This window comes from Coturnix japonica, chromosome 16 (assembly GCF_054131305.1).
Source record: "Coturnix japonica strain WE chromosome 16, WE-NBRP24, whole genome shotgun sequence".
Classification (NCBI taxonomy): Eukaryota; Metazoa; Chordata; class Aves; order Galliformes; family Phasianidae; genus Coturnix; species Coturnix japonica.
This window is the reverse complement of record NC_140678.1, coordinates 10,252,676-10,396,854: the sequence shown is the minus strand read 5'-3', so window position 1 is coordinate 10,396,854 and position 144,179 is coordinate 10,252,676.

Sequence of the window (144,179 nt, the reverse complement as noted above, 5' to 3'; positions counted from 1 at the left end):
CAGAGATATTGTCGCCTTTAGCCGGAGATGAGATATTGTCGCCTTTGGCCAGAGATGAGATATTGTCGCCTTTAGCCAAAAATGAGATATTGTCGCCATTAGCCAGAGATGGGGTATTATCGCTTTTAGCCAGAGATGAGATATTGTCGCCTTTAGCCAGAGATGAGATTTTTTCGCCTTTAGCCAGAGATGAGATATTGTCGCCTTTAACCAGAGATGAGATATTGTCGCCTTTAGGCAGAGATGAGATATTGTCGCCTTTAGCCAGAGATGAGATATTGTCGCCTTTAGGCAGAGATGAGATATTGTCGCCTTTAGCCAGAGATGAGATACTGTCGCCTTAAGCCAGAGATGAGATGTTGTCGCATTTAGCCAGAGATGAGATATTGTCGCCTTTAGCCAGAGATACTGCCGCCTTTAGCCAGAGATATTGCCTCATTTCACCTGAGATGAGATATTGTCGCCTTTTGCCAGAGATGAGATATTGTCTCCTTTGGCCAGAGATGAGATATTTTCGCCTTTAGCCAGAGATGAGATATTGTCGCCTTTAACCAGAGATGAGATATTGTCGCCTTTAGGCAGAGATGAGATATTGTCGCTTTTAGCCAGAGATGAGATATTGTCGCCTTTAGCCAGAGATGAGACATTGTCGCCTTTAGCCAGAGATGTGGTATTGTTGCCTTTAGCCAGAGATGAGATATTTTCACCTTTAGCAAGAGATGAGATATTGTCGCCTTTGGCCAGATATGAGATATTGTCGCCTTTAGCCAGAGATGAGATATTGCCTCATTTCGGAAGAGATGATATATTGTCGCCTTTAGCCAGATCTATTGTCGCCTTTAGCCAGAGATATTGTCGCCTTTTGCCAGAGTTATTGTCGGCTTTAGCCAGAGATATTGTCGCCTTTAGCCGGAGATGAGATATTGCCTCATTTTGCAAGAGATGAGACATTGTCGCTTTTAGCCTGAGATATTGTAGACTTTAGCCAGAGATGAGATATTGTCGCCTTTGGCCAGAGATGAGATATTGTCGCCTTTAGCCAAAGATGAGATATTGTCGCCATTAGCCAGAGATGAGGTATTATCGCTTTTAGCCAGAGATGAGATATTGTCGCCTTTAGCCAGAGATGAGATATTTTCGCCTTTAGCCAGAGATGAGATATTGTCGCCTTTAACCAGAGATGAGATATTGTCGCCTTCAGGCAGAGATGAGATATTGTCGCCTTTAGCCAGAGATGAGATATTGTCGCCTTTTGCCAGAGATGAGATATTGTCGACTTTAGCCAGAGATGAGATACTGTCGCCTTAAGCCAGAGATGAGATGTTGTCGCATTTAGCCAGAGATGAGATACTGTTGCTTTTATCCAGAGATGAGGTAATGTCTACTTTAGGCAGAGATGAGGTTTTGCCGACTTTAGCCAGAGATATTGCTGCCTATAGCCAGAGATATTGTCGCCTTTAGAAAGAGATATTGTCGCATTTAGCCAGAGATATTGTCGCCTTTAGGCAGAGATGACATATTGTCGCCATTAGCCAGAGATGAGATATTGTCGCCTATAGCCAGATTTATTGCCGACTTTAGCCAGAGATATTGCCTCATTTCACCTGAGATGAGATATTGTCGCCTTTAGCCAGAGATGAGATATTGTCGCCTTTAGCCAGAGATGAGATATTTTCGCCTTTAGCCAGAGATGAGATATTGTCGACTTTAACCAGAGATGAGATATTGTCGCCTTTAGGCAGAGATGAGATATTGTCGCCTTTAGCCAGAGATGAGATATTGTCGCCTTTAGGCAGAGATGAGATATTGTCGCATTTAACCTGAGATGAGATATTGTCGCCTTTAGCCAGAGACGAGATATTGTCGCCTTTAGCCAAAGATATTGTCGCTTTTAGCCAGAGATATTGTAGCCTTCAGCCACAGATGAGATATTGTCGCCTTTGGCCAGAGATGAGATATTGTCGCTTTTAGCCAAAGATGAGATATTGTCGCCATTAGCCAGAGATGAGATATTGTCGCCATTAGCCAGAGATGAGATATTGTCGCCTTTAGCCAGAGATATTGTCGCCTTTAGCCAGAGATTTTGCCTCATTTAGCCAGAGATGAGGTATTGTCGGCTTTAGGCAGAGACTAGATATTGTCGCCTTTAGCCAGAGATGAGATATTTTCGTCTTTAGCCAGAGATATTGTCGCCTTTAGCCAGAGATATTGTTGCCTTTAGCCAGAGATACTGCCGCCTTTAACCAGAGATATAGTCGCCTTTAGCCAGAGATGAGATATTGTCCCCTTTAGCCAGAGATGAGATATTGTCCCCTTTAGCCAGTAATGAGGTATTGTCGCCTTTAGTCAGAGATGAGATATTGTCGCCTTTAGGCAGAGATGAGATATTGTCGCCTTTAGGCAGAGATGAGATATTGTCGCCTATAGCCAGAGATGAGATATTGTCGCCTTTAGCCAGAGATGAGATATAGTCGCCATTAGCCGGAGATGAGGTATTGTCGCCTTTAGCCAGAGACGATAATGTCGCCTTTAGCCAGAGATGAGATATTGTCGCCTATAGCCAGAGATGAGATATTGTCGCCTTTAGCCAGAGATGAGATATTGTCGCCTTTAGCCAGAGATGAGATATTGTCATGTTTAGCCAGTAATGAGGAATTGTTGCCTTTAGCAAGAGATGAGATATTGTCGCCTTTAGGCAGAGATGAGATATTGTCGCCTATAGCCAGAGATGAGATATTGCCTCATTTCGCCTGAGATGAGATGTTATCGCTTTTAGCCAGAGATGAGATATTGTCGCCTTTAGCCAGAGATGAGATATTGTCGCCTTTAACCAGAGATGAGATATTGTCGCCTTTAGGCAGAGATGAGATATTGTCGCCTTTAGCCAGAGATGAGATATTGTCGCCATTAGGCAGAGATGAGATATTGTCGCCTTTAGCCAGAGATGAGATACTGTCGCCTTAAGCCAGAGATGAGATGCTGTCGCATTTAGCCAGAGATGAGATACTGTTGCCTTTAGCCAGAGATGAGGTACTGTCTACTTTAGGTAGAGATGAGGTTTTGCCGACTTTAGCCAGCGATATTGCCGCCTTTAGCCAGAGATGAGATATTGTCGCCTTTAGGCAGACATGAGATATTGTCGCCTTTAGCCAGAGATGAGATATTGTCGCCTTTAGCCAGAAATGAGATATTCTCGCCTTTAGCCAGAGATGAGATACTGTCGCCTTAAGCCAGAGATGAGATGCTGTCGCATTTAGCCAGAGATGAGATACTGTTGCCTTTAGCCAGAGATGAGGTACGGTCTACTTTAGGTAGAGATGAGGTTTTGCCAACTTTAGCCAGCGATATTGCCGCCTTTAGCCAGAGATATTGTTGCCTTTAGGCAGAGATGAGATATTGTCGCCATTAGCCAGAGATGAGATATTGCCACCTTTAGCCAGATTTATTGCCGCCATTAGCCAGAGATATTGCCTCATTTCACCTGAGATGAGATATTGTCGCCTTTAGCCAGAGATGAGATATTGTCGCCTTTAGCCAGAGATGAGATATTTTCGCCTTTAGCCAGAGATGAGATATTGTCGCCTTTAGGCAGAGAAGAGATATTGTCGCCTTTAGCCAGAGATGAGATATTGTCGCCTTTAGGCAGAGATGAGATATTGTCGCTTTTAGCCAGAGATGAGATATTGTCGTATTTAACCTGAGATGAGATATTGTTGCCTTTAGCCAGAGACGAGATATTGTCGCCTTTAGCCAAAGATATTGTCGCCTTTAGCCAGAGATATTGTACCCTTCAGCCACAGATGAGATATTGTCGCCTTTGTCCAGAGATGAGATATTGTTGCGTTCGGCCAAAGATGAGATATTGTCGCCTTTAGCCAGAGATGAGATATTGTCGCCTTTAGCCAGAGATGAGGTATTATCGCCTTTAGCCAGAGATGAGATATTGCCGCCTTTAGCCAGAGATGAGATATTGCCTCATTTCGCCTGAGATGAGATATTGTCGCTTTTAGCCAGAGATGAGATATTGTCGCCTTTAGCCAGAGATGAGATATTTTCGCCTTTAGCCAGAGATGATATATTGCCGCCTTTAACCAGAGATGAGATATTGTCGCCTTTAGGCAGAGATGAGATATTGTCGCCTTTAGGCAGAGATGAGATATTGTCGCCTTTAGCCAGAGATGAGATACTGTCGCCTTAAGCCAGAGATGAGATGTTGTCGCATTTAGCCAGAGATGAGATACTGTTGGTTTTATCCAGAAATGATGTATTGTCTACTTTAGGCAGAGATGAGGTTTTGCCGACTTTAGCCAGAGATATTGCCGCCTTTAGCCAGAGATGAGATATTGGCCCCTTTAGCCAGAGATGAGATATTGTCACATTTAGCCAGTAATGAGGTATTGTCGCCTTTAGCCAGAGATGAGATATTGTCGCCTTTAGGCAGAGATGAGAAATTGTCGCCTTTAGGAAGAGATGAGATACTGTCACCTATAGCCAGAGATGAGATATTGTCGCCTTTAGCCAGAGATGAGATATTTTCGCCATTAGCCAGAGATGAGATATTGTCGCCTTTAGGCAGAGATGAGAAATTGTCGCCTTTAGGAAGAGATGAGATACTGTCACCTATAGCCAGAGATGAGATATTGTCGCCTTTAGCCAGAGATGAGATATTTTCGCCATTAGCCAGAGATGAGGTATTGTCGCCTTTAGCCAGAGATATTGTCGCCTTTATCCAGATATATTCTTGCCTTTAGCCAGAGATATTGTCGCCTTTAGCCAGAGATGAGATATTGTCGCCTTTATCCAGAGATATTGTCGCCTTTATCCAGATATATTCTTGCCTTTAGCCAGAGATATTGTCGCCTTTAGCCAGAGATGAGATATTGTCGCCATTAGCCAGAGATGAGATATTGTTGCCTTTAGGCAGAGATGAGATATTGTCGCCCTTAGGCAGAGATGAGATGTTGTCGCCTATAGCCAGAGATGAGATATTGCCTCATTTCGCCTGAGATGAGATATTATCGCTTTTAGCCAGAGATGAGATATTGTCGCCTTTAGGCAGAGATGAGACATTGTCGCCTTTAACCAGAGATGAGATATTGTCGCCTTTAGGCAGAGATGAGATATTGTCGCCTTTAGCCAGAGATGAGATACTGTCGCCTTTAGCCAGAGATGAGATACTGTCGCCTTAAGCCAGAGATGAGATGCTGTCGCATTTAGCCAAAGATGAGATACTGTTGCCTTTAGCCAGAGATGAGGTCCTGTCTACTTTAGGCAGAGATGAGGTTTTGCCGACTTTAGCCAGCGATATTGCCGCCTTTAGCCAGAGATATTGTTGCCTTTAGGCAGAGATGAGATATTGTCGCCATTAGCCAGAGATGAGATATTGTCGCCTTTAGCCAGATTTATTGCCGCCATTAGCCAGAGATATTGCCTCATTTCACCTGAGATGAGATATTGTCGCCTTTAGCCAGAGATGAGATATTGTCGCCTTTAGCCAGAGATGAGATATTTTCGCCTTTAGCCAGAGATGAGATATTGTCGCCATTAGCCAGAGAGGAGATATTGTCGCCTTTAGCCAGAGATATTGTCGCCTTTAGCCAGAGATTTTGCCTCATTTAGCCAGAGATGCGGTATTGTCGCCTTTTGGCAGAGATGAGATATTTTCGCCTTTAGCCAGAGATGAGATACTGTCGCCGTAAGCCAGAGATATTGTCGCCTTTAGCCAGAGATATTGTTGCCTTTAGCCAGAGATACTGCCGCCTTTAACCAGATATATTGTCGCCTTTAGCCAGAGATGAGATATTGTCCCCTTTAGCCAGAGATGAGATATTGTCACCTTTAGCCAGTAATTAGGTATTGTCGCCTTTAGCCAGAGATGAGATATTGTCGCCTTAAGGCAGAGATGAGATATGGTCGCCTTTAGGCAGAGATGAGATATTGTCGCCTATAGCCTGAGATGAGATATTGTCGCCTTTAGCCAGAGATGAGATATTGTCGCCATTAGCCAGAGATGAGGTATAGTCGCCTTTAGCCAGAGACGATATTGTCGCCTTTAGCCAGAGATGAGATATTGTCGCCTTTAGCCAGAGATATTGTCGCCTTTAGCCAGAGATGAGATATTGTTGCCTTTAGCCGCAGATATTGTCGCCTTTAGCCAGAGATGAGATATTGTCGCCTTTAGCCAGAGATGAGATATTGTCGCGTTTAGCCAGTAATGAGGAATTGTTGCCTTTAGCCAGATATGAGATATTGTCGCCTTTAGGCAGAGATGAGATATTGTCGCCCTTTGGCAGAGATGAGATATTGTCGCCTATAGCCAGAGATGAGATATTGCCTCATTTCGCCTGAGATGAGATATTATCGCTTTTAGCCAGAGATGAGATATTGTCGCCTTTAGCCAGAGATGAGATATTGTCGCGTTTAGGCAGAGATGAGATATTGTCGCCCTTAGGCAGAGATGAGATATTGTCGCCTTTAGCCAGAGATGAGATATTGTCGCCTTTAGGCAGAGATGAGATATTGTCGCCTCAGCCAGAGATGAGATACTGTCGCCTTAAGCCAGAGATGAGATGCTGTCGCATTTAGCCAGAGATGAGATACTGTTGCCTTTAGCCAGAGATAAGGTACTGTCTACTTTAGGCAGAGATGAGGTTTTGCCGACTTTAGCCAGCGATATTGCCGCCTTTAGCCAGAGATATTGCCGCCTTTAGCAAGACATATTGTCGCATTTAGCCAGAGATATTGTTGCCTTTAGGCTGAGATGAGATATTGTCGCCATTAGCCAGAGATGAGATATTGTCGTCTTTAGCCAGATTTGTTGCCGCCATTAGCCAGAGATATTGCCTCATTTCACCTGAGATGAGATATTGTCGCCTTTAGCCAGAGATGAGATACTGTCGCCTTAAGCCAGAGATGAGATGTTGTCGCATTTAGCCAGAGATGAGATACAGTTGGTTTTATCCAGAAATGAGGTATTGTCTACTTTAGGCAGAGATGAGGTTTTGCCGACTTTAGCCAGAGATATTGCCGCCTTTAGCCAGAGATGAGATACTGTCCCCTTTAGCCAGAGATGAGATATTGTCACATTTAGCCAGTAATGAGGTATTGTCGCCTTTAGCCAGAGATGAGATATTGTCGCCTTTTGGCAGAGATGAGATATTGTCGCCATTAGGAAAAGATGAGATACTGTCACCTATAGCCAGAGATGAGATATTGTCGCCTTTAGCCAGAGATGAGATATTGTCGCCATTAGCCAGAGATGAGGTATTGTCGCCTTTAGCCAGAGACGATATTGTCGCCTTTAGGCAGATATGAGATATTGTCACCTATAGCCAGAGATGAGATATTGTCGCCTTTAGCCAGAGATGAGATATTGTCGCCATTAGCCAGAGATGAGGTATTGTCGCATTTAGCCTGAGACGATATTGTCGCCTTTAGCCAGAGACGATATTGTCGCCTTTAGCCAGAGATGACATATTGTCGCCTTTATCCAGAGATATTGTCGCCTTTATCCAGATATATTGTTGCCTTTAGCCAGAGATATTGTCGCCTTTAGCCAGAGATGAGATATTGTCGCCTTTATCCAGAGATATTGTCGCCTTTATCCAGATATATTGTTGCCTTTAGCCAGAGATATTGTCGCCTTTAGCCAGAGATGAGATATTGTCGCCATTAGCCAGAGATGAGATATTGTCGCCTTTAGGCAGAGATGAGATATTGTCGCCCTTAGGCAGAGATGAGATGTTGTCGCCTATAGCCAGAGATGAGATATTGCCTCATTTCGCCTGAGATGAGATATTATCGCTTTTAGCCAGATAAATGAGATATTGTCGCCTTTAGGCAGAGATGAGACATTGTCGCCTTTAACCAGAGATGAGATATTGTCGCCTTTAGCCAGAGATGAGATATTGTCGCCTTTAGCCATAGATGAGATACTGTCGCCTTAAGCCAGAGATGAGATGCTGTCGCATTTAGCCAAAGATGAGATACTGTTGCCTTTAGCCAGAGATGAGGTCCTGTCTACTTTAGGCAGAGATGAGGTTTTGCCGACTTTAGCCAGCGATATTGCCACCTTTAACCAGAGATATTGTCGCATTTAGCAAGAGATATTGTCGCATTTAGCCAGAGATATTGTTGCCTTTAGGCAGAGATGAGATATTGTCGCCATTAGCCAGAGATGAGATATTGTCGCCTTTAGCCAGATTTATTGCCGCCATTAGCCAGAGATATTGCCTCATTTCACCTGAGATGAGATATTGTCGCCTTTAGCCAGAGATGTGATATTTTCGACTTTAGCCAGAGATATTGTCGCCTTTAGCCAGAGATTTTGCCTCATTTAGCCAGAGATGAGGTATTGTCGCCTTTAGGCAGAGATGAGATATTTTCGCCTTTAGCCAGAGATGAGATACTGTCGCCGTAAGCCAGAGATATTGTCGCCTTTAGCCAGAGATATTGTTGCCTTTAGCCAGAGATATTGCCGCCTTTAACCAGATATATTGTTGCCTTTAGCCAGAGATGAGATATTGTCCCCTTTACCCAGAGATGAGATATTGTCACCTTTAGCCAGTAATGAGGTATTGTCGCCTTTAGCCAGTAATGAGGTATTGTCGCCTTCAGCCAGAGATGAGATATTGTCGCCTTAAGGCAGAGATGAGATATTGTCGCCTTTAGGCAGAGATGAGATATTGTCGCCTTTAGGCAGAGATGAGATATTGTCGCCTATAGCCTGAGATGAGATATTGTCGCCTTTAGCCAAAGAGGAGATATTGTCGCCATTAGGCAGAGATGAGGTATAGTCGCCTTTAGCCAGAGACGATATTGTCGCCTTTAGCCAGAGATGAGATATTGACGCCTTTAGCCAGAGATATTGTCGCCTTTATCCAGAGATATTGTTGCCTTTAGCCGGAGATATTGTCCCCTTTAGCCAGAGATGAGATATTGTCGCCTATAGCCAGAGATGAGATATTGTCGCGTTTAGCCAGTAATGAGGAATTGTTGCCTTTAGCCAGAGATGAGATATTGTCGCCTTTAGCCAGAGATGAGATATTGTCGCCTTTAGGCAGAGATGAGATATTGTCGCCCTTAGGCAGAGATGAGATATTGTCGCCTATAGCCAGAGATGAGATATTGCCTCATTTCGCCTGAGATGAGATATTATCGCTTTTAGCCAGAGATGAGATATTGTCGCCTTTAGACAGAGATGAGATATTGTCGCCTTTAGGCAGAGATGAGATATTGTCGCCCTTAGGCAGAGATGAGATATTGTCGCCTTTAGCCAGAGATGAGATATTGTCGCCTTTAGGCAGAGATGAGATATTGTCGCCTTTAGCCAGAGATGAGATACTGTCGCCTTAAGCCAGAGATGAGATGCTGTCGCATTTAGCCAGAGATGAGATACTGTTGCCTTTAGCCAGAGATGAGGTACTGTCTACTTTAGGCAGAGATGAGGTTTTGCCGACTTTAGCCAGCGATATTGCCGCCTTTAGCCAGAGATATTGTCGCCTTTAGCAAGAGATATTGTCGCATTTAGCCAGAGATATTGTTGCCTTTAGGCTGAGATGAGATATTGTCGCCATTAGCCAGAGATGAGATATTGTCGTCTTTAGCCAGATTTGTTGCCGCCATTAGCCAGAGATATTGCCTCATTTCACCAGAGATGAGATATTGTCGCCTTTAGCCAGAGATGAGATATTGTCGTCTTTAGCCAGAGATGAGATATTTTCGACTTTAGCCAGAGATGTGATATTGTCGCCTTTAACCAGAGATGAGATATTGTCGCCTTTAGGCAGAGATGAGATATTGTCGCCTTTAGGCAGAGATGAGATACTGTCGCCTATAGCCAGAGATGAGATATTGTCGCCTTTAGCCAGAGATGAGATATTGTCGCGTTTTGCCAGTAATGAGGAATTGTTGCCTTTAGACAGAGATGAGATATTGTCGCCTTTAGCCAGTGATGAGATATCGTCGCCTTTAGGCAGAGATGAGATATTGTCGCCCTTAGGCAGAGATGAGATATTGTCGCCTATAGCCAGAGATGAGATATTGTCGCCTTTAGCCAGAGATGAGATATTGTCGCCTTTAGCCAGAGATGAGGTATTGTCGCCTTTAGGCAGAGATGAGATATTGTGGCCTTTAGCCAGAGATGAGATATTGTCGCCTTTAGCCAGAGATGAGATATTGTCGCCTTTAGAAAGAGGTGAGATATTGTCGCCTTTAACCAGAGATGAGATATTGTCGCCTTTAGCCTGAGATATTGTCGCCTTTAGCCAGAGATTTTGCCTCATTTAGCCAGAGATGTGGTATTGTCGCCTTTAGGCAGAGATGAGATATTGTCGCCTTTAGCCAGAGATGAGATATTTTCGTCTTTAGCCAGAGATATTGTCGCCTTTAGCCAGAGATATTGTTGCCTTTAGCCAGAGATACTGCCGCCTTTAACCAGAGATATTGTCGCCTTTAGGCAGAGATGAGATATTGTCCCCTTTAGCCAGAGATGAGATATTGTCACCTTTAGCCAGTAATGAGGTATTGTCGCCTTTAGCCAGAGATGAGATATTGTCGCCTTTAGCCAGAGATGAGATATTTTCGCCTTTAGCCAGAAATGAGATATTGTCGCCTTTAACCAGAGATGAGATATTGTCGCCCTTAGGCAGAGATGAGATATTGTCGCCTTTAGCCAGAGATGAGATATTGTCGCCTTTAGGCAGAGATGAGATATTGTCGCCTTTAGCCAGAGATGAGATATTGTCGCATTTAACCTGAGATGAGATATTATCGCCTTTAGCCAGAGACGAGATATTGTCGCCTTTAGCCAAAGATATTGTCGCCTTTAGCCAGAGATATTGTCGCCTTTAGCCAGAGATGAGATATTGTCGCCTTTAGCCAGAAACGAGATATTGTCGCCTTTAGCCAGAGATGAGATATTGTCGCCATTAGCCAGAGATGAGATATTGTCGCCTTTAGCCAGAGATATTGTCGCCTTTAGCCAGAGATTTTGCCTCATTTAGCCAGAGATGTGGTATTGTCGCCTTTAGGCAGAGATGAGATATTGTCGCCTTTAGCCAGAGATGAGATATTTTCGTCTTTAGCCAGAGATATTGTCGCCTTTAGCCAGAGATATTGTTGACTTTAGCCACAGATACTGCCGCCTTTAACCAGAGATATTGTCGCCTTTAGGCAGAGATGAGATATTGTCCCCTTTAGCCAGAGATGAGATATTGTCACCTTTAGCCAGTAATGAGGTATTGTCGCCTTTAGCCAGAGATGAGATTCTGTCGCATTTAGGCAGAGATGAGATATTATCGCATTTAACCTGAGATGAGATATTGTCGCATTTAACCTGAGATGAGATATTATCGCCTTTCGCCAATGATATTGTCGCCTTTAGCCAGAGATATTGTCGCCTTTAGCCAGTAATGAGGTATTGTCGCCTTTAGCCAGAGATGAGATATTGTCGCCTTTAGGCAGAGATGAGATATTGTCGCCTTTAGCCAGAGATATTGTTGCCTTTATCCAGAGATATTTTTGCCTTTAGCCAGAGATATTATCGCCTTTAGCCAGAGACATTGTCGCCTTTAGGCAGAGATGAGATATTGTCGCCTTTAGGCAGAGATGAGATATTGTCGCCTTTAGCCAGAGATGAGATATTGTCGCCTTTAGGCAGACATGACATATTGTCGCCTTTAGGCAGAGATTAGATATTGTCGCCTTTAGCCAGAGATGAGATATTTTCGCCTTTAGCCAGAGATGAGATATTGTCGCATTTAGCCAGATCTATTGTCGCCTTTAGCCAGTGATATTGTTGCCTTTAGCCAGAGATATTTTCGCCTTTAGCCAGAGATATTGTCGCCTTTAGCCAGAGATGAGATATTGCCTCATTTCGCAAGAGATGAGACATTGTCGCTTTTAGCCAGAGATGAGATATTGTCGCCTTTGGCCAGAGATGAGGTATTGTCGCCTTTAGCCAGAGATGAGATATTGTCACCTTTAGCCAGAGATGAGATATTTTCGCCTTTAGCCAGAGATGAGATATTGCCTCATTTCGCCAGAGATATTGTTGCCTTTAGCCAGAGATGAGAAATTGTCGCCTTTAGCCAGAGATGAGATATTGTCGCCTTTAGGCAGAGATGAGATATTGTCGCCTTTAGCCAGAGATGAGATATTGTCGCATTTAACCTGAGATGAGATATTGTCGCCTTTAGCCAGAGATGAGATATTGTCATGTTTAGCCAGTAATGAGGAATTGTTGCCTTTAGCAAGAGATGAGATACTGTCGCCGTAAGCCAGAGATGAGATATTGTCGCCTTTACCCAGAGATGAGATACTGTTGCCTTTAGCCAGAGATGAGGTATTGTCTACTTTAGGCAGAGATGAGGTTTTGCCGACTTTAGCCAGAGATATTGCCGCCCTTAGCCAGAGATATTGTCGCCTTAATCAAGAGATATTGTCGCATTTAGCGAGAGATATTGTCGCCTTTAGGCAGAGATGAGATATTGTCGCCATTAGCCAGAGATGAGATATTGTCGCCTTTAGCCAGAGATACTGCCGCCTTTAGCCAGAGATATTGCCTCATTTCACCTGAGATGAGATATTGTCGCCTTTAGCCAGAGATGAGATATTGTCGCCTTTAGCCAGAGATGAGATATTTTCGCCTTTAGCCAGAGATGAGATATTGTCGCCTTAAGGCAGAGATGAGATATTGTCGCCTTTAGGCAGAGATGAGATATTGTCGCCTTTAGGCAGAGATGAGATATTGTCGCCTATAGCCTGAGATGAGATATTGTCGCCTTTAGCCAAAGAGGAGATATTGTCGCCATTAGCCAGAGATGAGGTATAGTCGCCTTTAGCCAGAGACGATATTGTCGCCTTTAGCCAGAGATGAGATATTGACGCCTTTAGCCAGAGATATTGTCGCCTTTATCCAGAGATATTGTTGCCTTTAGCCGGAGATATTGTCCCCTTTAGCCAGAGATGAGATATTGTCGCCTATAGCCAGAGATGAGATATTGTCGCGTTTAGCCAGTAATGAGGAATTGTTGCCTTTAGCCAGAGATGAGATATTGTCGCCTTTAGCCAGAGATGAGATATTGTCGCCTTTAGGCAGAGATGAGATATTGTCGCCCTTAGGCAGAGATGAGATATTGTCGCCTATAGCCAGAGATGAGATATTGCCTCATTTCGCCTGAGATGAGATATTATCGCTTTTAGCCAGAGATGAGATATTGTCGCCTTTAGCCAGAGATGAGATATTGTCGCCTTTAGGCAGAGATGAGATATTGTCGCCCTTAGGCAGAGATGAGATATTGTCGCCTTTAGCCAGAGATGAGATATTGTCGCCTTTAGGCAGAGATGAGATATTGTCGCCTTTAGCCAGAGATGAGATACTGTCGCCTTAAGCCAGAGATGAGATGCTGTCGCATTTAGCCAGAGATGAGATACTGTTGCCTTTAGCCAGAGATGAGGTACTGTCTACTTTAGGCAGAGATGAGGTTTTGCCGACTTTAGCCAGCGATATTGCCGCCTTTAGCCAGAGATATTGTCGCCTTTAGCAAGAGATATTGTCGCATTTAGCCAGAGATATTGTTGCCTTTAGGCTGAGATGAGATATTGTCGCCATTAGCCAGAGATGAGATATTGTCGTCTTTAGCCAGATTTGTTGCCGCCATTAGCCAGAGATATTGCCTCATTTCACCAGAGATGAGATATTGTCGCCTTTAGCCAGAGATGAGATATTGTCGTCTTTAGCCAGAGATGAGATATTTTCGCCTTTAGCCAGAGATGTGATATTGTCGCCTTTAACCAGAGATGAGATATTGTCGCCTTTAGGCAGAGATGAGATATTGTCGCCTTTAGGCAGAGATGAGATACTGTCGCCTATAGCCAGAGATGAGATATTGTCGCCTTTAGCCAGAGATGAGATATTGTCGCGTTTTGCCAGTAATGAGGAATTGTTGCCTTTAGACAGAGATGAGATATTGTCGCCTTTAGCCAGTGATGAGATATCGTCGCCTTTAGGCAGAGATGAGATATTGTCGCCCTTAGGCAGAGATGAGATATTGTCGCCTATAGCCAGAGATGAGATATTGTCGCCTTTAGCCAGAGATGAGATATTGTCGCCTTTAGCCAGAGATGAGGTATTGTCGCCTTTAGGCAGAGATGAGATATTGTGGCCTTTAGCCAGAGATGAGATATTGTCGCCTTTAGCCAGAGATGAGATATTGTCGCCTTTAGAAAGAGGTGAGATATTGTCGCCTTTAACCAGAGATGAGATATTGTCGCCTTTAGCCTGAGATATTGTCGCCTTTAGCCAGAGATTTTACCTCATTTAGCCAGAGATGTGGTATTGTCGCCTTTAGGCAGAGATGAGATATTGTCGCCTTTAGCCAGAGATGAGATATTTTCGTCTTTAGCCAGAGATATTGTCGCCTTTAGCCAGAGATATTGTTGCCTTTAGCCAGAGATACTGCCGCCTTTAACCAGAGATATTGTCGCCTTTAGGCAGAGATGAGATATTGTCCCCTTTAGCCAGAGATGAGATATTGTCACCTTTAGCCAGTAATGAGGTATTGTCGCCTTTAGCCAGAGATGAGATATTGTCGTCTTTAGCCAGAGATGAGATATTTTCGCCTTTAGCCAGAAATGAGATATTGTCGCCTTTAACCAGAGATGAGATATTGTCGCCCTTAGGCAGAGATGAGATATTGTCGCCTTTAGCCAGAGATGAGATATTGTCGCCTTTAGGCAGAGATGAGATATTGTCGCCTTTAGCCAGAGATGAGATATTGTCGCATTTAACCTGAGATGAGATATTATCGCCTTTAGCCAGAGACGAGATATTGTCGCCTTTAGCCAAAGATATTGTCGCCTTTAGCCAGAGATATTGTCGCCTTTAGCCAGAGATGAGATATTGTCGCCTTTAGCCAGAAACGAGATATTGTCGCCTTTAGCCAGAGATGAGATATTGTCGCCATTAGCCAGAGATGAGATATTGTCGCCTTTAGCCAGAGATATTGTCGCCTTTAGCCAGAGATTTTGCCTCATTTAGCCAGAGATGTGGTATTGTCGCCTTTAGGCAGAGATGAGATATTGTCGCCTTTAGCCAGAGATGAGATATTTTCGTCTTTAGCCAGAGATATTGTCGCCTTTAGCCAGAGATATTGTTGACTTTAGCCACAGATACTGCCGCCTTTAACCAGAGATATTGTCGCCTTTAGGCAGAGATGAGATATTGTCCCCTTTAGCCAGAGATGAGATATTGTCACCTTTAGCCAGTAATGAGGTATTGTCGCCTTTAGCCAGAGATGAGATTCTGTCGCATTTAGGCAGAGATGAGATATTATCGCATTTAACCTGAGATGAGATATTGTCGCATTTAACCTGAGATGAGATATTATCGCCTTTCGCCAATGATATTGTCGCCTTTAGCCAGAGATATTGTCGCCTTTAGCCAGTAATGAGGTATTGTCGCCTTTAGCCAGAGATGAGATATTGTCGCCTTTAGGCAGAGATGAGATATTGTCGCCTTTAGCCAGAGATATTGTCGCCTTTATCCAGAGATATTTTTGCCTTTAGCCAGAGATATTATCGCCTTTAGCCAGAGACATTGTCGCCTTTAGGCAGAGATGAGATATTGTCGCCTTTAGGCAGAGATGAGATATTGTCGCCTATAGCCAGAGATGAGATATTGTCGCAATTAACCTGAGATGAGATATTGTCGCCTTTAGGCAGAGATTAGATATTGTCGCCTTTAGCCAGAGATGAGATATTTTCGCCTTTAGCCAGAGATGAGATATTGTCGCATTTAGCCAGATCTATTGTCGCCTTTAGCCAGTGATATTGTTGCCTTTAGCCAGAGATATTTTCGCCTTTAGCCAGAGATATTGTCGCCTTTAGCCAGAGATGAGATATTGCCTCATTTCGCAAGAGATGAGACATTGTCGCTTTTAGCCAGAGATGAGATATTGTCGCCTTTGGCCAGAGATGAGGTATTGTCGCCTTTAGCCAGAGATGAGATATTGTCACCTTTAGCCAGAGATGAGATATTTTCGCCTTTAGCCAGAGATGAGATATTGCCTCATTTCGCCAGAGATATTGTTGCCTTTAGCCAGAGATGAGAAATTGTCGCCTTTAGCCAGAGATGAGATATTGTCGCCTTTAGGCAGAGATGAGATATTGTCGCCTTTAGCCAGAGATGAGATATTGTCGCATTTAACCTGAGATGAGATATTGTCGCCTTTAGCCAGAGATGAGATATTGTCGCATTTAACCTGAGATGAGATATTGGCGCCTTTAGCCAGAGATTAGATACTGTCGCCGTAAGCCAGAGATGAGATATTGTCGCCTTTACCCAGAGATGAGATACTGTTGCCTTTAGCCAGAGATGAGGTATTGTCTACTTTAGGCAGAGATGAGGTTTTGCCGACTTTAGCCAGAGATATTGCCGCCCTTAGCCAGAGATATTGTCGCCTTAATCAAGAGATATTGTCGCATTTAGCGAGAGATATTGTCGCCTTTAGGCAGAGATGAGATATTGTCGCCATTAGCCAGAGATGAGATATTGTCGCCTTTAGCCAGAGATACTGCCGCCTTTAGCCAGAGATATTGCCTCATTTCACCTGAGATGAGATATTGTCGCCTTTAGCCAGAGATGAGATATTGTCGCCTTTAGCCAGAGATGAGATATTTTCGCCTTTAGCCAGAGATGAGATATTGTCGCCTTTAACCAGAGATGAGATATTGTCGCCTTTAGGCAGAGATGAGATATTGTCGCCTTTAGCCACAGATGAGATATTGTCGCCTTTAGCCAGAGATGAGATATTGTCGCATTTAACCTGAAATGAGATATTGTCGCCTTTAGCCAGAGACGTGATATTGTCGCCTTTCGCCAGAGATGAGGTATTGTCGCCTTTAGCCAGAGATGAGATATTGTCGCCTTTAGCCAGAGATGAGATATTTTCGTCTTTAGCCAGAGATATTGTCGCCTTTAGCCAGAGATGAGATCTTGTCCCCTTTAGCCAGAGATGAGATATTGTCACCTTTAGCCAGTAATGAGGTATTGTCGCCTTTAGCCAGAGATGAGATATTGTTGCCTTTAGGCAGAGATGAGATATTGTCGCCTTTAGGCAGAGATGAGATATTGTCGCCTTAAGCCAGAGATGAGATGTTGTCGCCTTTATACAGAGATGAGGTACAGTTGCCTTTAGCCAGAGATGAGGTATTGCCGACTTTAGCCAGAGATATTGCCGCCTTTAGCCAGAGATATTGTCGTATTTAGCAAGAGATATTGTCGGCTTTAGCCAGAGATATTGTCGCACTTAGCCAGAAATGAGATATTGTCGCCTTTAGCCAGAGATGAGATATTGTCGCCATTAGCCAGAGATGAGATATTGCCTCATTTCGCCAGAGATATTGTTGCCTTTAGCCAGAGATGAGAAATTGTCGCCTTTAGCCAGAGATGAGATATTGTCGCCTTTAGGCAGAGATGAGATATTGTCGCCTTTAGCCAGAGATGAGATATTGTCGCCTTAAGGCAGAGATGAGATATTGTCGCCTTTATCCAGAGATGAGATATTGTCGCATTTAACCTGAGATGAGATATTGGCGCCTTTAGCCAGAGATTAGATACTGTCGCCGTAAGCCAGAGATGAGATATTGTCGCCTTTAGCCAGAGATGAGATACTGTTGCCTTTAGCCAGAGATGAGGTATTGTCTACTTTAGGCAGAGATGAGGTTTTGCCGACTTTAGCCAGAGATATTGCCGCCCTTAGCCAGAGATATTGTCGCCTTAAGCAAGAGATATTGTCGCATTTAGCGAGAGATATTGTCGCCTTTAGGCAGAGATGAGATATTGTCGCCATTAGCCAGAGATGAGATATTGGCGCCTTTAGCCAGAGATACTGCCGCCTTTAGCCAGAGATATTGCCTCATTTCACCTGGGATGAGATATTGTCGCCTTTAGCCAGAGATGAGATATTGTCGCCTTTAGCCAGAGATGAGATATTTTTGCCTTTAGCCAGAGATGAGATATTGTCGCCTTTAACCAGAGATGAGATATTGTCGTCTTTAGGCAGAGATGAGATATTGTCGCCTTTAGCCACAGATGAGATATTGTCGCCTTTAGCCAGAGATGAGATATTGTCGCATTTAACCTGAGATGAGATATTGTCGCATTTAACCTGAGATGAGATATTATCGCCTTTCGCCAATGATATTGTCGCCTTTAGCCAGAGATACTGTCGCCTTATCCAGAGATATTGTTGCCTTTAGCCAGAGATACTGCCGCCTTTAAACAGAGATATTGTCGACTTTAGCCAGAGATATTGTCGCCTTTAGCCAGAGATTTTGCCTCATTTAGCCAGAGATGAGGTATTGTCGCCTTTAGCGAGAGATGAGGTATTGCCGACTTTAGCCAGAGATATTGCCGCCTTTAGCCAGAGATATTGTCGTATTTAGCAAGAGATATTGTCGGCTTTAGCCAGAGATATTGTCGCACTTAGCCAGAAATGAGATATTGTCGCCTTTAGCCAGAGATGAGATATTGTCGCCATTAGCCAGAGATGAGATATTGCCTCATTTCGCCAGAGATATTGTCGCCATTAGCCAGAGATGAGATATTGGCGCCTTTAGCCAGAGATACTGCCGCCTTTAGCCAGAGATATTGCCTCATTTCACCTGGGATGAGATATTGTCGCCTTTAGCCAGAGATGAGATATTGTCGCCTTTAGCCAGAGATGAGATATTTTTGCCTTTAGCCAGAGATGAGATATTGTCGCCTTTAACCAGAGATGAGATATTGTCGTCTTTAGGCAGAGATGAGATATTGTCGCCTTTAGCCACAGATGAGATATTGTCGCCTTTAGCCAGAGATGAGATATTGTCGCATTTAACCTGAGATGAGATATTGTCGCATTTAACCTGAGATGAGATATTATCGCCTTTCGCCAATGGTATTGTCGCCTTTAGCCAGAGATACTGTCGCCTTATCCAGAGATATTGTTGCCTTTAGCCAGAGATACTGCCGCCTTTAAACAGAGATATTGTCGCCTTTAGCCAGAGATATTGTCGCCTTTAGCCAGAGATTTTGCCTCATTTAGCCAGAGATGAGGTATTGTCGCCTTTAGCGAGAGATGAGGTATTGCCGACTTTAGCCAGAGATATTGCCGCCTTTAGCCAGAGATATTGTCGTATTTAGCAAGAGATATTGTCGGCTTTAGCCAGAGATATTGTCGCACTTAGCCAGAGATATTGTCGCCTTTAGCCAGTAATGAGGTATTGTCGCCTTTAGCCAGAGATGAGATATTGTCGCCTTTAGGCAGAGATGAGATATTGTCGCCTTTAGCCAGAGATATTGTCGCCTTTATCCAGAGATATTTTTGCCTTTAGCCAGAGATATTATCGCCTTTAGCCAGAGACATTGTCGCCTTTAGGCAGAGATGAGATATTGTCGCCTTTAGGCAGAGATGAGATATTGTCGCCTATAGCCAGAGATGAGATATTGTCGCAATTAACCTGAGATGAGATATTGTCGCCTTTAGGCAGAGATTAGATATTGTCGCCTTTAGCCAGAGATGAGATATTTTCGCCTTTAGCCAGAGATGAGATATTGTCGCATTTAGCCAGATCTATTGTCGCCTTTAGCCAGTGATATTGTTGCCTTTAGCCAGAGATATTTTCGCCTTTAGCCAGAGATATTGTCGCCTTTAGCCAGAGATGAGATATTGCCTCATTTCGCAAGAGATGAGACATTGTCGCTTTTAGCCAGAGATGAGATATTGTCGCCTTTGGCCAGAGATGAGGTATTGTCGCCTTTAGCCAGAGATGAGATATTGTCACCTTTAGCCAGTAATGAGATATTTTCGCCTTTAGCCAGAGATGAGATATTGCCTCATTTCGCCAGAGATATTGTTGCCTTTAGCCAGAGATGAGAAATTGTCGCCTTTAGCCAGAGATGAGATATTGTCGCCTTTAGGCAGAGATGAGATATTGTCGCCTTTAGCCAGAGATGAGATATTGTCGCATTTAACCTGAGATGAGATATTGTCGCCTTTAGCCAGAGATGAGATATTGTCGCATTTAACCTGAGATGAGATATTGGCGCCTTTAGCCAGAGATTAGATACTGTCGCCGTAAGCCAGAGATGAGATATTGTCGCCTTTACCCAGAGATGAGATACTGTTGCCTTTAGCCAGAGATGAGGTATTGTCTACTTTAGGCAGAGATGAGGTTTTGCCGACTTTAGCCAGAGATATTGCCGCCCTTAGCCAGAGATATTGTCGCCTTAATCAAGAGATATTGTCGCATTTAGCGAGAGATATTGTCGCCTTTAGGCAGAGATGAGATATTGTCGCCATTAGCCAGAGATGAGATATTGTCGCCTTTAGCCAGAGATACTGCCGCCTTTAGCCAGAGATATTGCCTCATTTCACCTGAGATGAGATATTGTCGCCTTTAGCCAGAGATGAGATATTGTCGCCTTTAGCCAGAGATGAGATATTTTCGCCTTTAGCCAGAGATGAGATATTGTCGCCTTTAACCAGAGATGAGATATTGTCGCCTTTAGGCAGAGATGAGATATTGTCGCCTTTAGCCACAGATGAGATATTGTCGCCTTTAGCCAGAGATGAGATATTGTCGCATTTAACCTGAAATGAGATATTGTCGCCTTTAGCCAGAGACGTGATATTGTCGCCTTTCGCCAGAGATGAGGTATTGTCGCCTTTAGCCAGAGATGAGATATTGTCGCCTTTAGCCAGAGATGAGATATTTTCGTCTTTAGCCAGAGATATTGTCGCCTTTAGCCAGAGATGAGATCTTGTCCCCTTTAGCCAGAGATGAGATATTGTCACCTTTAGCCAGTAATGAGGTATTGTCGCCTTTAGCCAGAGATGAGATATTGTTGCCTTTAGGCAGAGATGAGATATTGTCGCCTTTAGGCAGAGATGAGATATTGTCGCCTTAAGCCAGAGATGAGATGTTGTCGCCTTTATACAGAGATGAGGTACAGTTGCCTTTAGCCAGAGATGAGGTATTGCCGACTTTAGCCAGAGATATTGCCGCCTTTAGCCAGAGATATTGTCGTATTTAGCAAGAGATATTGTCGGCTTTAGCCAGAGATATTGTCGCACTTAGCCAGAAATGAGATATTGTCGCCTTTAGCCAGAGATGAGATATTGTCGCCATTAGCCAGAGATGAGATATTGCCTCATTTCGCCAGAGATATTGTTGCCTTTAGCCAGAGATGAGAAATTGTCGCCTTTAGCCAGAGATGAGATATTGTCGCCTTTAGGCAGAGATGAGATATTGTCGCCTTTAGCCAGAGATGAGATATTGTCGCCTTAAGGCAGAGATGAGATATTGTCGCCTTTATCCAGAGATGAGATATTGTCGCATTTAACCTGAGATGAGATATTGGCGCCTTTAGCCAGAGATTAGATACTGTCGCCGTAAGCCAGAGATGAGATATTGTCGCCTTTAGCCAGAGATGAGATACTGTTGCCTTTAGCCAGAGATGAGGTATTGTCTACTTTAGGCAGAGATGAGGTTTTGCCGACTTTAGCCAGAGATATTGCCGCCCTTAGCCAGAGATATTGTCGCCTTAAGCAAGAGATATTGTCGCATTTAGCGAGAGATATTGTCGCCTTTAGGCAGAGATGAGATATTGGCGCCTTTAGCCAGAGATACTGCCGCCTTTAGCCAGAGATATTGCCTCATTTCACCTGGGATGAGATATTGTCGCCTTTAGCCAGAGATGAGATATTGTCGCCTTTAGCCAGAGATGAGATATTTTTGCCTTTAGCCAGAGATGAGATATTGTCGCCTTTAACCAGAGATGAGATATTGTCGTCTTTAGGCAGAGATGAGATATTGTCGCCTTTAGCCACAGATGAGATATTGTCGCCTTTAGCCAGAGATGAGATATTGTCGCATTTAACCTGAGATGAGATATTGTCGCATTTAACCTGAGATGAGATATTATCGCCTTTCGCCAATGATATTGTCGCCTTTAGCCAGAGATACTGTCGCCTTATCCAGAGATATTGTTGCCTTTAGCCAGAGATACTGCCGCCTTTAAACAGAGATATTGTCGACTTTAGCCAGAGATATTGTCGCCTTTAGCCAGAGATTTTGCCTCATTTAGCCAGAGATGAGGTATTGTCGCCTTTAGCGAGAGATGAGGTATTGCCGACTTTAGCCAGAGATATTGCCGCCTTTAGCCAGAGATATTGTCGTATTTAGCAAGAGATATTGTCGGCTTTAGCCAGAGATATTGTCGCACTTAGCCAGAAATGAGATATTGTCGCCTTTAGCCAGAGATGAGATATTGTCGCCATTAGCCAGAGATGAGATATTGCCTCATTTCGCCAGAGATATTGTCGCCATTAGCCAGAGATGAGATATTGGCGCCTTTAGCCAGAGATACTGCCGCCTTTAGCCAGAGATATTGCCTCATTTCACCTGGGATGAGATATTGTCGCCTTTAGCCAGAGATGAGATATTGTCGCCTTTAGCCAGAGATGAGATATTTTTGCCTTTAGCCAGAGATGAGATATTGTCGCCTTTAACCAGAGATGAGATATTGTCGTCTTTAGGCAGAGATGAGATATTGTCGCCTTTAGCCACAGATGAGATATTGTCGCCTTTAGCCAGAGATGAGATATTGTCGCATTTAACCTGAGATGAGATATTGTCGCATTTAACCTGAGATGAGATATTATCGCCTTTCGCCAATGGTATTGTCGCCTTTAGCCAGAGATACTGTCGCCTTATCCAGAGATATTGTTGCCTTTAGCCAGAGATACTGCCGCCTTTAAACAGAGATATTGTCGCCTTTAGCCAGAGATATTGTCGCCTTTAGCCAGAGATTTTGCCTCATTTAGCCAGAGATGAGGTATTGTCGCCTTTAGCGAGAGATGAGGTATTGCCGACTTTAGCCAGAGATATTGCCGCCTTTAGCCAGAGATATTGTCGTATTTAGCAAGAGATATTGTCGGCTTTAGCCAGAGATATTGTCGCACTTAGCCAGAAATGAGATATTGTCGCCTTTAGCCAGAGATGAGATATTGTCGCCATTAGCCAGAGATGAGATATTGCCTCATTTCGCCAGAGATATTGTTGCCTTTAGCCAGAGATGAGAAATTGTCGCCTTTAGCCAGAGATGAGATATTGTCGCCTTTAGGCAGAGATGAGATATTGTCGCCTTTAGCCAGAGATGAGATATTGTCGCCTTAAGGCAGAGATGAGATATTGTCGCCTTTAGCCAGAGATGAGATATTGTCGCATTTAACCTGAGATGAGATATTGGCGCCTTTAGCCAGAGATTAGATACTGTCGCCGTAAGCCAGAGATGAGATATTGTCGCCTTTAGCCAGAGATGAGATACTGTTGCCTTTAGCCAGAGATGAGGTATTGTCTACTTTAGGCAGAGATGAGGTTTTGCCGACTTTAGCCAGAGATATTGCCGCCCTTAGCCAGAGATATTGTCGCCTTAAGCAAGAGATATTGTCGCATTTAGCGAGAGATATTGTCGCCTTTAGCCAGAGATGAGATATTGTCGCATTTAACCTGAGATGAGATATTGTCGCATTTAACCTGAGATGAGATATTATCGCCTTTCGCCAATGATATTGTCGCCTTTAGGCAGAGATGAGATATTGTCGCCTTTAGCCAGAGATGAGATATTGTTGCCTTTAGCCAGAGATACTGCCGCCTTTAAACAGAGATATTGTCGCCTTTAGCCAGAGATATTGTCGCCTTTAGCCAGAGATTTTGCCTCATTTAGCCAGAGATGAGGTATTGTCGCCTTTAGCGAGAGATGATATATTGTCGCCTTTAGCCAGAGATGAGATATTTTCGTCTTTAGCCAGAGATATTGTCGTCTTTAGCCAGAGATATTGTTGCCTTTAGCCAGAGATACTACCGCCTTTAACTAGAGATATTGTCGCCTTTAGCCAGAGATGAGATCTTGTCCCCTTTAGCCAGAGATGAGATATTGTCATCTTTAGCCAGTAATGAGGTATTGTCGCCTTTAGCCAGAGATGAGATATTGTTGCCTTTAGGCAGAGATGAGATACTGTCGCCTTTACGCAGAGATGAGATATTGTCGCCTATAGCCAGAGATGAGATATTGTCGCCTTTAGCCAGAGATATTTTCTACTTTAGGCAGAGATGAGATATTGTCGCCTTTAGGCAGAGATGAGATATTGTCGCGTTTAGCCAGAGATAGATCATGTCGCCTTTAGCCAGAGATGAGGTATTGTCGCCTTTAGCCAGAGATATTTTCGCCTTTAGAAAGAGATGAGATATTGTCGCCTATAGCCAGAGATGAGATATTGTCGCAATTAACCTGAGATGAGATATTGTTGCCTTTAGCCAGAGATGAGATACTGTCGCCTTAAGCCAGAGATGAGATGTTGTCGCTTTTAGCCAGAGATGAGGTACAGTTGCCTTTAGCCAGAGATGAGGTATTGCCGACTTTAGCCAGAGATATTGCCGCCTTTAGCCAGAGATATTGTCGTATTTAGGAAGAGATATTGTCGGCTTTAGCCAGAGATATTGTCGCACTTAGCCAGAAATGAGATATTGTCGCCTTTAGCCAGAGATGAGATATTGTCGCCATTAGCCAGAGATGAGATATTGTCGCCTTTAGCCTGGGATATTGTCGCCTTTTGCCTGAGATTTTGCCTCATTTAGCCAGAGATGAGGTATTGTCGCCTTTAGGCAGAGATGAGATATTGTCGCCTTTAGCCAGAGATACTGCCGCCTTTAACCAGAGATATTGTCGCCTTTAGCCAGAGATGAGATATTGTCCCCTTTAGCCAGAGATGAGATATTGTCACCTTTAGCCAGTAATGAGTTATTGTCGCCTTTAGCCAGAGATGAGATATTGTCGCCTTTAGGCAAAGATGAGATATTGTCGCCCTTAGGCAGAGATGAGGTATTGTCGCCTTTAGCCAGAGATGAGATATTGTCGCCTTTAGCCAGAGATGATATATTGTCGCCTTTAGCCAGAGATGAGGTATTGTCGCCTTTAGGCAGAGATGAGATATTGTCGCCTTTAGCCAGAGATGAGATATTGTCGCCTTTTGCCAGAGATGAGATATTGTCGCCTTTAAACATAGATGAGGTATTGTCGCCTTTAGGCAGAGATGAGATATTGTCGCCTTTAGCCAGAGATGAGATATTGTCGCCTTTAGGCAGAGATGAGATATTGTCGCCTATAGCCAGAGATGAGATATTGTCGCTTTTAGCCAGAGAAATTGTCGCCTTTAGCTAGAGATGAGATATTGTCGCCTTTAGGCAGAGATGAGATATTGTCGCCTTTAGCCAGAGATATTGTCTACTTTAGGCAGAGATGAGATATTGTCGCGTTTAGCCAGAGATAGATCATGTCGCCTTTAGCCAGAGATGAGATATTGTCGCCTATATCCAGAGATGAGATATTGTCGCATTTAACCTGAGATGAGATATTGTTGCCTTTAGCCAGAGATGAGATACTGTCGCCTTAAGCCAGAGATGAGATGTTGTCGCCTTTAGCCAGAGATGAGGTACAGTTGCCTTTAGCCAGAGATGAGATACAGTTGCCCTTAGCCAGAGGTGAGGTATTGCCGACTTTAGCCAGAGATATTACTGCCTTTAGCCAGAGATATTGTCGTATTTAGCAAGAGATACTGTCGGCTTTAGCCAGAGATATTGTCGCCTTTAGGCAGAGATGAGATATTGTCGCCATTAGCCAGAGATGAGATATTGTCGCCTTTAGCCAGAGATATTGTCTCCTTTAGCCAGAGATTTTGCCTCATTTAGCCAGAGATGAGGTATTGTCGCCTTTAGCCAGAGATGAGATATTGTCGCCTTTAGCCAGAGATGAGATACTGTCGCCTTAAGCCAGAGATGAGACGTTGTCGCATTTAGCTAGAGATGAGATACTGTTGCCTTTAGTCAGAGATGAGGTATTGTCTACTTTAGGCAGAGATGAGGTTTTGCCGACTTTAGCCAGAGATATTGTCGCCTTTAGCCAGAGACATTGTCGCCTTTAGCAAGAGATATTGTCGCCTTTAGCCAGAGATATTGTCGCCTTTTGGCAGAGATGAGATATTGTCGCCATTAGCCAGAGATGAGATATTTTTGCCTTTAGCCAGAGATATTGTCGCCTTTAGCCAGAGATTTTGCCTCATTTAGCCAGAGATTAGGTATTGTCGCCTTTTGGCAGAGATGAGACATTGTCGCCATTAGCCAGAGATGAGATATTGTCACCTTTAGCCAGAGATATTACCGCCTTTAGCCAGAGATATTGTCGCATTTAGCCAGAGATACTGCCGCCTTTAGCCAGAGATATTGTCGCCTTTAGCCAGAGATGAGATATTGTCCCCTTTAGCCAGAGATGAGATATTGTCGCCTTTAGGCAGAGATGAGATATTGTCGCCTATAGCCAGAGATGAGATATTGACGCCTTTATCCAGAGATGAGATATTGTCGGCTTTAGCCAGAGATATTGTCGCCTTTATCCAGAGATATTTTTGCCTTTAGCCAGAGATATTATCGCCTTTAGCCAGAGACATTGTCGCCTTTAGGCAGAGATGAGATATTGTCGCCTTTAGCCAGAGACGAGATATTGTCGCCTTTAGCCAGAGATGAGATATTGTCGCCTTTAGGCAGACATGACATATTGTCGCCTTTAGGCAGAGATTAGATATTGTCGCCTTTAGCCAGAGATGAGATATTTTCACCTTTAGCCAGAGATGAGATATTGTCGCATTTAGCCAGATCTATTGTCGCCTTTAGCCAGAGATATTGTTGCCTTTAGCCAGAGATATTTTCGCCTTTAGCCAGAGATATTGTCGCCTTTAGCCAGAGATGAGATATTGCCTCATTTCGCAAGAGATGAGACATTGTCGCTTTTAGCCAGAGATGAGATATTGTCGCCTTTGGCCAGAGATGAGATATTGTCGCCATTAGCCAGTGATGAGATATTGTCGCTTTTAGCCAGAGATATTGTCTCCTTTAGCCAAAGATATTGTCGCCTTTAGCCAGAGATGAGATATTGTCACCTTTAGCCAGAGTTGAGATATTTTCGCCTTTAGCCAGAGATGAGATATTGCCTCATTTCGCCAGAGATATTGTTGCCTTTAGCCAGAGATGAGAAATTGTCGCCTTTAGCCAGAGATGAGATATTGTCGCCTTTAGGCAGAGATGAGATATTGTCGCCTTTAGCCAGAGATGAGATATTGTCGCATTTAACCTGAGATGAGATATTGTCGCCTTTAGCCAGAGACGTGATATTGTCGCCTTTAGCCAGAGATGAGGTATTGTCGCCTTTTGCCAGAGATGAGATATTGTCACCTTTAGCCAGAGATGAGATATTTTCGTCTTTTGCCAGAGATATTGTCGCCTTTTGCCAGAGATATTGTCGCCTTTAGCCAGAGATGAGATCTTGTCCCCTTTAGCCAGAGATGAGATATTGTCACCTTTAGCCAGTAATGAGGTATTGTCGCCTTTAGCCAGAGATGAGATATTGTTGCCTTTAGGCAGAGATGAGATATTGTCGCCTTTACGCAGAGATGAGATATTGTCGCCTATAGCCAGAGATGAGATATTGTCGCCTTTAGCCAGAGATATTTTCTACTTTAGGCAGAGATGAGATATTGTCGCCTTTAGGCAGAGATGAGATATTGTCGCGTTTAGCCAGAGATAGATCATGTCGCCTTTAGCCAGAGATGTGATATTGTCGCCTTTAGCCAGAGATATTGTCGCCTTTGTAAAGAGATGACATATTGTCGCCTATAGCCAGAGATGAGATATTGTCGCAATTAACCTGAGATGAAATATTGTTGCCTTTAGCCAGAGATGAGGTATTGCTGACTTTAGCCAGAGATATTGCCGCCTTTAGCCAGAGATGAGATATTGTCGCCATTAGCCAGAGATGAGATATTGCCTCATTTCGCCAGAGATATTGTTGCCTTTAGCCAGAGATTAGAAATTGTCGCCTTTATCCAGAGATGAGATATTGTCGCCTTTAGGCAGAGATGAGATATTGTCGCCTTTAGCCAGAGATGAGATATTGTCGCATTTAACCTGAGATGAGATATTGTCGCCTTTAGCCAGAGATGAGATATTGTCGCATTTAACCTGAGATGAGATATTGGCGCCTTTAGCCAGAGATTAGATACTGTCGCCGTAAGCCAGAGATGAGATATTGTCGCCTTTAGCCAGAGATGAGATACTGTTGCCTTTAGCCAGAGATGAGGTATTGTCTACTTTAGGCAGAGATGACGTTTTGCCGACTTTAGCCAGAGATATTGCCGCCCTTAGCCAGAGATATTGTCGCCTTAAGCAAGAGATATTGTCGCATTTAGCGAGAGATATTGTCGCCTTTAGGCAGAGATGAGATATTGTCGCCATTAGCCAGAGATGAGATATTGTCGCCTTTAGCCAGAGATACTGCCGCCTTTAGCCAGAGATATTGCCTCATTTCACCTGAGATGAGATATTGTCGCCTTTAGCCAGAGATGAGATATTGTCGCCTTTAGCCAGAGATGAGATATTTTCGCCTTTAGCCAGAGATGAGATATTGTCGCCTTTAACCAGAGATGAGATATTGTCGCCTTTAGGCAGAGATGAGATATTGTCGCCTTTAGCCACAGATGAGATATTGTCGCCTTTAGCCAGAGATGAGATATTGTCGCATTTAACCTGAAATGAGATATTGTCGCCTTTAGCCAGAGATTTGATATTGTCGCCTTTAGCCAGAGATGAGGTATTGTCGCCTTTAGCCAGAGATGAGATCTTGTCGCCTTTAGCCAGAGATGAGATATTTTCGTCTTTAACCAGAGATACTGCCGCCTTTAACCAGAGATATTGTCGCCTTTAGCCAGAGATGAGATCTTGTCCCCTTTAGCCAGAGATGAGATATTGTCACCTTTAGCCAGTAATGAGGTATTGTCGCCTTTAGCCAGAGATGAGATATTGTCGCCTTTAGGCAGAGATGAGATATTGTCGCCTATAGCCAGAGATGAGATATTGTCGCCTTTAGCCAGAGATATTGTCTACTTTAGGCAGAGATGAGATATTGTCGCCTTTAGGCAGAGATGCGATATTTTCGCGTTTAGCCAGAGATAGATCATGTCGCCTTTAGCCAGAGATGAGATATTGTCGCCTTTAGCCAGAGATATTGTCGCCTTTAGAAAGAGATGAGATATTGTCGCCTATAGCCAGAGATGAGATATTGTCGCAATTAACCTGAGATGAGATATTGTTGCCTTTAGGCAGAGATGAGATACTGTAGCCTTAAGCCAGAGATGAGATGTTGTCGCCTTTAGCCAGAGATGAGGTACAGTTGCCTTTAGCCAGAGATGAGGTATTGCCGACTTTAGCCAGAGATATTGCCGCCTTTAGCCAGAGATATTGTCGTATTTAGCAAGAGATATTGTCGGCTTTAGCCAGAGATATTGTCGCACTTAGCCAGAAATGAGATATTGTCGCCTTTAGCCAGAGATGAGATATTGTCGCCATTAGCCAGAGATGAGATATTGTCGACTTTACCCTGAGATATTGCCGCCTTTTGCCAGAGATTTTGCCTCATTTAGCCAGAGATGAGGTATTGTCGCCTTTAGGCAGAGATGAGATATTGTCGCCTTTAGCCAGAGATGAGATATTTTCGTCTTTAGCCAGAGATATTGTCGCCTTATCCAGAGATATTGTTGCCTTTAGCCAGAGATACTGCCGCCTTTAACCAGAGATATTGTCGCCTTTAGCCAGAGATGAGATATTGTCCCCTTTAGCCAGAGATGAGATATTGTCACCTTTAGCCAGTAATGAGGTATTGTCGCCTTTAGCCAGAGATGAGATATTGTTGCCTTTAGGCAGAGATGAGATATTGTCGCCTTTAGGCAGAGATGAGATATTGTCGCCCTTAGGCAGAGATGAGTTATTGTCGCCTATATCCAGAGATGAGATATTGTCGCCTTTAGCCAGAGATGAGGTATTGTCTACTTTAGGCAGAGATGACGTTTTGCCGACTTTAGCCAGAGATATTGCCGCCCTTAGCCAGAGATATTGTCGCCTTAAGCAAGAGATATTGTCGCATTTAGCGAGAGATATTGTCGCCTTTAGGCAGAGATGAGATATTGTCGCCATTAGCCAGAGATGAGATATTGTCGCCTTTAGCCAGAGATACTGCCGCCTTTAGCCAGAGATATTGCCTCATTTCACCTGAGATGAGATATTGTCGCCTTTAGCCAGAGATGAGATATTGTCGCCTTTAGCCAGAGATGAGATATTTTCGCCTTTAGCCAGAGATGAGATATTGTCGCCTTTAACCAGAGATGAGATATTGTCGCCTTTAGGCAGAGATGAGATATTGTCGCCTTTAGCCACAGATGAGATATTGTCGCCTTTAGCCAGAGATGAGATATTGTCGCATTTAACCTGAAATGAGATATTGTCGCCTTTAGCCAGAGATTTGATATTGTCGCCTTTAGCCAGAGATGAGGTATTGTCGCCTTTAGCCAGAGATGAGATCTTGTCGCCTTTAGCCAGAGATGAGATATTTTCGTCTTTAACCAGAGATACTGCCGCCTTTAACCAGAGATATTGTCGCCTTTAGCCAGAGATGAGATCTTGTCCCCTTTAGCCAGAGATGAGATATTGTCACCTTTAGCCAGTAATGAGGTATTGTCGCCTTTAGCCAGAGATGAGATATTGTCGCCTTTAGGCAGAGATGAGATATTGTCGCCTATAGCCAGAGATGAGATATTGTCGCCTTTAGCCAGAGATATTGTCTACTTTAGGCAGAGATGAGATATTGTCGCCTTTAGGCAGAGATGCGATATTTTCGCGTTTAGCCAGAGATAGATCATGTCGCCTTTAGCCAGAGATGAGATATTGTCGCCTTTAGCCAGAGATATTGTCGCCTTTAGAAAGAGATGAGATATTGTCGCCTATAGCCAGAGATGAGATATTGTCGCAATTAACCTGAGATGAGATATTGTTGCCTTTAGGCAGAGATGAGATACTGTAGCCTTAAGCCAGAGATGAGATGTTGTCGCCTTTAGCCAGAGATGAGGTACAGTTGCCTTTAGCCAGAGATGAGGTATTGCCGACTTTAGCCAGAGATATTGCCGCCTTTAGCCAGAGATATTGTCGTATTTAGCAAGAGATATTGTCGGCTTTAGCCAGAGATATTGTCGCACTTAGCCAGAAATGAGATATTGTCGCCTTTAGCCAGAGATGAGATATTGTCGCCATTAGCCAGAGATGAGATATTGTCGACTTTACCCTGAGATATTGCCGCCTTTTGCCAGAGATTTTGCCTCATTTAGCCAGAGATGAGGTATTGTCGCCTTTAGGCAGAGATGAGATATTGTCGCCTTTAGCCAGAGATGAGATATTTTCGTCTTTAGCCAGAGATATTGTCGCCTTATCCAGAGATATTGTTGCCTTTAGCCAGAGATACTGCCGCCTTTAACCAGAGATATTGTCGCCTTTAGCCAGAGATGAGATATTGTCCCCTTTAGCCAGAGATGAGATATTGTCACCTTTAGCCAGTAATGAGGTATTGTCGCCCTTAGCCAGAGATGAGATATTGTTGCCTTTAGGCAGAGATGAGATATTGTCGCCTTTAGGCAGAGATGAGATATTGTCGCCCTTAGGCAGAGATGAGTTATTGTCGCCTATATCCAGAGATGAGATATTGTCGCCTTTAGCCAGAGATGATATATTGTCGCCTTTAGCCAGAGATGAGGTATTGTCGCCTTTAGGCAGAGTTGAGTTATTGTCGCCTTTAGCCAGAGATGAGATATTGTCGCCTTTAGCCAGAGATGAGATATTGTCGCCTTTAAACATAGATGAGGTATTGTCGCCTTTAGGCAGAGATGAGATATTGTCGCCTTTAGCCAGAGATGAGATATTTTCGTCTTTAGCCAGAGATATTGTCGCCTTATCCAGAGATATTGTTGCCTTTAGCCAGAGATACTGCCGCCTTTAACCAGAGATATTGTCGCCTTTAGCCAGAGATGAGATATTGTCCCCTTTAGCCAGAGATGAGATATTGTCACCTTTAGCCAGTAATGAGGTATTGTCGCCTTTAGGCAGAGATGAGATATTGTCGCCTTTAGGCAGAGATGAGATATTGTCGCCCTTAGGCAGAGATGAGTTATTGTCGCCTATATCCAGAGATGAGATATTGTCGCCTTTAGCCAGAGATGATATATTGTCGCCTTTAGCCAGAGATGAGGTATTGTCGCCTTTAGGCAGAGATGAGATATTGTCGCCTTTAGCCAGAGATGAGATATTGTCGCCTTTAGCCAGAGATGAGATATTGTCGCCTTTAAACATAGATGAGGTATTGTCGCCTTTAGGCAGAGATGAGATATTGTCGCCTTTAGCCAGAGATGAGATATTGTCGCCTTTAGGCAGAGATTTTGCCTCATTTAGACAGAGATTAGGTATTGTCGCCTTTAGGCAGAGATGAGACATTGTCGCCATTAGCCAGAGATGAGATATTGTCGCCTTTAGCCAGAGATATTACCGCCTTTAGCCAGAGATATTGTCGCATTTAGCCAGAGATACTGCTGCCTTTAGCCAGAGATATTGTCGCCTTTAGCCAGAGATGAGATATTGTCCCCTTTAGCCAGAGACGAGATATTGTCGCCTTTAGTCAGTAATGAGGTATTGTCGCCTTTAGCCAGAGATGAGATATTGTCGCCTTTAGGCAGAGATGAGATATTGTCGCCATTAGCCAGAGATGAGATATTGTCGCCTTTAGGCAGAGATGAGATATTGTCGCCTATAGCCAGAGATGAGATATTGACGCCTTTAGCCAGAGATGAGATATTGTCGCCTTTAGCCAGAGATATTGTCGCCTTTATCCAGAGATATTTTTGCCTTTAGCCAGAGATATTATCGCCTTTAGCCAGAGACATTGTCGCCTTTAGGCAGAGATGAGATATTGTCGCCTTTAGCCAGAGATGAGATATTGTCGCCTTTAGCCAGAGATGAGATACTGTCACCTTTAGGCAGACATGACATATTGTCGCCTTTAGGCAGAGAATAGATATTGTCGCCTTTAGCCAGAGATGAGATATTTTCGCCTTTAGCCAGAGATGAGATATTGTCGCATTTAGCCAGATCTATTGTCGCCTTTAGCCAGAGATATTGTTGCCTTTAGCCAGAGATGAGATATTGCCTCATTTCGCAAGAGATGAGACATTGTCGCTTTTAGCCAGAGATGAGATATTGTCGCCTTTGGCCAGAGATGAGATATTGTCGCCATTAGCCAGTGATGAGATATTGTCGCTTTTAGCCAGAGATATTGTCTTTTTTAGCCAAATATATTGTCGCCTTTAGCCAGAGATGAGATATTGTCACCTTTAGCCAGAGATGAGATATTTTCGCCTTTAGCCAGAGATGAGATATTGCCTCATTTCGCCAGAGATATTGTTGCCTTTAGCCAGAGATGAGAAATTGTCGCCTTTAGCCAGAGATGAGATATTGTCGCCTTTAGCCAGAGATGAGATATTGTCGCCTTTAGCCAGAGATGAGATATTGTCGCATTTAACCTGAGATGAGATATTGGCGCCTTTAGCCAGAGATTAGATACTGTCGCCGTAAGCCAGAGATGAGATATTGTCGCCTTTAGCCAGAGATGAGATACTGTTGCCTTTAGCCAGAGATGAGGTATTGTCTACTTTAGGCAGAGATGAGGTTTTGCCGACTTTAGCCAGAGATATTGCCGCCCTTAGCCAGAGATATTGTTGCCTTAAGCAAGAGATATTGTCGCATTTAGCGAGAGATATTGTCGCCTTTAGGCAGAGATGAGATATTGTCGCCATTAGCCAGAGATGAGATATTGTCGCCTTTAGCCAGAGATACTGCCGCCTTTAGCCAGAGATATTGCCTCATTTCACCTGAGATGAGATATTGTCGCCTTTAGCCAGAGATGAGATATTTTCGCCTTTAGCCAGAGATGAGATATTGTCGCCTTTAACCAGAGATGAGATATTGTCGCCTTTAGGCAGAGATGAGATATTGTCGGCTTTAGCCAGAGATGAGATATTGCCTCATTTCGCAAGAGATGAGACATTGTCGCTTTTAGCCAGAGATGAGATATTGTCGCCTTTGGCCAGAGATGAGATATTGTCGCCATTAGCCAGTGATGAGATATTGTCGCTTTAACCAGAGATATTGTCTTTTTTAGCCAAAGATATTGTCGCCTTTAGCCAGAGATGAGATATTGTCACCTTTAGCCAGAGATGAGATATTTTCGCCTTTAGCCAGAGATGAGATATTGCCTCATTTCGCCAGAGATATTGTTGCCTTTAGCCAGAGATGAGATATTGTTGCCTTTAGGCAGAGATGAGATATTGTCGCCTTTAGGCAGAGATGAGATATTGTCGCCTATAGCCAGAGATGAGATATTGTCGCCTTTAGCCAGAGATATTGTCTACTTTAAGCAGAGATGAGATATTGTCGCCTTTAGGCAGAGATGAAATATTTTCGCGTTTAGCCAGAGATAGATCATGTCGCCTTTAGCCAGAGATGAGATATTGTCGCCTTTAGCCAGAGATATTGTCGCCTTTAGAAAGAGATGAGATATTGTCGCCTATAGCCAGAGATGAGATATTTTCGCAATTAACCTGAGATGAGATATTGTTGCCTTTAGCCAGAGATGAGATACTGTCGCCTTAAGCCAGAGATGAGATGTTGTCGCCTTTAGCCAGAGATGAGGTACAGTTGCCTTTAGCCAGAGATGAGGTATTGCCGACTTTAGCCAGAGATATTGCCGCCTTTAGCCAGAGATATTGTCGTATTTAGCAAGAGATATTGTCGGCTTTAGCCAGAGATATTGTCGCACTTAGCCAGAAATGAGATATTGTCGCCTTTAGCCAGAAATGAGATATTGTCGCCTTTAGCCAGAGATGAGATATTGTCGCCTTTACCCTGAGATATTGTCGCCTTTTGCCAGAGATTTTGCCTCATTTAGCCAGAGATGAGGTATTGTCGTCTTTAGGCAGAGATGAGATATTGTCGCCTTTAGCCAGAGATGAGATATTTTCGTCTTTAGCCAGAGATATTGTCGCCTTATCCAGAGATATTGTTGCCTTTAGCCAGAGATACTGCCGCCTTTAACCAGAGATATTGTCGCCTTTAGCCAGAGATGAGATATTGTCCCCTTTAGCCAGAGATGAGATATTGTCACCTTTAGCCAGTAATGAGGTATTGTCGCCTTTAGCCAGAGATGAGATATTGTCGCCTTTAGGCAGAGATGAGATATTGTCGCCTTTAGGCAGAGATGAGATATTGTCGCCTATATCCAGAGATGAGATATTGTCGCCTTTAGCCAGAGATGATATATTGTCGCCTTTAGCCAGAGATGAGGTATTGTCGCCTTTAGGCAGAGATGAGATATTGTCGCCTTTAGCCAGAGATGAGATATTGTCGCCTTTAGCCAGAGATGAGATATTGTCGCCTTTAAACATAGATGAGGTATTGTCGCCTTTAGGCAGAGATGAGATATTGTCGCCTTTAGCCAGAGATGAGATGTTGTCGCCTTTAGGCAGAGATTTTGCCTCATTTAGCCAGAGATTAGGTATTGTCGCCTTTAGGCAGAGATGAGACATTGTCGCCATTAGCCAGAGATGAGATATTGTCGCCTTTAGCCAGAGATATTACCGCCTTTAGCCAGAGATATTGTCGCATTTAGCCAGTGATACTGCCGCCTTTAGCCAGAGATATTGTCGCCTTTAGCCAGAGATGAGATATTGTCCCCTTTAGCCAGAGACGAGATATTGTCGCCTTTAGCCAGTAATGAGGTATTGTCGCCTTTAGCCAGAGATGAGATATTGTCGCCTTTAGGCAGAGATGAGATATTGTCGCCATTAGCCAGAGATGAGATATTGTCGCCTTTAGCCAGAGATACTGCCGCCTTTAGCCGGAGATATTGCCTCATTTCACCTGAGATGAGATATTGTCGCCTTTAGCCAGAGATGAGATATTGTCGCCTTTAGCCAGAGATTAGATATTTTCGCCTTTAGCCAGAGATGAGATATTGTCGCATTTAACCAGAGATGAGATATTGTCGCCTTTAGGCAGAGATGAGATATTGTCGCCTTTAGCCACAGATGAGATATTGTCGCCTTTAGCCAGAGATGAGATATTGTCGCATTTAACCTGAAATGAGATATTGTCGCCTTTAGCCAGAGACGTGATATTGTCGCCTTTAGCCAGAGATGAGGTATTGTCGCTTTTAGCCAGAGATGAGATATTGTCGCCTTTAGCCAGAGATGAGATATTTTCGTCTTTAGCCAGAGATATTGTCGCCTTTAGCCAGAGATATTGTTGCCTTTAGCCAGAGATACTGCCGCCTTTAACCAGAGATATTGTCGCCTTTAGACAGAGATGAGATCTTGTCCCCTTTAGCCAGAGATGAGATATTGTCACCTTTAGCCAGTAATGAGGTATTGTCGCCTTTAGCCAGAGATGAGATATTGTCGCCTTTAGGCAGAGATGAGATATTGTTGCCTTTAGGCAGAGATGCGATATTGTCGCCCTTAGGCAGAGATGAGATATTGTCGCCTATATCAAGAGATGAGATATTGTCGCCTTTAGCCAGAGATGATATATTGTCGCCTTTAGCCAGAGATGAGGTATTGTCGCCTTTAGGCAGAGATGAGATATTGTCGCCTTTAGGCAGAGATGAGATATTGTCGCCTATAGCCAGAGATGAGATATTGACGCCTTTAGCCAGAGATGAGATATTGTCGCCTTTAGCCAGTGATATTGTCGCCTTTATCCAGAGATATTTTTGCCTTTAGCCAGAGATATTATCGCCTTTAGCCAGAGACATTGTCGCCTTTAGGCAGAGATGAGATATTGTCGCCTTTAGCCAGAGATGAGATATTGTCGCCTTTAGCCAGAGATGAGATACTGTCACCTTTAGGCAGACATGACATATTGTCGCCTTTAGGCAGAGAATAGATATTGTCGCCTTTAGCCAGAGATGAGATATTTTCGCCTTTAGCCAGAGATGAGATATTGTCGCATTTAGCCAGATCTATTGTCGCCTTTAGCCAGAGATATTGTTGCCTTTAGCCAGAGATGAGATATTGCCTCATTTCGCAAGAGATGAGACATTGTCGCTTTTAGCCAGAGATGAGATATTGTCGCCTTTGGCCAGAGATGAGATATTGTCGCCATTAGCCAGTGATGAGATATTGTCGCTTTTAGCCAGAGATATTGTCTTTTTTAGCCAAATATATTGTCGCCTTTAGCCAGAGATGAGATATTGTCACCTTTAGCCAGAGATGAGATATTTTCGCCTTTAGCCAGAGATGAGATATTGCCTCATTTCGCCAGAGATATTGTTGCCTTTAGCCAGAGATGAGAAATTGTCGCCTTTAGCCAGAGATGAGATATTGTCGCCTTTAGCCAGAGATGAGATATTGTCGCCTTTAGCCAGAGATGAGATATTGTCGCATTTAACCTGAGATGAGATATTGGCGCCTTTAGCCAGAGATTAGATACTGTCGCCGTAAGCCAGAGATGAGATATTGTCGCCTTTAGCCAGAGATGAGATACTGTTGCCTTTAGCCAGAGATGAGGTATTGTCTACTTTAGGCAGAGATGAGGTTTTGCCGACTTTAGCCAGAGATATTGCCGCCCTTAGCCAGAGATATTGTTGCCTTAAGCAAGAGATATTGTCGCATTTAGCGAGAGATATTGTCGCCTTTAGGCAGAGATGAGATATTGTCGCCATTAGCCAGAGATGAGATATTGTCGCCTTTAGCCAGAGATACTGCCGCCTTTAGCCAGAGATATTGCCTCATTTCACCTGAGATGAGATATTGTCGCCTTTAGCCAGAGATGAGATATTTTCGCCTTTAGCCAGAGATGAGATATTGTCGCCTTTAACCAGAGATGAGATATTGTCGCCTTTAGGCAGAGATGAGATATTGTCGGCTTTAGCCAGAGATGAGATATTGCCTCATTTCGCAAGAGATGAGACATTGTCGCTTTTAGCCAGAGATGAGATATTGTCGCCTTTGGCCAGAGATGAGATATTGTCGCCATTAGCCAGTGATGAGATATTGTCGCTTTAACCAGAGATATTGTCTTTTTTAGCCAAAGATATTGTCGCCTTTAGCCAGAGATGAGATATTGTCACCTTTAGCCAGAGATGAGATATTTTCGCCTTTAGCCAGAGATGAGATATTGCCTCATTTCGCCAGAGATATTGTTGCCTTTAGCCAGAGATGAGAAATTGTCGCCTTTAGCCAGAGATGAGATATTGTCGCCTTTAGGCAGAGATGAGATATTGTCGCCTTTAGCCAGAGATGAGATATTGTCGCATTTAACCTGAGATGAGATATTGTCGCCTTTAGCCAGAGATGAGATATTGTCGCATTTAACCTGAGATGAGATATTGGCGCCTTTAGCCAGTGATTAGATACTGTCGCCGTAAGCCAGAGATGAGATATTGTCGCCTTTAGCCAGAGATGAGATACTGTTGCCTTTAGCCAGAGATGAGGTATTGTCTACTTTAGGCAGAGATGAGGTTTTGCCGACTTTAGCCAGAGATATTGCCGCCCTTAGCCAGAGATATTGTCGCCTTAAGCAAGAGATATTGTCGCATTTAGCGAGAGATATTGTCGCCTTTAGGCAGAGATGAGATATTGTCGCCATTAGCCAGAGATGAGATATTGTCGCCTTTAGCCAGAGATACTGCCGCCTTTAGCCAGAGATATTGCCTCATTTCACCTGAGATGAGATATTGTCGCCTTTAGCCAGAGATGAGATATTGTCGTCTTTAGCCAGAGATGAGATATTGTCGCCTTTAACCAGAGATGAGATATTGTCGCCTTTAGGCAGAGATGAGATATTGTCGCCTTTAGCCACAGATGAGATATTGTCGCCTTTAGCCAGAGATGAGATATTGTCGCATTTAACCTGAGATGAGATATTGTCGCCTTTAGCCAGAGACGTGATATTGTCGCCTTTAGCCAGAGATGAGGTATTGTCGCCTTTAGCCAGAGATGAGATATTGTCGCCTTTAGCCAGAGATGAGATATTTTCGTCTTTAGCCAGAGATATTGTCGCATTTAGCCAGAGATATTGTTGCCTTTAGCCAGAGATACTGCCGCCTTTAACCAGAGATATTGTCGCCTTTAGCCAGAGATGAGATCTTGTCCCCTTTAGCCAGAGATGAGATATTGTCACCTTTAGCCAGTAATGAGGTATTGTCGCCTTTAGCCAGAGATGAGATATTGTTGCCTTTAGGCAGAGATGAGATATTGTCGCCTTTAGGCAGAGATGAGATATTGTCGCCTATAGCCAGAGATGAGATATTGTCGCCTTTAGCCAGAGATATTGTCTACTTTAAGCAGAGATGAGATATTGTCGCCTTTAGGCAGAGATGAAATATTTTCGCGTTTAGCCAGAGATAGATCATGTCGCCTTTAGCCAGAGATGAGATATTGTCGCCTTTAGCCAGAGATATTGTCGCCTTTAGAAAGAGATGAGATATTGTCGCCTATAGCCAGAGATGAGATATTTTCGCAATTAACCTGAGATGAGATATTGTTGCCTTTAGCCAGAGATGAGATACTGTCGCCTTAAGCCAGAGATGAGATGTTGTCGCCTTTAGCCAGAGATGAGGTACAGTTGCCTTTAGCCAGAGATGAGGTATTGCCGACTTTAGCCAGAGATATTGCCGCCTTTAGCCAGAGATATTGTCGTATTTAGCAAGAGATATTGTCGGCTTTAGCCAGAGATATTGTCGCACTTAGCCAGAAATGAGATATTGTCGCCTTTAGCCAGAAATGAGATATTGTCGCCTTTAGCCAGAGATGAGATATTGTCGCCTTTACCCTGAGATATTGTCGCCTTTTGCCAGAGATTTTGCCTCATTTAGCCAGAGATGAGGTATTGTCGTCTTTAGGCAGAGATGAGATATTGTCGCCTTTAGCCAGAGATGAGATATTTTCGTCTTTAGCCAGAGATATTGTCGCCTTATCCAGAGATATTGTTGCCTTTAGCCAGAGATACTGCCGCCTTTAACCAGAGATATTGTCGCCTTTAGCCAGAGATGAGATATTGTCCCCTTTAGCCAGAGATGAGATATTGTCACCTTTAGCCAGTAATGAGGTATTGTCGCCTTTAGCCAGAGATGAGATATTGTCGCCTTTAGGCAGAGATGAGATATTGTCGCCTTTAGGCAGAGATGAGATATTGTCGCCTATATCCAGAGATGAGATATTGTCGCCTTTAGCCAGAGATGATATATTGTCGCCTTTAGCCAGAGATGAGGTATTGTCGCCTTTAGGCAGAGATGAGATATTGTCGCCTTTAGCCAGAGATGAGATATTGTCGCCTTTAGGCAGAGATGAGATATTGTCGCCTTTAGCCAGAGATGAGATGTTGTCGCCTTTAGGCAGAGATTTTGCCTCATTTAGCCAGAGATTAGGTATTGTCGCCTTTAGGCAGAGATGAGACATTGTCGCCATTAGCCAGAGATGAGATATTGTCGCCTTTAGCCAGAGATATTACCGCCTTTAGCCAGAGATATTGTCGCATTTAGCCAGTGATACTGCCGCCTTTAGCCAGAGATATTGTCGCCTTTAGCCAGAGATGAGATATTGTCCCCTTTAGCCAGAGACGAGATATTGTCGCCTTTAGCCAGTAATGAGGTATTGTCGCCTTTAGCCAGAGATGAGATATTGTCGCCTTTAGGCAGAGATGAGATATTGTCGCCATTAGCCAGAGATGAGATATTGTCGCCTTTAGCCAGAGATACTGCCGCCTTTAGCCGGAGATATTGCCTCATTTCACCTGAGATGAGATATTGTCGCCTTTAGCCAGAGATGAGATATTGTCGCCTTTAGCCAGAGATTAGATATTTTCGCCTTTAGCCAGAGATGAGATATTGTCGCATTTAACCAGAGATGAGATATTGTCGCCTTTAGGCAGAGATGAGATATTGTCGCCTTTAGCCACAGATGAGATATTGTCGCCTTTAGCCAGAGATGAGATATTGTCGCATTTAACCTGAAATGAGATATTGTCGCCTTTAGCCAGAGACGTGATATTGTCGCCTTTAGCCAGAGATGAGGTATTGTCGCTTTTAGCCAGAGATGAGATATTGTCGCCTTTAGCCAGAGATGAGATATTTTCGTCTTTAGCCAGAGATATTGTCGCCTTTAGCCAGAGATATTGTTGCCTTTAGCCAGAGATACTGCCGCCTTTAACCAGAGATATTGTCGCCTTTAGACAGAGATGAGATCTTGTCCCCTTTAGCCAGAGATGAGATATTGTCACCTTTAGCCAGTAATGAGGTATTGTCGCCTTTAGCCAGAGATGAGATATTGTCGCCTTTAGGCAGAGATGAGATATTGTTGCCTTTAGGCAGAGATGCGATATTGTCGCCCTTAGGCAGAGATGAGATATTGTCGCCTATATCAAGAGATGAGATATTGTCGCCTTTAGCCAGAGATGATATATTGTCGCCTTTAGCCAGAGATGAGGTATTGTCGCCTTTAGGCAGAGATGAGATATTGTCGCCTTTAGCCAGAGATGAGATATTGTCGCCTTTAGCCAGAGATGAGATATTGTCGCCTTTAAACATAGATGAGGTATTGTCGCTTTTAGGCAGAGATGAGATATTGTCGCCTTTAGCCTGAGATGAGATATTGTCGCCTTTAGGCAGAGATGAGATATTGTCGCCTATAGCCAGAGATGAGATATTGTCGCTTTTAGCCAGAGAAATTGTCGCCTTTAGCTAGAGATGAGATATTGTCGCCTTTATCCAGAGATGAGATATTGTCGCCTTTAGCCAGAGATATTGTCTACTTTAGGCAGAGATGAGATATTGTCGCGTTTAGCCAGAGATAGATCATGTCGCCTTTAGCCAGAGATGAGATATTTTCGCCTATAGCCAGAGATGAGATATTGTCGCATTTAACCTGAGATGAGATATTGTTGCCTTTAGCCAGAGATGAGATACTGTCGCCTTAAGCCAGAGATGAGATGTTGTCGCCTTTAGCCAGAGATGAGGTACAGCTGCCTTTAGCCAGAGATGAGATACAGTTGCCCATAGCCAGAAGTGAGGTATTGCCGACTTTAGCCAGAGATATTGCCGCCTTTAGCCAGAGATATTGTCGTATTTAGCAAGACATATTGTCGGCTTTAGCCAGAGATATTGTCGCCTTTAGGCAGAGATTTTGCCTCATTAACCAGAGATGAGGTATTGTCGCCTTTAGCCAGAGATGAGATATTGTCGCCTTTAGCCAGAGATGAGATACTGTCGCCTTAAGCCAGAGATGAGATGTTGTCGCCTTTAGCTAGAGATGAGATACTGTTGCCTTTAGTCAGAGATGAGGTATTGTCTACTTTAGGTAGAGATGAGGTTTTGCCGACTTTAGCCAGAGATATTGCCGCCTTTAGCCAGAGACATTGTCGCCTTTAGCAAGAGATATTGTCGCCTTTAACCAGAGATATTGTCGCCTTTTGGCAGAGATGAGATATTGTCGCCATTAGCCAGAGATGAGATATTTTTGCCTTTAGCCAGAGATATTGTCGCCTTTAGCCAGAGATTTTGCCTCATTTAGCCAGAGTTAGGTATTTTCGCCTTTAGGCAGAGATGAGACATTGTCGCCATTAGCCAGAGATGAGATATTGTCGCCTTTAGCCAGAGATATTACCGCCTTTAGCCAGAGATATTGTCGCATTTAGCCAGAGATACTGCCGCCTTTAGCCAGAGATATTGTCGCCTTTAGCCAAAGATGAGATATTGTCCCCTTTAGCCAGAGACGAGATATTGTCGCCTTTAGGCAGAGATGAGATATTGTCGCCTTTAGGCAGAGATGAGATATTGTCGCCTATAGCCAGAGATGAGATATTGACGCCTTTAGCCAGAGATGAGATATTGTCGCCTTTAGCCAGAGATATTGTTGCCTTTATCCAGAGATATTTTTGCCTTTAGCCAGAGATATTATCGCCTTTAGCCAGAGACATTGTCGCCTTTAGGCAGAGATGAGATATTGTCGCCTTTAGCCAGAGATGAGATATTGTCGCCTTTAGCCAGAGATGAGATATTGTCGCCTTTAGGCAGACATGACATATTGTCGCCTTTAGGCAGAGATTAGATATTGTCGCCTTTAGCCAGAGATGAGATATTTTCGCCTTTAGCCAGAGATGAGATATTGTCGCATTTAGCCAGATCTATTGTCGCCTTTAGCCAGAGATATTGTTGCCTTTAGCCAGAGATATTTTCGCCTTTAGCCAGAGATATTGTCGCCTTTAGCCAGAGATGAGATATTGCCTCATTTCGCAAGAGATGAGACATTGTCGCTTTTAGCCAGAGATGAGATATTGTCGCCTTTGGCCAGATATGAGACATTGTCGCCATTAGCCAGTGATGAGATATTGTCGCCTTTAGCCAGTGATATTTTCTCCTTTAGCCAAAGATATTGTCGCCTTTAGCCAGAGATGAGATATTGTCACCTTTAGCCAGAGATGAGATATTTTCGCCTTTAGCCAGAGATGAGATATTGCCTCATTTCGCCAGAGATATTGTTGCCTTTATCCAGAGATGAGAAATTGTCGCCTTTAGCCAGAGATGAGATAATGTCGCCTTTAGGCAGAGATGAGATATTGTCGCCTTTAGCCAGAGATGAGATATTGTCGCATTTAACCTGAGATGAGATATTGTCGCCTTTAGCCAGTAATGAGGTATTGTCGCCTTTAGCCAGAGATGAGATATTGTCGCCTTTAGGCAGAGATGAGATATTGTCGCCTTTAGGCAGAGATGAGATATTGTCGCCTATAGCCAGAGATGAGATATTGACGCCTTTAGCCAGAGATGAGATATTGTCGCCTTTAGCCAGAGATATTGTTGCCTTTATCCAGAGATATTTTTGCCTTTAGCCAGAGATATTATCGCCTTTAGCCAGAGACATTGTCGCCTTTAGGCAGAGATGAGATATTGTCGCCTTTAGCCAGAGATGAGATATTGTCGCCTTTAGCCAGAGATGAGATATTGTCGCCTTTAGGCAGACATGACATATTGTCGCCTTTAGGCAGAGATTAGATATTGTCTCCTTTAGCCAGAGATGAGATATTTTCGCCTTTAGCCAGAGATGAGATATTGTCGCATTTAGCCAGATCTATTGTCGCCTTTAGCCAGAGATATTGTTGCCTTTAGCCAGAGATATTTTCGCCTTTAGCCAGAGATATTGTCGCCTTTAGCCAGAGATGAGATATTGCCTCATTTCGCAAGAGATGAGACATTGTCGCTTTTAGCCAGAGATGAGATATTGTCGCCTTTGGCCAGATATGAGACATTGTCGCCATTAGCCAGTGATGAGATATTGTCGCCTTTAGCCAGTGATATTGTCTCCTTTAGCCAAAGATATTGTCGCCTTTAGCCAGAGATGAGATATTGTCACCTTTAGCCAGAGATGAGATATTTTCTCCTTTAGCCAGAGATGAGATATTGCCTCATTTCGCCAGAGATATTGTTGCCTTTAGCCAGAGATGAGAAATTGTCGCCTTTAGCCAGAGATGAGATAATGTCGCCTTTAGGCAGAGATGAGATATTGTCGCCTTTAGCCAGAGATGAGATATTGTCGCATTTAACCTGAGATGAGATATTGTCGCCTTTAGCCAGAGATGAGATATTGTCGCATTTAACCTGAGATGAGATATTGTCGCCTTTAGCCAGAGATGAGATACTGTTGCCTTTAGCCAGAGATGAGGTATTGTCTACTTTAGGCAGAGATGAGTTTTTGCCGACTTTAGCCAGAGATATTGCCGCCCTTAGCCAGAGATATTGTCGCCTTAAGCAAGAGATATTGTCTCCTATAGCCAAAGATATTGTCGCCTTTAGCCAGAGATATTGTCGCCTTTAGCCAGAGATGAGATATTGCCTCATTTCGCCAGAGATATTGTCGACTTTAGCCAGAGATGAGATATTGTCGCCATTAGCCTGAGATGAGATATTGTCGCCTTTAGCCAGAGATACTGCCGCCTTTAGCCAGAGATATTGCCTCATTTCACCTGAGATGAGATATTGTCGCCTTTAGCCAGAGATGAGATATTGTCGCCTTTAGCCAGAGATGAGATATTTTCGCCTTTAGCCAGTGATGAGATATTGTCGCCTTTAACCAGAGATGAGATATTGTCGCCTTTAGGCAGAGATGAGATATTGTCGCCTTTAGCCACAGATGAGATATTGTCGCCTATAGGCAGAGATGAGATATTGTCGCCTTTAGCCAGAGATGAGATATTGTCGCATTTAACCTGAGATGAGATATTGTCGCCTTTAGCCAGAGACGAAATATTGTCGCCTTTAGCCAGAGATATTGTCGCCTTTAGCCAGAGATGAGATATTGTCGCCTTTAGCCAGAAATGAGATATTGTCGCCTTTAGCAAGAGATATTGTCTCCTATAGCCAAAGATATTGTCGCCTTTAGCCAGAGATATTGTCGCCTTTAGCCAGAGATGAGATATTGCCTCATTTCGCCAGAGATATTGTCGACTTTAGCCAGAGATGAGGTATTGTCGCCTTTAGCCAGAAATGAGATATTGTCGCATTTAGCCAGAGATGAGTCATTGTCGCCTTTAGCCATAGATGTGCTATTGTTGCCTTTAGCCTGAGATGAGATATTTTCACCTTTAGCAAGAGAAGAGATATTGTCGCCTTTGGCCAGATATGAGACATTGTCGCCTTTAGCCAGAGATGTGGTATTTTTGCCTTTAGCCAGAGATGAGATATTTTCACCTTTAGCGAGAGATGAGATATTGTCGCCTTTGGACAGATATGATATATTGTCGCCTTTAGCCAGAGATGAGATATTGCCTCATTTCGGAAGAGATGAGATATTGTCGCCTGTAGCCAGATCTATTGTCGCCTTTAGCCAGAGATATTGTTGCCGTTAGCCAGAGATACTGTCGCCTTTAGCCAGAGATATTGTCGCCTTTAGCCAGAGATGAGATATTGCCTCATTTCGGAAGAGATGAGATATTGTCGCCTTTAGCCAGATCTATTGTCGCATTTAGCCAGATCTATTGTCGCCTTTAGCCAGATCTATTGTCGCCTTTAGCCAGAGATATTGTTGCCTTTTGCCGGAGATATTGTCGCCTTTAGCCAGAGATATTGTCGCCTTTAGCCAGAGATGAGATATTGTCGCCTTTACCCAGAGATGAGATATTGTCGCCTTTAGGCAGAGATGAGATATTGTCGCCATTAGCCAGATATGAGATATTGTCGCCTTTAGCCAGAGATACTGCCGCCTTTAGCCAGAGATATTGCCTCATTTCACCTGAGATGAGATATTGTCGCCTTTAGCCAGAGATGAGATATTGTCGCCTTTAGCCAGAGATGAGATATTTTCGCCTTTAGCCAGAGATGAGATATTGTCGCATTTAACCAGAGATGAGATATTGTCGCCTTTAGGCAGAGATGAGATATTGTCGCCTTTAAACAGAGATGAGATATTGTCGCCTTTAGCCAGAGATGAGATATTGTCGCATTTAACCTGAGATGAGATATTGTCGCCTTTAGCCAGAGACGAGATATTGTCGCATTTAACCAGAGATGAGATATTGTCGCCTTTAGCCAGAGACGAGATATTGTCGCCTTTAGCCAGAGATATTGTCGCCTTTAGCCAGAGATGAGATATTGTCGCCTTTAGCCAGAAATGAGATATTGTCGCCTTTAGACAGAAATGAGATATTGTCGCCTTTAGCAAGAGATATTGTCTCCTATAGCCAAAGATATTGTGGCCTTTAGCCAGAGATATTGTCGCCTTTAGCCAGAGATGAGATATTGCCTCATTTCGCCAGAGATATTGTCGACTTTAGCCAGAGATGAGATATTGTCGCCTTTAGCCAGAGATGAGATATTGTCGCATTTAGCCAGAGATGAGACATTGTCGCCTTTAGCCAGAGATGTGGTATTGTTGCCTTTAGCCTGAGATGAGATATTTTCACCTTTAGCAAGAGTAGAGATATTGTCGCCTTTGGCCAGATATGAGACATTGTCGCCTTTAGCCAGAGATGTGGTATTGTTGCCTTTAGCCAGAGATGAGATATTTTCACCTTTAGCGAGAGATGAGATATTGTCGCCTTTGGACAGATATGATATATTGTCGCCTTTAGCCAGAGATGAGATATTGCCTCATTTCGGAAGAGATGAGATATTGTCGCCTTAAGCCAGATATATTGTCGCCTTTAGCCAGAGATATTGTTGCCGTTAGCCAGAGATATTACCGCCTTTAGCCAGAGACATTGTCGCCTTTAGCAAGAGATATTGTCGCCTTTAGCCAGAAATATTGTCGCCTTTAGGCAGAGATGAGATATTGTCGCCATTAGCCAGAGATGAGATATTTTTGCCTTTAGCCAGAGATATTGTCGCCTTTAGCCAGAGATTTTGCCTCATTTAGCCAGAGATTAGGTATTGTCGCCTTTAGGCAGAGATGAGACATTTTCGCCATTAGCCAGAGATGAGATATTGTCTCCTTTAGCCGGAGATATTACCGCCTTTAGCCAGAGATATTGTCGCATTTAGCCAGAGATACTGCCGCCTTTAGCCAGAGATATTGTCGCCTTTATCCAGAGATGAGATATTGTCCCCTTTAGCCAGAGACGAGATATTGTCACCTTTAGCCAGTAATGAGGTATTGTCGCCTTTAGCCACAGATGAGATATTGTCGCCTTTAGGCAGAGATGAGATATTGTCGCCTATAGCCAGAGATGATATATTGACGCCTTTAGCCAGAGATATTGTCTACTTTAGGCAGAGATGAGATATTGTCGCGTTTAGCCAGAGATAGATCATGTCGCCTTTAGCCAGAGATGAGATATTGTCGCCTATAGCCAGAGATGAGATATTGTCGCATTTAACCTGAGATGAGATATTGTGGCCTTTAGCCAGAGATGAGATACTGTCGCCTTAAGACAGAGATGAGATGTTGTCGCCTTTAGCCAGAGATGAGGTACAGTTGCCTTTAGCCAGAGATGAGATACAGTTGCCCATAGCCAGAGGTGAGGTATTGCCGACTTTAGCCAGAGATATTGCCGCCTTTAGCCAGAGATATTGTCGGCTTTAGCCAGAGATATTGTCACCTTCAGGCAGAGATGAGATATTGTCGACATTAGCCAGAGATGAGATATTGTCGCCTTTAGCCAGAGATATTGTCTCCTTTAGCCCGAGATTTTGCCTCATTTAGCCAGAGATGAGATATTGTCGCCTTTAGCCAGAGATGAGATATTGTCGCCTTTAGCCAGAGATGAGATACTCTCGCCTTAAGCCAGAGATGAGATGTTGTCGCCTTTAGCTAGAGATGAGATACTGTTGCCTTTAGTCAGAGATGAGGTATTGTCTACTTTAGGCAGAGATGAGGTTTTGCCGACTTTAGCCAGAGATATTGCCGCCTTTAGCCAGAGACATTGTCGCCTTTAGCAAGAGATATTGTCGCCTTTAGCCTGAGATATTGTCGCCTTTTGGCAGAGATGAGATATTGTCGCCATTAGCCAGAGATGAGATATTTTTGCCTTTAGCCAGAGATATTGTCGCCTTTAGCCAGAGATTTTGCCTCATTTAGCCAGAGATTAGGTATTGTCGCCTTTAGGCAGAGATGAGACATTGTCGCCATTAGCCAGAGATGAGATATTGTCGCCTTTAGCCAGAGATATTACCGCCTTTAGCCAGAGATATTGTCGCACTTAGCCAGAGATACTGCCGCCTTTAGCCAGAGATATTGTCGCCTTTAGCCAGTAATGAGGTATTGTCGCCTTTAGCCAGAGATGAGATATTGTCGCCTTTAGGCAGAGATGAGATATTGTCGCTTTTAGGCAATTATGAGATATTGTCGCCTATAGCCAGAGATGAGATATTGACGCCTTTAGCCAGAGATGAGATATTGTCGCCTTTAGCCAGAGATATTGTCGCCTTTATCCAGAGATATTTTTGCCTTTAGCCAGAGATATTATCGCCTTTAGCCAGAGACATTGTCGCCTTTAGCCAGAGATGAGATATTGTCGCCTTTAGCCAGAGATGAGATATTGTCGCCTTTAGCCAGAGATGAGATATTGTCGCCTTTAGGCAGACATGACATATTGTCGCCTTTAGGCAGAGATTAGATATTGTCGCCTTTAGCCAGAGATGAGATATTTTCGCCTTTAGCCAGAGATGAGATATTGTCGCATTTAGCCAGATCTATTGTCGCCTTTAGCCAGAGATATTGTTGTTTTTAGCCAGAGATATTTTCGCCTTTAGCCAGAGATATTGTCGCCTTTAGCCAGAGATGAGATATTGCCTCATTTCGCAAGAGATGAGACATTGTCGCTTTTAGCCAGAGATGAGATATTGTCGCCTTTGGCCAGAGATGATATATTGTCGCCATTAGCCAGTGATGAGATATTGTCGCCTTTAGCCAGAGATATTGTCTCCTTTAGCCAAAGATATTGTCGCCTTTAGCCAGAGATGAGATATTGTCACCTTTAGCCAGAGATGAGATATTGTCGCCTTTAGCCAGAGATGAGATATTGTCGCATTTAACCTGAGATTAGATATTGTCGCCTTTAGCCAGAGATGCGATACTGTTGCCTTTAGCCAGAGATGAGGTATTGTCTACTTTAGGCAGAGATGAGGTTTTGCCGACTTTAGCCAGAGATATTGCCGCGCTTAGCCAGTGATGTTGTCGCCTTAAGCAAGAGATATTGTCTCCTATACCAAAGATATTGTCGCCTTTTGCCAGAGATATTGTCGCCTTTAGCCAGAGATGAGATATTGCCTCATTTCGCCAGAGATATTGTCGACTTTAGCCAGAGATGAGATATTGTCGCCATTAGCCAGAGATGAGATATTGTCGCCTTTAGCCAGAGATACTGCCGCCATTAGCCAGAGATATTGACTCATTTCACCTGAGATGAGATATTGTCGCCTTTAGGCAGAGATGAGATATTGTCGCCTTTAGCCAGAGATGAGATATTTTCGACTTTAGCCAGAGATGAGATATTTTCGCCTTTAACCAGAGATGAGATATTGTCGCCTTTAGGCAGAGATGAGATATTGTCGCCTTTAGCCACAGATGAGATATTGTCGCCTTTAGCCAGAGACGAGATATTGTCGCCTTTAGCCAGAGATATTGTCGCCTTTAGCCAGAGATGAGATATTGTCGCCTTTAGCCAGAAATGGGATATTGTCGCCTTTAGCCAGAAATGAGATATTGTCGCCTTTAGCAAGAGATATTGTCTCCTATAGCGAAAGATATTGTCGCCTTTAGCCAGAGATATTGTCGCCTTTAGCCAGACATTAGATATTGCCTCATTTCGCCAGAGATATTGTCGACTTTAGCCAGAGATGAGATATTGTCGCCTTTAGCCAGAGATGAGTCATTGTCGCCTTTAGCCATAGATGTGCTATTGTTGCCTTTAGCCTGAGATGAGATATTTTCACCTTTAGCAAGAGAAGAGATATTGTCGCCTTTGGCCAGATATGAGACATTGTCGCCTTTAGCCAGAGATGTGGTATTGTTGCCTTTAGCCAGAGATGAGATATTTTCACCTTTAGCGAGAGATGAGATATTGTCGCCTTTGGACAGATATGATATATTGCCGCCTTTAGCCTGAGATGAGATATTGCCTCATTTCGGAAGAGATGAGATATTGTCGCCTGTAGCCAGATCTATTGTCGCCTTTAGCCAGAGATATTGTTGCCGTTAGCCAGAGATACTGTCGCCTTTAGCCAGAGATATTGTCGCCTTTAGCCAGAGATGAGATATTGATCATTTCGGAAGAGATGAGATACTGTCGCCTTTAGCCAGATCTATTGTCGCCTTAAGCCAGATCTATTGTCGCCTTTAGCCAGAGATATTGTTGCCTTTTGCCGGAGATATTGTCGCCTTTAGCCAGAGATATTGTCGCCTTTAACCAGAGATGAGATATTGTCGCCATTAGCCAGAGATGAGATATTGTCGCCTTTAGGCAGAGATGAGATCTTGTCGCCATTAGCCAGAGATGAGATATTGTCGCCTTTAGCCAGAGATACTGCCGCCTTTAGCCAGAGATATTGCCTCATTTCACCTGAGATGAGATATTTTCGCCTTTAGCCAGAGATGAGATATTGTCGCCTTTAGCCACAGATGAGATATTTTCGCCTTTAGCCAGAGATGAGATATTGTCGCCTTTAACCAGAGATGAGATATTGTCGCCTTAAGCAGAGATGAGATATTGCCGCCTTTAGCCACAGATGGATATTGTCGCCTTTAGGCAGAGATGAGATATTGTCGCCTTTAGCCAGAGATGAGATAATGTCGCATTTAACCTGAGATGAGATATTGTCGCCTTTAGCCAGAGACGAGATATTGTCGCCTTTAGCCAGAGATATTGTCGCCTTTAGCCAGAGATGAGATATTGTCGCCTTTAGCCAGAAATGAGATATTGTCGCCTTTAGACAGAAATGAGATATTGTCGCCTTTAGCAAGAGATATCGTCTCCTATAGCCAAAGATATTGTCGCCTTTAGCCAGAGATATTGCCGCCTTTAGCCAGAGATGAGATGTTGCCTCATTTCGCCAGAGATATTGTCGACTTTAGCCAGAGATGAGATATTGTCGCCTTTAGCCAGAGATGAGATATTGTCGCATTTAGCCAGAGATGAGACATTGTCGCCTTTAGCCAGAGATGTGGTATTGTTGCCTTTAGCCTGAGATGAGATATTTTCACCTTTAGCAAGAGTAGAGATATTGTCGCCTTTGGCCAGATATGAGACATTGTCGCCTTTAGCCAGAGATGTGGTATTGTTGCCTTTAGCCAGAGATGAGATATTTTCACCTTTAGCGAGAGATGAGATATTGTCGCCTTTGGACAGATATGATATATTGTCGCCTTTAGCCAGAGATGAGATATTGCCTCATTTCGGAAGAGATGAGATATTGTCGCCTTTAGCCAGATCTATTGTCGCCTTTAGCCAGAGATATTGTTGCCGTTAGCCAGAGATATTGCCGCCTTTAGCCAGAGACATTGTCGCCTTTAGCAAGAGATATTGTCGCCTTTAGCCAGAGATATTGTCGCCTTTTGGCAGAGATGAGATATTGTCGCCATTAGCCAGAGATGAGATATTTTTGCCTTTAGCCAGAGATATTGTCGCCTTTAGCCAGAGATTTTGCCTCATTTAGCCAGAGATTAGGTATTGTCTCCTTTAGGCAGAGATGAGACATTGTCGCCATTAGCCAGAGATATTACCGCCTTTAGCCAGAGATATTGTCGCATTTAGCCAGAGATACTGCCGCCTTTAGCCAGAGATATTGTCGCCTTTAGCCAGAGATGAGATATTGTCCCCTTTAGCCAGAGACGAGATATTGTCATTTTTAGCCAGTTATGAGGTATTGTCGCCTTTAGGCAGAGATGAGATATTGTCGCCTATAGCCAGAGATGAGATATTGACGCCTTTATCCAGAGATGAGATATTGTCGCCTTTAGCCAGAGATATTGTCGCCTTTATCCAGAGATATTTTTGCCTTTAGCCAGAGATATTATCGCCTTTAGCCAGAGATATTATCGCCTTTAGCCAGAGACATTGTCGCCTTTAGGCAGAGATGAGATATTGTCGCCTTTAGCCAGAGATGAGATATTGTCGCCTTTAGCCAGAGATGAGATATTTTCGCCTTTAGCCAGAGATGAGATATTGTCGCATTTAGCCAGATCTATTGTCGCCTTTAGCCAGAGATATTGTTGCCTTTAGCCAGAGATATTTTCGCCTTTAGCCAGAGATATTGTCGCCTGTAGACAGAGATGAGATATTGCCTCATTTCGCAAGAGATGAGACATTGTCGCTTTTAGCCAGAGATGAGATATTGTCGCCTTTGGCCAGAGATGAGATATTGTCGCCATTAGCCAGTGATGAGATATTGTCGCCTTTAGCCAGAGATATTGTCTCCTTTAGCCAAAGATATTGTCGCCTTTAGCCAGAGATGAGATATTGTCACCTTTAGCCTGAGATGAGATATTGTCACCTTTAGCCAGAGTTGAGATATTTTCGCCTTTAGCCAGAGATGAGATATTGCCTCATTTCGCCAGAGATATTGTTGCCTTTAGCCAGAGATGAGAAATTGTCGCCTTTAGCCAGAGATGAGATACTGTCGCCTTTAGGCAGAGATGAGATATTGTCGCCTTTAGCCAGAGATGAGATACTGTTGCCTTTAGCCAGAGATGAGGTATTGTCTACTTTAGGCAGAGATGAGGTTTTGCCGAATTTAGCCAGAGATATTGTCGCCTTAAGTAAGAGATATTGTCTCCTATAGCCAAAGATATTGTCGCCTTTAGCCAGAGATATTGTCGCCTTTAGCCAGAGATGAGATATTGCCTCATTTCGCCAGAGATATTGTCGACTTTAGCGAGAGATGAGATATTGTCGCCATTAGCCAGAGATGAGATATTGTCGCCTTTAGCCAGAGATACTGCCGCCTTTAGACAGAGATATTGCCTCATTTCACCTGAGATGAGATATTGTCGCCTTTAGCCAGAGATGAGATATTGTCGCCTTTAGCCAGAGATGAGATATTGTCGCCTTTAACCAGAGATGAGATATTGTCGCCTTTAGCGGGAGATGAGATATTGTCGCCTTTATCCACAGATGGATATTGTCGCCTTTAGGCAGAGATGAGATATTGTCGCCTTTAGCCAGAGATGAGATATTGTCGCATTTAACTTGAGATGAGATATTGTCGCCTTTAGCCAGAGACGAGATATTGTCGCCTTTAACCAGAGATATTGTCGCCTTTAGCCAGAGATGAGATATTGTCGCCTTTAGCCAGAAATGAGATATTGTCGCCTTTAGACAGAAATGAGATATTGTCGCCTTTAGCAAGAGATATTGTCTCCTATAGCCAAAGATATTGTCGCCTTTAGCCAGAGATATTGTCGCCTTTAGCCAGAGATGAGATATTGCCTCATTTCGCCAGAGATATTGTCGACTTTAGCCAGAGATGAGATATTGTCGCCTTTAGCCAGAGATGAGATATTGTCGCCTTTAGCCAGAGATGAGACATTGTCGCCTTTAGCCAGAGATGTGCTATTGTTGCCTTTAGCCTGAGATGAGATATTTTCACCTTTAGCAAGAGAAGAGATATTGTCGCCTTTGGCCAGATATGAGACATTGTCGCCTTTAGCCAGAGATGTGGTATTGTTGCCTTAACCAGAGATGAGATATTTTCACCTTTAGCGAGAGATGAGATATTGTCGCTTTTGGACAGATATGATATATTGTCGCCTTTAGACAGAGATGAGATATTGCCTCATTTCGGAAGAGATGAGATATTGTCGCCTTTAGCCAGATCTATTGTCGCCTTTAGCCAGAGATATTGTTGCCGTTAGCCAGAGATACTGTCGCCTTTAGCCAGAGATATTGTCGCCTTTAGCCAGAGATGAGATATTGCCTCATTTCGGAAGAGATGAGATATTGTCGCCTTTAGCCAGATCTATTGTCGCCTTTAGCCAGATCTATTGTCGCCTTTAGCCAGAGATATTGTTGCCTTTTGCCAGAGATATTGTCGCCTTTAGCCAGAGATATTGTCGCCTTTAGCCAGAGATGAGATATTGTCGCCTTTAGGCAGAGATGAGATATTGTCGCCATTAGCCAGAGATGAGATATTGTCGCCTTTAGCCAGAGATACTGCCGCCTTTAGCCAGAGATATTGCCTCATTTCACCTGAGATGAGATATTGTCGCCTTTAGCCAGAGATGAGATATTGTCGCCTTTAGCCAGAGATGAGATATTTTCGCCTTTAGCCAGAGATGAGATATTGTCGCCTTTAACCAGAGATGAGATATTGTCGCCTTTAGGCAGAGATGAGATATTGTCGCCTTTAGCCACAGATGAGATATTGTCGCCTTTAGGCAGAGATGAGATATTGTCGCCTTTAGCCAGAGATGAGATATTGTCGCATTTAACCTGAGATTAGATATTGTCGCCTTTAGCCAGAGACGAGATATTGTCGCCTTTAGCCAGAGATATTGTCGCCTTTAGCCAGAGATGAGATACTGTCGCCTTTAGCCAGAAATGAGATATTGTCGCCTTTAGACAGAAATGAGATATTGTCGCCTTTAGCAAGAGATATAGTCTCCTATAGCCAAAGATATTGTCGCCTTTAGCCAGAGATATTGTCGCCTTTAGCCAGAGATGAGATATTGCCTCATTTCGCCAGAGATATTGTCGACTTTAGCCAGAGATGAGATATTGTCGCCTTTAGCCAGAGATGAGATATTGTCGCATTTAGCCAGAGATGAGACATTGTCGCCTTTAGCCAGAGATGTGGTATTGGTGCCTTTAGCCTGAGATGAGATATTTTCACCTTTAGCAAGAGTAGAGATATTGTCGCCTTTGGCCAGATATGAGACATTGTCGCCTTTAGCCAGAGATTTGGTATTGTTGCCTTTAGCCAGAGATGAGATATTTTCACCTTTAGCGAGAGATGAGATATTGTCGCCTTTGGACAGATATGATATATTGTCGCCTTTAGCCAGAGATGAGATATTGCCTCATTTCGGAAGAGATGAGATATTGTCGCCTTTAGCCAGATCTATTGTCGCCTTTAGCCAGAGATATTGTTGCCGTTAGCCAGAGATACTGTCGCCTTTAGCCAGAGATATTGTCGCCTTTAGCCAGAGATGAGATATTGCCTCATTTCGGAAGAGATGAGATATTGTCGCCTTTAGCCAGATATATTGTCGCCTTTAGCCAGATCTATTGTCGCCTTTAGCCAGAGATATTGTTGCCTTTTGCCAGAGATATTGTCGCCTTTAGCCAGAGATATTGTCGCCTTTAGCCAGAGATGAGATATTGCCGCCTTTACTCAGAGATGAGATATTGTCGCCTTTAGGCAGAGATGAGATATTGTCGCCATTAGCCAGAGATGAGATATTGTCGCCTTTAGCCAGAGATACTGCCGCCTTTAGCCAGAGATATTGCCTCATTTCACCTGAGATGAGATACTGTCGCATTTAGCCAGAGATGAGATATTGTCGCCTTTAGCCAGAGATGAGATATTTTCGCCTTTAGCCAGAGATGAGATATTGTCGCCTTTAACCAGATATGAGATATTGTCGCCTTTAGCCAGAGATGAGATATTTTCGCCTTTAGCCACAGATGAGATATTGTCGCCTTTAGGCAGAGATGAGATATTGTCGCCTTTAGCCAGAGATGAGATATTGTCGCATTTAACCTGAGATGAGATATTGTCGCCTTTAGCCAGAGACGAGATATTGTCGCCTTTAGCCAGAGATATTGTCGCCTTTAGCCAGAGATGAGATACTGTCGCCTTTAGCCAGAAATGAGATATTGTCGCCTTTAGACAGAAATGAGATATTGTCGCCTTTAGCAAGAGATATTGTCTCCTATAGCCAAAGATATTGTCGCCTTTAGCCAGAGATATTGTCGCCTTTAGCCAGAGATGAGATATTGCCTCATTTCGCCAGAGATATTGTCGACTTTAGCCAGAGATGAGATATTGTCGCCTTTAGCCAGAGATGAGATATTGTCGCATTTAGCCAGAGATGAGACATTGTCGCCTTTAGCCAGAGATGTTGTATTGTTGCCTTTGGCCTGAGATGAGATATTTTCACCTTTAGCGAGAGATGAGATATTGTCGCCTTTGGACAGATATGATATATTGTCGCCTTTAGCCAGAGATGAGATATTGCCTCATTTCGGAAGAGATGAGATATTGTCGCCTTTAGCCAGATATATTGTCGCCTTTAGCCAGAGATATTGTTGCTGTTAGCCAGAGATACTGTCGCTTTTAGCCAGAGATATTGTCGCCTTTAGCCAGAGATGAGACATTGCCTCATTTCGGAAGAGATGAGATACTGTCGCCTTTAGCCAGATCTATTGTCGCCTTTAGCCAGAGATATTGTTGCCGTTAGCCAGAGATACTGTCGCCTTTAGCCAGAGATATTGTCGCCTTTAGCCAGAGATGAGATATTGCCTCATTTCGGAAGAGATGAGATACTGTCGCCTTTAGCCAGATCTATTGTCGCCTTTAGCCAGATCTATTGTCGCCTTTAGCCAGAGATATTGTTGCCTTTTGCCAGAGATATTGTCGCCTTTAGCCAGAGATATTGTCGTCTTTAGCCAGAGATGAGATATTGTCGCCTTTACCCAGAGATGAGATATCGTCGCCTTTAGGCAGAGATGAGATATTGTCGCCTTTAGCCAGAGATGAGATATTGTCGCCTTTAGGCAGAGATGAGATATTGTCGCCTATAGCCAGATATGAGATATTGTCGCATTTAACCTGAGATGAGATATTGTCGCCTTTAACCAGAGACGAGATATTGTCACCATTAGCCAAAGATATTGTCGCCTTTAGCCAGAGATATTGTCGCCTCTAGCCAGAGATGAGATATTGTCGCCTTTAGCCAGAGATGAGATATTGTCGCCTTTAGCCAGAAATGAGATATTGTCGCCTTTAGACAGAGATGAGATATTGTCGCCATTAGCCAGAGATGAGATATCGTCGCCTTTAGCCAGAGATATTGTCGCCTTTAGCCATAGATTTTGCCTCATTTAGCCAGAGATGATGTATTGTCTCCTTTAGGCAGAGATGAGATATTGTCGCCTTTAGCCAGAGATGAGATATTTTCGTCTTTAGCCAGAGATGTGCTATTTTTGCCTTTAGCCAGAGATGAGATATTTCCACCTTTAGCAAGAGATGAGATATTGTCGCCTTTGTCCAGATATGACACATTGTCGCCTTAAGCCAGAGATGTGGTATTGTTGCTTTTAGCCAGAGATGAGATATTTTCATTTTTAGCGAGAGATGAGATATTGTCGCCTTTAACCAGATATGAGATATTGTCGCCTTTAGCCACAGATGAGATATTGTCGCCTTTAGCCACAGATGAGATATTGTCGCCTTTAGGCAGAGATGAGACATTGTCGCCTTTAGCCAGAGATGAGATATTGTCGCATTTAACCTGAGATGAGATATTGTCGCCTTTAGCCAGAGACGAGATATTGTCGCCTTTAGCCAGAGATATTGTCGCCTTTAGCCAGAGATGAGATACTGTCGCCTTTAGCCAGAAATGAGATATTGTCGCCTTTAGACAGAAATGAGATATTGTCGCCTTTAGCAAGAGATATTGTCTCCTATAGCCAAAGATATTGTCGCCTTTAGCCAGAGATATTGTCGCCTTTAGCCAGAGATGAGATATTGCCTCATTTCGCCAGAGATATTGTCGACTTTAGCCAGAGATGAGATATTGTCGCCTTTAGCCAGAGATGAGATATTGTCGCATTTAGCCAGAGATGAGACATTGTCGCCTTTAGCCAGAGATGTGGTATTGTTGCCTTTGGCCTGAGATGAGATATTTTCACCTTTAGCGAGAGATGAGATATTGTCGCCTTTGGACAGATATGATATATTGTCGCCTTTAGCCAGAGATGAGATATTGCCTCATTTCGGAAGAGATGAGATATTGTCGCCTTTAGCCAGATCTATTGTCGCCTTTAGCCAGAGATATTGTTGCTGTTAGCCAGAGATACTGTCGCTTTTAGCCAGAGATATTGTCGCCTTTAGCCAGAGATGAGACATTGCCTCATTTCGGAAGAGATGAGATACTGTCGCCTTTAGCCAGATCTATTGTCGCCTTTAGCCAGAGATATTGTTGCCGTTAGCCAGAGATACTGTCGCCTTTAGCCAGAGATATTGTCGCCTTTAGCCAGAGATGAGATATTGCCTCATTTCGGAAGAGATGAGATACTGTCGCCTTTAGCCAGATCTATTGTCGCCTTTAGCCAGATCTATTGTCGCCTTTAGCCAGAGATATTGTTGCCTTTTGCCAGAGATATTGTCGCCTTTAGCCAGAGATATTGTCGCCTTTAGCCAGAGATGAGATATTGTCGCCTTTACCCAGAGATGAGATATCGTCGCCTTTAGGCAGAGATGAGATATTTTCGCCTTTAGCCAGAGATGAGATATTGTCGCCTTTAGGCAGAGATGAGATATTGTCGCCTATAGCCAGATATGAGATATTGTCGCATTTAACCTGAGATGAGATATTGTCGCCTTTAGCCAGAGACGAGATATTGTCGCCATTAGCCAAAGATATTGTCGCCTTTAGCCTGAGATATTGTCGCCTTTAGCCAGAGATGAGATATTGTCGCCTTTAGCCAGAGATGAGATATTGTCGCCTTTAGCCAGAAATGAGATATTGTCGCCTTTAGACAGAGATGAGATATTGTCGCCATTAGCCAGAGATGAGATATCGTCGCCTTTAGCCAGAGATATTGTCGCCATTAGCCATAGATTTTGCCTCATTTAGCCAGAGATGAGGTATTGTCTCCATTAGGCAGAGATGAGATATTGTCGCCTTTAGCCAGAGATGAGATATTTTCGACTTTAGCCAGAGATTTGCTATTTTTGCCTTTAGCCAGAGATGAGATATTTCCACCTTTAGCAAGAGATGAGATATTGTCGCCTTTGTCCAGATATGACACATTGTCGCCTTAAGCCAGAGATGTGGTATTGTTGCTTTTAGCCAGAGATGAGATATTTTCATTTTTAGCGAGAGATGAGATATTGTCGCCTTTGGACAGATATGAGATATTGTCGCCTTTAGCCAGAGATGAGATATTGCCTCATTTCGGAAGAGATGAGATATTGTCGCCTTTAGCCAGATTTATTGTCGCCTTTAGCCAGAGATATTGTTGCCTTTACCCAGAGATATTGTCGCCTTTAGCCAAAGATATTGTCGCATTTAGCCAGAGATGAGATATTGCCTCATTTCGGAAGAGATGAGATATTGTCGCCTTTAGCCAGATCTATTGTCGCCTTTAGCCAGATCTATTGTCGCCTTTAGCCAGAGATATTGTTGCCTTTAGCCAGAGATATTATCGCATTTAGCCAGAGATGAGATATTGTCGCCTTTAACCAGAGATGAGATATTGTCGCCTTTAGGCAGAGATGAGATATTGTCGCCTTTAGGCAGAGATGAGATATTGTCGCATTTAACCTGAGATGAGATATTGTCACCTTTAGCCAGAGACGAGATATTGTCGCCTTTAGCCAAAGATATTGTCGCCTTTAGCCAGAGATATTGTCGCCTTTAGCCAGAGATGAGATATTGTCGCCTTTAGCCAGAGATGAGATATTGTCGCCTTTAGCCAGAAATGAGATATTGTCGCCTTTAAACAGAGATGAGATACTGTTGCCTTTAGCCAGAGATGAGGTATTGTCTACTTTAGGCAGAGATGAGGTTTTGCCGACTTTAGCCAGAGATATTGCCGCCCTTAGCCAGAGATATTGTCGCCTTTAGCAAGAGATATTGTCGCATTTAGCCAGAGATATTGTCGCCTTTAGGCAGAGATGAGATATTGTCGCCTTTAGCCAGAGATACTGCCGCCTTTAGCCAGATATATTGCCTCATTTCACCTGCGATGAGATATTGTCGCCTTTAGCCAGAGATGAGATATTGTCGCCTTTAGGCAGAGATGAGATATTGTCGCCTTTAGCCAGAGATGAGATATTGTCGCATTTAACCTGAGATGAGATATTGTCGTCTTTAGCCAGAGACGAGATATTGTGGCCTTTAGCCAAAGATATTGTCGCCTTTAGCCAGAGATGAGATATTGTCGCCTTTAGCCAGAGATGAGATATTGTCGCCTTTAGCCAGAGATGAGATATTGTCGCCTTTAGCCAGAGATGAGACATTGTCGCCTTTAGCCAGAGATGTGGTATTGTTGCCTTTAGCCTGAGATGAGATACTTTCACCTTTAGCAAGAGAAGAGATATTGTCGCCTTTGGCCAGATATGAGACATTGTCGCCTTTAGCCAGAGATGTGGTATTGTTGCCTTTAGCCAGAGATGAGATATTTTCACCTTTAGCGAGAGATGAGATATTGTCGCCTTTGGACAGATATGATATATTGTCGCCTTTAGCCAGAGATGAGATATTGCCTCATTTCGAAAGAGATGAGATATTGTCGCCTTTAGCCAGATCTATTGTCGCCTTTAGCCAGAGATATTGTTGCCGTTAGCCAGAGATACTGTCGCCTTTAGCCAGAGATATTGTTGCCTTTAGCCAGAGATATTGTCGCCTTTAGCCAGAGATATTGTCGCCTTTAGCCAGAGATGAGATATTGTCGCCTTTACCCAGAGATGAGATATTGTCGCCTTTAGGCAGAGATGAGATATTGTCACCATTAGCCAGAGATGAGATGTTGTCGCCTTTAGCCAGAGATACTGCCGCCTTTAGCCAGAGATGAGATATTGCCTCATTTCGCCAGAGATATTGTCGACTTTAGCCAGAGATGAGATATTGTCGCCTTTAGCCAGAGATGAGATATTGTCGCATTTAGCCAGAGATGAGACATTGTCGCCTTTAGCCAGAGATGTGGTATTGGTGCCTTTAGCCTGAGATGAGATATTTTCACCTTTAGCGAGAGATGAGATATTGTCGCCTTTGGACAGATATGATATATTGTCGCCTTTAGCCAGAGATGAGATATTGCCTCATTTCGGAAGAGATGAGATATTGTCGCCTTTAGCCAGATCTATTGTCGCCTTTAGCCAGAGATATTGTCGCCTTTAGCCAGAGATGAGATATTGCCTCATTTCGGAAGAGATGAGATACTGTCGCCTTTAGCCAGATCTATTGTCGCCTTTAGCCAGATCTATTGTCGCCTTTAGCCAGAGATATTGTTGCCTTTTGCCAGAGATATTGTCGCCTTTAGCCAGAGATATTGTCGCCTTTAGCCAGAGATGAGATATTGTCGCCTTTACCCAGAGATGAGATATCGTCGCCTTTAGGCAGAGATGAGATATTGTCGCCTTTAGCCAGAGATGAGATATTGTCGCCTTTAGGCAGAGATGAGATATTGTCGCCTATAGCCAGATATGAGATATTGTCGCATTTAACCTGAGATGAGATATTGTCGCCTTTAGCCAGAGACGAGATATTGTCGCCATTAGCCAAAGATATTGTCGCCTTTAGCCAGAGATATTGTCGCCTTTAGCCAGAGATGAGATATTGTCGCCTTTAGCCAGAAATGAGATATTGTCGCCTTTAGACAGAGATGAGATATTGTCGCCATTAGCCAGAGATGAGATATCGTCGCCTTTAGCCAGAGATATTGTCGCCTTTAGCCATAGATTTTGCCTCATTTAGCCAGAGATGAGGTATTGTCTCCTTTAGGCAGAGATGAGATATTGTCGCCTTTAGCCAGAGATGAGATATTTTCGTCTTTAGCCAGAGATATTGTCGCCTTTTCAGAGATATTGTTGCCTTTAGCCAGAGATACTGCCGCCTTTAACCAGAGATATTGTCGCCTGTAGCCAGAGATGAGACATTGTCCCCTTTAGCCAGAGATGAGATATTGTCACCTTTAGCCAGTAATGAGGTATTGTCGCCTTTAGCCAGAGATGAGATTCTGTCGCATTTAGGCAGAGATGAGATATTATCGCATTTAACCTGAGATGAGATATTGTCGCCTTTAGCCAGATCTATTGTCGCCTTTAGCCAGATCTATTGTCGCCTTTAGCCAGAGATATTGTTGCCTTTTGCCAGAGATATTGTCGCCTTTAGCCAGAGATATTGTCGCCTTTAGCCAGAGATGAGATATTGTCGCCTTTACCCAGAGATGATATATTGTCGCCTTTAGGCAGAGATGAGATATTGTCGCCATTAGCCAGAGATGAGATGTTGTCGCCTTTAGCCAGAGATACTGCCGCCTTTAGCCAGAGATATTGCCTCATTTCACCTGAGATGAGATATTGTCGCCTTTAGCCAGAGATGAGATATTGTCGCCTTTAGCCAGAGATGAGATATTTTCGCCTTTAGCCAGAGATGAGATATTGTCGCCTTTAACCAGAGACGAGATATTGTCGCCTTTAGCCAGAGATATTGTCGCCTTTAGCCAGAGATGAGATATTGCCTCATTTCGCCAGAGATATTGTCGACTTTAGCCAGAGATGAGATATTGTCGCCTTTAGCCAGAGATGAGATATTGTCGCATTTAGCCAGAGATGAGACATTGTCGCCTTTAGCCAGATATGAGACATTGTCGCCTTTAGCCAGAGATGTGGTATTGTTGCGTTTAGCCAGAGATGAGATATTTTCACCTTTAGCGAGAGATGAGATATTGTCGCCTTTGGACAGATATGATATATTGTCGCCTTTAGCCAGAGATGAGATATTGCCTCATTTCGGAAGAGATGAGATATTGTCGCCTTTAGCCAGATCTATTGTCGCCTTTAGCCAGAGATATTGTTGCCGTTAGCCAGAGATACTGTCGCCTTTAGCCAGAGATATTGTCGCCTTTAGCCAGAGATATTGCCTCATTTCACCTGAGATGAGATATTGTCGCCTTTAGCCAGAGATGAGATATTGTCGCCTTTAGCCAGAGATGAGATATTTTCGCCTTTAGCCAGAGATGAGATATTGTCGCCTTTAACCAGAGACGAGATATTGTCGCCTTTAGCCAGAGATATTGTCGCCTTTAGCCAGAGATGAGATATTGCCTCATTTCGCCAGAGATATTGTCGACTTTAGCCAGAGATGAGATATTGTTGCCTTTAGCCTGAGATGAGATATTTTCACCTTTAGCGAGAGATGAGATATTGTCGCCTTTGGCCAGATATGAGACATTGTCGCCTTTAGCCAGAGATGTGGTATTGTTGCGTTTAGCCAGAGATGAGATATTTTCACCTTTAGCGAGAGATGAGATATTGTCGCCTTTGGACAGATATGATATATTGTCGCCTTTAGCCAGAGATGAGATATTGCCTCATTTCGGAAGAGATGAGATATTGTCGCCTTTAGCCAGATCTATTGTCGCCTTTAGCCAGAGATATTGTTGCCGTTAGCCAGAGATACTGTCGCCTTTAGCCAGAGATATTGTCGCCTTTAGCCAGAGATGAGATATTGCCTCATTTCGGAAGAGATGAGATATTGTCGCCTTTAGCCAGATCTATTGTCGCCTTTAGCCAGAGATATTGTTGCCTTTTGCCAGAGATATTGTCGCCTTTAGCCAGAGATATTGTCGCCTTTAGCCAGAGATGAGATATTGTCGCCTTTACCCAGAGATGAGATATCGTCGCCTTTAGGCTGAGATGAGATATTGTCGCCTTTAGCCAGAGATGAGATATTGTCGACTTTAGGCAGAGATGAGATATTGTCGCCTATAGCCAGATATGAGATATTGTCGCATTTAACCTGAGATGAGATATTGTCGCCTTTAGCCAGAGACGAGATACTGTCGCCATTAGCCAAAGATATTGTCGCCTTTAGCCAGAGATATTGTCGCCTTTAGCCGGAGATGAGATATTGTCGCCTTTAGCCAGAGATGAGATATTGTCGCCTTTAGCCAGAAATGAGATATTGTCGCCTTTAGACAGAGATGAGATATTGTCGCCATTAGCCAGAGATGAGATATCGTCGCCTTTAGCCAGAGATATTGTCGCCTTTAGCCATAGATTTTGCCTCATTTAGCCAGAGATGAGGTATTGTCTCCTTTAGGCAGAGATGAGATACTGTCGCCTTTAGCCAGAGATGAGATATTTTCGTCTTTAGCCAGAGATATTGTCGCCTTTTCAGAGATATTGTTGCCTTTAGCCAGAGATACTGCCGCCTTTAACCAGAGATATTGTCGCCTGTAGCCAGAGATGAGACATTGTCCCCTTTAGCCAGAGATGAGATATTGTCACCTTTAGCCAGTAATGAGGTATTGTCGCCTTTAGCCAGAGATGAGATATTGTCGCCTTTAGGCAGAGATGAGATATTGTCGCCTTTAGCCAGAGATGAGATATTGTCGCATTTAACCTGAGATGAGATATTGTCGCCTTTAGCCAGAGATGAGATATTGTCGCATTTAACCTGAGATGAGATATTGTCGCCTTTAGCCAGAGATGAGATACTGTCGCCTTAAGCCAGAGATGAGATATTGTCGCCTTTAGCCAGAGATGAGATACAGTTGCCTTTAGCCAGAAATGAGGTATTGTCTACTTTATGCAGAGATGAGGTTTTGCCGACTTTAGCCAGAGATATTGCCGCCTTTAGCCAGAGATATTGTCGCCATTAGCAAGAGATATTGTCGCATTTAGCCAGAGATATTGTCGCCTTTAGGCAGAGATGAGATATTGTCGCCATCAGCCAGAGATGAGATATTGCCTCATTTCGCCAGAGATATTGTCGACTTTAGCCAGAGATGAGATATTGTCGCCTTTAGCCAGAGATGAGATATTGTCGCATTTAGCCAGAGATGAGACATTGTCGCCTTTATCCAGAGATGTGGTATTGTTGCCTTTAGCCTGAGATGAGATATTTTCACCTTTAGCAAGAGTAGAGATATTGTCGCCTTTGGCCAGATATGAGACATTGTCGCCTTTAGCCAGAGATATGGTATTGTTGCCTTTAGCCAGAGATGAGATATTTTCACCTTTAGCGAGAGATGAGATATTGTCGCCTTTGGACAGATATGATATATTGTCGCCTTTAGCCAGAGATGAGATATTGCCTCATTTCGGAAGAGATGAGATATTGTCGCCTTTAGCCAGATCTATTGTCGCCTTTAGCCAGAGATATTGTTGCCGTTAGCCAGAGATACTGTCGCCTTTAGCCAGAGATATTGTCGCCTTTAGCCAGAGATGAGATATTGCCTCATTTCGGAAGAGATGAGATACTGCCACCTTTAGCCAGATCTATTGTCGCCTTTAGCCAGATCTATTGTCGCCTTTAGCCAGAGATATTGTTGCCTTTTGCCAGAGATATTGTCGCCTTTAGCCAGAGATATTGTCGCCTTTAGCCAGAGATGAGATATTGTCGCCTTTACCCAGAGATGAGATATCGTCGCCTTTAGGCAGAGATGAGATATTGTCGCCTTTAGCCAGAGATGAGATATTGTCGCCTTTAGGCAGAGATGAGATATTGTCGCCTATAGCCAGATATGAGATATTGTCGCATTTAACCTGAGATGAGATATTGTCGCCTTTAGCCAGAGACGAGATATTGTCGCCATTAGCCAAAGATATTGTCGCCTTTAGCCAGAGATATTGTCGCCTTTAGCCAGAGATGAGATATTGTCGCCTTTAGGCAGAGATGAGATATTGTCGCCTTTAGCCAGAAATGAGATATTGTCGCCTTTAGACAGAGATGAGATATTGTCGCCATTAGCCAGAGATGAGATATCGTCGCCTTTAGCCAGAGATATTGTCGCCTTTAGCCATAGATTTTGCCTCATTTAGCCAGAGATGAGGTATTGTCTGCTTTAGGCAGAGATGAGATATTGTCGCCTTTAGCCAGAGATGAGATATTTTCGTCTTTAGCCAGAGATATTGTCGCCTTTTCAGAGATATTGTTGCCTTTAGCCAGAGATACTGCCGCCTTTAACCAGAGATATTGTCGCCTGTAGCCAGAGATGAGACATTGTCCCCTTTAGCCAGAGATGAGATATTGTCACCTTTAGCCAGTAATGAGGTATTGTCGCCTTTAGCCAGAGATGAGATATTGTCGCCTTTAGGCAGAGATGAGATATTGTCGCCTTTAGCCAGAGATGAGATATTGTCGCATTTAACCTGAGATGAGATATTGTCGCCTTTAGCCAGAGATGAGATATTGTCGCATTTAACCTGAGATGAGATACTGTTGCCTTTAGCCAGAAATGAGGTATTGTCTACTTTAGGCAGAGATGAGCTTTTGCCGACTTTAGCCAGAGATATTGCCGCCTTTAGCCAGAGATATTGTCGCCTTTAGCAAGAGATATTGTCGCATTTAGCCAGAGATATTGTCGCCTTTAGGCAGAGATGAGATATTGTCGCCATTAGCCAGAGATGAGATATTGTCGCCCTTAGCCAGAGATGAGATATTGTCGCCTTTAACCAGAGATGAGATATTGTCGCCTTTAGGCAGAGATGAGATATTGTCGCCTTTAGCCAGAGATGAGATATTGTCGCCTTTAGGCAGAGATGAGATATTGTCGCCTTTAGCCAGAGATGAGATATTGTCGCATTTAACCTGAGATGAGATATTGTCGTCTTTAGCCAGAGACGAGATATTGTCGCCTTTAGCCAAAGATATTGTCGCCTTTAGCCAGAGATGAGATATTGTCGCCTTTAGCCAGAGATGAAATATTGTCGCCTTTAGCCAGAAATGAGATATTGTCGCCTTTAGCCAGAGATGAGATATTGTCGCCTTTAGCGAGAGATATTGTCTCCTATAGCCAAAGATATTGTCGCCTTTAGCCAGAGATATTGTCGCCTTTAGCCAGAGATGAGATATTGTCGCCTTTAGACAGAGATGAGATATTCTCGCCTTTAGCCAGAGATGAGATATTGTCGCCTGTAGCCAGAGATGAGACATTGTCGCCTTCAGCCAGAGATGTGGTATTGTTGCCTTTAGCCAGAGATGAGATATTTTCACCTTTAGCGAGAGATGAGATATTGTCGCCTTTGGACAGATAAGAGATATTGTCGCCTTTAGCCAGAGATGAGATATTGCCTCATTTCGGAAGAGATGAGATATTGTCGCCTTTAGCCAGATCTATTGTCGCCTTTAGCCAGAGATATTGTTGCATTTAGCCAGAGATATTGACGCCTTTAGCCAGAGATATTGTCGCCTTTAGCCAGAGATGAGATATTGTCGCCTTTATCCAGAGATGAGATATTGTCGCCTTTAGGCAGAGATGAGATATTGTCGCCTTTTGGCTAAGATGAGATATTGTCGCCTTTAGCCAGAGATGAGATATTGTCGCATTAAACCTGAGATGAGATATTGTCGCCTTTAGCCAGAGACGAGATATTGTCGCCTTTAGCCAAAGATATTGTCGCCTTTAGCCAGAGATATTGTCGCCTTTAGCCAGAGATGAGATATTGTCGCCTTTAGCCAGAAATGAGACATTGTCGCCTTTAGACAGAGATGAGATATTGTCACCATTAGCCAGAGATGAGATATTGTCGCCTTTAGCCAGAGATATTGTCGCCTTTAGCCATAGATTTTGCCTCATTTAGCCAGAGATGAGGTATTGTCGCCTTTAGGCAGAGATGAGATATTGTCGCCTTTAGCCAGAGATGAGATATTTTCGTCTTTAGCCAGAGATATTGTCGCCTTTAGCCAGAGATATTGTTGCCTTTAGCCAGAGATACTGCCGCCTTTAACCAGAGATATTGTCGCCTTTAGCCAGAGATGAGATATTGTCGCCTTTAGCCAGAAATGAGATATTGTCGCCTTTAGCCAGAGATGAGATATTGTCGCCATTAGCCAGAGATGAGATATTGTCGCCTTTAGCCAGAGATATTGTCGCCTTTAGCCAGAGATATTGTTGCCTTTAGCCAGAGATACTGCCGCCTTTAACCAGAGATATTGTCGCCTTTAGCCAGAGACGAGATATTGCGCCTTTAGCCAAAGATATTGTCGCCTTTAGCCAGAGATATTGTCGCCTTTAGCCAGAGATGAGATATTGTCGCCTTTAGCCAGAGATGAGATATTGTCGCCTTTAGCCAGAAATGAGATATTGTCGCCTTTAGCCAGAGATGAGATATTTTCGTCTTTAGCAAGAGATATTGTCGCCTTTAGCCAGAGATGAGATATTGTCCCCTGTAGCCAGTAATGAGGTATTGTCGCCTTTAGCCAGAGATGAGATATTGTCGCATTTAGGCAGAGATGAGATATTGTCGCCTTTAGGCAGAGATGAGATATTGTCGCCTATAGCCAGAGATGAGATATTGTCGCCTTTAGCCAGAGATGAGATATTGTCGCCTTTAGCCAGAGATGAGGTATTGTCGCCTTTAGCCAGAGACGATATTGTCGCCTTTAGCCAGAGATGAGATATTGTCGCCTTCAGCCAGAGATATTGTCACCTTTATCCAGAGATATTGTTGCCTTTAGCCAGAGATATTGTCGCCTTTAGCCAGAGATGAGATATTGTCGCCTTTAGCCAGAGATGAGATATTGTCGCGTTTAGCCAGTAATGAGGAATTGTTGCCTTTAGCCAGAGATGAGATATTGTCGCCTATAGCCAGAGATGAGATACTGTCGCCTTTAGCCAGAGAGGAGATATTGTCGCCTTTAGCCAGAGATGAGGTATTGTCGCCTTTAGGCAGAGATGAGATATTGTCGCCTTTAGCGAGAGATATTGTCTCCTATAGCCAAAGATATTGTCGCCTTTAGGCAGAGATGAGATATTGTCGCCTTTAGCCAGAGATGAGATATTGCCTCATTTCGCCAGAGATATTGTCGCCTTTAGCCAGAGATGAGATATTGTCGCCTTTAGCCAGAGATGAGACATTGTCGCCTTTAGCCAGAGATGAGATATTGTTGCCTTTAGCCAGAGATGAGATATTTTCACCTTTAGCAAGAGATGAGGTATTGTCGCCTTTGTCCAGATATGAGACATTGTCGCCTTTAGCCAGAGATGTGGTATTGTTGCCTTTAGCCAGAGATGAGATATTTTCACCTTTAGCGAGAGATGAGATATTGTCGCCTTTGGACAGATATGAGATATTGTCGCCTTTAGCCAGAGATGAGATATTGCCTCATTTCGGAAGAGATGAGATATTGTCGCCTTTGTCCAGATATGACACATTGTCGCCTTAAGCCAGAGATGTGGTATTGTTGCCTTTAGCCAGAGATGAGATATTTTCATTTTTAGCGAGAGATGAGATATTGTCGCCTTTGGACAGATATGAGATATTGTCGCCTTTTGCCAGAGATGAGATATTGCCTCATTTCTGAAGAGATGAGATATTGTCGCCTTTAGCCAGATCTATTGCCGCCTTTAGCCAGAGATATTGTTGCCTTTAGCCAGAGATATTGTCGCTTTTAGCCAAAGATATTGTCGCCTTTAGCCAGAGATGAGATATTGCCTCATTTCGGAAGAGATGAGATATTGTCGCCTTTAGCCAGATCTATTGTCGCCTTTAGCCAGATTTATTGTCGCCTTTAGCCAGAGATATTGTTGCCTTTAGCCAGAGATATTGTCGCCTTTAGCCAGAGATATTATCGCCTTTAGCCAGAGATGAGATATTGTCGCCTTTAACCAGAGATGAGATATTGTCGCCTTTAGGCAGAGATGAGATATTGTCGCCATTAGGCAGAGATGAGATATTGTCGCATTTAGGCAGAGATGAGATATTGTTGCATTTAACCTGAGATGAGATATTGTCCCCTTTAGCCAGAGACGAGATATTGTCGCCTTTAGCCAAAGATATTGTCGCCTTTAGCCAGAGATATTGTCGCCGTTAGCCAGAGATGAGATATTGTCGCTTTTAGCCAGAGATGAGATATTGTCGCCTTTAGCCAGAAATGAGATATTGTCACCTTTAGCCAGAGATGAGATACTGTTGCCTTTAGCCAGAGATGAGGTATTGTCTGCTTTAGTCAGAGATGAGGTTTTGCCGACTTTAGCCAGAGATATTGTCGCCTTTAGCAAGAGATATTGTCGCATTTAGGCAGAGATATTGTCGCCTTTAGGCAGAGATGAGATATTGTCGCCATTAGCCAGAGATGAGATATTGTCGCCTTTAGCCAGAGATACTGCCGCCTTTAGCCAGAGATATTGCCTCATTTCACCTGAGATGAGATATTGTCGCCTTTAGCCAGAGATGAGATATTCTCGCCTTTAGCCAGAGATGAGATATTGTCGCCCTTAGCCAGAGATGAGATATTGTCGCCTTTAGGCAGAGATGAGATATTGTCGCCTTTAGCCAGAGATGAGATATTGTTGCCTTTAAACAGAGATGAGATATTGTCGCCTTTAACCAGAGATGAGATATTGTCGCATTTAACCTGAGATGAGATATTGTCGCCTTTAGCCAGAGACGAGATATTGTCGCCTTTAGCCAAAGATATTGTCGCCTTTAGCCAGAGATATTGTCGCCTTTAGCCAGAGATGAGATATTGTCGCCTTTAGCCAGAGATGAGATATTGTCGCCTTTAGCCAGAAATGAGATATTGTCGCCTTTAGCCAGAGATGAGATATTGTCGCCTTTAGCGAGAGATATTGTCTCCTATAGCCAAAGATATTGTCGCCTTTAGCCAGAGATATTGTCGCCTTTAGCCAGAGATGAGATATTGTCGCCTTTAGCCAGAGATGAGATATTGCCTCATTTCGCCAGAGATATTGTCGCCTTTAGCCAGAGATGAGATATATCGCCTTTAGCCAGAGATGAGATAATGTCGCCTGTAGCCAGAGATGAGACATTGTCGCCTTTAGCCAGAGATGTGGTATTGTTGCCTTTAGCCAGAGATGAGATATTTTCACCTTTAGCAAGAGATGAGATATTGTCGCCTTTGTCCAGAAAGGAGACATTGTCACATTTAGCCAGAGATGTGGTATTGTTGCCTTTAGCCAGAGATGAGATATTTTCACCTTTAGCGAGAGATGAGATATTGTCGCCTTTGGACAGATATGAGATATTGTCGCCTTTAGCCAGAGATGAGATATTGCCTCATTTCGGAAGAGATGAGATATTGTCGCCTTTAGCCAGATCTATTGTCGCCTTTAGCCAGAGATATTGTTGCCTTTAGCCAGAGATATTGTCGCCTTTAGCCAGAGATATTGTCGCCTTTAGCCAGAGATGAGATATTGTCGCCTTTAACCAGAGATGAGATATTGTCGCCTTTAGGCAGAGATGAGATATTGTCGCCTTTAGGCAGAGATGAGGTATTGTCGCCTTTAGCCAGAGATGAGATATTGTCGCCTTTAGGCAGAGATGAGATATTGTCGCCTTTAGCCAGAGACGAGATATTGTCTCCTTTAGCCAAAGATATTGTCGCCTTTAGCCAAAGATATTGTCGCCTTTAGCCAGAGATGAGTTATTGTCGCCTTTTGCCAGAAAGGAGATATTGTCGCCTTTAGCCAGAGATGAGATATTGTCGCCATTAGCCAGAGATGAGATATTGTCGCCTTTAGCCAGAGATATTGTCGCCTTTAGCCATAGATTGTGCCTCATTTAGCCAGAGATGAGGTATTGTCGCCTTTAGCCAGAGATGAGATATTGTCGCCTTTAGCCAGAAATGAGATATTGTCGCCTTTAGCCAGAGATGTGATATTGTCGCCATTAGCCAGAGATGAGATATTGTCGTTTTTAGCCAGAGATATTGTCGCCTTTAGCCATAGATTTTGCCTCATTTAGCCAGAGATGAGGTATTGTCGCCTTTAGGCAGAGATTAGATATTGTCGCCTTTAGCCAGAGATGAGATATTTTCGTCTTTAGCCAGAGATATTGTCGCCTTTAGCCAGAGATATTGTTGCCTTTAGCCAGAGATACTGCCGCCTTTAACCAGAGATATTGTCGCCTTTAGCCAGAGATGAGATATTGTCGCCTTTAGCCAGAGATGAGATATTGTCCCCTTTAGCCAGTAATGAGGTATTGTCGCCTTTAGCCAGAGATGAGATATTGTCGCATTTAGGCAGAGATGAGATATTGTCGCCTTTAGGCAGAGATGAGATATTGTCGCCTATAGCCAGAGATGAGATATTGTCGCCTTTAGCCAGAGATGAGATATTGTCGCCTTTAGCCAGAGATGAGGTATTGTCGCCTTTAGCCAGAGACGATATTATCGCCTTTAGCCAGAGATGAGATATTGTCGCCTTTATCCAGAGATATTGTTGCCTTTAGCCAGAGATATTGTCGCCTTTAGCCAGAGATGAGATATTGTCGCGTTTAGCCAGTAATGAGGAATTGTCGCCTTTAGACAGAGATGAGATATTTTCGTCTTTAGCCAGAGATATTGTCGCCTTTAGCCAGAGATATTGTTGCCTTTAGCCAGAGATACTGCCGCCTTTAACCAGAGATATTGTCGCCTTTAGCCAGAGATGAGATATTGTCGCCTTTAGCCAGAGATATTGTCACCTTTAGGCAGAGATGAGATATTGTCGACTTTAGCCAGAGATGAGATATTGTCGCATTTAACCTGAGATGAGATATTGTCGCCTTTAGCCAGAGACGAGATAATGTCGCCTTTAGCCAAAGATATTGTCGCCTTTAGCCAAAGATATTGTCGCCTTTAGCCAGAGATGAGTCATTGTCGCCTTTAGCCAGAAAGGAGATATTGTCGCCTTTAGCCAGAGATGAGATATTGTCGCCATTAGCCAGAGATGAGATATTGTCGCCTTTAGCCAGAGATATTGTCGCCTTTAGCCATAGATTTTGCCTCATTTAGACAGAGATGAGGTATTGTCGCCGTTAGGCAGAGATGAGATATTGTCGCCTTTAGCCAGAGATGAGATATTTTCGTCTTTAGCCAGAGATATTGTCGCCTTTAGCCAGAGATATTGTTGCCTTTAGCCAGAGATACTGCCGCCTTTAACCAGAGATATTGTCGCCTTTAGCCAGAGATGAGATATTGTCCCCTTTAGCCAGAGATGAGATATTGTCACCTTTAGCCAGTAATGAGGTATTGTCGCCTTTAGCCAGAGATGAGATATTGTCGCCTTTAGCCAGAGATGAGATATTGTCGCCATTAGCCAGAGATGAGATATTGTCGTTTTTAGCCAGAGATATTGTCGCCTTTAGCCATGGATTTTGCCTCATTTAGCCAGAGATGAGGTATTGTCGCCTTTAGCCAGAGATGAGATATTGTCGCCTTTAGCCAGAAATGAGATATTGTCGCCTTTAGCCAGAGATGTGATATTGTCGCCATTAGCCAGAGATGAGATATTGTCGTTTTTAGCCAGATATTGTCGCCTTTAGCCATAGATTTTGCCTCATTTAGCCAGAGATGAGGTATTGTCGCCTTTAGGCAGAGATGAGATATTGTCGCCTTTAGCCAGAGATGAGATATTTTCGTCTTTAGCCAGAGATATTGTCGCCTTTAGCCAGAGATATTGTTGCCTTTAGCCAGAGATACTGCCGCCTTTAACCAGAGATATTGTCGCCTTTAGCCAGAGATGAGATATTGTCGCCTTTAGCCAGAGATGAGATATTGTCCCCTTTAGCCAGTAATGAGGTATTGTCGCCTTTAGCCAGAGATGAGATATTGTCGCATTTAGGCAGAGATGAGATATTGTCGCCTTTAGGCAGAGATGAGATATTGTCGCCTATAGCCAGAGATGAGATATTGTCGCCTTTAGCCAGAGATGAGATATTGTCGCCTTTAGCCAGAGATGAGGTATTGTCGCCTTTAGCCAGAGACGATATTGTCGCCTTTAGCCAGAGATGAGATATTGTCGCCTTTATCCAGAGATATTGTTGCCTTTAGCCAGAGATATTGTCGCCTTTAGCCAGAGATGAGATATTGTCGCGTTTAGCCAGTAATGAGGAATTGTCGCCTTTAGCCAGAGATGAGATATTGTCGCCTTTAGCCAGAGATGAGATATTGTCGCCTTTAGGCAGAGATGAGATACTGTCGCCCTTAGGCAGAGATGAGATATTGTCGCCTATAGCCCGAGATGAGATATTGTCGCCTTTAGCCAGAGATGAGATATTGTCGCATTTAGCCAGAGATGAGGTATTGTCGCCTTTAGGCAGAGATGAGATATTGTCGCCTTTAGCCAGAGATGAGATATTGTCGCCTTCAGCCAGTGATGAGATATTGTCGCAGTTAGTCAGAGATGAGATATTTTCGCCTTTAGCCGGAGATGAGATATTGTCGCCTTTAACCATAGATGAGTTATTGTCGCCTTTAGGCAGAGATGAGATATTCTCGCCTTTAGCCAGAGATGAGATATTGTCGCATTTAACCTGAGATCAGATATTGTCGCCTTTAGCCAGAGATGAGGTATTGTCGCCTTTAGGCAGAGATGAGATGTTGTCGCCTTTAGCCAGAGATGAGATACAGTTGCCTTTAGCCAGAGGTGAGGTATTGTCTTCTTTAGGCAAAGATGAGGTTTTGCCGACTTTAGCCAGAGATATTGTCGCCTTTAGCCAGAGATGAGATATTGTCGTATTTAGCAAGAGATATTGTCGCCTTTAGCCAGAGATTTTGCCTCATTTATCCAGAGATTAGGTATTGTCGCCTTTAGCCAGAGATGAGATATTGTCGCCTTTAGCCAGTGATGAGATACTGTCGCCTTAACCAGAGATGAGATGTTGTCGCCTTTAGCCAGAGATGAGATACTGTTGCCTTTAGTCAGAGATGAGGTATTGTCTACTTTAGGCAGAGATGAGGTTTTCCGACTTTAGCCAGAGGTATTGCCGCCTCTAGCCAGAGACATTGTCGCCTTTAGCACGAGATATTGTCGCCTTTAGCCAGAGATGAGATATTGTCGCCATTAGCCAGAGATGAGATATTGTCGCCTTTAGCCAGAGATGAGATATTGTCGTTTTTAGCCAGAGATATCGTCTTCTTTAGCCAGAGATTTTGCCTCATTTATCCAGAGATTAGGTATTGTCGCCTTTAGCCAGAGATGAGATATTGTCGCCTTTAGCCAGTGATGAGATACTGTCGCCTTAACCAGAGATGAGATGTTGTCGCCTTTAGCCAGAGATGAGATACTGTTGCCTTTAGTCAGAGATGAGGTATTGTCTACTTTAGGCAGAGATGAGGTTTTCCGACTTTAGCCAGAGGTATTGCCGCCTCTAGCCAGAGACATTGTCGCCTTTAGCACGAGATATTGTCGCCTTTAGCCAGAGATGAGATATTGTCGCCATTAGCCAGAGATGAGATATTGTCGCCTTTAGCCAGAGATATTGTCGCCTTTAGCCATAGATTTTGCCTCATTTAGCCAGAGATGAGGTATTGTCGCCTTTAGGCAGAGATGAGATATTGTCGCCTTTAGCCAGAGATGAGATATTTTCGTCTTTAGCCAGAGATATTGTCGCCTTTAGCCAGAGATATTGTTGCCTTTAGCCAGAGATACTGCCGCCTGTAACCAGAGATATTGTCGCCTATAGCCAGAGATGAGATATTGTCGCCTTTAGCCAGAAATGAGATATTGTCGCCTTTAGCCAGAGATGAGATATTGTCGCCATTAGCCAGAGATGAGATACTGTCGCCTTTAGCCAGAGATATTGTCGCCTTTAGCCAGAGATGAGATATTTTCGTCTTTAGCCAGAGATATTGTAGCCTTTAGCCAGAGATATTGTTGCCTTTAGCCAGAGATACTGCCGCCTTTAACCAGAGATATTGTCGCCTTTAGCCAGAGATGAGATATTGTCTCCTTTTGCCAGAGATGAGATATTGTCCCCTTTAGCCAGTAATGAGGTATTGTCGCCTTCAGCCAGAGATATTGTCGACTTTAGCCAGAGATGAGATATTGCCTCATTTCGGAAGAGATGAGATATTGTCGCCTTTAGCCAGATGTATTGTCGCCTCTAGCGAGATCTATTGTCGCCTTTAGCCAGAGATATTGTTGCCTTTAGCCAGAGATATTGTCGCCTTTAGCCAGAGATATTGTCGCCTTTAGCCCGAGATGAGATATTGTCGCCTTTAACCAGAGATGAGATATTGTCGCCTTTAGGCAGAGATGAGATATTGTCGCCTTTAGCCAGAGATGAGATATTGTCGCATTTAACCTGAGATGAGATATTGTCGCCTTTAGCCAGAGACGAGATATTGTCGCCTTTAGCCAAAGATATTGTCGCCTTTAGCCAGAGATATTGTAGCCTTTAGCCAGAGATGAGATATTGTCGCCTTTAGCCAGAGATGAGATAATGTCGCCTTAGGCAGAAATGAGATATTGTCGCCTTTAGCCAGAGATGAGATATTGTCGCCATTAGCCAGAGATGAGATATTGTCGCCTTTAGCCAGAGATATTGTCACCTTTAGCCATAGATTTTGCCTCAATTAGCCAGAGATGAGATATTGTCGCCTTTAGGCAGAGATGAGATATTGCCGCCTTTAGCCAGAGATGAGATATTTTCGTCTTTAGCCAGTGATATTGTCGCCTTTAGCCAGAGATATTGTTGCCTTTAGCCAGAGATACTGCCGCCTTTAACCAGAGATATTGTCGCATTTAGCCAGAGATGAGATATTGTCCCCTTTAGCCAGAGATGAGATATTGTCACCTTTAGCCAGTAATGAGGTATTGTCACCTTTAGCCAGAGATGAGATATTGTCGCCTTTAGCCAGAGATGAGATATTGTCGCCTTAAGCCAGAGATGATGTATTGTTGCCTTTAGCCAGAGATGAGATATTGTCGCCTTTAGGCGGAGATGAGATATTGTCGCCTTTAGCCAGAGATGAGATATTGTCGCCATTAGCCAGAGATGAGATATTGTCGTTTTTAGCCAGAGATATTGTCGCCTTTAGCCATAGATTTTGCCTCATTTAGCCAGAGATGAGGTATTGTCGCCTTTAGCCAGAGATGAGATATTGTCGCCTTCAGCCAGAAATGAGATATTGTCGCCTTTAGCCAGAGATGTGATATTGTCGCCATTAGCCAGAGATGAGATATTGTCGTTTTTAGCCAGAGATATTGTCGCCTTTAGCCATAGATTTTGCCTCATTTAGCCAGAGATGAGGTATTGTCGCCTTTAGGCAGAGATGAGATATTGTCGCCTTTAGCCAGAGATGAGATATTTTCGTCTTTAGCCAGAGATATTGTCGCCTTTAGCCAGAGATATTGTTGCCTTTAGCCAGAGATACTGCCGCCTTTAACCAGAGATATTGTCGCCTTTAGCCAGAGATGAGATATTGTCGCCTTTAGCCAGAGATGAGATATTGTCCCCTTTAGCCAGTAATGAGGTATTGTCGCCTTTAGCCAGAGATGAGATATTGTCGCATTTAGGCAGAGATGAGATATTGTCGCCTTTAGGCAGAGATGAGATATTGTCGCCTATAGCCAGAGATGAGATATTGTCGCCTTTAGCCAGAGATGAGATATTGTCGCCTTTAGCCAGAGATGAGGTATTGTCGCCTTTAGCCAGAGACGATATTGTCGCCTTTAGCCAGAGATGAGATATTGTCGCCTTTATCCAGAGATATTGTTGCCTTTAGCCAGAGATATTGTCGCCTTTAGCCAGAGATGAGATATTGTCGCGTTTAGCCAGTAATGAGGAATTGTCGCCTTTAGCCAGAGATGAGATATTGTCGCCTTTAGCCAGAGATGAGATATTGTCGCCTTTAGGCAGAGATGAGATACTGTCGCCCTTAGGCAGAGATGAGATATTGTCGCCTATAGCCCGAGATGAGATATTGTCGCCTTTAGCCAGAGATGAGATATTGTCGCATTTAGCCAGAGATGAGGTATTGTCGCCTTTAGGCAGAGATGAGATATTGTCGCCTTTAGCCAGAGATGAGATATTGTCGCCTTCAGCCAGTGATGAGATATTGTCGCAGTTAGTCAGAGATGAGATATTTTCGCCTTTAGCCGGAGATGAGATATTGTCGCCTTTAACCATAGATGAGTTATTGTCGCCTTTAGGCAGAGATGAGATATTCTCGCATTTAGCCAGAGATGAGATATTGTCGCATTTAACCTGAGATCAGATATTGTCGCCTTTAGCCAGAGATGAGGTATTGTCGCCTTTAGGCAGAGATGAGATGTTGTCGCCTTTAGCCAGAGATGAGATACAGTTGCCTTTAGCCAGAGGTGAGGTATTGTCTACTTTAGGCAAAGATGAGGTTTTGCCGACTTTAGCCAGAGATATTGTCGCCTTTAGCCAGAGATGAGATATTGTCGTATTTAGCAAGAGATATTGTCGCCTTTAGCCAGAGATATTGTCGCCCTTAAGCAGAGATGAGATATTGTCGCCATTAGCCAGAGATGAGATATTGTCGCCTTTAGCCAGAGATATTGTCTTCTTTAGCCAGAGATTTTGCCTCATTTATCCAGAGATTAGGTATTGTCGCCTTTAGCCAGAGATGAGATATTGTCGCCTTTAGCCAGTGATGAGATACTGTCGCCTTAACAAGAGATGAGATGTTGTCGCCTTTAGCCAGAGATGAGATACTGTTGCCTTTAGTCAGAGATGAGGTATTGTCTACTTTAGGCAGAGATGAGGTTTTCCGACTTTAGCCAGAGGTATTGCCGCCTCTAGCCAGAGACATTGTCGCCTTTAGCACGAGATATTGTCGCCTTTAGCCAGAGATGAGATATTGTCGCCATTAGCCAGAGATGAGATATTGTCGCCTTTAGCCAGAGATATTGTCGCCTTTAGCCATAGATTTTGCCTCATTTAGCCAGAGATGAGGTATTGTCGCCTTTAGGCAGAGATGAGATATTGTCGCCTTTAGCCAGAGATGAGATATTTTCGTCTTTAGCCAGAGATATTGTCGCCTTTAGCCAGAGATATTGTTGCCTTTAGCCAGAGATACTGCCGCCTGTAACCAGAGATATTGTCGCCTATAGCCAGAGATGAGATATTGTCGCCTTTAGCCAGAAATGAGATATTGTCGCCTTTAGCCAGAGATGAGATATTGTCGCCATTAGCCAGAGATGAGATATTGTCGCCTTTAGCCAGAGATATTTTCGCCTTTAGCCATAGATTTTGCCTCATTTAGCCAGAGATGAGATATTGTCGCCTTTAGCCAGAGATGAGATATTTTCGTCTTTAGCCAGAGATATTGTAGCCTTTAGCCAGAGATATTGTTGCCTTTAGCCAGAGATACTGCCGCCTTTAACCAGAGATATTGTCGCCTTTAGCCAGAGATGAGATATTGTCTCCTTTTGCCAGAGATGAGATATTGTCCCCTTTAGCCAGTAATGAGGTATTGTCGCCTTCAGCCAGAGATATTGTCGACTTTAGCCAGAGATGAGATATTGCCTCATTTCGGAAGAGATGAGATATTGTCGCCTTTAGCCAGATGTATTGTCGCCTCTAGCGAGATCTATTGTCGCCTTTAGCCAGAGATATTGTTGCCTTTAGCCAGAGATATTGTCGCCTTTAGCCAGAGATATTGTCGCCTTTAGCCCGAGATGAGATATTGTCGCCTTTAACCAGAGATGAGATATTGTCGCCTTTAGGCAGAGATGAGATATTGTTGCCTTTAGCCAGAGATGAGATATTGTCGCATTTAACCTGAGATGAGATATTGTCGCCTTTAGCCAGAGACGAGATATTGTCGCCTTTAGCCAAAGATATTGTCGCCTTTAGCCAGAGATATTGTAGCCTTTAGCCAGAGATGAGATATTGTCGCCTTTAGCCAGAGATGAGATAATGTCGCCTTAGGCAGAAATGAGATATTGTCGCCTTTAGCCAGAGATGAGATATTGTCGCCATTAGCCAGAGATGAGATATTGTCGCCTTTAGCCAGAGATATTGTCACATTTAGCCATAGATTTTGCCTCATTTAGCCAGAGATGAGATATTGTCGCCTTTAGGCTGAGATGAGATATTGCCGCCTTTAGCCAGAGATGAGATATTTTCGTCTTTAGCCAGTGATATTGTCGCCTTTAGCCAGAGATATTGTTGCCTTTAGCCAGAGATACTGCCGCCTTTAACCAGAGATATTGTCGCATTTAGCCAGAGATGAGATATTGTCCCCTTTAGCCAGAGATGAGATATTGTCACCTTTAGCCAGTAATGAGGTATTGTCACCTTTAGCCAGAGATGAGATATTGTCGCCTTTAGCCAGAGATGAGATATTGTCGCCTTAAGCCAGAGATGATGTATTGTTGCCTTTAGCCAGAGATGAGATATTGTCGCCTTTAGGCAGAGATGAGATATTGTCGCCTTTAGCCAGAGATGAGGTATTGTCGCCTTTAGGCAGAGATGAGATATTGTCGCCTTTAGCCAGAGATGAGATATTGTCGCCTTTATCCAGAGATATTGTCGCCTTTATCCAGAGATATTGTTGCCTTTAGCCAGAGATATTGTCTCCTTTAGCCAGAGATGAGATATTGTCGCCTTTAGCCAGAGATGAGATATTGTCGCGTTTATCCAGTAATGAGGAATTGTTGACTTTAGCCAGGGATGAGATATTGTCGCCTTTAGCCAGAGATGAGATATTGTCGCCTTAAGGCAGAGATGAGATATTGTCGCCCTTAGGCAGAGATGAGATATTGTCGCCTATAGCCAGAGATGAGATATTATCGCCTTTAGCCAGAGATATTGTCGCCCTTAGCCAGAGATGAGATATTGTCGCCTTTAGCCAGAGATGAGATATTGTCGCGTTTATCCAGTAATGAGGAATTGTTGACTTTAGCCAGGGATGAGATATTGTCGCCTATAGCCAGAGATGAGATATTATCGCCTTTAGCCAGAGATATTGTCGCCCTTAGCCAGAGATGAGATATTGTCGCCTTTAGCCAGAGATGAGATATTGTCGCGTTTAGCCCGTAAAGAGGTATTGTTGCCTTTAGCCAGAGATGAGATATTGTCGCCTTTAGCCAGAGATGAGATATTGTCGCCTTTAGGCAGAGATGAGATATTGTCGCCTTTTGGCAGAGAAGAGATATTGTCGCCCTTAGGCAGAGATGAGATATTGTCGCCTACAGCCAGAGATGAGATATTGTCGCCTTTAGCCAGAGATGAGATATTGTCGCCTTTAGCCAGAGATGAGGTATTGTCGCCTTTAGGCAGAGATGAGATATTGTCGCCTTTAGACAGAGATGAGATATTGTCGCTTTTAGCCAGAGATGAGATATTGTCGCCTTTAGCCAGAGATGAGATATTTTCGTCTTTAGCCAGAGATATTGTAGCCTTTAGCCAGAGATTTTGTTGCCTTTAGCCAGAGATACTGCCGCCTTTAACCAGAGATATTGTCGCCTTTAGCCAGAGATGAGATATTGTCTCCTTTTGCCAGAGATGAGATATTGTCCCCTTTAGCCAGTAATGAGGTATTGTCGCCTTTAGCCAGAGATATTGTCGACTTTAGCCAGAGATGAGATATTGCCTCATTTCGGAAGAGATGAGATATTGTCGCCTTTAGCCAGATCTATTGTCGCCTCTAGCGAGATCTATTGTCGCCTTTAGCCAGAGATATTGTTGCCTTTAGCCAGAGATATTGTCGCCTTTAGACAGAGATATTGTCGCCTTTAGCCCGAGATGAGATATTGTCGCCTTTAACCAGAGATGAGATATTGTCGCCTTTAGGCAGAGATGATATATTGTCGCTTTAGCCAGAGATGAGATATTGTCGCCTTTAGGCGGAGATGAGATATTGTCGCCTTTAGCCAGAGATGAGATATTGTCGCATTTAACCTGAGATGAGATATTGTCGCCTTTAGCCAGAGACGAGATATTGTCGCCTTTAGCCAAAGATATTGTCGCCTTTAGCCAGAGATATTGTAGCCTTTAGCCAGAGATGAGATATTGTTGCCTTTAGCCAGAGATGAGATAATGTCGCCTTAGGCAGAAATGAGATATTGTCGCCTTTAGCCAGAGATGAGATATTGTCGCCATTAGCCAGAGATGAGATATTGTCGCCTTTAGCCAGAGATATTGTCACCTTTAGCCATAGATTTTGCCTCATTTAGCCAGAGATGAGATATTGTCGCCTTTAGGCAGAGATGAGATATTGCCGCCTTTAGCCAGAGATGAGATATTTTCGTCTTTAGCCAGTGATATTGTCGCCTTTAGCCAGAGATATTGTTGCCTTTAGCCAGAGATACTGCCGCCTTTAACCAGAGATATTGTCGCATTTAGCCAGAGATGAGATATTGTCCCCTTTAGCCAGAGATGAGATATTGTCACCTTTATCCAGTAATGAGTTATTGTCACCTTTAGCCAGAGATGAGATATTGTCGCCTTTAGCCAGAGAAGAGATATTGTCGCCTTAAGCCAGAGATGAGGTATTGTTGCCTTTAGCCAGAGATGAGATATTGTCGCCTTTAGCCAGAGATGAGATATTGTCGCCTTTAGCCAGAGATGAGGTATTGTCGCCTTTAGGCATAGATGAGATACTGTCGCCTTTAGCCAGAGATGAGATATTGTCGCCTTTAGCCACAGATATTGTCGCCTTTATCCAGAGATATTGTTGCCTTTAGCCAGAGATATTGTCTCCTTTAGCCAGAGATGAGATATTGTCGCCTTTAGCCAGAGATGAGATATTGTCGCGTTTATCCAGTAATGAGGAATTGTTGACTTTAGCCAGAGATGAGATATTGTCGCCTTTAGCCAGAGATGAGATATTGTCGCCTTTAGGCAGAGATGAGATATTGTCGCCCTTAGGCAGAGATGAGATATTGTCGCCTATAGCCAGAGATGAGATATTGTCGCGTTTAGCTTGTAAAGAGGTATTGTTGCCTTTAGCCAGAGATGAGATATTGTCGCCTTTAGCCAGAGATGAGATATTGTCGCCTTTAGGCAGAGATGAGATATTGTCGCCTTTTGGCAGAGAAGAGATATTGTCGCCCTTAGGCAGAGATGAGATATTCTCGCATATAGCCAGAGATGAGATATTGTCGCCTTTAGCCAGAGATGAGATATTGTCGCCTTTAGCCAGAGATGAGGTATTGTCGCCTTTAGGCAGAGATGAGATATTGTCGCCTTTAGACAGAGATGAGATATTGTCGCCTTTAGCCAGACATGAGATATTGCCGCAGTTAGGCAGAGATGAGATATTTTCGCCTTTAGCCAGAGATGAGATATTGTCGCCTTTTACCAGAGATGAGGTATTGTCGCCTTTAGGCAGAGATGAGATATTGTCGCCTTTAGGCAGAGATGAGATATTGTCGCCTTTAGGCAGACATGAGATATTGTCGCCTTTAGCCAGAGATGAGATATTGTCGCATTTAACCTGAGATGAGATATTGTCACCTTTAGCCAGAGATGAGATATTGTCGCCATTAGCCAGAGATGAGATATTGTCGCCATGAGCCAGAGATGAGATATTGTCACCTTTAGCCAGAGATGAGATATTGTCGCCTTTAGCGAGAGATATTGTCTCCTATAGCCAAAGATAATGTCGCCTTTAGCCAGAGATATTGTCGCCTTTAGCGAGAGATGAGATATTGTCGCCTTTGGACAGATATGAGATATTGTCGCCTTTAGCCAGAGATGAGATATTGCCTCATTTCGGAAGAGATGAGATATTGTCGCCTTTAGCCAGATCTATTGTCGCCTTTAGCCAGAGACATTGTTGCCTCTAGCCAGACATATTGTCGCCTTTAGCCAAAGATATTGTCGCCTTTAGCCAGAGATGAGATATTGCATCATTTCGGAAGAGATGAGATATTGTCGCCTTTAGCCAGATCTATTGTCGCCTCTAGCGAGATCTATTGTCGCCTTTAGCCAGAGATATTGTTGCCTTTAGCCAGAGATATTGTCGCCTTTAGCCAGAGATATTGTCGCCTTTAGCCCGAGATGAGATATTGTCGCCTTTAACCAGAGATGAGATATTGTCGCCTTTATGCAGAGATGATATATTTTCGCCTTTAGCCAGAGATGAGATATTGTCGCCTTTAGGCAGAGATGAGATATTGTCGCCTTTAGCCAGAGATGAGATATTGTCGCATTTAACCTGAGATGAGATATTGTCGCCTTTAGCCAGAGACGAGATATTGTCGCCTTTAGCCAAAGATATTGTCGCCTTTAGCCAGAGATATTGTAGCCTTTAGCCAGAGATGAGATATTGTCGCCTTTAGCCATAGATGAGATATTGTCGCCTTAGGCAGAAATGAGATATTGTCGCCTTTAGCCAGAGATGAGATATTGTCGCCATTAACCAGAGATGAGATATTGTCGCCTTTAGCCAGAGATATTGTCACCTTTAGCCATAGATTTTGCCTCATTTAGCCAGAGATGAGATATTGTCGCCTTTAGGCAGAGATGAGATATTGCCGCCTTTAGCCAGAGATGAGATATTTTCGTCTTTAGCCAGTGATATTGTCGCCTTTAGCCAGAGATATTGTTGCCTTTAGCCAGAGATACTGCCGCCTTTAACCAGAGATATTGTCGCATTTAGCCAGAGATGAGATATTGTCCCCTTTAGCCAGAGATGAGATATTGTCACCTTTAGCCAGTAATGAGGTATTGTCACCTTTAGCCAGAGATGAGATATTGTCGCCTTTAGCCAGAGATGAGATATTGTCGCCTTAAGCCAGAGATGATGTATTGTTGCCTTTAGCCAGAGATGAGATATTGTCGCCTTTAGCCAGAGATGAGATATTGTCGCCTTTAGCCAGAGATGAGGTATTGTCGCCTTTAGGCAGAGTTGAGATATTGTCGCCTTTAGCCAGAGATGAGATATTGTCGCCTTTAGCCAGAGATGAGATATTGTCGCCTTTAGCGAGAGATATTGTCTCCTATAGCCAAAGATATTGTCGCCTGTAGCCAGAGATATTGTTACCTTTAGCGAGAGATGAGATATTGTCGCCTTTAGGCAGAGTTGAGATATTGTCGCCTTTAGCCAGAGATGAGATATTGTCGCCTTTAGCCAGAGATGAGATATTGTCGCCTTTAGCCAGATCTATTGTCGCCTTTAGCCAGAGATATTGTTGCCTTTAGCCAGAGATATTGTCGCCTTTAGCCAAAGATATTGTCGCCTTTATCCAGAGATAAGATATTGCCTCATTTCGGAAGAGATGAGATATTGTCGCCTTTAGCCAGATCTATTGTCGCCTCTAGCGAGATCTATTGTCGCCTTTAGCCAGAGATATTGTTGCCTTTAGCCAGAGATATTGTCGTCTTTAGCCAGAGATATTGTCGCCTTTAACCAGAGATGAGATATTGTCGCCTTTATGCAGAGATGATATATTGTCGCCTTTAGCCAGAGATGAGATATTGTCGCCTTTAGGCAGAGATGAGATATTGTCGCCTTTAGCCAGAGATGAGATATTGTCGCATTTAACCTGAGATGAGATATTGTCGCCTTTAGCCAGAGACGAGATATTGTCGCCTTTAGTCAAAGATATTGTCGCCTTTAGCCAGAGATATTGTAGCCTTTAGCCAGAGATGAGATATTGTCGCCTTTAGCCAGAGATGAGATAATGTCGCCTTAGGCAGAAATGAGATATTGTCGCCTTTAGCCAGAGATGAGATATTGTCGCCATTAGCCAGAGATGAGATATTGTCGCCTTTAGCCAGAGATATTGTCACCTTTAGCCATAGATTTTGCCTCATTTAGCCAGAGATGAGATATTGTCGCCTTTAGGCAGAGATGAGATATTGCCGCCTTTAGCCAGAGATGAGATATTTTCGTCTTTAGCCAGTGATATTGTCGCCTTTAGCCAGAGATGTTGTTGCCTTTAGCCAGAGATACTGCCGCCTTTAACCAGAGATATTGTCGCATTTAGCCAGAGATGAGATATTGTCCCCTTTAGCCAGAGATGAGATATTGTCACCTTTAGCCAGTAATGAGGTATTGTCACCTTTAGCCAGAGATGAGATATTGTCGCCTTTAGCCAGAGATGAGATATTGTCGCCTTCAGCCACAGATGATGTATTGTTGCCTTTAGCCAGAGATGAGATATTGTCGCCTTTAGCCAGAGATGAGATATTGTCGCCTTTAGCCAGAGATGAGGTATTGTCGCCTTTAGGCAGAGTTGAGATATTGTCGCCTTTAGCCAGAGATGAGATATTGTCGCCTTTAGCCAGAGATATTGTCGCCTTTATCCAGAGATATTGTTGCCTTTAGCCAGAGATATTGTCTCCTTTAGCCAGAGATGAGATATTGTCGCCTTTAGCCAGAGATGAGATATTGTCGCGTTTATCCAGTTATGAGGAATTGTTGACTTTAGCCAGTGATGAGATATTGTCGCCTTTAGCCAGAGATGAGATATTGTCGCCTTTATGCAGAGATGAGATATTGTCGCCCTTAGGCAGAGATGAGATATTGTCGCCTATAGCCAGAGATGAGATATTGTCGCCTTTAGCCAGTGATGAGATATTGTCGCCTTTAGCCAGAGATGAGGTATTGTCGCCTTTAGCCAGAGATGAGATATTGTCGCCTTTAGCCAGAGATGAGATATTGTCGCCTTTAGCCAGTGATGAGATATTGTCGCAGTTAGCCAGAGATGAGATATTTTCGCCTTTAGGCAGATATGAGATATTGTCGCCTTTTGGCATAGAAGAGATATTGTCGCCCTTAGGCAGAGATGAGATATTGTCGCCTATAGCCAGAGATGAGATATTGTCGCCTTTAGCCAGAGATGAGATATTGTCGCCTTTAGCCAGAGATGAGGTATTGTCGCCTTTAGGCAGAGATGAGATATTGTCGCCTTTAGACAGAGATGAGATATTGTCGCCTTTAGCCAGACATGAGATATTGCCGCAGTTAGGCAGAGATGAGATATTTTCGCCTTTAGCCAGAGATGAGATATTGTCGCCTTTTACCAGAGATGAGGTATTGTCGCCTTTAGGCAGAGATGAGATATTGTCGCCTTTAGGCAGAGATGAGATATTGTCGCCTTTATGCAGACATGAGATATTGTCGCCTTTAGCCAGAGATGAGATATTGTCGCATTTAACCTGAGATGAGATATTGTCGCCATTAGCCAGAGATGAGATATTGTCGCCTTTAGCCAGAGATGAGATATTGTCACCTTTAGCCAGAGATGAGATATTGTCGTTTTTAGCGAGAGATTTTGTCTCCTATAGCCAAAGATATTGTCGCCTTTAGCCAGAGATATTGTCGCCTTTAGCGAGAGATGAGATATTGTCGCCTTTGGACAGATATGAGATATTGTCGCCTTTAGCCAGAGATGAGATATTGCCTCATTTCGGAAGAGATGAGATATTGTCGCCTTTAGCCAGATCTATTGTCGCCTTTAGCCAGAGATATTGTTGCCTTTAGCCAGACATATTGTCGCCTTTAGCCAAAGATATTGTCGCCTTTAGCCAGAGATGAGATATTGCCTCATTTCGGAAGAGATGAGATATTGTCGCCTTTAGCCAGATCTATTGTCGCCTCTAGCGAGATCTATTGTCGCCTTTAGCCAGAGATATTGTTGCCTTTAGCCAGAGATATTGTCGCCTTTAGCCAGAGATATTGTCGCCTTTAGCCCGAGATGAGATATTGTCGCCTTTAACCAGAGATGAGATATTGTCGCCTTTATGCAGAGATGATATATTGTCGCCTTTAGCCAGAGATGAGATATTGTCGCCTTTAGGCAGAGATGAGATATTGTCGCCTTTAGCCAGAGATGAGATATTGTCGCATTTAACCTGAGATGAGATATTGTCGCCTTTAGCCAGAGACGAGATATTGTCGCCTTTAGCCAAAGATATTGTCGCCTTTAGCCAGAGATATTGTAGCCTTTAGCCAGAGATGAGATATTGTCGCCTTTAGCCAGAGATGAGATAATGTCGCCTTAGGCAGAAATGAGATATTGTCGCCTTTAGCCAGAGATGAGATATTGTCGCCATTAGCCAGAGATGAGATATTGTCGCCTTTAGCCAGAGATATTGTCACCTTTAGCCATAGATTTTGCCTCATTTAGCCAGAGATGAGATATTGTCGCCTTTAGGCAGAGATGAGATATTGCCGCCTTTAGCCAGAGATGAGATATTTTCGTCTTTAGCCAGTGATATTGTCGCCTTTAGCCAGAGATATTGTTGCCTTTAGCCAGAGATACTGCCGCCTTTAACCAGAGATATTGTCGCATTTAGCCAGAGATGAGATATTGTCCCCTTTAGCCAGAGATGAGATATTGTCACCTTTAGCCAGTAATGAGGTATTGTCACCTTTAGCCAGAGATGAGATATTGTCGCCTTTAGCCAGAGATGAGATATTGTCGCCTTAAGCCAGAGATGATGTATTGTTGCCTTTAGCCAGAGATGAGATATTGTCGCCTTTAGCCAGAGATGAGATATTGTCGCCTTTAGCCAGAGATGAGGTATTGTCGCCTTTAGGCAGAGTTGAGATATTGTCGCCTTTAGCCAGAGATGAGATATTGTCGCCTTTAGCCAGAGATGAGATATTGCCGCCTTTAGCGAGAGATATTGTCTCCTATAGCCAAAGATATTGTCGCCTTTAGCCAGAGATATTGTCGCCTTTAGCGAGAGATGAGATATTGTCGCCTTTGGACAGATATGAGATATTGTCGCCTTTAGCCAGAGATGAGATATTGCCTCATTTCGGAAGAGATGATATATTGTCGCCTTTAGCCAGATCTATTGTCGCCTTTAGCCAGAGATATTGTTGCCTTTAGCCAGAGATATTGTCGCCTTTAGCCAAAGATATTGTCGCCTTTAGCCAGAGATGAGATATTGCCTCATTTCGGAAGAGATGAGATATTGTCGCCTTTAGCCAGATCTATTGTCGCCTCTAGCGAGATCTATTGTCGCCTTTAGCCAGAGATATTGTTGCCTTTAGACAGAGATATTGTCGCCTTTAGCCAGAGATATTGTTGCCTTTAGCCCGAGATGAGATATTGTCGCCTTTAACCAGAGATGAGATATTGTCGCCTTTATGCAGAGATGATATATTGTCGCCTTTAGCCAGAGATGAGATATTGTCGCCTTTAGGCAGAGATGAGATATTGTCGCCTTTAGCCAGAGATGAGATATTGTCGCATTTAACCTGAGATGAGATATTGTCGCCTTTAGCCAGAGACGAGATACTGTCGCCTTTAGCCAAAGATATTGTCGCCTTTAGCCAGAGATATTGTAGCCTTTAGCCAGAGATGAGATATTGTCGCCTTTAGCCAGAGATGAGATAATGTCGCCTTAGGCAGAAATGAGATATTGTCGCCTTTAGCCAGAGATGAGATATTGTCGCCATTAGCCAGAGATGAGATATTGTCGCCTTTAGCCAGAGATATTGTCACCTTTAGCCATAGATTTTGCCTCATTTAGCCAGAGATGAGATATTGTCGCCTTTAGGCAGAGATGAGATATTGCCGCCTTTAGCCAGAGATGAGATATTTTCGTCTTTAGCCAGTGATATTGTCGCCTTTAGCCAGAGATATTGTTGCCTTTAGCCAGAGATACTGCCGCCTTTAACCAGAGATATTGTCGCATTTAGCCAGAGATGAGATATTGTCCCCTTTAGCCAGACATGAGATATTGTCACCTTTAGCCAGTAATGAGGTATTGTCAACTTTAGCCAGAGATGAGATATTGTCGCCTTTAGCCAGAGATGAGATATTGTCGCCTTAAGCCAGAGATGATGTATTGTTGCATTTAGCCAGAGATGAGATATTGTCGCCTTTAGCCAGAGATGAGATATTGTCTCCTTTAGCCAGAGATGAGGTATTGTCGCCTTTAGCCAGAGATATTGTCGCCTTTATCCAGGAATATTGTTGCCTTTAGCCAGAGATATTGTCTCCTTTAGCCGAAGATGAGATATTGTCGCCTTTAGCCAGAGATGAGATATTGTCGCGTTTATCCAGTAATGAGGAATTGTTGACTTTAGCCAGAGATGAGATATTGTCGCCTTTAGCCAGAGATGAGATATTGTCGCCTTTAGGCAGAGATGAGATATTGTCGCCCTTAGGCAGAGATGAGATATTGTCGCCTATAGCCAGAGATGAGATATTGTCGCCTTTAGCCAGAGATGAGATATTGTCGCCTTTAGCCAGAGATGAGGTATTGTCGCCTTTAGCAAGAGATGAGATATTGTCGCCTTTAGCCAGAGATGAGATATTGTCGCCTTTAGCCAGTGATGAGATATTGTCGCAGTTAGCCAGAGATGAGATATTTTCGCCTTTAGCCAGAGATGAGATATTGTCGCCTTTAACCATAGATGAGGTATTGTCGCCATTAGGCAGAGATGAGATATTGTCGCCTTTAGCCAGAGATGAGATATTCTCGCATTTAACCTGAGATGAGACACTTTCGCCTTAAGCCAGAGATGAGATGTTGTCGCCTTTAGTTAGAGATGAGATACAGTTGCCTTTAGCCAGAGGTGAGGTACTGTCTACTTTAGGCAGAGATGATGTTTTGCCGACTTTAGCCAGAGATATTGCCGCCTTTAGCCAGAGATGTTGTCGTATTTAGCAAGAGATATTGTCGCCTTTATCCAGAGATATTGTCGCCTTTAGGCTGAGATGAGATATTGTCGCCATTAGCCAGAGATGAGATATTGTCGCCTTTAGCCAGATATATTATCTACTTTAGCCAGAGATTTTGCCTCATTTATCCAGAGATGAGGTATTGTCGCCTTTAGGCAGAGATGAGATATTGTCGCCTTTAGCCAGAGATGAGATACTGTTGCCTTTAGTCAGAGATGAGGTATTGTCTACTTTAGGCAGAGATGAGGTTTTGCCGTCTTTAGACAGAGATATTGCCGCCTTTAGCCAGAGACATTGTCGCTTTTAGCAAGAGATATTGTCGCTTTTAGCCAGAGATATTGTCGCCTTTTGGCAGAGATGAGATATTGTCGCCATTAGCCAGAGATGAGATATTGTCGCATTTAGCCAGAGATATTGTCGCCTTTAGCCAGAGATTTTGCCTCATTTAGCCAGAGATGAGGTATTGTCGCCTTTAGGCAGAGATGAGATATTGTCGCCATTAGCCAGAGATGAGATATTGTCGCCTTTAGTCAGAGATATTGTCGCCTTTAGCCAGAGATATTGTTGCCTTTGGCCAGAGATACAGCCGCCTTTAGCCAGAGATATTGTCGCCTTCAGCCAGAAATGAGATATTGTCGCCTTTAGCCAGAGATGAGATATTGTCGCCATTAACCAGAGATGAGATATTGTCGCCTTTAGCCAGAGATGAGATATTGTCGCCTTTAGGCAGAGATTTTGCCTCATTTAGCCAGAGATGAGGTATTGTCGCCTTTATGCAGAGATGAGATATTATCGCCTTTAGCCAGAGATGAGATATTTTCGTCTTTAGCCAGAGATATTGTCGCCTTTAGCCAGAGATATTGCTGCCTTTAGCCAGAGATACTGCCGCCTTTAACCAGAGATATTGTCGTCTTTAGCCAGAGATGAGATATTGTCGCCATTAGGCAGAGATGAGTTATTGTCGCCTATAGCCAGAGATGAGATATTGTCGCCTTTAGCCAGAGATGAGGTATTGTCATCTTTGGCCAGAGACAATATTGTTGCCTTTAGCCAGAGATGAGATATTGTCGCATTTAGGCAGAGATGAGATATTGTCGCCCTTAGGCAGAGATGATATATTGTCGCCTATAGCCAGAGATGAGATATTGTCGCCTTTAGCCAGAGATGAGATATTGCCGCCTTTAGCCAGGGATGAGGTATTGTCGCCTTTAGGCAGAGATGAGATATTGTCGCCTTTAGCCAGAGATGAGATATTGTCGCCTTTAGCCAGAGATGAGATATTGTCGCAGTTAGCCAGAGATGAGATATTTTCGCCTTTAGCCAGAGATGAGATATTGTCGCCTTTTACCAGAGATGAGGTATTGTCGCCTTTAGGCAGAGATGAGATATTGTCGCTTTTAGGCAGAGATGAGATATTGTCGCCTTTTACCAGAGATGAGGTATTGTCGCCTTTAGGCAGAGATGAGATATTGTCGCTTTTAGGCAGAGATGAGATATTGTCGCCTTTAGCCAGAGATGAGATATTGTCGCATTCAACCTGAGATGAGATATTGTCACCTTTAGCCAGAGATGAGATGTTGTCGCCTTTAGCCAGAGGTGAGATACTGTTGCCTTTAGCCAGAGGTGAGGTATTGTCTACTTTAGGTAGAGATGAGGTTTTGCCGACTTTAGCCCGAGATATTGCCGCCTTTAGCCAGAGATATTGTCGCCTTTAGCCAGAGATGAGATATTGTCGCCTTTAGCCAGAGATGAGATATTGTCGCGTTTATCCAGTAATGAGGAATTGTTGACTTTAGCCAGAGATGAGATATTGTCGCCTTTAGCCAGAGATTAGATATTGTCGCCTTTAGGCAGAGATGAGATATTGTCGCCCTTAGGCAGAGATGAGATATTGTCGCCTATAGCCAGAGATGAGATATTGTCGCCTTTAGCCAGAGATGAGATATTGTCGCCTTTAGCCAGAGATGAGGTATTGTCGCCTTTAGCCAGAGATGAGATATTGTCGCCTTTAGCCAGAGATGAGATATTGTCGCCTTTAGCCAGTGATGAGATATTGTCGCAGTTAGCCAGAAATGAGATATTTTCGCCTTTAGCCAGTGATGAGATATTGTCGCCTTTAACCATAGATGAGGTATTGTCGCCTTTAGGCAGAGATGAGATATTGTCGCCTTTAGCCAGAGATGAGATATTCTCGCATTTAACCTGAGATGAGACACTTTCGCCTTAAGCCAGAGATGAGATGTTGTCGCCTTTAGCCAGAGATGAGATACTGTTGCCTTTATCCAGAGATGAGATGTTGTCGCCTTTAGCCAGAGATGAGATATTGTCGCCTTTAGCCAGAGATGAGATATTGTCGCCTTTAGGCAGAGATGAGATATTGTCGCCTATAGCCAGAGATGAGATATTGTCGCCTTTAGCCAGAGATGAGATATTGTCGCCTTTAGCCAGAGATGAGGTATTGTCGCCTTTAGCCAGAGATGAGATATTGTCGCCTTTAGCCAGAGATGAGATATTGTCGCCTTTAGCCAGTGATGAGGAATTGTTGACTTTAGCCAGAGATGAGATATTGTCGCCTTTAGCCAGAGATTAGATATTGTCGCCTTTAGGCAGAGATGAGATATTGTCGCCCTTAGGCAGAGATGAGATATTGTCGCCTATAGCCAGAGATGAGATATTGTCGCCTTTAGCCAGAGATGAGATATTGTCGCCTTTAGCCAGAGATGAGGTATTGTCGCCTTTAGCCAGAGATGAGATATTGTCGCCTTTAGCCAGAGATGAGATATTGTCGCCTTTAGCCAGTGATGAGATATTGTCGCAGTTAGCCAGAAATGAGATATTTTCGCCTTTAGCCAGTGATGAGATATTGTCGCCTTTAACAATAGATGAGGTATTGTCGCCTTTAGGCAGAGATGAGATATTGTCGCCTTTAGCCAGAGATGAGATATTCTCGCATTTAACCTGAGATGAGACACTTTCGCCTTAAGCCAGAGATGAGATGTTGTCGCCTTTAGCCAGAGATGAGATACTGTTGCCTTTATCCAGAGATGAGATGTTGTCGCCTTTAGCCAGAGATGAGATATTGTCGCCTTTAGCCAGAGATGAGATATTGTCGCCTTTAGGCAGAGATGAGATATTGTCGCCCTTAGGCAGAGATGAGATATTGTCGCCTATAGCCAGAGATAAGATATTGTCGCCTTTAGCCAGAGATGAGATATTGTCGCCTTTAGCCAGAGATGAGATATTCTCGCATTTAACCTGAGATGAGACACTTTCGCCTTAAGCCAGAGATGAGATGTTGTCGCCTTTAGCCAGAGATGAGATACTGTTGCCTTTATCCAGAGATGAGATGTTGTCGCCTTTAGCCAGAGATGAGATATTGTCGCCTTTAGCCAGAGATGAGATATTGTTGCCTTTAGGCAGAGATGAGATATTGTCGCCCTTAGGCAGAGATGAGATATTGTCGCCTATAGCCAGAGATGAGATATTGTCGCCTTTAGCCAGAGATGAGATATTGTCGCCTTTAGCCAGAGATGAGATATTGTCGCCTTTAGCCAGAGATGAGATATTGTCGCCTTTAGCCAGAGATGAGATATTGTCGCCTTTAGCCAGAGATGAGATATTGTCGCCTTTAGCCAGAGATGAGATATTGCCTCATTTCGGAAGAGATGATATATTGTCGCCTTTAGCCAGATCTATTGTCGCCTTTAGCCAGAGATATTGTTGCCTTTAGCCAGAGATATTGTCGCCTTTAGCCAAAGATATTGTCGCCTTTAGCCAGAGATGAGATATTGCCTCATTTCGGAAGAGATGAGATATTGTCGCCTTTAGCCAGATCTATTGTCGCCTCTAGCGAGATCTATTGTCGCCTTTAGCCAGAGATATTGTTGCCTTTAGACAGAGATATTGTCGCCTTTAGCCAGAGATATTGTTGCCTTTAGCCCGAGATGAGATATTGTCGCCTTTAACCAGAGATGAGATATTGTCGCCTTTATGCAGAGATGATATATTGTCGCCTTTAGCCAGAGATGAGATATTGTCGCCTTTAGGCAGAGATGAGATATTGTCGCCTTTAGCCAGAGATGAGATATTGTCGCATTTAACCTGAGATGAGATATTGTCGCCTTTAGCCAGAGACGAGATACTGTCGCCTTTAGCCAAAGATATTGTCGCCTTTAGCCAGAGATATTGTAGCCTTTAGCCAGAGATGAGATATTGTCGCCTTTAGCCAGAGATGAGATAATGTCGCCTTAGGCAGAAATGAGATATTGTCGCCTTTAGCCAGAGATGAGATATTGTCGCCATTAGCCAGAGATGAGATATTGTCGCCTTTAGCCAGAGATATTGTCACCTTTAGCCATAGATTTTGCCTCATTTAGCCAGAGATGAGATATTGTCGCCTTTAGGCAGAGATGAGATATTGCCGCCTTTAGCCAGAGATGAGATATTTTCGTCTTTAGCCAGTGATATTGTCGCCTTTAGCCAGAGATATTGTTGCCTTTAGCCAGAGATACTGCCGCCTTTAACCAGAGATATTGTCGCATTTAGCCAGAGATGAGATATTGTCCCCTTTAGCCAGACATGAGATATTGTCACCTTTAGCCAGTAATGAGGTATTGTCAACTTTAGCCAGAGATGAGATATTGTCGCCTTTAGCCAGAGATGAGATATTGTCGCCTTAAGCCAGAGATGATGTATTGTTGCATTTAGCCAGAGATGAGATATTGTCGCCTTTAGCCAGAGATGAGATATTGTCTCCTTTAGCCAGAGATGAGGTATTGTCGCCTTTAGCCAGAGATATTGTCGCCTTTATCCAGGAATATTGTTGCCTTTAGCCAGAGATATTGTCTCCTTTAGCCGAAGATGAGATATTGTCGCCTTTAGCCAGAGATGAGATATTGTCGCGTTTATCCAGTAATGAGGAATTGTTGACTTTAGCCAGAGATGAGATATTGTCGCCTTTAGCCAGAGATGAGATATTGTCGCCTTTAGGCAGAGATGAGATATTGTCGCCCTTAGGCAGAGATGAGATATTGTCGCCTATAGCCAGAGATGAGATATTGTCGCCTTTAGCCAGAGATGAGATATTGTCGCCTTTAGCCAGAGATGAGGTATTGTCGCCTTTAGCAAGAGATGAGATATTGTCGCCTTTAGCCAGAGATGAGATATTGTCGCCTTTAGCCAGTGATGAGATATTGTCGCAGTTAGCCAGAGATGAGATATTTTCGCCTTTAGCCAGAGATGAGATATTGTCGCCTTTAACCATAGATGAGGTATTGTCGCCATTAGGCAGAGATGAGATATTGTCGCCTTTAGCCAGAGATGAGATATTCTCGCATTTAACCTGAGATGAGACACTTTCGCCTTAAGCCAGAGATGAGATGTTGTCGCCTTTAGTTAGAGATGAGATACAGTTGCCTTTAGCCAGAGGTGAGGTACTGTCTACTTTAGGCAGAGATGATGTTTTGCCGACTTTAGCCAGAGATATTGCCGCCTTTAGCCAGAGATGTTGTCGTATTTAGCAAGAGATATTGTCGCCTTTATCCAGAGATATTGTCGCCTTTAGGCTGAGATGAGATATTGTCGCCATTAGCCAGAGATGAGATATTGTCGCCTTTAGCCAGATATATTATCTACTTTAGCCAGAGATTTTGCCTCATTTATCCAGAGATGAGGTATTGTCGCCTTTAGGCAGAGATGAGATATTGTCGCCTTTAGCCAGAGATGAGATACTGTTGCCTTTAGTCAGAGATGAGGTATTGTCTACTTTAGGCAGAGATGAGGTTTTGCCGTCTTTAGACAGAGATATTGCCGCCTTTAGCCAGAGACATTGTCGCTTTTAGCAAGAGATATTGTCGCTTTTAGCCAGAGATATTGTCGCCTTTTGGCAGAGATGAGATATTGTCGCCATTAGCCAGAGATGAGATATTGTCGCATTTAGCCAGAGATATTGTCGCCTTTAGCCAGAGATTTTGCCTCATTTAGCCAGAGATGAGGTATTGTCGCCTTTAGGCAGATATGAGATATTGTCGCCATTAGCCAGAGATGAGATATTGTCGCCTTTAGTCAGAGATATTGTCGCCTTTAGCCAGAGATATTGTTGCCTTTGGCCAGAGATACAGCCGCCTTTAGCCAGAGATATTGTCGCCTTCAGCCAGAAATGAGATATTGTCGCCTTTAGCCAGAGATGAGATATTGTCGCCATTAACCAGAGATGAGATATTGTCGCCTTTAGCCAGAGATGAGATATTGTCGCCTTTAGGCAGAGATTTTGCCTCATTTAGCCAGAGATGAGGTATTGTCGCCTTTATGCAGAGATGAGATATTATCGCCTTTAGCCAGAGATGAGATATTTTCGTCTTTAGCCAGAGATATTGTCGCCTTTAGCCAGAGATATTGCTGCCTTTAGCCAGAGATACTGCCGCCTTTAACCAGAGATATTGTCGTCTTTAGCCAGAGATGAGATATTGTCGCCATTAGGCAGAGATGAGTTATTGTCGCCTATAGCCAGAGATGAGATATTGTCGCCTTTAGCCAGAGATGAGGTATTGTCATCTTTGGCCAGAGACAATATTGTCGCCTTTTACCAGAGATGAGGTATTGTCGCCTTTAGGCAGAGATGAGATATTGTCGCTTTTAGGCAGAGATGAGATATTGTCGCCTTTTACCAGAGATGAGGTATTGTCGCCTTTAGGCAGAGATGAGATATTGTCGCTTTTAGGCAGAGATGAGATATTGTCGCCTTTAGCCAGAGATGAGATATTGTCGCATTCAACCTGAGATGAGATATTGTCACCTTTAGCCAGAGATGAGATGTTGTCGCCTTTAGCCAGAGGTGAGATACTGTTGCCTTTAGCCAGAGGTGAGGTATTGTCTACTTTAGGTAGAGATGAGGTTTTGCCGACTTTAGCCCGAGATATTGCCGCCTTTAGCCAGAGATATTGTCGCCTTTAGCCAGAGATGAGATATTGTCGCCTTTAGCCAGAGATGAGATATTGTCGCGTTTATCCAGTAATGAGGAATTGTTGACTTTAGCCAGAGATGAGATATTGTCGCCTTTAGCCAGAGATTAGATATTGTCGCCTTTAGGCAGAGATGAGATATTGTCGCCCTTAGGCAGAGATGAGATATTGTCGCCTATAGCCAGAGATGAGATATTGTCGCCTTTAGCCAGAGATGAGATATTGTCGCCTTTAGCCAGAGATGAGGTATTGTCGCCTTTAGCCAGAGATGAGATATTGTCGCCTTTAGCCAGAGATGAGATATTGTCGCCTTTAGCCAGTGATGAGATATTGTCGCAGTTAGCCAGAAATGAGATATTTTCGCCTTTAGCCAGTGATGAGATATTGTCGCCTTTAACCATAGATGAGGTATTGTCGCCTTTAGGCAGAGATGAGATATTGTCGCCTTTAGCCAGAGATGAGATATTCTCGCATTTAACCTGAGATGAGACACTTTCGCCTTAAGCCAGAGATGAGATGTTGTCGCCTTTAGCCAGAGATGAGATACTGTTGCCTTTATCCAGAGATGAGATGTTGTCGCCTTTAGCCAGAGATGAGATATTGTCGCCTTTAGCCAGAGATGAGATATTGTCGCCTTTAGGCAGAGATGAGATATTGTCGCCTATAGCCAGAGATGAGATATTGTCGCCTTTAGCCAGAGATGAGATATTGTCGCCTTTAGCCAGAGATGAGGTATTGTCGCCTTTAGCCAGAGATGAGATATTGTCGCCTTTAGCCAGAGATGAGATATTGTCGCCTTTAGCCAGTGATGAGGAATTGTTGACTTTAGCCAGAGATGAGATATTGTCGCCTTTAGCCAGAGATTAGATATTGTCGCCTTTAGGCAGAGATGAGATATTGTCGCCCTTAGGCAGAGATGAGATATTGTCGCCTATAGCCAGAGATGAGATATTGTCGCCTTTAGCCAGAGATGAGATATTGTCGCCTTTAGCCAGAGATGAGGTATTGTCGCCTTTAGCCAGAGATGAGATATTGTCGCCTTTAGCCAGAGATGAGATATTGTCGCCTTTAGCCAGTGATGAGATATTGTCGCAGTTAGCCAGAAATGAGATATTTTCGCCTTTAGCCAGTGATGAGATATTGTCGCCTTTAACAATAGATGAGGTATTGTCGCCTTTAGGCAGAGATGAGATATTGTCGCCTTTAGCCAGAGATGAGATATTCTCGCATTTAACCTGAGATGAGACACTTTCGCCTTAAGCCAGAGATGAGATGTTGTCGCCTTTAGCCAGAGATGAGATACTGTTGCCTTTATCCAGAGATGAGATGTTGTCGCCTTTAGCCAGAGATGAGATATTGTCGCCTTTAGCCAGAGATGAGATATTGTCGCCTTTAGGCAGAGATGAGATATTGTCGCCCTTAGGCAGAGATGAGATATTGTCGCCTATAGCCAGAGATAAGATATTGTCGCCTTTAGCCAGAGATGAGATATTGTCGCCTTTAGCCAGAGATGAGATATTCTCGCATTTAACCTGAGATGAGACACTTTCGCCTTAAGCCAGAGATGAGATGTTGTCGCCTTTAGCCAGAGATGAGATACTGTTGCCTTTATCCAGAGATGAGATGTTGTCGCCTTTAGCCAGAGATGAGATATTGTCGCCTTTAGCCAGAGATGAGATATTGTTGCCTTTAGGCAGAGATGAGATATTGTCGCCCTTAGGCAGAGATGAGATATTGTCGCCTATAGCCAGAGATGAGATATTGTCGCCTTTAGCCAGAGATGAGATATTGTCGCCTTTAGCCAGAGATGAGATATTGTCGCCTTTAGCCAGAGATGAGATATTGTCGCCTTTAGCCAGAGATGAGATATTGTCGCCTTTAGCCAGTGATGAGATATTGTCGCAGTTAGCCAGAGATGAGATATTTTCGCCTTTAGCCAGAGATGAGATATTGTCGCCTTTAACCATAGATGAGGTATTGTCGCCTTTAACCATAGATGAGGTATTGTCGCCTTTAGGCAGAGATGAGATATTGTCGCCTTTAGCCAGAGATGAGATATTCTCGCATTTAACCTGAGATGAGACACTTTCGCCTTAAGCCAGAGATGAGATGTTGTCGCATTTAGTCAGAGATGCGATACAGTTGCCTTTAGCCAGAGGTGAGGTATTGCCTACTTTAGGCAGAGATGATGTTTTGCCGACTGTAGCCAGAGATATTGCCGCCTTTAGCCAGAGATGTTGTCGTATTTAGCAAGAGATATTGTCGCCTTTATCCAGAGATATTGTCGCCTTTAGGCAGAGATGAGATATTGTCGCCATTAGCCAGAGATGAGATATTGTCGCCTTTAGCCAGATATATTGTCTACATTCGCCAGAGATTTTGCCTCATTTATCCAGAGATGAGGTATTGTCGCCTTTAGCCAGAGATGAGATATTGTCGCCTTTAGCCAGAGATGTGATAATGTCGCCTTAACCAGAGATGAGATGTTGTCGCCTTTAGCCAGAGATGAGATACTGTTGCCTTTAGTCAGAGATGAGGTATTGTCTACTTTAGGCAGAGATGAGGTTTTGCCGACTTTAGACAGAGATATTGCCGCCTTTAGCCAGAGACATTGTCGCTTTTAGCAAGAGATATTGTCGCTTTTAGCCAGAGATATTGTCGCCTTTTGGCAGAGATGAGATATTGTCGCCATTAGCCAGAGATGAGATATTGTCGCATTTAGCCAGAGATATTGTCGCCTTTAGCCATAGATTTTGCCTCATTTATCCAGAGATGAGGTATTGTCGCCTTTAGGCAGATATGAGATATTGTCGCCATTAGCCAGAGATGAGATATTGTCGCCATTAGCCAGAGATGAGATATTGTCACCTTTAGCCAGAGATGAGATATTGTCGCCTTTAGGCAGAGATTTTGCCTCATTTAGCCAGAGATGAGGTATTGTCGCCTTTAGCCAGAGATGAGATATTTTCGTCTTTAGCCAGAGATATTGTCGCCTTTAGCCAGAGATATTGCTGCCTTTAGCCAGAGATACTGCCGCCTTTAACCAGAGATATTGTCGTCTTTAGCCAGAGATGAGATATTGTCGCCTTTAGGCAGAGATGAGTTATTGTCGCCTTTAGCCTGAGATGAGATATTGTCGCCTTTAGCCAGAGATGAGGTATTGTCGTCTTTAGCCAGAGACAATATTGTTGCCTTTAGCCAGAGATGAGATATTGTCGCATTTAGGCAGAGATGAGATATTGTCGCCCTTAGGCAGAGATGATATCTTGTCGCCTATAGCCAGAGATGAGATATTGTCGCTTTTAGCCAGAGATGAGATATTGTCGCCTTTAGCCAGAGATGAGATATTGTCGCAGTTAGCCAGAGATGAAATATTTTCGCCTTTAGCCAGAGATGAGATATTGTCGCCTTTTACCAGAGATGAGGTATTGTCGCCTTTAGGCAGAGATGAGATATTGTCGCTTTTAGGCAGAGATGAGATATTGTCGCCTTTAGCCAGAGATGAGATATTGTCGCATTTAACCTGAGATGAGATATTGTCGCCTTTAGGCAGAGATGAGATACTGTCGCCTTAAGCCAGAGATGAGATGTTGTCGCCTTTAGCCAGAGATGAGATACTGTTGCCTTTAGCCAGAGTTGAGGTATTGTCTACTTTAGGCAGAGATGAGGTTTTGCCGACTTTAGCCCGAGATATTGCCGCCTTTAGCCAGAGATATTGTCGCCTTTAGCCAGAGATGAGATATTGTCGCCTTTAGCCAGAGATGAGATATTGTCGCGTTTATCCAGTAATGAGGAATTGTTGACTTTAGCCAGAGATGAGATATTGTCGCCTTTAGCCAGAGATGAGATATCGTCGCCTTTAGGCAGAGATGAGATATTGTCGCCCTTAGGCAGAGATGAGATATTGTCGCCTATAGCCAGAGATGAGATATTGTCGCCTTTAGCCAGAGATGAGATGTTGTCGCCTTTAGCCAGAGATGAGGTATTGTCGCCTTTAGCCAGAGATGAGATATTGTCGCCTTTAGCCAGAGATGAGATATTGTCGCCTTTAGCCAGTGATGAGATATTGTCGCAGTTAGCCAGAGATGAGATATTTTCGCATTTAGCCAGAGATGAGATATTGTCGCCTTTAAACATAGATGAGGTATTGTCGCCTTTAGCCAGAGATGAGATACAGTTGCCTTTAGCCAGAGGTGAGGTATTGTCTACTTTAGGCAGAGATGATGTTTTGCCGACTTTAGCCAGAGATATTGCCGCCTTTAGCCAGAGATGTTGTCGTATTTAGCAAGAGATATTGTCGCCTTTATCCAGAGATATTGTCGCCTTTAGGCAGAGATGAGATATTGTCGCCATTAGCCAGAGATGAGATATTGTCGCCTTTAGCCAGATATATTGTCTACTTTAGCCAGAGATTTTGCCTCATTTATCCAGAGATGAGGTAATGTCGCCTTTAGCCAGAGATGAGATATTGTCGCCTTTAGCCAGAGATGAGATACTGTCGCCTTAACCAGAGATGAGATGTTGTCGCCTTTAGCCAGAGATGAGATACTGTTGCCTTTAGTCAGAGATGAGGTATTGTCTACTTTAGGCAGAGATGAGGTTTTGCCGACTTTAGACAGAGATATTGCCGCCTTTAGCCAGAGACATTGTTGCTTTTAGCAAGAGCTATTGTCGCTTTTAGCCAGAGATATTGTCGCCTTTTGGCAGAGATGAGATATTGTCGCCATTAGCCAGAGATGAGATATTGTCGCATTTAGCCAGAGATATTGTCGCCTTTAGCCAGAGATTTTGCCTCATTTATCCAGAGATGAGGTATTGTCGCCTTTAGGCAGATATGAGATATTGTCGCCATTAGCCAGAGATATTGTCGCCTTTAGCAAGAGATATTGTTGCCTTTGGCCAGAGATACTGCCGCCATTAGCCAGAGATATTGTCGCCTTCAGCCAGAAATGAGATATTGTCGCCTTTAGCCAGAGATGAGATATTGTCGCCATTAGCCAGAGATGAGATATTGTCGCCTTTAGCCAGAGATGAGATATTGTCGCCTTTAGGCAGAGATTTTGCCTCATTTAGCCAGAGATGAGGTATTGTCACCTTTAGGCAGAGATGAGATATTGTCGCCTTTAGCCAGAGATGAGATATTTTCGTCTTTAGCCAGAGATATTGTCGCCTTTAGCCAGAGATATTGCTGCCTTTAGCCAGAGATACTGCCGCCTTTAACCAGAGATATTGTCGTCTTTAGCCAGAGATGAGATATTGTCGCCTTTAGGCAGAGATGAGTTATTGTCGCCTATAGCCAGAGATGAGATATTGTCGCCTTTAGCCAGAGATGAGGTATTGTCGTCTTTAGCCAGAGACAATATTGTTGCCTTTAGCCAGAGATGAGATATTGTCGCATTTAGGCAGAGATGAGATATTGTCGCCCTTAGGCAGAGATGATATATTGTCGCCTATAGCCAGAGATGAGATATTGTCGCCTTTAGCCAGAGATGAGATATTGTCGCCTTTAGCCAGAGATGAGATACTGTCGCCTTAACCAGAGATGAGATGTTGTCGCCTTTAGCCAGAGATGAGATACTGTTGCCTTTAGTCAGAGATGAGGTATTGTCTACTTTAGGCAGAGATGAGGTTTTGCCGACTTTAGACAGAGATATTGCCGCCTTTAGCCAGAGACATTGTTGCTTTTAGCAAGAGCTATTGTCGCTTTTAGCCAGAGATATTGTCGCCTTTTGGCAGAGATGAGATATTGTCGCCATTAGCCAGAGATGAGATATTGTCGCATTTAGCCAGAGATATTGTCGCCTTTAGCCAGAGATTTTGCCTCATTTATCCAGAGATGAGGTATTGTCGCCTTTAGGCAGATATGAGATATTGTCGCCATTAGCCAGAGATATTGTCGCCTTTAGCAAGAGATATTGTTGCCTTTGGCCAGAGATACTGCCGCCATTAGCCAGAGATATTGTCGCCTTCAGCCAGAAATGAGATATTGTCGCCTTTAGCCAGAGATGAGATATTGTCGCCATTAGCCAGAGATGAGATATTGTCGCCTTTAGCCAGAGATGAGATATTGTCGCCTTTAGGCAGAGATTTTGCCTCATTTAGCCAGAGATGAGGTATTGTCACCTTTAGGCAGAGATGAGATATTGTCGCCTTTAGCCAGAGATGAGATATTTTCGTCTTTAGCCAGAGATATTGTCGCCTTTAGCCAGAGATATTGCTGCCTTTAGCCAGAGATACTGCCGCCTTTAACCAGAGATATTGTCGTCTTTAGCCAGAGATGAGATATTGTCGCCTTTAGGCAGAGATGAGTTATTGTCGCCTATAGCCAGAGATGAGATATTGTCGCCTTTAGCCAGAGATGAGGTATTGTCGTCTTTAGCCAGAGACAATATTGTTGCCTTTAGCCAGAGATGAGATATTGTCGCATTTAGGCAGAGATGAGATATTGTCGCCCTTAGGCAGAGATGATATATTGTCGCCTATAGCCAGAGATGAGATATTGTCGCCTTTAGCCAGAGATGAGATATTGTCGCCTTTAGCCAGGGATGAGGTATTGTCGCCTTTAGGCAGAGATGAGATATTGTCGCCTTTAGCCAGAGATGAGATATTGTCGCCTTTAGCCAGAGATGAGATATTGTCGCAGTTAGCCAGAGATGAGATATTTTCGCCTTTAGCCAGAGATGAGATATTGTCGCCTTTCTCCAGAGATGAGGTATTGTCGCTTTTAGGCAGAGATGAGATATTGTCGCTTTTAGGCAGAGATGAGATATTGTCGCCTTTAGCCAGAGATGAGATATTGTCGCATTTAACCTGAGATGAGATATTGTCGCCTTTAGCCAGAGATGAGATACTGTCGCCTTAAGCCAGAGATGAGATGTTGTCGCCTTTAGCCAGAGATGAGATACTGTTGCCTTTAGCCAGAGGTGAGGTATTGTCTACTTTAGGCAGAGATGAGGTTTTGCCGACTTTAGCCCGAGATATTGCCGCCTTTAGCCAGAGATATTGTCGCCTTTAGCAAGAGATATTGCTGCCTTTAGCCAGAGATATTGTCGCCTTTAGGCTGAGATGAGATATTGCCGCCATTAGCCAAAGATGAGATATTGTCGCTTTTAGCCAGAGATATTGTCTCCTTAAGCCAGAGATTTTGTCTCATTTAGCCAGAGATGAGGTATTGTCGCCTTTAGCAAGAGATGAGATATTGTCGCCTTTAGGCAGAGATGAGATATTGTCGCCTTTAGCCAGAGATGAGATATTGTTGCCTTTAGGCAGAAATGAGATATTGTCGCCTTTAGCCAGAGATGAGATATTGTCACCTTTATCGAGAGATGAGATGTTGTCGCCTTTAGCCAGAGTTGAGATACTGTCACCTTAAGCCAGAGATGAGATATTGTCGCCTTTAGCCAGTGATGAGATATTGTCGCAGTTAGCCAGAGATGAGATATTTTCGCATTAAGCCAGAGATGAGATATTGTCGCCTTTAACCATAGATGAGATATTGTCGCCTTTAGCCAGAGATGAGATACAGTTGCCTTTAGCCAGAGGTGAGGTATTGTCTACTTTAGGCAGAGATGATGTTTTGCCGACTTTAGCCAGAGATATTGCCGCCTTTAGCCAGAGATGTTGTCGTATTTAGCAAGAGATATTGTCGCCTTTATCCAGAGATATTGTCGCCTTTAGGCAGAGATGAGATATTGTCGCCATTAGCCAGAGATGAGATATTGTCGCCTTTAGCCAGATATATTGTCTACTTTAGCCAGAGATTTTGCCTCATTTATCCAGAGATGAGGTATTGTCGCCTTTAGCCAGAGATGAGATATTGTCGCCTTTAGCCAGAGATGAGATACTGTCGCCTTAACCAGAGATGAGATGTTGTCGCCTTTAGCCATAGATGAGATACTGTTGCCTTTAGTCACAGATGAGGTATTGTCTACTTTAGGCAGAGATGAGGTTTTGCCGACTTTAGACAGATATATTGCCGCCTTTAGCCAGAGACATTGTTGCTTTTAGCAAGAGCTATTGTCGCTTTTAGCCAGAGATATTGTCGCCTTTTGGCAGAGATGAGATATTGTCGCCATTAGCCAGAGATGAGATATTGTCGCATTTAGCCAGAGATATTGTCGCCTTTAGCCAGAGATTTTGCCTCATTTATCCAGAGATGAGGTATTGTCGCCTTTAGGCAGATATGAGATATTGTCGCCATTAGCCAGAGATATTGTCGCCTTTAGCCAGAGATATTGTTGCCTTTGGCCAGAGATACTGCCGCCATTAGCCAGAGATATTGTCGCCATTAGCCAGAGATGAGATATTGTCGCCTTTAGCCAGAGATGAGATATTGTCGCCTTTAGGCAGAGATTTTGCCTCATTTAGCCAGAGATGAGGTATTGTCGCCTTTAGGCAGAGATGAGATATTGTCGCCTTTAGCCAGAGATGAGATATTTTCGTCTTTAGCCAGAGATATTGTCGCCTTTAGCCAGAGATATTGCTGCCTTTAGCCAGAGATACTGCCGCCTTTAACCAGAGATATTGTCGTCTTTAGCCAGAGATGAGATATTGTCGCCTTTAGGCAGAGATGAGTTATTGTCGCCTATAGCCAGAGATGAGATATTGTCGCCTTTAGCCAGAGATGAGGTATTGTCGTCTTTAGCCAGAGACAATATTGTTGCCTTTAGCCAGAGATGAGATAATGTCGCATTTAGGCAGAGATGAGATATTGTCGCCCTTAGGCAGAGATGATATATTGTCGCCTATAGCCAGAGATGAGATATTGTCGCCTTTAGCCAGAGATGAGATATTGTCGCCTTTAGCCAGGGATGAGGTATTGTCGCCTTTAGGCAGAGATGAGATATTGTCGCCTTTAGCCAGAGATGAGATATTGTCACCTTTAGCCAGAGATGAGATATTGTCGCAGTTAGCCAGAGATGAGATATTTTCGCCTTTAGCCAGAGATGAGATATTGTCGCCTTTCTCCAGAGATGAGGTATTGTCGCTTTTAGGCAGAGATGAGATATTGTCGCTTTTAGGCAGAGATGAGATATTGTCGCCTTTAGCCAGAGATGAGATATTGTCGCATTTAACCTGAGATGAGATATTGTCGCCTTTAGCCAGAGATGAGATACTGTCGCATTACGCCAGAGATGAGATGTTGTCGCCTTTAGCCAGAGATGAGATACTGTTGCCTTTAGCCAGAGGTGAGGTATTGTCTACTTTAGGCAGAGATGAGGTTTTGCCGACTTTAGCCCGAGATATTGCCGCCTTTAGCCAGAGATATTGTCGCCTTTAGCAAGAGATATTGCTGCCTTTAGCCAGAGATATTGTCGCCTTTACGCTGAGATTAGATATTGCCGCCATTAGCCAAAGATGAGATATTGTCGCCTTTAGCCAGAGATATTGTCTCCTTAAGCCAGAGATTTTGTCTCATATAGCCAGAGATGAGGTATTGTCGCCTTTAGCCAGAGATGAGATATTGTCGCCTTTAGGCAGAGATGAGATATTGTCGCCTTTAGCCAGAGATGAGATATTGTCGCCTTTAGGCAGAGATGAGATATTGTCGCCTTTAGCCAGAGATGAGATATTGTCACCTTTATCGAGAGATGAGATGTTGTCGCCTTTAGCCAGAGTTGAGATACTGTCACCTTAAGCCAGAGATGAGATATTGCCTCATTTCGCCAGAGATATTGTCGCCTTTAGCCAGAGATGAGAAATTGTCGCCTTTAGGCAGAGATGAGATATTGTCGCCTTTAGCCAGAGATGAGATATTGTCGCATTTAACCTGAGATGAGATATTGTCGCCTTTAGCCAGAGACGAGATATTGTCGCCTTTAGCCAAAGATATTGTCGCCTTTAGCCAGAGATATTGTAGCCTTTAGCCAGAGATTAGATATTGTCGCCTTTAGCCAGAGATTAGATATTGTCGCCTTTAGCCAGAGATGAGATATTGTCGCCATTAGCCAGAGATGAGATATTGTCGCCTTTAGCCAGAGATATTGTCACCTTTAGCCATAGATTTTGCCTCATTTAGCCAGAGATGAGATATTGTCGCCTTTAGGCAGAGATGAGATATTGCCGCCATTAGCCAGAGATGAGATATTTTCATCTTTAGCCAGTGATATTGTCGCCTTTAGCCAGAGATATTGTTTACTTTAGCCAGAGATACTGCCGCCTTTAACCAGAGATATTGTCGCATTTAGCCAGAGATGAGATATTGTCCCCTTTAGCCAGAGATGAGATATTGTCACCTTTAGCCAGTAATGAGGTATTGTCGCCTTTAGCCAGAGATGAGATATTGTCGCCTTTAGCCAGAGATGAGATATTGTCGCCTTAAGCCAGAGATGATGTATTGTTGCCTTTAGCCAGAGATGAGATATTGTCGCCTTTAGCCAGAGATGAGATATTGTCGCCTTTAGCCAGAGATGAGGTATTGTCGCCTTTAGGCAGAGATGAGATATTGTCGCCTTTAGCCAGAGATGAGATATTGTCGCTTTTAGCCAGAGATATTGTCGCCTTTATCCAGAGATATTGTTGCCTTTAGCCAGAGATATTGTCGCCTTTAGCCAGAGATGAGATATTGTCGCCTTTAGCCAGAGATGAGATATTGTCGCGTTTATCCATTAATGAGGAATTGTTGACTTTAGCCAGAGATGAGATATTGTCGCCTTTATCCAGAAATGAGATATTGTCGCCTTTAGGCAGAGATGAGATATTGTCGCCCTTAGCCAGAGATGAGATATTGTCGCCTTTAGCCAGAGATGAGATATTGTCGCGTTTATCCAGTAATGAGGAATTGTTGACTTTAGCCAGAGATGAGATATTGTCGCCTTTAGCCAGAGATATTGTCTCCTTAAGCCAGAGATTTTGTCTCATTTAGCCAGAGATGAGGTATTGTCGCCTTTAGCCAGAGATGAGATATTGTCGCCTTAAGGCAGAGATGAGATATTGTCGCCTTTAGCCAGAGATGAGATATTGTCGCCTTTTGGCAGAGATGAGATATTGTCGCCTTTAGCCAGAGATGAGATATTGTCACCTTTATCGAGAGATGAGATGTTGTCGCCTTTAGCCAGAGTTGAGATACTGTCACCTTAAGCCAGAGATGAGATATTGCCTCATTTCGCCAGAGATATTGTCGCCTTTAGCCAGAGATGAGAAATTGTCGCCTTTAGGCAGAGATGAGATATTGTCGCCTTTAGCCAGAGATGAGATATTGTCGCATTTAACCTGAGATGAGATCTTGTCGCCTTTAGCCAGAGACGAGATATTGTCGCCTTTAGCCAAAGATATTGTCGCCTTTAGCCAGAGATATTGTAGCCTTTAGCCAGAGATTAGATATTGTCGCCTTTAGCCAGAGATGAGGTATTGTCGCCTTTAGGCAGATATGAGATATTGTCGCCATTAGCCAGAGATGAGATATTGTCGCCTTTAGCCAGAGATATTGTCACCTTTAGCCATAGATTTTGCCTCATTTAGCCAGAGATGAGATATTGTCGCCTTTAGGCAGAGATGAGATATTGCCGCCATTAGCCAGAGATGAGATATTTTCGTCTTTAGCCAGTGATATTGTCGCCTTTAGCCAGAGATATTGTTGCCTTTAGCCAGAGATACTGCCGCCTTTAACCAGAGATATTGTCGCATTTAGCCAGAGATGAGATATTGTCCCCTTTAGCCAGAGATGAGATATTGTCGCCCTTAGCCAGAGATGAGATATTGTCGCCTTTAGCCAGAGATGAGATATTGTCGCGTTTATCCAGTAATGAGGAATTGTTGACTTTAGCCAGAGATGAGATATTGTCGCCTTTAGCCAGAGATATTGTCTTCTTAAGCCAGAGATTTTGTCTCATTTAGCCAGAGATGAGGTATTGTCGCCTTTAGCCAGAGATGAGATATTGTCGCCTTTAGGCAGAGATGAGATATTGTCGCCTTTAGCCAGAGATGAGATATTGTCGCCTTTAGGCAGAGATGAGATATTGTCGCCTTTAGCCAGAGATGAGATATTGTCACCTTTATCGAGAGATGAGATGTTGTCGCCTTTAGCCAGAGTTGAGATACTGTCACCTTTAGCCAGAGATGAGATATTGCCTCATTTCGCCAGAGATATTGTCGCCTTTAGCCAGAGATGAGATATTGTCGCCTTTAGGCAGAGATGAGATATTGTCGCCTTTAGCCAGAGATGAGATATTGTCGCATTTAACCTGAGATGAGATATTGTCGCCTTTAGCCAGAGACGAGATATTGTCGCCTTTAGCCAAAGATATTGTCGCCTTTAGCCAGAGATATTGTAGCCTTTAGCCAGAGATTAGATATTGTCGCCTTTAGCCAGAGATGAGGTATTGTCGCCTTTAGGGAGATATGAGATATTGTCGCCTTTAGCCAGAGATGAGATATTGTCGCCTTTAGCCAGAGATATTGTCACCTTTAGCCATAGATTTTGCCTCATTTAGCCAGAGATGAGATATTGTCGCCTTTAGGCAGAGATGAGATATTGCCGCCATTAGCCAGAGATGAGATATTTTCGTCTTTAGCCAGTGATATTGTCGCCTTTAGCCAGAGATATTGTTGCCTTTAGCCAGAGATACTGCCGCCTTTAACCAGAGATATTGTCGCATTTAGCCAGAGATGAGATATTGTCCCCTTTAGCCAGAGATGAGATATTGTCACATTTAGCCAGTAATGAGGTATTGTCGCCTTTAGCCAGAGATGAGATATTGTCGCCTTTAGCCAGAGATGAGATATTGTTGCCTTAAGCCAGAGATGATGTATTGTTGCCTTTAGCCAGAGATGAGATATTGTCGCCTTTAGCCAGAGATGAGATATTGTCGCCTTTAGGCAGAGATGAGGTATTGTCGCCTTTAGGCAGAGATGAGATATTGTCGCCTTTAGCCAGAGATGAGATATTGTCGCTTTTAGCCAGAGATATTGTCGCCTTTATCCAGAGATATTGTTGCCTTTAGCCAGAGATATTGTCGCCTTTAGCCAGAGATGAGATATTGTCGCCTTTAGCCAGCGATGAGGTATTGTCGCCTTTAGCCAGAGATGAGATATTGTCGCCTTTAGCCAGAGATGAGATATTGTCGCCTTTAGCCAGTGATGAGATATTGTCGCAGTTAGGCAGAGATGAGATATTTTCGCCTTTAGCCAGAGATGAGATATTGTCGCCTTTAACCATAGATGAGGTATTGTCGCCTTAAGGCAGAGATGAGATATTGTCGCCTTTAACCATAGATGAGATATTGTCGCCTTTAGCCAGAGATGAGATACAGTTGCCTTTAGCCAGAGGTGAGGTATTGTCTACTTTAGGCAGAGATGATGTTTTGCCGACTTTAGCCAGAGATATTGCCGCCTTTAGCCAGAGATGTTGTCGTATTTTGCAAGAGATATTGTCGCCTTTATCCAGAGATATTGTCGCCTTTAGGCAGAGATGAGATATTGTCGCGTTTATCCAGTAATGAGGAATTGTTGACTTTAGCCAGAGATGAGATATTGTCGCCTTTAGCCAGAGATATTGTCTCCTTAAGCCAGAGATTTTGTCTCATTTAGCCAGAGATGAGGTATTGTCGCCTTTAGCCAGAGATGAGATATTGTCGCCTTAAGGCAGAGATGAGATATTGTCGCCTTTAGCCAGAGATGAGATATTGTCGCCTTTTGGCAGAGATGAGATATTGTCGCCTTTAGCCAGAGATGAGATATTGTCACCTTTATCGAGAGATGAGATGTTGTCGCCTTTAGCCAGAGTTGAGATACTGTCACCTTAAGCCAGAGATGAGATATTGCCTCATTTCGCCAGAGATATTGTCGCCTTTAGCCAGAGATGAGAAATTGTCGCCTTTAGGCAGAGATGAGATATTGTCGCCTTTAGCCAGAGATGAGATATTGTCGCATTTAACCTGAGATGAGATATTGTCGCCTTTAGCCAGAGACGAGATATTGTCGCCTTTAGCCAAAGATATTGTCGCCTTTAGCCAGAGATATTGTAGCCTTTAGCCAGAGATTAGATATTGTCGCCTTTAGCCAGAGATGAGGTATTGTCGCCTTTAGGCAGATATGAGATATTGTCGCCATTAGCCAGAGATGAGATATTGTCGCCTTTAGCCAGAGATGAGATATTGTCGCCTTTAGCCAGAGATGAGATATTGTCGTGTTTATCCAGTAATGAGGAATTGTTGACTTTAGCCAGAGATGAGATATTGTCGCCTTTAGCCAGAGATATTGTCTCCTTAAGCCAGAGATTTTGTCTCATTTAGCCAGAGATGAGGTATTGTTGCCTTTAGCCAGAGATGAGATATTGTCGCCTTAAGGCAGAGATGAGATATTGTCGCCTTTAGCCAGAGATGAGATATTGTCGCCTTTTGGCAGAGATGAGATATTGTCGCCTTTAGCCGGAGATGAGATATTGTCACCTTTATCCTGAGATGAGATGTTGTCGCCTTTAGCCAGAGTTGAGATACTGTCACCTTAAGCCAGAGATGAGATATTGCCTCATTTCGCCAGAGATATTGTCGCCTTTAGCCAGAGATGAGAAATTGTCACCTTTAGCCAGAGATGAGTTATTATCGACTTTAGGCAGAGATGAGATATTGTCAACTTTAGGCAGAGATGAAATATTGTCGCCTTTAGGCAGAGATGAGATATTGTTGCCTTTAGCCAAAGATGAAATATTGTCACCTTTAGCCAGAGATGACATATTGTCGCCTTTGGCCAGATATGAGATATTGTCGCTTTTAGCCAGTGATGAGATATTACCTCATTTCGGAAGAGATGAGATATTGCCGCCTTTAGCCAGATCTATTGTCGCCTTTAGCCAGAGATATTGTTGCCCTTAGCCAGAGATATTGTCGCCTTTAGCCAGAGATATTGTCGCCTTTAGCCAGAGATGAGATATTGTCGCCTTTAGCCAGAGATGAGATATTGCCTCATTTCGCAAGAGATGAGACATTGTCGCTTTTAGCCAGAGATATTGTAGCTTTCAGCCAGAGATGAGATATTGTCGCCTTTGGCCAGAGATGAGATATTGTCGCCTTTAGCCAGAGATGAGGTATTTTCGCCTTTAGCCAGAGATGAGATATTGCCGCCTTTAACCAGAGATGAGATATTGTCGCCTTTAGGCAGAGATGAGTTATTGTCGCCTATAGCCAGAGAAGAGATATTGTCGCCTTTAGCCAGAGATGAGATATTGTCGCCTTTAGCCAGAGATGAGGTATTGTCGCCTTTAGCCAGAGACAATATTGTTGCCTTTAGCCAGAGATGAGATATTGTCGCATTTAGCCAGAGATATTGTCGCCTTTCTCCAGAGATATTGTTGCCTTTAGCCAGAGATATTACCGCCTTTAGCCAGAGATATTGTCGCCCTTAGCCAGAGTTGAGATATTGTCGCCTTTAGCCAGAGATGAGATATTGTCGCGTTTAGCCCGTAATGAGGTATTGTTGCCTTTAGCCAGAGATGAGATATTGTCGCCTTTAGCCAGAGATGAGATATTGTCGCCTTTAGGCAGAGATGAGATATTGTCGCCCTTAGGCAGAGATGATATATTGTCGCCTATAGCCAGAGATGAGATATTGTCGCCTTTAGGCAGAGATGATATATTGTCGCCTATAGCCAGAGATGAGATATTGTCGCCTTTAGGCAGAGATGAGATATTGTCGCCCTTAGGCAGAGATGATATATTGTCGCCTTTAGGCAGAGATGAGATATTGTCGCCTTTAGGCAGAGATGAGATATTGTCGCCTTTAGCCAGAGATGAGATATTGTCGCAGTTAGCCAGAGATAAGACATTTTCGCCTTTAGCCAGAGATGAGATATTGTCGCCTTTTACCAGAGATGAGGTATTGTCGCCTTTAGGCAGAGATGAGATATTGTCGCCTTTAGGCAGAGATGAGATATTGTCGCATTTAACCTGAGATGAGATATTGTCGCCTTAAGCCAGAGATGAGATACTGTTGCCTTTAGCCAGAGGTGAGGTATTGTCTACTTTAGGCAGAGATGAGGTTTTGCCGACTTTAGCCAGAGATATTGCAGCCTTTAGCCAGAGATATTGTCGCCTTTAGCCAGAGATATTGTCGCCTTTAGCAAGAGATATTGCCGCCTTTAGCCACAGATTTTGTCGCCTTTAGGCAGAGATGAGATATTGTCGCCTTTAACCATAGATGAGGTATTGTCGCCTTTAGCCAGAGATATTGTCTCCTTAAGCCAGAGATTTTGTCTCATTTAGCCAGAGATGAGGTATTGTCGCCTTTAGCCAGAGATGAGATATTGTCGCCTTTAGGCAGAGATGAGACATTGCCGCCTTTAGCCAGAGATGAGATATTGTCGCCTTTAGGCAGAGATGAGATATTGTCGCCTTTAGCCAGAGATGAGATACTGTCAACTTTATCCAGAGATGAGATGTTGTCGCCTTTAGCCAGAGTTGAGATACTGTCGCCTTTAGCCAGAGATGAGATATTGTCGCAGTTAGCCAGAGATGAGATATTTTCGCCTTTAGCCAGAGATGAGATATTGTCGCCTCTTACTCTAGATGAGGTATAGTCGCCTTTAGGCAGAGATGAGATATTGTCGCCTTTAGGCAGAGATGAGATATTGTCGCCTTTAGGCAGAGATGAGATATTTTTGCCTTTAGGCAGAGATGAGATATTGTCGCATTTAACCTGAGATGAGATATTGTCGCCTTAAGCCAGAGATGAGATGTTGTCGCCTTTAGCCAGAGAGGAGATACTGTTGCCTTTAGCCAGAGGTGAGGTATTGTCTACTTTAGCCAGAGATTTTGCCGCCTTTAGCCAGAGATATTGTCGCCTTTAGCAAGAGATATTGCCGCCTTTAGCCAGAGATATTGTCGCCTTTAGGCAGAGATGAGATATTGTCGCCTTTAGCCAAAGATGAGATATTGTCACCTTTAGCCAGAGATATTGTCTCCTTAAGCCAGAGATTTTGTCTCATTTAGCCAGAGTTGAGGTATTGTCGCCTTTAGCCAGAGATGAGATATTGTCGCCTTTAGGCAGAGATGAGATATTGTCGCATTTAGCAAGAGATGAGATATTGTCGCCTTTAGGCAGAGATGAGATATTGTCGCCTTTAGCCGGAGATGAGATATTGTCACCTTTATCCTGAGATGAGATGTTGTCGCCTTTAGCCAGAGTTGAGATACTGTCGCCTTAAGCCAGAGATGAGATATTGCCTCATTTCGCCAGAGATATTGTCGCCCTTAGCCAGAGATGAGAAATTGTCGCCTTTAGCCAGAGATGAGTTATTGTCGACTTTAGGCAGAGATGAGATATTGTCAACTTTAGGCAGAGATGAAATATTGTCGCCTTTAGGCAGAGATGAGATATTGTTGCCTTTAGCCAAAGATGAAATATTGTCACCTTTAGCCAGAGATGACATATTGTCGCCTTTGTCCAGATATGAGATATTGTCGCTTTTAGCCAGTGATGAGATATTACCTCATTTCGGAAGAGATGAGATATTGCCGCCTTTAGCCAGATCTATTGTCGCCTTTAGCCAGAGATATTGTTGCCTTTAGCCAGAGATATTGTCGCCTTTAGCCAGAGATATTGTCGCCTTTAGCCAGAGATGAGATATTGTCGCCTTTAGCCAGAGATGAGATATTGCCTCATTTCGCAAGAGATGAGACATTGTCGCTTTTAGCCAGAGATATTGTAGCATTCAGCCAGAGATGAGATATTGTCGCCTTTGGCCAGAGATGAGATATTGTCGCCTTTAGCCAGAGATGAGGTATTTTCGCCTTTAGCCAGAGATGAGATATTGCCGCCTTTAACCAGAGATGAGATATTGTCGCCTTTAGGCAGAGATGAGATATTTTCGCCTTTAGCCAGAGATGAGATTATGTCGCCTTTAGGCAGAGATGAGATATTGTCGCCTTTAGCCAGAGATGAGATATTGTCGCATCTAACCTGAGATGAGATATTGTCGCCTTTTGGCAGAGATGAGATATTGTCGCCTTTAGGCAGAGATATTTTCGCCTTTAGCCAGAGATGAGATATTGCCGCATTTAACCTGAGATGAGATATTGTCGCCTTTAGCCTGAGATGAGATATTGTCGCGTTAAGCCAGAGATGATGTATTGTTGCCTTTAGCCAGAGATGAGATATTGTCCCCATTAGCCAGAGATGAGATATTTTCGCCTTTAGCCAGAAATGAGGTATTGTCGTCTTTAGCCAGAGATGAGATATTGTCGCCCTTAGCCAGAGATGAGATATTGTCGCCTCTAGCCAGAGATATTGTCACCTTTAGCCATAGATTTTGCCTCATTTAGCCAGAGATGAGGTATTGTCGCCTTTAGGCAGAGATGAGATATTGTCGCCTTTAGCCAGAGATGAGATATTTTCGTCTTTAGCCAGTGATATTGTCGCATTTAACCAGAGATATTGTCGCATTTAGCCAGAGATGAGATATTGTCCCCTTTAGCCAGAGATGAGATATTGTCACCTTTAGCCAGTAATGAGGTATTGTCGCCTTTAGCCAGAGATGAGATATATTCGCCTTTAGGCAGAGATGAGATATTGTCGCCTTAAGCCAGAGATGAGATGTTTTCGCCTTTAGCCAGAGATGAGATACAGTTGCCTTTAGCCAGAAGTGAGGTATTGTCTACTTTAGGCAGAGATGAGGTTTTGCCGACTTTAGCCAGAGATATTGCTGCCTTTAGCCAGAGATATTGCCGCCTTTAGCCAGAGATATTGTCTCCTTTAGCCAGAGATTTTGCCTCATTTACCCAGAGATGAGGTATTGTCGCCTTTAGGCAGATATGAGATATTGTCGCCATTAGCCAGTTATGAGATATTGTCGCCTTTATCCAGAGATATTGTCGCCTTTAGCCAGAGATACTGTTGCCTTTGGCCAGAGATACTGCCGCTTTTAGCCAGAGATATTGTAGCCTTCAGCCAGAAATGAGATATTGTCGCCTTTAGCCAGAGATGAGATATTGTCGCCATTAGCCAGAGATGAGATTTTGTCGCCTTTAGCCAGAGATGAGATATTGCCGCCTTTAACCAGAGATGAGATATTTTCGCCTTTAGGCAGAGATGAGATATTGTCGCCTTTAGCCAGAGATGAGATATTGTCGCATCTAACCTGAGATGAGATATTGTCGCCTTTAGGCAGAGATGAGATATTGCCGCCTTTAGGCAGAGATATTTTCGCCTTTAGCCAGAGATGAGATATTGTCGCATTTAACCTGAGATGAGATATTGACGCCTTTAGCCAGAGATGAGATATTGTCGCCTTAAGCCAGAGATGATGTATTGTTGCCTTTAGCCAGAGATGAGATATTGTCCCTTTTAGCCAGAGATGAGATATTGTCGCCTTTAGCCAGAAATGAGATATTGTCGCCTTTAGCCAGAGATGAGATATTGTCGCCATTAGCCAGAGATGAGATATTGTCGCCTTTAGCCAGAGATATTGTCACCTTTAGCCATAGATTTTGCCTCATTTAGCCAGAGATGAGGTATTGTCGCCTTTAGGCAGAGATGAGATATTGTCGCCATTAGCCAGAGATGAGATATTTTCGTATTTAGCCAGTGATATTGTCGCATTTAGCCAGAGATATTGTTGCCTTTAGCCAGAGATACTGCCGCCTTTAACCAGAGATATTGTCTCATTTAGCCAGAGATGAGATATTGTCCCCTTTAGCCAGAGATGAGATATTGTCACCTTTAGCCAGTAATGAGGTATTGTCGCCTTTAGACAGAGATGAGATATTGTCGCCTTTAGGCAGAGATGAGATATTGTCGCCTTTAGCCAGAGATATTGTCGCATTTAACCTGAGATGAGATATTGTCGCCTTTAGCCAGAGATGAGATATTGTCTCCTTTAGCCAGAGATGAGGTATTGTCGCCTTTAGCCAGAGACGATATTGTCGCCTTTAGCCAGAGATGAGATATTGTCGCCTTTAGCCAGAGATATTGTCGCCTTTATCCAGTGATATTGTTGCCTTTAGCCAGAGATATTGTCGGCTTTAGCCAGAAATGAGATATTGTCGCCTTTAGCCAGAGATGAGATATTGTCGCGTTTAGCCAGTAATGAGGAATTGTTGCCTTTAGCCAGAGATGAGATATTGTCGCCTTTAGCCAGAGATGAGTTATTGTCGCCTTTAGGCAGAGATGAGATATTGTCGCCCTTAGGCAGAGATGAGATATTGTCGCCTTTAGGCAGAGATGAGATATTGTCGCCTTTAGCCAGAGATGAGATATTTTTGCCTTTAGCCAGTGATGAGGTATTGTCGCCTTTAGGCAGAGATGAGATATTGTCGCCTTTAGCCAGAGATGAGATATTGTTGCCTTTAGCCAGTGATGAGATATTGTCGCCTTTAGCCAGAGATGAGATATTTTCGCCTTTAGCCAGAGATGAGATATTGTCGCCTTTAACCATAAATGAGGTATTGTCGCATTTAGGCAGAGATTAGATATTGTCACCTTTAGCCAGAGATGAGATATTGTCGCATTTAACCTGAGATGAGATATTGTCGCCTTTAGCCAGAGATGAGATACTGTCGCCTTAAGCCAGAGAAGAGATGTTGTCGCCTTTAGCCAGAGATGAGATACAGTTGCCTTTAGCCAGAGGTGAGGTATTGTCTACTTTAGGCAGAGATGAGGTTTTGCCGAATTTAGCCAGAGATATTGCCGCCTTTAGCCATAGATATTGCCGCCTTTAGCAAGAGATATTGTCGCCTTTAGGCAGATATTTTGCCTCATTTAGCCAGAGATGAGGTATTGTCGCCTTTAGGCAGATATGAGATATTGTTGCCTTTAGCCAGAGATGAGATATTGTCGCCTTTAGCCAGAGATATTGTCGCCTTTAGCCAGAGATATTGTTGCCTTTGGCCAGAGATACTGCCGCCTTTAGCCAGAGATATTGTCGCCTTCAGCCAGAAATGAGATATTGTCGCCTTTAGCCAGATCTATTGTCGCCTTTAGCCAGAGATATTGTTGCCTTTAGCCAGAGATATTGTCGCCTTTAGCCAGAGATATTGTCGCCTTTAGCCAGAGATGAGATATTGTCGCCTTTAGCCAGAGATGAGATATTGCCTCATTTCGCAAGAGATGAGACATTGTCGCTTTTAGCCAGAGATATTGTAGCATTCAGCCAGAGATGAGATATTGTCGCCTTTGGCCAGAGATGAGATATTGTCGCCTTTAGCCAGAGATGAGGTATTTTCGCCTTTAGCCAGAGATGAGATATTGCCGCCTTTAACCAGAGATGAGATATTGTCGCCTTTAGGCAGAGATGAGATATTTTCGCCTTTAGCCAGAGATGAGATTATGTCGCCTTTAGGCAGAGATGAGATATTGTCGCCTTTAGCCAGAGATGAGATATTGTCGCATCTAACCTGAGATGAGATATTGTCGCCTTTTGGCAGAGATGAGATATTGTCGCCTTTAGGCAGAGATATTTTCGCCTTTAGCCAGAGATGAGATATTGCCGCATTTAACCTGAGATGAGATATTGTCGCCTTTAGCCTGAGATGAGATATTGTCGCGTTAAGCCAGAGATGATGTATTGTTGCCTTTAGCCAGAGATGAGATATTGTCCCCATTAGCCAGAGATGAGATATTTTCGCCTTTAGCCAGAAATGAGGTATTGTCGTCTTTAGCCAGAGATGAGATATTGTCGCCCTTAGCCAGAGATGAGATATTGTCGCCTCTAGCCAGAGATATTGTCACCTTTAGCCATAGATTTTGCCTCATTTAGCCAGAGATGAGGTATTGTCGCCTTTAGGCAGAGATGAGATATTGTCGCCTTTAGCCAGAGATGAGATATTTTCGTCTTTAGCCAGTGATATTGTCGCATTTAACCAGAGATATTGTCGCATTTAGCCAGAGATGAGATATTGTCCCCTTTAGCCAGAGATGAGATATTGTCACCTTTAGCCAGTAATGAGGTATTGTCGCCTTTAGCCAGAGATGAGATATATTCGCCTTTAGGCAGAGATGAGATATTGTCGCCTTAAGCCAGAGATGAGATGTTTTCGCCTTTAGCCAGAGATGAGATACAGTTGCCTTTAGCCAGAAGTGAGGTATTGTCTACTTTAGGCAGAGATGAGGTTTTGCCGACTTTAGCCAGAGATATTGCTGCCTTTAGCCAGAGATATTGCCGCCTTTAGCCAGAGATATTGTCTCCTTTAGCCAGAGATTTTGCCTCATTTACCCAGAGATGAGGTATTGTCGCCTTTAGGCAGATATGAGATATTGTCGCCATTAGCCAGTTATGAGATATTGTCGCCTTTATCCAGAGATATTGTCGCCTTTAGCCAGAGATACTGTTGCCTTTGGCCAGAGATACTGCCGCTTTTAGCCAGAGATATTGTAGCCTTCAGCCAGAAATGAGATATTGTCGCCTTTAGCCAGAGATGAGATATTGTCGCCATTAGCCAGAGATGAGATTTTGTCGCCTTTAGCCAGAGATGAGATATTGCCGCCTTTAACCAGAGATGAGATATTTTCGCCTTTAGGCAGAGATGAGATATTGTCGCCTTTAGCCAGAGATGAGATATTGTCGCATCTAACCTGAGATGAGATATTGTCGCCTTTAGGCAGAGATGAGATATTGCCGCCTTTAGGCAGAGATATTTTCGCCTTTAGCCAGAGATGAGATATTGTCGCATTTAACCTGAGATGAGATATTGACGCCTTTAGCCAGAGATGAGATATTGTCGCCTTAAGCCAGAGATGATGTATTGTTGCCTTTAGCCAGAGATGAGATATTGTCCCTTTTAGCCAGAGATGAGATATTGTCGCCTTTAGCCAGAAATGAGATATTGTCGCCTTTAGCCAGAGATGAGATATTGTCGCCATTAGCCAGAGATGAGATATTGTCGCCTTTAGCCAGAGATATTGTCACCTTTAGCCATAGATTTTGCCTCATTTAGCCAGAGATGAGGTATTGTCGCCTTTAGGCAGAGATGAGATATTGTCGCCATTAGCCAGAGATGAGATATTTTCGTATTTAGCCAGTGATATTGTCGCATTTAGCCAGAGATATTGTTGCCTTTAGCCAGAGATACTGCCGCCTTTAACCAGAGATATTGTCTCATTTAGCCAGAGATGAGATATTGTCCCCTTTAGCCAGAGATGAGATATTGTCACCTTTAGCCAGTAATGAGGTATTGTCGCCTTTAGACAGAGATGAGATATTGTCGCCTTTAGGCAGAGATGAGATATTGTCGCCTTTAGCCAGAGATATTGTCGCATTTAACCTGAGATGAGATATTGTCGCCTTTAGCCAGAGATGAGATATTGTCTCCTTTAGCCAGAGATGAGGTATTGTCGCCTTTAGCCAGAGACGATATTGTCGCCTTTAGCCAGAGATGAGATATTGTCGCCTTTAGCCAGAGATATTGTCGCCTTTATCCAGTGATATTGTTGCCTTTAGCCAGAGATATTGTCGGCTTTAGCCAGAAATGAGATATTGTCGCCTTTAGCCAGAGATGAGATATTGTCGCGTTTAGCCAGTAATGAGGAATTGTTGCCTTTAGCCAGAGATGAGATATTGTCGCCTTTAGCCAGAGATGAGTTATTGTCGCCTTTAGGCAGAGATGAGATATTGTCGCCCTTAGGCAGAGATGAGATATTGTCGCCTTTAGGCAGAGATGAGATATTGTCGCCTTTAGCCAGAGATGAGATATTTTTGCCTTTAGCCAGTGATGAGGTATTGTCGCCTTTAGGCAGAGATGAGATATTGTCGCCTTTAGCCAGAGATGAGATATTGTTGCCTTTAGCCAGTGATGAGATATTGTCGCCTTTAGCCAGAGATGAGATATTTTCGCCTTTAGCCAGAGATGAGATATTGTCGCCTTTAACCATAAATGAGGTATTGTCGCATTTAGGCAGAGATTAGATATTGTCACCTTTAGCCAGAGATGAGATATTGTCGCATTTAACCTGAGATGAGATATTGTCGCCTTTAGCCAGAGATGAGATACTGTCGCCTTAAGCCAGAGAAGAGATGTTGTCGCCTTTAGCCAGAGATGAGATACAGTTGCCTTTAGCCAGAGGTGAGGTATTGTCTACTTTAGGCAGAGATGAGGTTTTGCCGAATTTAGCCAGAGATATTGCCGCCTTTAGCCATAGATATTGCCGCCTTTAGCAAGAGATATTGTCGCCTTTAGGCAGATATTTTGCCTCATTTAGCCAGAGATGAGGTATTGTCGCCTTTAGGCAGATATGAGATATTGTTGCCTTTAGCCAGAGATGAGATATTGTCGCCTTTAGCCAGAGATATTGTCGCCTTTAGCCAGAGATATTGTTGCCTTTGGCCAGAGATACTGCCGCCTTTAGCCAGAGATATTGTCGCCTTCAGCCAGAAATGAGATATTGTCGCCTTTAGCCAGAGATGAGATATTGTCGCCATTAGCCAGAGATGAGATATTGTCGCCATTAGCCAGAGATGAGATATTGTCGCCTTCAGGCAGAGATTTTGCCTCATTTAGCCAGAGATGAGGTATTGTCGCCTTTAGGCAGAGATGAGATATTGTCGCCTTTAGCCAGAGATGAGATATTTTCGTCTTTAGCCAGAGATATTGTCGCCTTTAGCCAGAGATATTGCTGCCTTTAGCCAGAGATACTGCCGCCTTTAACCAGAGATATTGTCGTCTTTAGCCAGAGATGAGATATTGTTGCCTATATCCAGAGATGAGATATTGTCGCCTTTAGCCAGAGATGAGGTATTGTCGCCTTTAGCCAGAGACAATATTGTTGCCGTTAGCCAGAGATGAGATATTGTCGCCTTTAGGCAGAGATGAGATATTGTCGCCTTTAGCCAGAGATGAGATATTGTCGCATTTAACCTGAGATGAGATATTGTCGCCTTTAGCCAGAGATGAGATATTGTCGCCTTTAGCCAGAGATGAGGTATTGTCGCCTTTAGCCAGAGACGATATTGTCGCCTTTAGCCAGAGATGAGATATTGTCCCCTTTAGCCAGAGATATTGTCGCCTTTATCCAGAGATATTGTTGCCTTTAGCCAGAGATATTGTCGCCTTTATCCAGAGATGAGATATTGTCGCCTTTAGCCAGAGATGAGATATTGTCGCGTTTAGCCAGTAATGAGGAATTGTTGCCTTTAACCAGAGATGAGATATTGTCGCCTTTAGCCAGAGATGAGATATTGTCGCCTTTAGGCAGAGATGAGATATTGTCGCCCTTGGGCAGAGATGAGATATTGTCGCCTATAGCCAGAGATGAGATATTGTCGCCTTTATCCAGAGATGAGATATTGTCGCCTTTAGCCAGATATGAGGTATTGTCGCCTTTAGGCAGAGATGAGATATTGTCGCCTTTAGCCAGAGATGAGATATTGTTGCCTTTAGCCAGTGATGAGATATTGTCGCAGTTAGCCAGAGATGAGATATTTTCGCCTTTAGCCAGAGATGAGATATTGTCGCCTTTAACCATAGATGAGGTATTGTCGCCTTTAGGCAGAGATGAGTTATTGTCGCCTTTAGCCAGAAATGAGATATTGTCGCATTTAACCTGAGATGAGATATTGTCGCCTTTAGCCAGAGATGAGATACTGTCGCCTTAAGCCAGAGATGAGATGTTGTCGCCTTTAGCCAGAGATGAGATACAGTTGCCTTTAGCCAGTAATGAGGTATTGTCTACTTTAGGCAGAGATGAGGTTTTGCCGACTTTAGCTAGAGATATTGCCGCCTTTAGCCAGAGATATTGCCGCCTTTACCCAGAGATATTGTCTCCTTTAGCCAGAGATTTTGCCTCATTTAGCCAGAGATGAGGTATTGTCGCCTTTAGGCAGATATGAGATATTGTCGCCATTAGCCAGAGATGAGATATTGTCGCCTTTAGCCAGAGATATTGTCGCTTTTAGCCAGAGATATTGTTGCCTTTGGCCAGAGATACTGCCGCCTTTAGCCAGAGATATTGTCGCCTTCAGCCAGAAATGAGATATTGTCGCCTTTAGCCAGAGATGAGATATTGTCGCCATTAGCCAGAGATGAGATATTGTCGCCTTTAGCCAGAGAAGAGATATTGTCGCCTTTAGGCAGAGATTTTGCCTCATTTAGCCAGAGATGAGGTATTGTCGCCATTAGGCAGATATGAGATATTGTCGCCTTTAGCCAGAGATGAGATATTTTCGTCTTTAGCCAGAGATATTGTCGCCTTTATCCAGAGATATTGCTGCATTTAGCCAGAGATACTGCCGCCTTTAACCAGAGATATTGTTGTCTTTAGCCAGAGATGAGATATTGTCGCCTCTAGGCAGAGATGAGTTATTGTCGCCTATAGCCAGAGATGAGATATTGTTGCCTTTATCCAGAGATGAGATATTGTCGCCTTTAACCAGAGATGAGGTATTGTCGCATTTAGGCAGAGATGAGATATTGTCGCCTATAGCCAGAGATGAGATATTGTCGCCTTTCTCCAGAGATGAGATATTGTCGCCTTTAGCCAGAGATGAGGTATTGTCGCCTTTAGGCAGTGATGAGATATTGTCGCCTTTAGCCAGAGATGAGATATTGTTGCCTTTAGCCAGTGATGAGATATTGTCGCAGTTAGCCAGAGATGAGATATTTTCGCCTTTAGCCAGAGATGAGATATTGTCGCCTTTAACCATAGATGAGGTATTGTCGCCTTTAGGCAGAGATGAGATATTGTCGCCTTTAGCCAGAGATGAGATATTGTCGCATTTAACCTGAGATGAGATATTGTCGCCTTTAGCCAGAGATGAGATACTGTCGCCTTAAGCCAGAGATGCGATATTGTCGCCTTTAGCCAGAGATGAGATACAGTTGCCTTTAGCCAGTAATGAGGTATTGTCTACTTTATGTAGAGATGAGGTTTTGCCGACTTTAGCCAGAGATATTGTTGCCTTTAGCCAGAGATATTGCCGCCTTTAGCCAGAGATATTGTCTCCTTTAGCCAGAGATTTTGCCTCATTTAGCCAGAGATGAGGTACTGTCGCCTTTAGGCAGATATGAGATATTGTCGCCATTAGACAGAGATGAGATATTGTCGCCTTTAGCCAGAGATATTGTCGCCTTTAGCCAGAGATATTGTTGCCTTTGGCCAGAGATACTGCCGCCTTTAGCCAGAGATAATGTCGCCTTCAGCCAGAAATGAGATATTGTCGCCTTTAGCCAGAGATGATATATTGTCGCCATTAGCCAGAGATGAGATATTGTCGCCTTTAGCCAGAGATGAGATATTGTCGCCTTTAGGCAGAGATTTTGCTCATTTAGCCAGAGATGAGGTATTGTCGCCTTTAGGCAGAGATGAGATATTGTCGCTTTTAGCCAGAGATGAGATATTTTCGTCTTAAGCCAGAGATATTGTCGCCTTTAGCCAGAGATATTGCTGCCTTTAGCCAGAGATAGTGCCGCCTTTAACCAGAGATATTGTCGTCTTTAGCCAGAGATGAGATATTGTCGCCTTTAGCCAGAGATGAGGTATTGTCGCCTATAGCCAGAGACAATATTGTTGCCTTTAGCCAGAGATGAGATATTGTCGAATTTAGCCAGAGATATTGTCGCTTTTCTCCAGAGATATTGTTGCCTTTAGCCAGAGATATTAACGCCTTTAGCCAGAGATATTGTCGTCTTTAGCCAGAGATGAGATATTGTCGCCTTTAGCCAGAGATGAGGTATTGTCGCCTTTAGCCAGAGACAATATTGTTGCCTTTAGCCAGAGATGAGATATTGTCGAATTTAGCCAGAGATATTGTCGCTTTTCTCCAGAGATATTGTTGCCTTTAGCCAGAGATATTATCGCCTTTAGCCAGAGATATTGTCGCCCTTAGCCAGAGATGAGATATTGTCGCCTTTAGCCAGAGATGAGATATTGTCACGTTTAGCCCGTAATGAAGTATTGTTGCCTTTAGCCAGAGATGAGATATTGTCCCCTTTAGCCAGAGATGAGATATTGTCACCTTTATCCAGAAATGAGGTTTTGTCGCCTTTAGCCAGAGATGAGATATTGTCGCGTTTAGGCAGAGATGAGATAATGTCGCCTTTAGCCAGAGATGAGATATTGTCGCATTTAACCTGAGATGAGATATTGTCGCCTTTAGCCAGAGATGAGATATTGTCGCCTTTAGCCAGAGATGAGGTATTGTCGCCTTTAGCCAGAGACGATATTGTCGCCTTTAGCCAGAGATGAGATATTGTCGCCTTTAGCCAGAGATGAGATATTGTCGCCTTTAGCCAGAGATATTGTCGCCTTTATCCAGAGATATTGTTGCCTTTAGCCAGAGATATTGTCGCCTTTAGCCAGAGATGAGATATTGTCGCCTTTAGCCAGAGATGAGATATTGTCGCGTTTAGCCAGTAATGAGGAATTGTTGCCTTTAGCCAGAGATGAGATATTGTCGCCTTTAGCCGGAGATGAGATATTGTCGCCTTTAGGCAGAGATGAGATATTGTCGCCCTTAGGCAGAGATGTGATATTGTCGCCTATAGCCAGAGATGAGATATTGTCGCCTTTATCCAGAGATGAGATATTGTCGCCTTTAGCCAGAGATGAGGTATTGTCGCCTTTAGGCAGAGATGAGATATTGTCGCCTTTAGCCAGAGATGAGATATTGTCGGCTTTAGCCAGTGATGAGATATTGTCGCAGTTAGCCAGAGATGAGATATTTTCGCCTTTAGCCAGAGATGAGATATTGTCGCCTTTAACCATAGATGAGGTATTGTCGCCTTTAGGCAGAGATGAGATATTGTCGCCTTTAGCCAGAGATGAGATATTGTCGCATTTAACCTGAGATGAGATATTGTCGCCTTTAGCCAGATATGAGATACTGTCGCCTTAAGTCAGAGATGAGATGTTGTCGCCTTTAGCCAGAGATGAGATACAGTTGCCTTTAGCCAGAGGTGAGGTATTGTCTGCTTTAGGCAGAGATGAGGTTTTGCCGACTTTAGCCAGAGATATTGCCGCCTTTAGCCAGAGATATTGTCGTATTTAGCAAGAGATATTGTCGCCTTTAGCCAGAGATGAGATATTGTCGCCTTTAGCCAGAGATATTGTCTCCTTAAGCCAGAGATTTTGTCTCATTTAGCCAGAGATGAGGTATTGTCGCCTTTAGCCAGAGATGAGATATTGTCGCCTTTAGGCAGAGATGAGATATTGTCGCCTTTAGCCAGAGATGAGATATTGTCGCCTTTAGGCAGAGATGAGATATTGTCGCCTTTAGCCAGAGATGAGATATTGTCACATTTATCCAGAGATGAGATGTTGTCGCCTTTAGCCAGAGTTGAGATACTGTCGCCTTAAGCCAGAGATGAGATATTGCCTCATTTCGCCAGAGATATTGTCGCCTTTAGCCAGAGATTAGAAATTGTCGCCTTTAGCCAGAGATGAGTTATTGTCGCCTTTAGGCAGAGATGAGATATTGTCGACTTTAGGCAGAGATGACATATTGTCGCCTTTAGGCAGAGATGAGATATTGTTGCCTTTAGCCAGAGATGAGGTATTGTCACCTTTAGCCAGAGATGACATATTGTCGCCTCTGGCCAGATATGAGATATTGTCGCCTTTAGCCAGAGATGAGATATTGCCTCATTTCGGAAGAGATGAGATATTGTCGCCTTTAGCCAGATCTATTGTCGCCTTTAGCCAGAGATATTGTTGCCCTTAGCCAGAGATATTGTCGCCTTTAGCCAGAGATATTGTCGCCTTTAGCCAGAGATGAGATATTGTCGCCTTTAGCCAGAGATGAGATATTGCCTCATTTCGCAAGAGATGAGACATTGTCGCTTTTAGCCAGAGATATTGTAGCTTTCAGCCAGAGATGAGATATTGTCGCCTTTGGCCAGAGATGAGATATTGTCGCCTTTAGCCAGAGATGAGGTATTTTCGCCTTTAGCCAGAGATGAGATATTGTCGCCTTTGGGCAGAGATGAGATATTGTCGCCTTTAGCCAGGGATGAGATATTGTCGCATCTAACCTGAGATGAGATATTGTCGCCTTTAGGCAGAGATGAGATATTGTCGCCTTTAGCCAGAGATATTTTCGCCTTTAGCCAGAGATGAGATATTGTCGCATTTAACCTGAGATGAGATATTGTCGCCTTTAGCCAGAGATGAGATACTGTCGCCTTAAGCCAGAGATGAGATGTTGTTGCCTTTAGCCAGAGATGAGATACTGTTGCCTTTAGCCAGAGATGAGGTATTTTCGCCTTTAGCCAGAGATGAGATATTGCCGCCTTTAACCAGAGATGAGATATTGTCGCCTTTAGGCAGAGATGAGATATTGTCGCCTTTAGCCAGAGATGAGATATTGTCGCCTTTAGCCAGAGATGAGATATTGTCGCCTTTAGGCAGAGATGAGATATTGTCGCCTTTAGCCAGAGATGGGATATTGTCGCATATAACCTGAGATGAGATATTGTCTCCTTTAGCCAGAGATGAGATATTGTCGCCTTTAGCCAGAGATGAGATATTGTCGCCTTTAGGCAGAGATGAGATATTGTCGCCTTTAGCCAGAGATGAGATATTGTCGCATTTAACCTGAGATGAGATATTGTCGCCTTTAGGCAGAGATGAGATATTGTCGCCTTTAGCCTGAGATATTTTCGCCTTTAGCCAGAGATGAGATATTGCCGCATTTAACCTGAGATGAGATATTGTCGCCTTTAGCCAGAGATGAGATACTGTCGCCTTAAGCCAGAGATGAGATGTTGTTGCCTTTAGCCAGAGATGAGATACTGTTGCGTTTAGCCAGAGATGAGGTATTTTCGCCTTTAGCCAGAGATGAGATATTGCCGCCTTTAACCAGAGATGAGATATTGTCGCCTTTAGGCAGAGATGAGATATTGTCTCCTTTAGGCAGAGATGAGATATTGTCGCCTTTAGCCAGAGATGAGATATTGTCGCCTTTAGGCAGAGATGAGATATTGTCGCCTTTAGCCAGAGATGAGATATTGTCGCATTTAACCTGAGATGAGATATTGTCGCCTTTAGGCAGAGATGAGATATTGTCGCCTTTAGCCTGAGATATTTTCGCCTTTAGCCAGAGATGAGATATTGCCGCCTTTAACCAGAGATGAGATATTGTCGCCTTTAGGCAGAGATGAGATATTGTCGCCTTTAACCAGAGATGAGATATTGTCGCCTTTAGCCAGAGATGAGGTATTGTCGCCTTTAGCCAGAGACGATATTGTTGCCTTTATCCAGAGATGAGATATTATCGCCTTTAGCCAGAGATATTGTCGCCCTTAGGCTGAGATGAGATATTGCCTCATTTCGCCTGAGATGAGATATTGTCGCCTTTAGCCAGAGATGAGATATTGTCGCCTTTAGCCAGAGATGAGATATTTTCGCCTTTAGGCAGAGATGAGATATTGTCGCCTTTAGCCAGAGATGAGATATTCTCGATTTTAGGCAGAGATGAGATATTGTCGCCTTTAGCCAGAGATGAGATATTGTCGCATTTAACCTGAGAAGAGATATTGTCGCCTTTAGCCAGAGATGAGATACTGTCGCCTTAAGCCAGAGATGAGATATTTTCGCCTTTAGGCAGAGATGAGATATTGTCGCCTATAGCCAGAGATGAGATATTGTCGCCTTTAGCCAGAGATGAGATATTTTCGCCTTTAGCCAGAGATGAGGTATTGTCGCCTTTAGCCAGAGACGATATTGTCGCCTTTAGCCAGAGATGAGATATTGTCGCCTTTAGCCAGAGATAGTGTCGCCTTTATCCGGAGGAATTGTTGCCTTTAGCCTGAGATATTGTCGCCTTTTGCCAGAGATGAGATATTGTCGCCTTTAGCCAGAGATGAGATATTGCCTCATATCGCAAGAGATGAGACATTGTCGCTTTTAGCCAGAGATATTGTAGCTTTCAGCCAGAGATGAGATATTGTCGCCTTTGGCCAGAGATGAGATATTGTCGCCTTTAGCCAGAGATGAGGTATTTTCGCCTTTAGCCAGAGATGAGATATTGTCGCCTTTGGGCAGAGATGAGATATTGTCGCCTTTAGCCAGGGATGAGATATTGTCGCATCTAACCTGAGATGAGATATTGTCGCCTTTAGGCAGAGATGAGATACTGTCGCCTTTAGCCAGAGATATTTTCGCCTTTAGCCAGAGATGAGATATTGTCGCATTTAACCTGAGATGAGATATTGTCGCCTTTAGCCAGAGATGAGATACTGTCGCCTTAAGCCAGAGATGAGATGTTGTTGCCTTTAGCCAGAGATGAGATACTGTTGCCTTTAGCCAGAGATGAGGTATTTTCGCCTTTAGCCTGAGATGAGATATTGCCGCCTTTAACCAGAGATGAGATATTGTCGCCTTTAGGCAGAGATGAGATATTGTCGCCTTTAGCCAGAGATGAGATATTGTCGCCTTTAGCCAGAGATGAGATATTGTCGCCTTTAGGCAGAGATGAGATATTGTCGCCTTTAGCCAGAGATGGGATATTGTCGCATATAACCTGAGATGAGATATTGTCTCCTTTAGGCAGAGATGAGATATTGTCTCCTTTAGGCAGAGATGAGATATTGTCGCCTTTAGCCAGAGATGAGATATTGTCGCCTTTAGGCAGAGATGAGATATTGTCGCCTTTAGCCAGAGATGAGATATTGTCGCATTTAACCTGAGATGAGATATTGTCGCCTTTAGGCAGAGATGAGATATTGTCGCCTTTAGCCTGAGATATTTTCGCCTTCAGCCAGAGATGAGATATTGCCGCCTTTAACCAGAGATGAGATATTGTCGACTTTAGGCAGAGATGAGATATTGTCGCCTTTAGCCAGAGATGAGATATTGTCGCCTTTAGCCAGAGATGAGGTATTGTCGCCTTTAGCCAGAGACGATATTGTTGCCTTTATCCAGAGATGTGATATTATCGCCTTTAGCCAGAGATATTGTCGCCCTTAGGCAGAGATGAGATATTGCCTCATTTCGCCTGAGATGAGATATTGTCGCCTTTAGCCAGAGATGAGATATTGTCGCCTTTAGCCAGAGATGAGATATTTTCGCCTTTAGGCAGAGATGAGATATTGTCGCCTTTAGCCAGAGATGAGATATTCTCGATTTTAGGCAGAGATGAGATATTGTCGCCTTTAGCCAGAGATGAGATATTGTCGCATTTAACCTGAGAAGAGATATTGTCGCCTTTAGCCAGAGATGAGATACTGTCGCCTTAAGCCAGAGATGAGATATTTTCGCCTTTAGGCAGAGATGAGATATTGTCGCCTATAGCCAGAGATGAGATATTGTCGCCTTTAGCCAGAGATGAGATATTTTCGCCTTTAGCCAGAGATGAGGTATTGTCGCCTTTAGCCAGAGACGATATTGTCGCCTTTAGCCAGAGATGAGATATTGTCGCCTTTAGCCAGAGATAGTGTCGCCTTTATCCGGAGGAATTGTTGCCTTTAGCCTGAGATATTGTCGCCTTTTGCCAGAGATGAGATATTGTCGCCTTTAGCCAGAGATGAGATATTGCCTCATTTCGCAAGAGATGAGACATTGTCGCTTTTAGCCAGAGATATTGTAGCTTTCAGCCAGAGATGAGATATTGTCGCCTTTGGCCAGAGATGAGATATTGTCGCCTTTAGCCAGAGATGAGGTATTTTCGCCTTTAGCCAGAGATGAGATATTGTCGCCTTTGGGCAGAGATGAGATATTGTCGCCTTTAGCCAGGGATGAGATATTGTCGCATCTAACCTGAGATGAGATATTGTCGCCTTTAGGCAGAGATGAGATATTGTCGCCTTTAGGCAGAGATGAGATATTGTCGCCTTTAGCCAGAGATATTTTCGCCTTTAGCCAGAGATGAGATATTGTCGCATTTAACCTGAGATGAGATATTGTCGCCTTTAGCCAGAGATGAGATACTGTCGCCTTAAGCCAGAGATGAGATGTTGTTGCCTTTAGCCAGAGATGAGATACTGTTGCCTTTTGCCAGAGATGAGGTATTTTCGCCTTTAGCCAGAGATGAGATATTGCCGCCTTTAACCAGAGATGAGATATTGTCGCCTTTAGGCAGAGATGAGATATTGTCGCCTTTAGCCAGAGATGAGATATTGTCGCCTTTAGGCAGAGATGAGATATTGTCGCCTTTAGCCAGAGATGGGATATTGTCGCATATAACCTGAGATGAGATATTGTCTCCTTTAGGCAGAGATGAGATATTGTCGCCTTTAGCCAGAGATGAGATATTGTCGCCTTTAGGCAGAGATGAGATATTGTCGCCTTTAGCCAGAGATGAGATATTGTCGCATTTAACCTGAGATGAGATATTGTCGCCTTTAGCCAGAGATGAGATATTTTCGCCTTTAGCCAGAGATGAGGTATTGTCGCCTTTAGCCAGAGACGATATTGTCGCCTTTAGCCAGAGATGAGATATTGTCGCCTTTAGCCAGAGATAGTGTCGCCTTTATCCGGAGGTATTGTTGCCTTTAGCCTGAGATATTGTCGCCTTTTGCCAGAGATGAGATATTGTCGCCTTTAGCCATAGATGAGATATTGTCGCGTTTAGCCAGTAATGAGGAATTGTTGCCTTTAGCCAGAGATGAGATATTGTCGCCTTTAGCCAGAGATGAGATATTGTCGCCCTTAGGCAGAGATGAGATATTGTCGCCTATAGCCAGAGATGAGATATTGTCGCCTTTAGCCAGAGATGAGGCATTGTCGCTTTTAGGCACAAATGAGATATTGTCGCCTTTAGCCAGAGATGAGATATTGTCGCCTTTAGCCAGTGATGAGATATTTTCGCATTTAGCCAGAGATGTGATATTGTCGCCTTTAACCATAGATGATTTATTGTCGCCTTTAGGCAGAGATGAGATATTGTCGCATTTAACCGGAGATGAGATATTGTCGCCTTTAGCCAGAGATGATATACTGTCGCCTTAAGCCAGAGATGAGATGTTGTCGCCTTTAGCCAGAGATGAGATACAGTTGCCTTTAGCCAGAGGTGAGGTATTGTCTACTTTAGGCAGAGATGAGGTTTTGCCGACATTAGCCAGAGATATTGCCGCCTTTAGCCAGAGATATTGTCGTATTTAGCAAGAGATATTGTCGCCTTTAGCCAGAGATATTGTCGCCCTTAGGCAGAGAAGAGATATTGTCGCCATTAGCCAGAGATGAGATATTGTCGCCTTTAGCCAGAGATATTTTCTTCTTTAGCCAGAGATTTTGCCTCATTTAGCCAGAGATGAGGTATTGTCGCTTTTAGCCTGAGATGAGATATTGTCGCATTTAGCCAGAGATGAGATACTGTCGCCTTAAGCCAGAGATGAGATGTTGTCGCCTTTAGCCAGAGATGAGATACAGTTGCCTTTAGACAGAGATGAGGTATTGTCTACTATAGGCAGAGATGAGGTTTTGCCTACTTTAGACAGAGATATTGCCGCCTTTAGCCAGAGACATTGTCGCCTTTAGCAAGAGAAATTGTCGTCTTTAGCAAGAGATATTGTCGCCTTTAGCCAGAGATGAGATACTGTCGCCTTAAGCCAGAGATGAGATGTTGTTGCCTTTAGCCAGAGATGAGATACTGTTGCATTTAGCCAGAGATGAGGTATTTTCGCCTTTAGCCAGAGATGAGATATTGCCGCCTTTAACCAGAGATGAGATATTGTCGCCTTTAGGCAGAGATGAGATATTGTCGCCTTTAGCCAGAGATGAGATATTGTCGCCTTTAGCCAGAGATGAGATATTGTCGCCTTTAGGCAGAGATGAGATATTGTCGCCTTTAGCCAGAGATGGGATATTGTCGCATATAACCTGAGATGAGATATTGTCTCCTTTAGGCAGAGATGAGATATTGTCGCCTTTAGCCAGAGATGAGATATTGTCGCCCTTAGGCAGAGATGAGATATTGTCGCCTTTAGCCAGAGATGAGATATTGTCTCATTTAACCTGAGATGAGATATTGTCGCCTTTAGGCAGAGATGAGATATTGTCGCCTTTAGCCTGAGATATTTTCGCCTTTAGCCAGAGATGAGATATTGCCGCATTTAACCTGAGATGAGATATTGTCGCCTTTAGCCAGAGATGAGATACTGTCGCCTTAAGCCAGAGATGAGATGTTGTTGCCTTTAGCCAGAGATGAGATACTGTTGCCTTTAGCCAGAGATGAGGTATTTTCGCCTTTAGCCAGAGATGAGATATTGCCGCCTTTAACCAGAGATGAGATATTGTCGCCTTTAGGCAGAGATGAGATATTGTCTCCTTTAGGCAGAGATGAGATATTGTCGCCTTTAGCCAGAGATGAGATATTGTCGCCTTTAGGCAGAGATGAGATATTGTCGCCTTTAGCCAGAGATGAGATATTGTCGCATTTAACCTGAGATGAGATATTGTCGCCTTTAGGCAGAGATGAGATATTGTCGCCTTTACCCTGAGATATTTTCGCCTTTAGCCAGAGATGAGATATTGCCGCCTTTAACCAGAGATGAGATATTGTCGCCTTTAGCCAGAGATGAGATATTGTCGCCTTTAGCCAGAGATGAGATATTGTCGCCTTTAGCCAGAGATGAGGTATTGTCGCCTTTAGCCAGAGACGATATTGTTGCCTTTATCCAGAGATGAGATATTATCGCCTTTAGCCAGAGATATTGTCGCCCTTAGGCAGAGATGAGATATTGCCTCATTTCGCCTGAGATGAGATATTGTCGCCTTTAGCCAGAGATGAGATATTGTCGCCTTTAGCCAGAGATGAGATATTTTCGCCTTTAGGCAGAGATGACATATTGTCGCCTTTAGCCAGAGATGAGATATTCTCGATTTTAGGCAGAGATGAGATATTGTCGCCTTTAGCCAGAGATGAGATATTGTCGCATTTAACCTGAGAAGAGATATTGTCGCCTTTAGCCAGAGATGAGATACTGTCGCCTTAAGCCAGAGATGAGATATTTTCGCCTTTAGGCAGAGATGAGATATTGTCGCCTATAGCCAGAGATGAGATATTGTCGCCTTTAGCCAGAGATGAGATATTTTCGCCTTTAGCCAGAGATGAGGTATTGTCGCCTTTAGCCAGAGACGATATTGTCGCCTTTAGCCAGAGATGAGATATTGTCGCCTTTAGCCAGAGATAGTGTCGCCTTTATCCGGAGGAATTGTTGCCTTTAGCCTGAGATATTGTCGCCTTTTGCCAGAGATGAGATATTGTCGCCTTTAGCCAGAGATGAGATATTGCCTCATTTCGCAAGAGATGAGACATTGTCGCTTTTAGCAAGATATATTGTAGCTTTCAGCCAGAGATGAGATATTGTCGCCTTTGGCCAGAGATGAGATATTGTCGCCTTTGGGCAGAGATGAGATATTGTCGCCTTTAGCCAGAGATGAGATATTGTCGCCTTTGGGCAGAGATGAGATATTGTCGCCTTTAGCCAGGGATGAGATATTGTCGCATCTAAACTGAGATGAGATATTGTCGCCTTTAGGCAGAGATGAGATATTGTCGCCTTTAGGCAGAGATGAGATATTGTCGCCTTTAGCCAGAGATATTTTCGCCTTTAGCCAGAGATGAGATATTGTCGCATTTAACCTGAGATGAGATATTGTCACCTTTAGCCAGAGATGAGATACTGTCGCCTTAAGCCAGAGATGAGATGTTGTTGCCTTTAGCCAGAGATGAGATACTGTTGCCTTTTGCCAGAGATGAGGTATTTTCGCCTTTAGCCAGAGATGAGATATTGCCGCCTTTAACCAGAGATGAGATATTGTCGCCTTTAGGCAGAGATGAGATATTGTCGCCTTTAGCCAGAGATGAGATATTGTCGCCTTTAGGCAGAGATGAGATATTGTCGCCTTTAGCCAGAGATGAGATATTGTCGCATTTAACCTGAGATGAGATATTGTCGCCTTTAGCCAGAGATGAGATATTTTCGCCTTTAGCCAGAGATGAGGTATTGTCGCCTTTAGCCAGAGACGATATTGTCGCCTTTAGCCAGAGATGAGATATTGTCGCCCTTAGGCAGAGATGAGATATTGTCGCCTATAGCCAGAGATGAGATATTGTCGCCTTTAGCCAGAGATGAGGCATTGTCGCTTTTAGGCACAAATGAGATATTGTCGCCTTTAGCCAGAGATGAGATATTGTCGCCTTTAGCCCGAGATGAGATATTTTCGCATTTAGCCAGAGATGTGATATTGTCGCCTTTAACCATAGATGATTTATTGTCGCCTTTAGGCAGAGATGAGATATTGTCGCATTTAACCGGAGATGAGATATTGTCGCCTTTAGCCAGAGATGATATACTGTCGCCTTAAGCCAGAGATGAGATGTTGTCGCCTTTAGCCAGAGATGAGATACAGTTGCCTTTAGCCAGAGGTGAGGTATTGTCTACTTTAGGCAGAGATGAGGTTTTGCCGACATTAGCCAGAGATATTGCCGCCTTTAGCCAGAGATATTGTCGTATTTAGCAAGAGATATTGTCGCCTTTAGCCAGAGATATTGTCGCCCTTAGGCAGAGAAGAGATATTGTCGCCATTAGCCAGAGATGAGATATTGTCGCCTTTAGCCAGAGATATTGTCTCCTTCAGCCAGAGATTTTGCCTCATTTAGCCAGAGATGAGGTATTGTCGCTTTTAGCCTGAGATGAGATATTGTCGCATTTAGCCAGAGATGAGATACTGTCGCCTTAAGCCAGAGATGAGATGTTGTCGCCTTTAGCCAGAGATGAGATACAGTTGCCTTTAGACAGAGATGAGGTATTGTCTACTATAGGCAGAGATGAGGTTTTGCCTACTTTAGACAGAGATATTGCCGCCTTTAGCCAGAGACATTGTCGCCTTTAGCAAGAGAAATTGTCGTCTTTAGCAAGAGATATTGTCGCCTTTTGGCAGAGATGAGATATTGCCGCCATTAGCCAGAGATGAGATATTGTCGCCTTTAGCCAGAGATATTGCCGCCTTTAGCCAGAGATTTTGCCTCATTTAGCCAGAGATTTGGTATTGTCGCCTTTAGGCAGAGATGAGATATTGTCGCCATTAGCCAGAGATGAGATATTGTCGACTTTAGCCAGAGATATTGCCGCCTGTAACCAGAGATATTGTTGCATTTAGCCAGAGATACTGCCGCCTTTAGCCAGAGATTTTGTCGCCTTTAGCCATAGATGAGATATTGTCGCCTTTAGCCATAGATGAGATATTGTCGCCTTTAGCCAGAGATGAGATATTGTCGCCCTTAGGCAGAGATGCGATATTGTCGCCTATAGCCAGAGATGAGATATTGTCGCCTTTAGCCAGAGATGAGGCATTGTCGCTTTTAGGCACAAATGAGATATTGTCGCCTTTAGCCAGAGATGAGATATTGTCGCCTTTAGCCCGAGATGAGATATTTTCGCATTTAGCCAGAGATGTGATATTGTCGCCTTTAACCATAGATGATTTATTGTCGCCTTTAGCCAGAGATGAGATATTCTCGATTTTAGGCAGAGATGAGATATTGTCGCCTTTAGCCGGAGATGAGATATTGTCGCATTTAACCTGAGAAGAGATATTGTCGCCTTTAGCCAGAGATGAGATACTGTCGCCTTAAGCCAGAGATGAGATATTTTCGCCTTTAGGCAGAGATGAGTTATTGTCGCCTATAGCCAGAGATGAGATATTGTCGCCTTTAGCCAGAGATGAGATATTTTCGCCTTTAGCCAGAGATGAGGTATTGTCGCCTTTAGCCAGAGACGATATTGTCGCCTTTAGCCAGAGATGAGATATTGTCGCCTTTAGCCAGAGATAGTGTCGCCTTTATCCGGAGGTATTGTTGCCTTTAGCCTGAGATATTGTCGCCTTTTGCCAGAGATGAGATATTGTCGCCTTTAGCCATAGATGAGATATTGTCGCGTTTAGCCAGTAATGAGGAATTGTTGCCTTTAGCCAGAGATGAGATATTGTCGCCTTTAGCCAGAGATGAGATATTGTCGCCTTTAGCCAGAGATGAGATATTGTCGCCCTTAGGCAGAGATGAGATATTGTCGCCTATAGCCAGAGATGAGATATTGTCGCCTTTAGCCAGAGATGAGGCATTGTCGCTTTTAGGCACAAATGAGATATTGTCGCCTTTAGCCAGAGATGAGATATTGTCGCCTTTAGCCCGAGATGAGATATTTTCGCATTTAGCCAGAGATGAGGTATTGTCACCTTTAGCCAGAGATGACATATTGTCGCCTCTGGCCAGATATGAGATATTGTCGCCTTTAGCCAGAGATGAGATATTGCCTCATTTCGGAAGAGATGAGATATTGTCGCCTTTAGCCAGATCTATTGTCGCCTTTAGCCAGAGATATTGTTGCCCTTAGCCAGAGATATTATCGCCTTTAGCCAGAGATATTGTCGCCTTTAGCCAGAGATGAGATATTGTCGCCTTTAGCCAGAGATGAGATATTGCCTCATTTCGCAAGAGATGAGACATTGTCGCTTTTAGCCAGAGATATTGTAGCTTTCAGCCAGAGATGAGATATATTCGCCTTTGGCCAGAGATGAGATATTGTCGCCTTTAGCCAGAGATGAGGTATTTTCGCCTTTAGCCAGAGATGAGATATTGTCGCCTTTGGGCAGAGATGAGATATTGTCGCCTTTAGCCAGGGATGAGATATTGTCGCATCTAACCTGAGATGAGATATTGTCGCCTTTAGGCAGAGATGAGATATTGTCGCCTTTAGCCAGAGATATTTTCGCCTTTAGCCAGAGATGAGATATTGTCGCATTTAACCTGAGATGAGATATTGTCGCCTTTAGCCAGAGATGAGATACTGTCGCCTTAAGCCAGAGATGAGATGTTGTTGCCTTTAGCCAGAGATGAGATACTGTTGCCTTTAGCCAGAGATGAGGTATTTTCGCCTTTAGCCAGAGATGAGATATTGTCGCCTTTAGGCAGAGATGATATATTGTCGCATATAGCCAGAGATGAGATATTGTCGCCTTTAGCCAGAGATGAGATATTGTCGCCTTTAGCCAGAGATATAGTCGCCTTTATCCAGAGATATTGTTGCATTTAGCCAGAGATATTGTCGCCTTTATCCAGAGATGAGATATTGTCGCATTTAGGCAGAGATGAGATATTGTCGCCTTTAGGCATAGATGAGTTATTGTCGCCTATAGCCAGAGATGAGATATTGTCACCTTTAGCCAGAGATGAGATATTGTCGCCTTTAGCCAGAGATGAGGTATTGTGGCCTTTAGCCAGAGACGATATTGTCGCCTTTAGGCAGAGATGAGATATTGTCGCCTTTAGCCAGAGATATTGTCGCCTTTAGCCAGAGATATTGTTGCCTTTAGCCAGAGATATTATCGCCTTTAGCCAGAGATATTGTCGCCTTTAGGCAGAGATGAGATATTGTCGCCTTTAGGCAGAGATTAGATATTGCCTCATTTCGCCAGAGATATTGTCACATTTAGCCAGAGATGAGATATTGTCGTTTTTAGCCAGAGATGAGATACTGTCGCCTTTAGGCAGAGATGACATATTGTCGCCTTTAGGCAGATATTAGATATTGTCGCCTTTAGCCAGAGATGAGATATTTTCGCCTTTAGCCAGAGATGAGATATTGTCGCCTTTGGCCAGATATGAGATATTGTCGCCTTTAGCCAGAGATGAGATATTGCCTCATTTCGGAAGAGATGAGATATTGTCGCCTTTAACCAGATCAATTGTCGCTTTTAGCCAGAGATATTGTTGCCTTTAGCCAGAGAAATTGTCGCCTTTAGCCAGAGATATTGTCGCATTTAGCCAGAGATGACATATTGCCTCATTTCGCAAGAGATGAGACATTGTCGCTTTTAGCCAGAGATATTGTAGCCTTCAGCCAGAGATGAGATATTTTCGCATTTGTCCAGAGATGAGATATTGTCGCCATTAGCCACAGATGAGATATTGTCGCCTTTAGCCAGAGATATTGTTGCCTTTAGCCAGAGATATTGTCGCCTTTAGGCAGAGATATTGTCGCCTTTATCCAGAGATGAGATATTGCCTCATTTCGCAAGAGATGACACATTGTCGCTTTTAGCCAGAGATATTGTAGCCTTCAGCCAGAGATGAGATATTGTCGCCTTTGGCCAGAGATGAGATAATGTCGCCATTAGCCAGAGATGAGATATTGTCGCATTTAGCCAGAGATATTTTCTCCTTTAGCCAAAGATATTGTTGCCTTTAGCCAGAGATGAGATATTGTCACCTTTAGCCAGAGATGAGATATTGTCGCCTTTAGCCAGAGATGAGATATTGCCTCATTTCGCCAGAGATATTGTTGACTTTAGCCAGAGATGAGATATTGTCGCCTTTAGCCAGAGATGAGATATTGTCGCCTTTAGGCAGAGATGAGATATTGTCGACTTTAGGCAGAGATGACATATTGTTGCCTTTAGTCAGAGATGAGATATTGTCACCTTTAGCCAGAGATGAGATATTTTCGCCATTGGCCAGATATGAGATATTGTCGCCTTTATCCAGAGATGAGATATTGCCTCATTTCGGAAGAGATGAGATATTGTCGCCTTTAGCCAGATCTATTGTCGCCTTTAGCCAGAGATATTGTTGCCTTTAGCTAGAGATATTGTCGCCTTTAGCCAGAGATATTTTCGCCTTTAGCCGGAGATGAGATATTGTCGCCTTTAGCCAATAATGAGATATTGCCTCGTTTCGCAAGAGATGACACATTGTCGCTTTTAGCCAGAGATATTGTAGCCTTTAGCCAGAGATGAGATATTGTCGCCTTTAGCCAGAGATGAGGTATTTTCGCCTTTAGCCAGAGATGAGATATTGTCGCCTTTAACCAGAGATGATATATTGTCGCCTTTAGCCAGAGATGAGATATTGCTGCCTTTAGCCAGAGATGAGATATTGTCGCCTTTAGCCAGAGATGAGATATTGTCGCCTTTAGCCAGAGATAAGATATTGTCGCCTTTAGGCAGAAATGAGATATTGTCGCCTTTAGCCAGAGATGAGATATTGTCGCATTTAACCTGAGATGAGATATTGTCGCCTTTGGCCAGAGATGAGACATTGTCGCCTTTAGCCAGAGATGAGATATTTTCACCTTTAGCAAGAGATGAGATATTGTCGCCTTTGGCCAGATATGAGACATTGTCGCCTTTAGCTAGAGATGTGGTATTGTTGACTTTAGCCAGAAATGAGATATTTTCACCTTTAGCAAGAGATGAGATATTGTCGCCTTTGGACAGATATGAGATATTGTCGCCTTTAGCCAGAGATGAGATATTGCCTCATTTCGGAAGAGATGAGATATTGTCGCCTTTAGCCAGATCTATTCTCGCCTTTAGCCAGAGATATTGTTGCCTTTAGCCAGAGATATTGTCTCATTTAGCCAGAGATATTGTCGCCTCTAGCCAGAGATGAGATATTGCCTCATTTCGGAAGAGATGAGATATTGTCGCCTTTAGCCAGATCTAGTGTCGCCTTTAGCCAGATCTATTGTCGCCTTCAGCCAGAGATATTGTTGCCTTTAGCCAGAGATATTGTCGCCTTTAGCTAGAGATATTGTCTCCTTTAGCCAGAGATGAGATATTGTCGCCTTTAACCAGAGATGAGATATTGTCGCATTTAGGCAGTAATGAGATATTGTCGCCTTTAGCCAGAGATGAGATATTGTCGCCGTTAGGCAGAGATGAGATATTGTCGCCTTTAGCCAGAGATGAGATATTGTCGCATTTAACCTGAGATGAGATATTGTCGACTTTAGCCAGAGACGAGATATTGTCGCCTTTAGCCAAAGATATTGTCGCCTTTAGCCAGAGATATTGTCGCCTTTAGCCAGAGATGAGATATTGTCGCCTTTAGCCAGAAATGAGATATTGTCGCCTTTAGCCAGAGATGAGATATTGTCGCCATTAGCCAGAGATGAGATATTTTCGCCTTTAGCCAGAGATATTGTCGCCTTTAGCCAGAGATTTTGCCTCATTTAGCCAGAGATGAGGTATTGTCGCCTTTAGGCGGAGATGAGATATTGTCTCCTTTAGCCAGAGATGAGATATTGTCGCCTTTAGCCAGAGATGAGATATTGTCGCCTTTAGGCAGAGATGAGATACTGTCGCCTTTAGCCAGAGATATTGTCGCCTTTAGCCAGAGATATTCTTGCCTTTAGCCAGAGATATTATCGCCTTTAGCCAGAGATATTGTCGCCTTTAGGCAGAGATGAGATATTGTCGCCTTTAGGCAGAGATGAGATATTGCCTCATTTCGCCAGAGATATTGTCGCCTTTAGCCAGAGATGAGATATTGTCGTTTTTAGCCAGAGATGAGATACTGTCGCCTTTAGGCAGAGATGACGTATTGTCGCCTTTAGGCAGATATTAGATATTGTCGCCTTTAGCCAGAGATGAGATATTTTCGCCTTTAGCCAGAGATGAGATATTGCCGCCTTTGGCCAGATATGAGATATTGTCGCCTTTAGCCAGAGATGAGATATTGCCTCATTTCGGAAGAGATGAGATATTGTCGCCTTTAGCCAGATCAATTGTCGCCTTTAGCCAGAGATATTGTTGCCTTTAGCCAGAGAAATTGTCGCCTTTAGCCAGAGATATTGTCGCATTTAACCAGAGATGAGATATTGCCTCATTTCGGCAGAGATATTGTTGCCTTTAGCCAGAGATGAGATATTGTCGCCTTTAGCCAGAGATGAGATATTGTCGCATTTAGGCAGAGATGAGATATTGTCGACTTTAGGCAGAGATGACATATTGTTGCCTTTAGTCAGAGATGAGATATTGTCACCTTTAGCCAGAGATGAGATATTGTCGCCATTGGCCAGATATGAGATATTGTCGCCTTTATCCAGAGATGAGATATTGCCTCATTTCGGAAGAGATGAGATATTGTCGCCTTTAGCCAGATCTATTGTCGCCTTTAGCCAGAGATATTGTTGCCTTTAGCTAGAGATATTGTCGCCTTTAGCCAGAGATATTGTCGCCTTTAGCCGGAGATGAGATATTGTCGCCTTTAGCCAATAATGAGATATTGCCTCGTTTCGCAAGAGATGACACATTGTCGCTTTTAGCCAGAGATATTGTAGCCTTCAGCCAGAGATGAGATATTGTCGCCTTTGGCCAGAGATGAGATATTGTCGCCTTTAGCCAGAGATGAGGTATTTTCGCCTTTAGCCAGAGATGAGATATTGTCGCCTTTAACCAGAGATGAGATATTGTCGCATTTAGGCAGAGATGAGATATTGTCGCCTTTAGCCAGAGATGAGATATTGTCGCCGTTAGGCAGAGATGAGATATTGTCGCCTTTAGCCAGAGATGAGATATTGTCGCATTTAACCTGAGATGAGATATTGTCGACTTTAGCCAGAGACGAGATATTGTCGCATTTAGCCAAAGATATTGTCGCCTTTAGCCAGAGATATTGTCGCCTTTAGCCAGAGATGAGATATTGTCGCCTTTAGCCAGAAATGAGATATTGTCGCCTTTAGCCAGAGATGAGATATTGTCGCCATTAGCCAGAGATGAGATATTTTCGCCTTTAGCCAGAGATATTGTCGCCTTTAGCCAGAGATTTTGCCTCATTTAGCCAGAGATGAGGTATTGTCGCCTTTAGGCGGAGATGAGATATTGTCGCCTTTAGCCAGAGATGAGATATTGTCGCCTTTAGCCAGAAATGAGATATTGTCGCCTTTAGGCAGAGATGAGATACTGTCACCTTTAGCCAGAGATATTGTCGCCTTTAGCCAGAGATATTGTTGCCTTTAGCCAGAGATATTATCGCCTTTAGCCAGAGATATTGTCGCCTTTAGCCAGAGATGAGATATTGTCGTTTTTAGCCAGAGATGAGATACTGTCGCCTTTAGGCAGAGATGACGTATTGTCGCCTTTAGGCAGATATTAGATATTGTCGCCTTTAGCCAGAGATGAGATATTTTCGCCTTTAGCCAGAGATGAGATATTGCCGCCTTTGTCCAGATATGAGATATTGTCGCCTTTAGCCAGAGATGAGATATTGCCTCATTTCGGAAGAGATGAGATATTGTCGCCTTTAGCCAGATCAATTGTCGCCTTTAGCCAGAGATATTGTTGCCTTTAGCGAGAGAAATTGTCGCATTTAGCCAGAGATATTGTCGCATTTAACCAGAGATGAGATATTGCCTCATTTCGGCAGAGATATTGTTGCCTTTAGCCAGAGATGAGATATTGTCGCCTTTAGCCAGGGATGAGATATTGTCGCATTTAGGCAGAGATGAGATATTGTCGACTTTAGGCAGAGATGACATATTGTTGCCTTTAGTCAGAGATGAGATATTGTCACCTTTAGCCAGAGATGAGATATTGTCGCCATTGGCCAGATATGAGATATTGTCGCCTTTATCCAGAGATGAGATATTGCCTCATTTCGGAAGAGATGAGATATTGTCGCCTTTAGCCAGATCTATTGTCGCCTTTAGCCAGAGATATTGTTGCCTTTAGCTAGAGATATTGTCGCCTTTAGCCAGAGATATTGTCGCCTTTAGCCGGAGATGAGATATTGTCGCCTTTAGCCAATAATGAGATATTGCCTCGTTTCGCAAGAGATGACACATTGTCGCTTTTAGCCAGAGATATTGTAGCCTTCAGCCAGAGATGAGATATTGTCGCCTTTAGCCAGAGATGAGGTATTTTCGCCTTTAGCCAGAGATGAGATATTGT